General features: G+C 44.4%; 1 protein-coding gene across 2 annotated transcripts; it reads right to left on the bottom strand.

The window, feature by feature from the left end:
- Window positions 1-10,993: 10,993 nt before the first annotated feature.
- On the bottom strand, window positions 10,994-125,407 carry LOC139233584 (collagen alpha-1(XV) chain-like). Of its 2 annotated transcripts, none has more exons than XM_070863985.1 (28): window positions 125,078-125,407; window positions 105,551-106,098; window positions 103,816-103,929; window positions 102,368-102,424; window positions 84,558-84,669; window positions 81,918-81,991; window positions 80,999-81,052; window positions 78,628-78,786; window positions 76,122-76,181; window positions 73,116-73,178; window positions 70,715-70,750; window positions 70,050-70,100; window positions 64,051-64,140; window positions 62,410-62,445; window positions 55,820-55,882; window positions 52,982-53,119; window positions 52,060-52,104; window positions 49,238-49,306; window positions 46,871-46,960; window positions 46,742-46,783; window positions 41,535-41,580; window positions 39,404-39,453; window positions 35,681-35,809; window positions 31,512-31,559; window positions 29,558-29,620; window positions 14,027-14,224; window positions 12,582-12,697; window positions 10,994-11,398 (listed from the first exon to the last, which is right to left on the bottom strand). In XM_070863985.1, exons 1-28 carry the CDS (start codon window positions 125,286-125,288, stop codon window positions 11,182-11,184), a joined length of 2,979 nt encoding a protein of 992 aa, XP_070720086.1. In that variant the 5' UTR covers window positions 125,289-125,407; the 3' UTR covers window positions 10,994-11,181. The 2 variants fall into 2 exon arrangements, with proteins under 2 accessions (XP_070720086.1, XP_070720087.1); XM_070863986.1 differs by lacking the exon at window positions 125,078-125,407 and adding an exon at window positions 114,051-114,122.
- Between the last annotated feature and the right edge of the window lie 2,279 nt (window positions 125,408-127,686).

The following is a 127,686-nucleotide window of genomic DNA, read 5'->3' as shown; positions in this document are numbered from 1 at the left end:
ACAGGTGCTGCTGGACTTCAATGACTCGCCCAAGTACTTGTGGGGGAGCCCAAAACATAGCCCAAAACTTTCATAGTACTCCTGTGAAGCACCTTGGGACGTTTCACTACGTTAAAGGCGCTATATAAATGCAAGTTGTTGTTGTCATAAGCATTGCATAGCCACTAATAAATCCAATAGGGAATTCAGGAGAAACCTCTTTACCAAAATAGTGGTAAGAATGTGGAACATGCAACCACCAGGAGCAGTTGAGACGAAAGAGATGCATTTAAAGGGAAGCTGGAGGGAGAAAGGAATTAGCAGGATATGCTGATAGGATTAGATGAAGAATGGTGGAAGAGGTTCATGTGGAGCAGAATCGCCGGTACATACCAGTTGGAGCAAATGGCCTGTTTCTATGCTGTAGACTCGATATAACTCAATGAGTAGCCATTCTTCATGTGTGAGCTGAGATAGTAAGTCTCAGCAAGCTATTCAACTATGGTTGGGCATCACATCTGACCATGATCCTTCAAAGCTCCTACATCTTTCAGAACTCCTCCATCATCCTTTCTGGACTGGATTGGATCGGCTCCTCAACTTCCTGCTGCTGTTCCCAATCTTGTGAGCTCCTCACACGTCCTTCCACTGTTCCTCGGAGCAGCTCCTCTACGATTGTGTTTCTCTAAAGTAAATAACCCTAATTCTAAGGGTCTATCCTGGAAATTGAGAGCTAAAAGGCCAGGTACCAATCATTAGCCCTCCTCTGCACATTCTCCAGAGTCTCAATATCTCTCACCACAAGTCTGAACATACCAAAGCCTTCTACAGTCTATATTGCTATTTTTCTATATGCAATAGTCCTTTTAATATACCCTAAAACACTTGGACTTCCCTATAGTCACCGCACACTGCTTATGCACTTTTAATTCAGTTTTAACTATTACCCCAGGTTCCTGTTTTTAACAGATATACATGCATAGTATAAACATGTCTGGAGTTTCCCCATCCTAAAGCATGATATTGTACTTGTCCATGTTGAATGACATCTGCCACACAATATCCCTAACTTACTGAAAGAGATCGACAACCTACTCATTTGTTAAAAATTATTACCCCATGCACATTTTTGTGGCATCTGCAAATTTATAAATAATTCCATTAATGCCTTTATCCAAACCAATTATGTTAACACTTTGGATTGGAACCCAAAGTGTTCCTTTGTGTATCCATGGTTCTATGGTTTGACTGGCATCTCCATTTGAGTTTGACAGACACATTTTTAATTTCCAATGCTCAGCTCTATCTTCCAAGGATTTGGAAAATATATGTCAAGATGACTTGCTTACAGCCAATAGTTCTGAAGCCACAAAAGAGAGACACGAGTCTCCATAGAGGGTTAGTCAGCCAAAGTCCTGTTTAAGGTTATGTTCAGAGCTCTGATTTTAGGTCTGATTTTATATTGAATTTAGTCTGCATCCCAGAGTACTTAAGGAAGTGGCCCTAGAAATAGTGGTGCATTGCTGATCATTTTCCAACAGTCTATCGACTCTGGATCAGTTCCTATGGACTGGAGGGTAGCTAATGTAACACCACTTTTTAAAAAAGGAGGGAGAGAGAAAACAGGTAATTATAGACCGGTTAGCCTGACATCAGTAGTGGGGAAAATGTTGGAGTCAATCACTAAGGATGAAATAGCAGCGCATTTGGAAAGCAGTGACAGGATCGGTCCAAGTCAGCATGGATCTATGAAAGGGAAATCATACTTGGAATTTTTTGAGGATGTAACTAGCAGAGTGGACAAGGCAGAACCAGTGGATGTGGTGTATTTTGACTTTCAAAAGGCTGTTGACAAGGTCGCGCACAAGAGATTGGTGTGCAAAATCAAAGCACATGGTATTGTGGGTAATGTACTGACGTGAATAGAGAACTGGTTGGCAGACAGGAAGCAGAGAGTCGAGATAAACGGGTCCTTTTCATAATGGCAGGCAGTGACTAGTGGAGTGCCGCAGGGCTCAGTGCTGGGACCCCAGCTCTTTATAATATACATTAATGATTTAGATGAAGGAATTGAGTGTAATATCTCCAAGTTTGCAAATGACACTAAGCTGGGTGGCGGTGTGAGCTGTGAGGAGGATGCTAAGAGGCTGCAGGGTGACTTAGACAGGTTAGGTGAGTGGGCAAATGCATGGCAGATGCAGTATATTGTGGATAAATGTGAGGTTATCCATTTTGGGGACAAAAATACGAAGGCAGAATATTATCTGAATGGTGGCAGACTAGGAAAAGGAGAGGTGCAATGAGACCTGGGTGTCATGGTTCATCAGTCATTGAAAGTTGGCATGCAGGTACAGCAGGCAGTGAAGAAGGCAAATGGTATGTTGGCCTTCAAAGCTAGGGGATTTGAGTATAGGAGCAGGGAGGTCTTACTGCAGTTGTACAGGGCCTTGGTGAGGCCTCACCTGGAATATTGTGTTCAGTTTTGGTCTCCGAATCTGAGGAAGGACGTTCTTGTTATTGAGGGAGTGCAGCGAAGGTTCACCAGACTGATTCCAGGGATGGCTGGACTGACATATGAGGAGAGACAAGATCAACTGGGCCTTTATACATTGGAGTTTAGAAGGATGGAAGGGGATCTCATTGAAACGTATAAGATTCTGACGGGACTGGACAGGTTAAATGCAGGAAGAATGTTCCCGATGTTGGGGAAGTCCAGAACCAGGGGACATAGTCTTAGGATAAGGGGTAGGCCATTTAGGACTGAGATGAGGAGAAACTTCTTCACTCAGAGAGTTGTTAACCTGTGGAATTCCCTGCCGCAGAGAGTTGTTGATGCCAGTTCATTGGATATATTCAAGAGGAAGTTAGATATGGCCCTTACGGCTAAAGAGATCAAGGGGTATGGTGAGAAAGCAGGAAAGGGGTACTGAGGGAATGATCAGCCATAATCTTATTGAATGGCGGTGCAGGCTCGAAGGGCCGAATGGCCTATTCCTGCACCTATTTTCTATGTTTCTATGTTTCTATGAATGTCACTTTAAATCTACTAATTATCCATCCTACTATTTTCTTATCTATTTAATATTAATAGATTCAGTTAATAGTTTATAGCCTAAGCCATGGTCCAATAGAATATTTATTCTACTGCTTTCCAAAGTCAGGAACATGTAACATATCCATCAAACTGAAATGCAGTGACAAGGGTTTCTGTTCAATCCCTCGGCTCATTACAATTACCTAGATATTGGGCAGGATACAGACAAGTTTGAAGGAATCAAGGGCTTGCTTATGTGATTGATCTCTGGCACTGAATATCAGAAAAATATATGAGGTAAAAAGTTAAAAACATAACAGGTACCTTAATGTAATAGTTTGTGTAACTCATTGGTTCCCAACTCCGAGGGTCTCCATGAGCAGGTCCAATAGGGTCGGCAGGATCATCAGATTTCTGTTAGTTTGTCATTAGATTTCTATGCTTGTTGAATTGATAGCCTGTTACTTCTCTTGCTATACACTTTAAAAAAAAAGCATTTTCTGCAATGATAGCTCCGTTTTCATAAGAACATAAGAAATAAGAGCAGGATTAGGCCATTCAGCCCCACAAGCCTGCTTCGCCATTCAAAAGGATCATAGCTGATCTGATCTTGGCCTGAACTCCACTTTCCTGCCTATTCCCATAACCCTTGACTCCCCTGTAGTTCAAAAACCTGTCTATTTCCGCCTTAAATATATTCAATGACTCAGCCTCCACAGCTCTCTGGGGATGGAGAATTTCAAAAATTCACGACCATCTGAGAGAAGAAATCCCTCCTCATCTCCGTCTTAAATGGGCGACCCCTTATTGTGAAACTATGCCTCCTTGTTCTAGATTCCCTCACGATGGGAAACATCCTCTTAGCATCTAGATAGATTTAAAGTAATTGGTAGTAGGTTTTTTAGGGGATTGAGGGGAAACTTCTTCACCCAGAGGGTGGTGGGGGTCTGGAACTCACGGCCTGAAAGGGTGGCAGAGGCTGAAACCCTCACCACATTTAAAAAGCACTTGGATGTGCACGTGAAGTGCTGTAACCTACAGGGCTACGGACCAAGAGCTAGAAAGTGGGATTAGACTGGATAGCTCTTTGTTGGCCGACACGGACACGATGGGCCGAAATGGCCTCCTTCCGTGCTGTAAATTTCTATGATTCTATCTACCCTGTCAAACCCCCTTTGAGTAGCTGACACCACCTTTCCAAAGACAGTACCAGGATCCCTAGGAGTCTGTCAATATTTGCAAATGATCCCGCACAGAAATATTTAAAAAATGCAGCTTCTTGCTCAAAGGCCGAACGTGAATACTCCAATATATGGTTTTTGCAGTGGAGCATCACCATTCCATATGTTCACTGGATTTACAAACATTCTCACTCTAATCATGTCTCTCACTCCTGATATTTCCTCAATGTTGACAGTTCTGATATTTTGCAGAGCTGTTAAATATCAATCATTGCAAAAGAGAATCACTCTGATTTTAAAAAGGGACCTATTTTGATGTCTGTTGCTGTTTAAAATAAATGCATCTGCACACGGTCTTGCAAGTTATGTCATTCCTACTGTTTTTATATTATTATATGCAAACATTATCAGAAAATAGACTCCAGAATGGTATTGAGATGCTCTATTTCCTGATGCTGCTACTTATCTTCCTACTTGCAGTTCTTGAAAAATTGGGCCACCTTGGTGAAACATTACACCGGTGTCTGCCTGTAGAAATTTTGTATTGTATTTCCCACAGGCTACAGAAAATGTAATATCATTTTGTCAAGGTTGGAAACGTTAGATGCTGCAGCGTTATCGGAGTTGTTTTATATTAATTTTAATAATGTTTATTGTTTTAGATGATCTCAGTTTGTGTAGACCACCTGTCCCTACATTTTTATACCCTCCCTATAAAGGGAGGAGGCATCATAGATGTTCCATCTCGGGGTATGGTGGCATAATGGTTATGTTACTGGACTAGTGTTCCAGAAGTAAAAACAGAAAATGCTGGAAATCTCAGTGGGTCAGGCAGCAACGGAGTTAACGTTTCAGGTCGATGACCCTTCATCAGAACCTTAGTATTTCGGAAGCCTGGACTAATGATCCAGAAACATAAGTTCAAATCCTGCCACAGCAGCTGTGGAATTTAAATTCAATTACGTACATCTGGAATTTTAAAAAACAATGTCCGTAATGGTGACCATGAAACTACTGGATTGTCGTTAAAAACCCACCTGGTTCATTAATGTCCTTTTGGGAAGGAAATCTGCCGCCCTTACCCGGTCTGGCCTGTATATGACTCCAGACCCACAGCAATGTGCTTGACTCTTATCTGCCTCTCTGAAATGGCCTAGCTAGCAAGTTGTTTCAAGAAGGCGGCTCACCATGACCTTCTCAAGGTCAATTAGGGATGGGCAATAAATGCTGACCGTGCCCACATCCCATGAATGAAAAACAAATCAACAGCCTTTACAAAACAGTACATCCAGCAGAAATTAAGTCAGAAAACGCTAGAAATACATGGAAGGTCTGTCAATATCCAGAGAGAGAAAAGATGGGCTAATGTTCTGAACGTAGACCCTCAAGAACAACGCATTTATACTCAATGGTATCTACACCCGATATACTAACCTGTCATTTTTTTCCTTTCAGATATTGGTGGGGCAGCTGTGCATTTCCAGCATTTTCTGTTTGTATTTCAGATTTGCAGCTTTTTTTCTTTTTATTGTACATACAGCAGCTTACCAACACCATCCAATCTCCACCCAAAGTTCACACAAGCATATTCCAGCCGGAACTTCATTGCTAACTTATAAACGCCCTTGTGCGGACTGACTTCTCCATTCTAGATCTAACTGGTTGTTGCTTAATTGAAGCAGTGACACATAAAGAAAGATCTCTAAATGCTCGTATTCAACAACAGCAACTTTTATTTATATAGGACCTTTAACGTAGTTAAACGTCCCAAGGTGCTTCACAGCGGTGTTATAAGGCAAAACAAATAAATTTGACACCGAGCCATGTAAGAAGCAATTACGGCAGATGATCAAAAGCTTGGTCGACGAGGTAGGTTTTAAGTAACATCTCAAAGGAGGAAAGAGAGGTAGAGAGGTGGAGAGGTTTAGGCAGGGAACTGCAAAGCTTAGGGCCTAGGCAACAGAAGGCACGGCCACCAATGGTTGAGCAGTTATAATCAGGGTTGCTCAAGAGGGCAGAATTTGAGGAGCGCAGACATCTCGTGGGGTTGAGAGGCTGAATGAGATTACAGAGATAGAGAGGGGCGAGGCTATGGAGGGATAAACCTGAAATACCGTTACTCTATGTACTTACGAGCACATTTAAGAAGCTAGCTACAGGGGAATCTCCATTATTCACACTCTAGTGATACACCTTCATGATTACGTGCCAGCCTTTGCAGGAGATGTCATTACATTGAACAGCCTATTAATTGCTATCTGACACAAATAAACCTCAGAGCCCAAGAAAGATTAAATTCAGTTTATGTTTGTATTATACATAATCCGATGATTAGAATATTGCTGTACCAGACACGTAAATTGGGGACTCGCAATTATCTGTGTGGTGAGTCAATGCCAGTGGATTACGGAAGGGGAAATTGACTTGAGTTCCTGTTCCAGTGACTTGTGCTAGAAATATACATTTGTCGATATTGCTTGAAGATAAGATTGGCTGGACTGTGATGCTCCCTCAACCCCTCCACCACCCGGCCCCCCACAGCTGAACAATGTGCACTACCAAGGCTCACACAATGAGGACCATTTGGTCGGGGTACTGACAGATCCCTGGTATCCATGTACCCTAGAAAGAGATCAACACCTTCAGGAGTGGGGATAGGAGAGGAGAAAACTGGAGCAAGGATAAAAAAAAACAATAGCATTAACTTGGTCTTAATGCAGCTTAATCGGCTCATTTTGGATTCATATTCATCCTAAGCTTTAACAGTGCAGTTTGTCAGAATAGGCAGCAGTAAGTTCAGGCTTGGTAAAGGCACCAATAGTGAAAGATTCAGGAAAGACAGCAATGGAGTAGTTTCAGGAAAAAATATGGGGCTACCATTAGTAATGGTAAGTGGGGGCACAACATTTTAGCCCACTTAAAATTGCCTTAACAGAAGTGATGCACCATGTATGACTGTGAATCTTAGTCTGACTTAGGCTTTATTAATAGGTTCAACTTAAATTATGCCCTGGCACCTCATAAAACAGGTCACTAGGTCAAGCTAATGCGAGGGAGCAGGGGGTGGGGGGGTGGGGGGCAGGGAGGTCTTTGGTCAAGCATTTCACCCAGATGGGAGGAAGAGAAAAACACAGATATCAACCATCTTATATTACTGTAGGCCCACATCTTGTCGGTCAATTATAGAGCAGTAACAATTGCAAGCAATTGAAAAGCCCATGGCCTGGAATATTCCATTTCCAAAAGCAGAGGGAGGCAGCATAAAAACAAGTAGTCTCACCCGAGAAAGGGCAAAAATGAAGTGGTACTAAAAAAAAAGTATGAAGTTATTAGTAATCAAACTGTTCAACATTTCAATCACCCTGCTTCAAAATGGATGTATATGCATTGGAATGGATTCAGAGAGAAATGAGAAACATATCGGATGTAAATGAATGAACTACGAGGAAAGATTAGAGAAGCTTATAAGCTCTACAGTCTGAACAGACGGTAACTAAGGGAGAATTCAGTCAGTTATATACAGGTTGAACCTCCCTTATCCGGGACTCCCTTATCTGGGACTCCCTTATCCGGGACTCCCTTATCCGGGACTCCCTTATCCGGCACCATTCCTGGCCGCTCTGACATGAACAAATTGAAGTCCTTCCTCACCGCCGACTCCCGCAATCGCTGGCCTGATCCTGCGATCCACTCCCTCCCCACGATCTCTCTGCCACACTCCCAGCCCCAAGCCAGCCAGCCCCGATATCCCCTTGCTCAGTACCTGTACCATCCAATTTAACGTGACCTCCCCTCGTCCGGCAAAATCCCTTAACCAGCACAGGCCCGGTCCCGAGGGTGCCGGATAAAAGAGGTTCAACCTCTTATAAGGTACTAAAGAGTGTGGACAAGGTAAACCCAGACTATTGTTTCAATGCAAGTTCAACTAGGAGGATCAATGTTCTGAAATGCAAATTAATGACACGCATTTTAAAACAAATGCTAGGAAGAATTTATTTATTCAAAAAGTTGCCAAGTATTTAAAACAATGTACCAAAGTAGCAGGGCCAAGGACATTAAGAACATTCAAAATGATGAGCTGGGATAGTCGGTGCCCTGGAGGGATGATCACCAGGTCAAATTCGATCTTTTTTCCCTGACTGCTTTTATGTCCATTTCAGTCGAAAACTATCACTCTCCTCTCATGCCATTATACCCCATTCTGAAAACACCATCAAAAAACGTCCACTTTTCTAAGTTTTTGTATAGAAATTATGTCTTATGAAGTACATTTATTCAAAGAGGCTGACAGGAGCAGAGCAAATACTTATTTTCAAGTCTGCAAAGTACATTATTACATCATTCTGACTGCATATTGACTATACGCTACATTAGGCTAAAAGTGAGAGGATTCTTGACCAGCTTGTCTTGAGAAGATTAGATTTTCTTGGCAATTTCTGACAATTACTCAAAGAAGAAATAGAATTGTGTCTTATTAAATGTGAGGATCACTATGGCATTCTGCGTCACACCCTAAAATTCATGCAACATTTTTATCACTGCTCCATAAAACTATCACTTATATATTTTCTCATTCTTAGAATTCATTCAAATCATTTGCAGATAATGAGGATTATATTTCGGATCTTTTCATAAGAACTCAGCTTGTTCCATATTTAGCTTCATTTGCAGATTAGTAGTGCATATATGTGTTCGTACTGCATGTTTGGTTTCTCCTCTGTGCTTTAGGAGTATCGTAAATTAATAGAATCATAGAATGGTTACAGCACAGGAGGCCATTCGGCCCATCGAACCTGTGCTGGCTCTCTGCAAGAGCATTTCAGTAGTCCCACACCTCCGCCCTTTCCCTGTAGCCCTGCAAATTTTTTTTCCTTCAGGTACTTATCCAATTCTCTTTTGAAAGCCATGATTGAGTCTGCCTCCACCACCCTCTCAGGTAAATTGGATAGTTCCTAATCCGTAATGCGTTGAAAGGCTGGAATTTGGGTCAGAGCGCGGGTAAGGGGGAGGGAGCATAGTTTTCTGCAGAACCTATGAATGAGCTGGTTGTGCCAATTTGATAGTTTTGTACATCACTGCTGTTTTCTCAGTTGTGTTTAATGTCGGTATGTCCTGATTAAAATGGGCCAGCTATGAGATATGCACAATTCTGCTGACATTGCTTTACGATGTGGTGCCTGCTCCTTTAGCCTACCTCAAAGCTGTCTCCTTCTGGCTCCTGGCTTAGTTTACTTTTAAGGTCTGCCTGCATTGCTATTCATCCACCCAATCGATCTAAACATATCACCACCCCTCTCTTGGCAAGTACTTCTGATTCACTGCATTTTTTATCTTTCGCTTTGAAATGCCTTCTACCATGCCTTCAGGCTCGAGGGCCTAGATGGCCTACTCCTGTTCCGAATTCTTATTATATCCACTTGTTCCTTTCCTCTGCATTGTGCCGTGTCCTTCCTTCTGAGCCTCGTTAAGTGTGCAGTGTACACAAGCCAATGTTTCAGAGAGCTCCCAAGGGACTGCATTACAAGATACACCAAGTTGCGGCACTATCCGACCTCTGCAGTGTGAAGGACTTTATTAACGTCACCAGTAAAAGTTGCAATCAGCTGCACATCAGCATATGGTACAAACGGAATAGATAGGCAACTGGTGGGGAATGAAAGCACTTGTGTCTCAGTTAACATAATCAGAAACAGTGACGATCATTAGTTACCTCAATAATCTCCTTCAGCTACAGGCTCCTCCATGCCAAACAATTACCCCTTGAGCAATGTCATGGGGTACATGACTTTACTTGTGGACTCTGTCAAGCCCGTGTGGTGGCTGGTGTGCAATGGCCACCACAGGTTAAAAAAATTCACGCACAGGCATCTTCCACCCTTCAGGATGTAGTATAGGACCTGGAATATTAGGTCCTTCATTGAAACACCTGTGAACTCATCCTTTTTTGGCATGGAAGCAAGTCATCCTTGTTTCGAGGGACTGCCTATGATGATGATGATGATGATATGGACTAAACGTAAAGCATGGAGGAATTTCTAGCCACTCTGTCTTGTTTGTGTATTTTTTGTGGATGTACAAAGGATTAGGTACAAGTTTAAAAAAAAATAATCTAGGTTTTTATAAATGTAATATGTTTAACATCTACTCTGAAAAGAATGTGCTAACTCACAGAATCTTTCAGTGAACCAGTGGGATCTTGCCTCAATCAGTTTAGGTGTCATTGGTAGTGGATAGGTGTGTAGGGCGTGTATGGGACTGTTTCTAGGTGCTCCACAGAGCAGTGGATTCTGGAGAATGGAACACGCCCCACGGAACCAGTGCGACATTTCAAATTTTAACAACCCAGTGCCAGCATCAGACAGTCCTGAAGTCAGGAAGAGCTTAGTTCGATGCAGAATAAAGCTCTCTGCCCGCTTCAGAGGAGCATTCCCTGTGCCACCAGTGTGGCATTCTTATTTTTCACATCGGCCATCTTCAATTGCTTCTTGGAGAGAGACTGCCAATTTAGCGTTAAATTACAGGCAATTTTGTGTTGTGGTTGATGATCACGAGAAATTAGGGTGAGCAAACTCATTTTACTTAGGTGCCTTTCAACAGAAGAGAGAGGTGTCTTTTAATTCCATCTGTCTGGGCTGAATCCAAACCGGAGTTTCAGTGGTGAAAGGAACAGGTGCTACCCCATGACGCCCGCACTCTCAGATTATTTTCGTTTAAATAAATTGATATACAAACTGGCAATGAGAATTCTGCACGAGTTATTTGCATTATTTTTTTTTAATTAGAGTATTTCATATGGGAAACAGCAGCAGTGGCAATATTACTTGGAAATGTTACAGAGAACAAAATATGGGCACAGATCTAAGCAATGTTGAAAAGAGAAATATTTCCAATATAATTCTCTCTTTCTTTCTCATGATAGTGCAAAAATGGGAATCTTTGTCACTTGACCTTAAGTAAAAGCACAAAATACATAATAGATGTGAACAATTATTTCTTCCTGCCATGCACGTGTATAACGCTGTTTTCAATGCAAAGCACGATAAAGGAGTTGGTGCAGTCATAGGAGTGCTGCTCCAGCAGCTTTCCACTCGTGAGTGATGTTGCGAGTCCTTTTACACCGTATCCCCTTCGCCATTCACTACAGTAGCTGTCTGAAACTCGAATCCCCCGGGTGCTTGATCCATGCCAGAAGAATTTAAGAGGCCTAGTTATGTAAATGAAAGCAAACTTCAAATTGATTCCAGTCATAAATCCGTAGAAAGTTTAAAATCTTCTCATCTCAGAGGGGGCGAAATTCGGTTGTGCCTCTATTGCTGCGGTATCCCGGGCGGAGAGGTACATTTTGCGCCAGCAAATGGTTTGCATCTGCTGCCGCCAAATTCATCAGCTGGGCCCGGAGTTTGGAGCGCAGCGTTATGGGAGGCTCCTTTAAGACGCGAGGCCGGCTGAGCCACTGAAAATCCCGAGTTAAACAGCCGGCCTGGGAGTGTCCTAACAGAGGCATCCGTGGAGAAAAGAAAACCTGAAAAAAACCCACTAAAAGCATTGCCAATTAATTACTGACCCGACCCCAACATAAATCGCAAAAAAAAAGAAAAACCAAGACATTTACCTGGGGTAAACACTTCTTCAATCACTTCGGACGGTACAGCTTGGAACGCCACCTTTCACTGGCATTCCCACTAGGGGGCGCTACGGAGCGGGCGTGATCCAAATATTGAGCCGGAGTCGCAAGCAGAGGCGTTGAGCAGCTCACCTCTCCCGGGCGGTACTCCACGCCCCCGCAAACCCAGCACCGAATGTCCCAGCGGGGCGCTGGAAGCTGGCCGCCCGGGCGCAAGTGCTTTCCGCCACCATTGCCACCCCTCTAGGGTACCAAAAGACCGAAAATCCAGCCCTCGTCCCTTCATCTCAAATAACTAAATCCAAACAAAATACAACATGGATACTCAGTGCTTCCTAATGGGGAAGGAAGGGGAAATTAAAGGACAAGTACCCTCCCCATCTGCAGGCCATTCTTCCACACCCAAGAGTTGGTCTTGGAGGACTGAGAGCAGGGACCCCGCACACCGTCTTACCAGGGAAGGCACTGTAGAAAAGGGTCCTAAAAGAGTTCTAAAAAGTGCTTTCAATGGGCAAGTCTACCCTGAGATAATATTTTTTTTGGCAAAATTGCATTGATCTCATCGTGGCTCATTCCAGCATCTGTCTGCTACAGTATAGCTAATCATGTTTGCACTACTAGTCCATTATTTAACAGGAGTACCATTGCATTGTATATTCTTTCCCCCCAAGCTGCAATTTTACACCATGCACACAACACAGGAATACAATCTTGCCAAAGTGCCTTAGGCCGATTACCATGTTTTGACGCATTCTATACTCACCATGAAGCATCCGTCATGACATTTTGACCTCTGAATGAATAAATAGGCACTTTGGGGTTGAAATGTGCCCCAGAGCCACTGAATAGAGTATCCCAGTTGTGAAAGAGCATTTCACCCTGTAAGAAAGGATAGGTTTATAACATGATTTTACAACAGTTTTAGGCTAAAAATAGCTGATGAGATTGACCCTTTAAGAGAGAAGACAGATAGAGAGAGAGTAATAAAGGAGAAATAAACAACTTGAAGAGGGACTCAGATGGGGAAAGAAGGATTAAAAAATGAAACAATATATAAATGCTGTGGTGGGATTCAGTACCTCAGTACCGTAACTACTAAACTACCATATCCCACTGCCATTAAATTCAGCCCGTGGGGATGCGAGGAACTTGAGCATTTCTTGATTGATATGGCTCAGTTTTACAACAAACTGTATATTTATCCACTGAACCTTTCCGGGGAACTCTCTATTGGATTCTTAGTACTGCACTTTGAGCTTCATAAGCATACAGATCAGATCTCATTCTGATCCAAATCTGTAGTTTTGCTGCAGTTTGGCTATTTACTCCTACTGTACAGAGCCGACATTGACGACAAGATTCAACACCGCCTCCAGTGCGCCAGTGCAGCCTTCGGCCGCCTGAGCAAAAGAGTGTCTGAAGATCAGACCCTCAAAATTGCCACCAAGCTCATGGTTTACAGGGCTGCAGTAATACCCACCCTCCTGTATGGCTCAGAGACATAGACCATGTACAGTAAGATACCTCAAACCGCTGGAGAAATACCACCAACGATGCCTCCGCAAGATCCTACAAATCCCCTGGGAGGACAGACGCACCAACATTACTGTCCTTGATCAGGCCAACATCCCCAGCATTGAAGCACTGACCACACTTGATCAGCTCGGTTGGGCAGGCCACATTAGTTCGCATGCCAGACACGAGACTCCCAAAGCAAGCGCTCTACTCGGAACTCCTTCACGGCAACCGAGCCAAATGTGGGCAGAGGAAACGTTACAGGGACATCCTCAAAGCCTCCCTGAAAAAGTGCAACATCCCCACCGACACCTGGGAGTCCCATGCCAAAGATCGCCCGAAGTGGCGCTGAGCACCTCGAGTCTCATCGCCGAGAGCGTGCAGAAATCAAGCACAGGCAGCGGAAAGAGCATGTCCCACCCTCCCTTACCCTCAGCGACTATCTGTCCCACCTGTAACAGGGTCTGTGGCTCTCATATTGGACAGTTCAGCCACCTAAGGACTCATTTTAAGAGTGGAAGCAAGTCTTCCTTGATTCCGAGGGACTGCCTATGATGATGATGATGACAGCAGACCCAATTTGTGTACAACATGTTATATGTTATGTCTTAAGGGACCATTTTCCCAATGGTATCGCTGTACCAGGCACATCAGTAAAGTATTTCACATCTCTTGCGTATGACAAATACTTGCCTTGAGGTTAACAATCGATACGGATGCCCTGTCAGATCTCTTCACAATGGAAATCAAGTCCTGGTTGCTTGAGGTGAGGAAAGCTCGGAAGGTTCCCTGCAGTCCAGCTTCCTGGGCCTGCTGGAAACACTGCAGGTCGGCACCATGAATCCCAGCCATTTCACCCGTGAGGGGAGCATTCAAAGCCACCATGTGAAGCTGGAGAAAGAGGAAATGCATCAGAAATCCTGCCGAGTAACTACCTTACAATCTGGTCCTTATCCTTTTATCATTATGTGTATTTTCACTAATGTTAGATCATGTTAGCAAGAACCAATATTTCTAGAATTATACAGCACAGAAGGAGGCCATTCAGCCCATCGTGTCTGTGCCAGTCAATGAAAGAGCTACCAATTAGTCCCATTCCCCTCCTCTTTCCCCATAGCCCTACACAATTTTTTATTTTTAAGTATTTATCCAATTTACTTTTGAAAGTTATTTTTGAATCTGCTTCCATCACCCTTTCAGGCAGTGCATTCCAGATCATAACTCGCTGAGTAAAATAGAAAGTCTCATCCCTTGAAGATGGTGGCTCATTCTGGGTTACAGTTCCATTCTCTCGCGCCTTGCTCTTCACATGAAAGCCTAGACTGCGAGTTTAAGCAGGCTATTCAGCTGCACAGGGGAATGTCGCAGCACAGCTCAATCCTGCCCTCACCTGCCACACTTTCCAGCGGGAGTCAGTGAATAGCAATTTAGTGCAGGAACCCTGGAGGATTATTTGTTTCTCCTCCCTAGTCCAACAATGCTAAGACCAACTGCAGTGCTGCTCCTGCCATTTCAGCTGTGGGTCAGTGAGCTCAGTATAGAATAGGAATTAAAAATGGAGCCTTTCTGGGATATACCACATAGCACGGACTTGGAGTGTCCAGAAATAAAGATTAATCTCCAGGAGACTAATGGCAGGACCATGGCGGTGGGGAGGTTGGTCATGTAAGGAAATCTCTAGGAATATGTCCAAGCAGAGATGCCAACACCAACAGAACAGTGTATTTAATTGTTAAATCAATGGTAAGGAGAAGTTGGGAACCAATATTTATGTTGAAATTGGCAGCTGCACTCTGGTTAGACATGCTCGACTCTGAATTGTGATAAGACACATCCATTCCTCTGGATTCAGTGCATTCTGTTCGTGGTTTGTGTCAGATGCAGTTACGTGGGTCATTGAGCCAGTAAAGAGAACAGAGTATTAGGAGCACTTGTCTCTGGAGACCGTACACCAATCAACATACACAGTAAAACTGGTTCTTTTCAAGGGCAATTTATTCATGATAATTTTACATAAACCATTTATTCTTCATAAGACCACACCACAATGACAGATTGCACCACAGTAACACCATTAACTCATTCACATGTGACATCACAGTGATGAAAATAATTATTCTTGCTTATTTACCTTTAAAAACAAACTTAGGCTTGCCAGACATAGGCTTGAAATCTATGTTCCTTTATGTAAAAGGTTCTTTAAAAAAACCTGTGCTTGTGTGCTTTGTTCATCTCGACAGCTTGTATATGGTCATTGGAGTCTTGACCTTATTTCAACATTAATCCCAATTAATGGGTTAAGATTTCAACAATACTATGACTCTCTACTATGAGCCTTACACACACATATATATATATATAAAGCTTTGAATCCTTCACACTACAAAATCTCAAAAGCATATTTAAAAAAAGAAAGACCATCATTTCATGCTAGTTTCTTTTGACCTTGGATCCAGTAATTTACCACCAATCTCCAAACTTCCCTCACTGCCAGCTGTTCCTTTCTAATTGACCTCAGGATGGTGCTATTTAGAGCAATTTGACTTTGTGGCCTTTAAAGGCTAGACAAGGTTAAACAAAGCTATAATTTAGCAGCAAAATAACACACTGTGCATTATATTGTATAATGATCCTGTTGTTATAAAACAACACCTCGTCCAACTGAGTGTGAGCAATGCCATGGGAGATCCGCTAATGTCTAAATTATAAATAAAAAGTCACATTACTGGTTCCATCTTGGCTCAGTTGGGAAAGGCAGTGTATAACGGAGCAGGACAAATCTGAATGAGACAGGTTCAATCCCTGGTTTGTGCTGAATTGGTTGGAGTGGTGCCGAGGACAATGATTGGCCTCAGCACTCTTGAACTAGGGAAGGTAAAATCAACAAGGGTTCCCGTTCCTGAGTGCTAACCTGAAAGAGCCTTTATGTGGAATTCAGGTGAGGACAAAATCAGGCTCACATGTGATGCTCCTCATGGTTCCAATACCCTGCCAACAATCACCACACACTCAGCAATGGTGCACCCACATTATAAAATAGCCTACCAGGACACCAGGTTGAGACTAAAAAATGGCTATTTGCTGTTCTTTCTCAGTTGGAAGTGTGGGAGGTTTTAGACAAGGTAATCACTTCTTCAAAATAAGATTTTCCATTTAATTCAGCGAAAAACTGAACTATTGTGCTACCCTAACAGTGCGGAGACTGATCTGCGTTGAAGATGTGCTCACCGACAGGCATGTTTTGGTGTCCTTTGAGTTGCAAAGATGTTGCTAGATTGCTAAAATGTCACTTTGCAACACTACAATGTTATTGTGACAACATTTATACTGAGCTCTTCTCATTCTCTTCCTTTCCTAAAAATATTAATGATCCATCTCGAAATATATCTGATCAAACAAATATGCGAATGAGATCACCCAGAGAGAGAGCCGGGTACAACTTGGCCAGTAACCTGGCAGGAATACCAGGAAAGGGGAAGGAGTTCACAATACATTTGTTATGAAGTGCTATTATTAGAACTGTTTAAGCAACAAGCAAATGAAGAAGTTACATAATAGTGGTTGTAATATATATAGCTCCACCCATATTAAGGCTTGTGTGTGTTTGTGAGTTGTACTGAAGATACAACAATGGCGATGAGGATGGAATAATCGGGAAATAAAAGCTGCAATTTTTGTTGGTGGAGATTCAGCCAATCGACAGAGAGACTTTGAGAGCTTCTCTATTTTGATTAACAGCTACAAATCCAAGGTAAATTACAAGCGCACTTGTTTGAACTGCCAGAGTCCAGATGGCCGTGCCTATGGGAATAATAGGGCATTTGGGGGAGTTTCAATGTAACCGTGAAAATTTCGGAGCGTATGTGATGTGGAGCGGCTAGAAATGTTTTTCACCGCAAATATTATCATCGAATTCCCCAATGATGAAAACCATAACTGGGTGGTGTTACAAAGACAACGGGCAAGTTTCTTAACTGAAACAGGGCCCGAGGTGTATGAAACCCTGAAAAATTTGCTTGTGTCTGTCAAGCCAAAGGACACAACTCTTAAGCAGATTCTGCACTACAATCCTGCGGCCCTGGAAATTGCTGAAAGTTATCGTTTCGGAATGCGAGATCATTTAACTGAAGAAAATATCAGTGAGCACATTGTATCAGTAAAAAAGCATTCACTGTAATTTTGGAAACTTTCAAGACCGAGCATTGCTGACCGCTTTGTTTGTGGGATGATAAATGATGCGATCAGAAGAAAATTATTGACAACTCATAACTTGACTTTTGATTTAGCTTGTCAGACAGCTATGTCAATGGACATGGCCGACCAATATTCCCGAAAATGTCATACTATTTCCAGTCGTCAGACAACCGAGGTGAATCGCCTGCAGGTTAAAAGTAAAAGGCAGTTGGGCCTCAAGGTCTCAGCAACTGGCAATGGTACCAGAGCATTGAAGTCCTGCTATCGGTGCCTGGAACAACACATTGCTCAAAGTTGTCCATATGTGAAGGCAGAGTGTTTCATTTTCAGGAAAACTGGGTATCTTGCAAAGGCATGCCCACTGAAGAGTCAAAGCTATAAGTAGAAATCCCCAGAGACTACATAGCATGGAAGAAAAACAACAGGACGAGGAGGTTTTAGAGATACACACCATCAGAAGCATGAGGTTAACTAACAGCTCCACATAGTATCATCATCCACATAGATGTTGCAGGAACCAAGATACCCATGGAAATCGACACTGGTGCATCCGTGAGTTTAGTACCGGAGTCGCTATACCTCGACAAATTGCGTGATTTCCCATTGGAGAAATCCAAGATAGAGCTGCAAGGCTACTCGGGAGAGAACATTCCTGTGGTAGGTTGTAACCGTACTGGTGAAATACAAGGATCAATTTCAGAGCTTGATTCTATTAGTAATGGCAGGAGACAAGCCTGCCTTACCAGGAAGAAATTGGTTGGCATCACTGAAGCTGGATTGGAGTGAGATTTTTCAGGTTGAAACGAGATTTGCATTAAAGGATGATGTCATCAAGAATTATCCGAAGGTGTTCTGCGAAACAGGCAGTCCGATCCAAGGCTTCAAGGCGAGTGTCAGGGTACAGAAGGACGCTAGATCGGTTTACTACACGCCATGTCCCGTACCATATGCACTCAAGGAGAAAGTTGAACAAGAACTCAAAAGACTAGAGACTGAGAACATTATTTCTAAGATAGATCAATGTAATTGGGTTACACCCATTGTTGTTGTACCCAAGTCCGATGGTAAGGTAAGATTGTGTGGTGATTATAAAGTAACCATAAACCAGGTTCTAGAGGGTAATCTCCCCAATACATTGCCAAAAATAGAAGATTTGTTCACAACACTGACAGGTGGTCAGATCTTCTCAAAGTTGGATCTTACTTACAACTTGAACTAGATGAGGAGTCCAAGTCATTTTTGACTATAAATACTCATCTTGGCCTATATCAATTTAATAGGCTACTATTTGGAGTGTCTTCCACCCTTTCCACATTTCAAGAGGTGATGAACCAGATTTTGCAAGGTATTGAAGGGTTAGTATGTTATTTAGATGACATACTAATTTCAGCACCAAATAGGCAAATTCACAACAACATATTGAATTAAGTTCTCAAATGGCTCGAGAAGCACAGAGTACGAGTGACTGCTTACAAGTGTGAGTTATTTCAAAACTCCGTGGAGTACTTAGGGTAGAGAATAGACAAAAATGGTTTACATCCAACCAAGGAAAAGCTGGATGCAATCAGAAATGCACCCACTCCCAAGAATGTCACTGAACTTCAATAATTTTTGTGTCTTTTGAACTGTTATGGGAAGTTCCTACCAAATTTGGCTACAGTATTACATCCATTGAATAAACTATTGAAAAAACAGATCCATTGGAAGTGGTCAAAAGAATGCGATACAGCATTCAAGGAGTGTAAAAGCAAATTGGTAGAGAGCACCATGTTAGTTCACTATGACATATCTAAGGAGGTCAAGCTAGCATGTGATACTTCTCTGTATGGAATTGGGGCAGTAATCTTTCATGTATTACTTGGTGGGGAGGAGAGACCAAATGCTTTTGCTTCACGCACTCTCAGTGCCAGTGAGTGTAATTATGCGAAAATCGAAAGGGAAGCTTTGGCATTAATTTTTGGGGTCAAGAAGTTTCACAAATACTTGTATGGTCGTAAGTTTACCATCATTACAGACCATAAGCCCCTGACAGCAATCCTCCATCCAAAGTCCCCAGTTCCAACATTAGCTGCAGCACGAATGCAGAGATGGGCTTTGATTTTGTCAGCATGTACATATGATATTGAATACAGATGCTCAGCTGATCACAGTAATGCTGATGCTCTGTCTAGATTGCCTTCCCCATCACAAGTTACATCCGATAGGGAAGAAGTGTTCTATTTTTCATACATTGATGAACTGCCAGATTGGTAGAGCAACCAAACGTGACCCAGTTATGTCAAAAGTATTTGATTATATTGCAAATGGATGGCCAATCCAGGTAACAGACAAAGATATTCATCCATTCTTCATTCATAGGAATGAATTATTAGTCGCTAAAGATTGTATCATGTGGGGTGCAAGAGTCGTTTCAAATTATTAGGAGACCTCCATGACCAGCACTTGGGAATGTGCTTGACCATGAGTTTTGCACGCAGTTACTTATGGTGGCCAGGTGTAGATAAAGATATAGAGTACATCACAGATATAGTGTATGACATGTCAATTGGTAAGCAAGAAATCACCATCAATACCATTACAGCCATGGAAATGGCCTCCCAGGGTGTGGCAGAGGCTACTTATCGATTTTGCTGTGCTAGAAGGACAACAATTGTTCATTGTGATTGATAGCCATTTGAAGTGAGTCGTGGTGTTTCCAATGTGGAAAATAACAACAATTATGCATAAAGTAATAAGTAAAACAATAGACAATTTGCAAAGATTGTTTTCTTCATTTGGCCTCCCAGAAGAAATTGTTTCTGATAATGGACCACAATTTTGTTCAGAACAATTTGCACAGTTCACGAGCAAAAAGGGTGTGAAAAATACCAAGGTTGCACCGTACCACCCTGCTTCAAATGGTGCAGCAGAGTGCACAGTACAAATTGTAAAACATGCTCTCATCAAACAGATGCTAGATCCAAACCCAAGGAAACGACAGTTGTCATTGGACCACAAATTGGCTAATTTTCTAATTACGTATCGTAATACTCCTCATACAACTACTAGTAGAACACCAGCAGAGTTGTTTCTCAAACGACAGCCACGAACCAGATTCTCGTTGTTAAAACCAAACTTGGCACAATCTGTAGAAGAGAAACAATTAAGACAGAAAGAGAATCATGATAGAGGTAGAGTAAAAGAGAGAAGTGTGAAATTAAATCAGAAGATGAGAGTGAAGAACCATCACCATAAATGGTTAAAGTGGTTACCAGGAAGAGTGATGAAGATATATGTTCCTCGCACATATTTGGTCAAGATGTTTGATCATGGACAGGCTAGGTTTATTCACATTGATCATATTTTACCTACAGACATGGAAATAGTTGAAGGTGGGAATGATTCAATTATTTCTGACTCATTAGATAGTTTTGATACAAGTAAAGTACCAGTAGTGTATCCTACATCCAGTGTACTGGAAACAAATCCAAGAGAAAATCAGAATTTAAGTCTGAGTCCGAGTCAGGCAGACAAACAGCTTGAAGCTAGAGAGAGTTCAAATGGAAATCAAAGGCATCCCTTGGAGGAAAACTTTCCTCAGGATCAGCCTCGAATGAATTTAAATTCAACACCATGTTTGGAAGGTTCTGCTCGAGAGCAAAGGTATCTTTTTTGAAACAGAAAAATGGTTAAGCTTGATTTGCAAATATGGCAAAATAAGTCCATATCTTTTGTATAACTGTGATATATTCACAGAGCACAGCACACACAGCTCCTGAACATGGCAGGCTGCTCTCTCGGAAGTCTCCGGTATTGCCTGGTTCTGTTTAATGATTAACTCTGCAATTGCAGTACACAATACGTCCACATCCACAGTGTGGCGCTACAAACATTACAAGCTTACAAACATTACACTTCTCCCTCCTTAATGAAGAAGCCATCATAACAAACATCATACATAACTTTCATGTTTATACATAACACAGGATACATAACTTATTTTTTTTCCATATTTGCAAATTTAACTTTACCACTTGTTTTCTGTTTCGAAGAGGATACCTTCGCTCTCGAACTGAACCTTCCAAACATGGTATTTAATCTAAACTCATCCTGAGGAACGTTTTCCTCCACGGAATTTCCTTGATTTTCATTTGAACTCACTCTAACTTCAGGCTCTTTGTTTTCCTGACTCGGACTCAGACTTTCATTCTGCTTCTGTCCTGGATTTGTTCCCAGTACATTGGATTTAGGATTTGCTACTGGTGTATCAAGACTATCTGATGAGTCAGAAATAATTGAATCATTCCCACCTTCAACTCCTTCCATGTCTATAGGTAAAAAATGATCAATAAAAACAAACCTAACCTGTCCCTTATCAAACATCTTTACCAAATATGTGCGAGGACCACATATCTTCACCACTCTTCCTGGTAACCACTTTAACCATTTATGGTGATGGTTCTTCACTCTCACCTTCTGGTTTAATTTCACACTTCTCCCTTTTACTCGACCTCTATCATGATTCTCTTAATTGTGTCTGAGGGTGGATTCACTCTGGAGCATCCACGATGCTGAGAATGACGTGAGTAGCACGTGTAGCGAGTTGGTCTTACCGCAGGTGAAGGGTCCACAGCCAGCTAGGGAATGGAAGACCAGCAGGAAGAGCAGTGCAAGGAAGGTAGTGCAGGGGACCCTGCGGTCATCCCCCTGCAAAACAGATACACTGCTTTGAGTGCTGTTGAGGGAGATGACTCATCAGGGGAGGGCAGCAGCAGCCAAATTCATGGCACCGTGGCTGGCTCTGTTGCACAGGAGGGTAGGAAAAACAGTGGGAGAGTGATAGTGATAGGGGATTCAATTGTAAGGGGAATAGATAGGTGTTTCTGCGGCCGCAACCGAGACTCCAGGATGGTATGTTGCCTCCCTGGTGCAAGGGTCAAAGATGTCTCGGAGCGGGTGCAGGACATTCTGAAATGGGAGGGAGAACAGCCAGTTGTCGTGGTGCACATTGGTACCAACGACATAGGTAAAAAAAGGGATGAGGTCCTACGAGACGAATTTAAGGAGCTAGGAGCTAAATTAAAAAGTAGGACCTCAAAAGTAGTAATCTCAGGATTGCTACCAGTGCCACGTGCTAGTCAGAGTAGGAATCGCAGGATAGCGCAGATGAATACGTGGCTTGAGCAGTGGTGCAGCAGGGAGGGATTCAAATTCCTGGGGCATTGGAACCGGTTCTGGGGGAGGTGGGACCAGTACAAATCGGACGGTCTGCACCTGGGCAGGACCGGAACCAATGTCCTGGGGGGAATGTTTTCTAGTGCTGTTGGGGAGGAGTTAAACTAATATGGCAGGGGGATGGGAACCAATGCAGGAAGGCAGAGGGAACAAAATGGAGACAGAAGCAAAAGACAGAAAGGAGATGAGTAAAAGTGGAAGGCAGAGAAACCCAAGGCAAAAAACAAAAAGGGCCACTGTACAGCAAAATTCTAAAGGGTCAAAGTGTAATAAAAAGGCAAGCCTGAAAGCTCTGTGCCTCAATGCGAGGTGTATTCGGAACCCAGGAGAGGGCTCTGAGCTAGTTAGAGTGGGTGAGAGCGCAGATGAACGGGACCCCAAGAAAGAATGCAAAAGGCAGGAGGCAACAGAGCAGAGTAGCACTGGGGTAAGTGTAAACCACAAGGTGATAGGAAGGGACAATATGTATGAATATAAAGGGGCTGCAGGAGGGGTCAAAACTAAAAATCATGGTTTAAAAACTAATATTAAAACACTCTACCTAAACGCACGCAGCATTCGAAATAAAGTAAATGAGTTGACGGCACAAATCATTACAAATGGGTATGATTTGGTGGCCATTACAGAAACGTGGTTGCAGGGTGGCCAAGACTGGGAATTAAACATACAGGGGTATCTGACAATTCGGAAGGATAGACAAGAAGGGAAAGGAGGTGGGGTAGCTCTGTTAATAAAGGATGATATCAGGGCAGTTGTGAGAGATGATATTGGCTCTAATGAACAAAATGTTGAATCATTGTGGGTGGAGATTAGAGATAGTAAGGGGAAAAAGTCACTGGTGGGCGTAGTTTATAGGCCCCCAAATAATAACTTCACGGTGGGGCGGGCAATAATCAAGGGAATAATGGAGGCACGTGAAAAAGGAACGGCAGTAATCATGGGGGATTTTAACCTCCATATCGATTGGTCAAATCAAATCGCATGGGGTAACCTGGAGGAGGAATTCATAAAATGCATACGGAATGTTTCTTAGAACAGTATGTTACAGAACCTACAAGGGAGCAAGCTATCTTAGATCTGGTCCTGTGTAATGAGACAGGAATAATAAACGATCTCCTAGTAAAAGATCCTCTCAGAATGAGTGATCACAGTATGGTTGAATTTGTAATACAGATTGAGGGTGAGGAAGTAGTGTCTCAAACAAGCGTACTATGCTTAAACAAAGTGGCATGAGGGCAGAGTTAGCTAAAGTAGACTGGGAACACAGACTAAATGGTGGCACAATTGAGGAACAGTGGAGGACTTTTAAGGAGCTCTTTCATAGTGCTCAACAAAAATATATTCCAGTGAAAAAGAAGGGCGGTAAGAGAAGGGATAACCAGTCGTGGATAACCAAGGAAATAAAGGAGAGTATCAAATTAAAAACCAATGCGTATAAGGTGGCCAAGGTTAGTGGGAAAATAGAAGATTGGGAAAATTTTAAACGACAGCAAAGAATGACTAAGAAAGCAATAAAGAAAGGAAAGATAGATTACGAAAGTAAACTTACGCAAAACATAAAAACAGATAGTAAAAGCTTTTACAGATATATAAAATGGAAGAGAGTGATGAAAGTAAATGTTGGTCCCTTAGAAGATGAGAAGGGGGATTTAATAATGGGAAATGTGGAAATGGCTGAGATCTTAAACAATTATTTTGCTTCGGTCTTCACAGTGGAAGCCACAAAAACCATGCCAAAAATTGCTGGTCACGGGAATGTGGGAAGGGAGGACCTTGAGACAATCACTATCACTAGGAAGGTAGTGCTGGACAGGCTAATGGGACTCAAGGTAGACAAGTCCCCTGGTCCTGATGAAATGCATCCCAGGGTATTAAAAGAGATGGCGGAAGTTATAGCAGATGCATTCGTTATAATCTACCAAAATTCTCTGGACTCTGGGGAGGTACCAGCGAATTGGAAAGCAGCTAATGTAACGCCTCTGTTTAAAAAAGGGGGCAGACAAAAGGCAGGTAACTATAGGCCGATTAGTTTAACATCTGTAGTGGGGAAAATGCTTGAAGCTATCATTAAGGAAGAAATAGCGGGACATCTAGATAGGAATAGTGCAATCAAGCAGACGCAACATGGATTCATGAAGGGGAAATCATGTTTAACTAATTTACTGGAATTCTTTGAGGATATAACGAGCATGGTGGATAGAGGTGTACCGATGGATGTGGTGTATTTAGATTTCCAAAAGGCATTCGATAAGGTGCCACACAAAAGGTTACTGCAGAAGATAAAGGTACGCGGAGTCAGAGGAAATGTATTAGCATGGATCGAGAATTGGCTGGCTAACAGAAAGCAGAGAGTCGGGATAAATGGGTGCTTTTCGGGTTGGAAATCGGTGTTTAGTAGTGTGCCACAGGGATCGGTGCTGGGACCACAACTGTTTACAATATACATAGATGACCTGGAAGAGGGGACAGAGTGTAGTGTAACAAAGTTTGCAGATGACACAAAGATTAGTGGGAAAGCGGGTTGTGTAGAGGACACAGAGAGGCTGCAAAGAGATTTGGATAGGTTAAGCGAATGGGCTAAGGTTTGACAGATGGAATACAATGTCGGAAAATGTGAGGTCATCCACCTTGGAAAAAAAAACAGTAAAAGGGAATATTATTTGAATGGGGAGAAATTACAACATGCTGCGGTGCAGAGGGACCTGGGGGCCCTTTTGCATGAAACTCTTTTTGGAGTTTATCTGCAAAACAAAAACATTAATCGGTGCCACCCGACCTGGATGACACACCAGACATTTACAAGGCCCTCTTTTTTTGGTTTTTTTTGTGTTTTTCTTTTTTTTTTGGTTTTTTTTTTGGGCACTAAAATCACCTTTTTTCCCCAGTGCCCCCTATAAAAGGGAAGGGGACACTAAAAGCACCGGCAATTAAAACAAATTAAACTTTAAAACGTAAAATTTGGTTGCCGGGCGTGATGATGCACTCCAGTCCCTCCGGTGCCCACCTCTCGCGGAAGGCCGCGAGCGTACCGGTGGACACCGCGTGCTCCATCTCCAAGGACACCCTGGACCGGATGTAAGAGCGGAAGAGAGACAGGCAGTCAGGTTGAACGACCCCCTCGACCGCCCACTGCCTGGACCGGCTGATGGCACCCTTGGCCGTGCCCAGGAGCAGTCCTACGGGAGGCCCTCGGACCTACCCGCTCCCCTCCGCACAGGGTGCCCAAAGATCAGGAGAGTGGGACTGAAGTGTAGCCAGAATTTCAGGAGCAGCCCCTTCAAATAGTGGAACAGGGGCTGCAACCTCGTGCACCCAATAAAAACATGGAACACGGACTCCTCCAGACCGCAGAAATTGCAGGCGGCCTGGGAGTCCGTGAACCGGCTTAAAAATTTATTGCACGGCACTGCTCCGTGCACCAACCTCTAGGCCAGGTCACCGATGAATCTACTGCACCTGGTATTCCCAGGCAGTCTCCCATCTAAGTACTAACCAGGCCTGACTCTGCTTAGCTTCCGAGATCAGACGAGATCGGGCGTTTTCAAATGAAACTCTTTTGAGTTTACCTGAAAATAAACATAAACATTAAAACCATGCCACCCGCCTGGGTGACACAGCAGACATTTTCAAGGCCCCTTTTTTTTTTTTCCTTTTTTTTTTTGGTTTTTTTTGGGGCGCTAAAATCAAATTTTTCCAGTGCCCCCTATAAAAGGGGAGGGGGACACTAAAAGCACCGGCAATGAAAACAAATTAAACTTTAAAACGTAAAATCAAATTAAAATTTGGTTGCCGGGCGTGATGATGCACTCCAGTCCCTCCGGTGCCCACCTCTCGCGGAAGGCCGCGAGCGTACCGGTGGACACCGCGTGCTCCATCTCCAGGGACACCCTGGACCGGATGTAAGAGCGGAAGAGAGGCAGGCAGTCAGGTTGAACGACCCCCTCGACCGCCCGCTGCCTGGACCGGCTGATGGCACCCTTGGCTGTGCCCAGGAGCAGTCCTACGAGGAGGCCCTCGGACCTACCCGCTCCCCTCCGCACAGGGTGCCCAAAGATCAGGAGAGTGGGACTGAAGTGCAGCCAGAATTTCAGGAGCAGCCCCTTCAAATAATGGAACAGGGGCTGCAACCTCGTGCACTCAATAAAAACATGGAACACGGACTCCTCCAGACCGCAGAAATTGCAGGCGGCCTGGGAGTCCGTGAACCGGCTTAAAAATTTGTTGCACGGCACTGCTCCGTGCACCACCCTCCAGGCCAAGTCCCCGATGAATAGTGGGAGGACCCCTGCGTAGAGTGCCCTCCATCGGGGACCCCTGCCTCCTCCGGACGGCAAGATGGTATGCCATGGCGTGTCCGGACGGCCGGCGAGGATGGCAAAGTTGAGGGTGTGCAGGAGCAGCCCGTACAGGAAACCCCTCCGCGCGGAACTGAAAGGCACGGAGGGGATTTCCCCGAGGCGGCTCAAGTTGTGAGGGCGTTTTCAAATGAATCCCAAAAAGTTAGTTTGCAGGTGCAGCAGGTAATCAGGAAGGCGAATGGAATGTTGGCCTTCATTGCGAGAGGGATGGAGTACAAAAGCAGGGAGGTCCTGCTGCAACTGTACAGGGTATTGGTGAGGCCGCACCTGGAGTACTGCGTGCAGTTTCCTTACTTAAGGAAGGATATACTAGCCTTGGAGTGGGTACAGAGACGATTCACTAGGCTGATTCCGGAGATGAGGGGGTTACCTTATGATGATAGATTGAGTAGACTGTGTCTTTACTCATTGGAGTTCAGAAGGATGAGGGGTGATCTTATAGAAACATTTAAAATAATGAAAGGGATAGGCAAGATAGAGGCAGAGAGGTTGTTTCCACTGGTCGGGGAGACTCGAACTAGGGGGCACAGCCTCAAAATACAGGGGAGCCAATTTAAAACCGAGTTGAGAAGGAATTTCTTCTCCCAGAGGGTTGTGAATCTGTGAAATTCTCTGCCCAAGGAAGCAGTTGAGACTAGCTCATTGAATGTATTCAAATCACAGATAGATAGATTTTTAACCAATAAGGGAATTAAGGGTTATGGCGAGCGGGCGGGTAAGTGGAGCTGAGTCCACGGCCAGATCAGCCATGATCTTTTTGAATGGCGGAGCAGGCTCGAGGGGCTAGATAGCCTACTCCTGTTCCTAATTTTTATGTTCTTATGTTCTTCTACGGACTGTGCCAAATTTGGCTTTAACAACAAGAATCTGGTTCGTGGCTGTCGTTTGAGAAACAACTCTGCTGGTGTTCTACCAGTAGTTGTATGAGGAGTATTTCGATATGTAATCAAAAAATTTGCCAATTTGTGATCCAATGTCGTTTCCTTGGATTTGGATCTAACATTTGTTTTATGAGGGCACGTTTTACAATTTGTACAGTGCGCTCTGCTGCACCAATCGAAGCAGGATGGTATGGTGGAACGTTGGTATGTTTCACATCATTTTTGCTCATGAATTGTGCAAATTCTTCTGAATGAAATTGTGGTCCATTACCCGAAACAATTTCTTCAGGGAGGCCAAATGAAGAAAATAATCTTCATAAAATATCCAATGTTTTACTTCTTGTTATTTTCCACATTGGAAACACCTCAACCCACTTCGAATGGCTATCAATCACAATGAACAATTGTTGTCCTTCTAACTCAGCAAAATCAATATGTAGCCTTTGCCACACCCTGGGAGGCCATTTCCATGGCTGTAGTTGCTTGCTTCCTTACCGATTGACATGTCGTACACTGACTCTTGATGTACTCTATACCTTATCAAGACCTGGCCACCATAAATAACTGCGTGCAAAACTCTTGGTCAAGCACATTCCCAGGTGCTGGTCATGGAGGTCTTCTAATAATTTGGACCTGAATTTATTTGGTAGAACCACTCTTGCACCCCCCATGATACAATCTTTATCGACTGATAATTCATTCCTACGAATGAAGAATGGATGTATATCTTTGTCTGTTACCTGGTTTGGCCATCCATTTGCAATATACTCATACACCTTTGACACCTGGGTCATGTTTGGTTGCTCTACCAATCTCTTCAGCTGTGACTGGCAGTTCATCAGTGTATGAAAAATAAAACACTTCTTTTCTATCGGGTGTAACTTGTGATGGGGAAGGCAATCTAGATATTGCATCAGCATTACTGTGATCAGCTGATCATCTGTATTCAATATCATATGTATATGCTGACAAAATCAAAGCCCATTTCTGCATTCGTGCTGCAGCTAATGTTGGAACTGGGCACTTTGGATGGAGGATTGCTGTCAGGGGCTTATGGTCCGTAATGATGGTAAACTCATGACCATACAAGTATTTGTGAAACTTCTTGACCCCAAAAATTAATGCCAAAGCTTCCCTTTTACCATGCAAGTTATGTATGATTATTTTGTTATAATTACTTCTTCATTAAGGAGGGAGAAGTGTAATATATATAGCTCCACCTGTGGACTACTGTGACACTGCAGCCAGTGCTGTGTACAAATAAAAAGGGAACAGGTCACCTGACTGGAGTTTCGGAGCGTTCTGCCATCTTAAAGTTTGTATGTGTTTGTGAGTTGTACTGAAGATATAACAATGGCTTTATTTGTTACAATGAATGGAACTTTAAAATTGGGAAAGATAGCAGACAGTTTAGGAGCCAAATAAATGAGGATGTGCAAGCAGGGACCTTATGGGATATGAAATGACCAATACTCGGAAGATTTGTTCACTACATTCATTAGTACCGACGTTTATTTAAAGTTGTACACAAAGTTTTAAGACATGAAATAACCCAGTTGAGAGACCCAATGACTTACCGCTGGTCCTCGACGAATAATGTTACTCGTTACTAGGCTGGGGGAGACATCAGTCACTTTAACCTAGTTACAGGAAAAGAAACGTATATGTGACTGTGTATCATCCATGTTCAAGATGAGGAATCAGACTTTTCCTGAACTAAACCTACCCAGCATTCTGATTCAAAGATTTTCAGAACAATCGCAATAGAGTTGAGACCATGTCAAGCAGAACAATAAAGGGAGAAAAAACATGTTACATTAACCATTCCCTGATGACGACTGCAATTACAAAATGTCCTACGTTGGTGACAACAATGAGATATGAAATTTGTCAAATAGACACAAAATCATAGAATGAAGGAGTGCCCAAGAAGGCCGGGCTGGGCTAAGCCAGGGTATATGTCTTGCTGCTACTGGGACCAGAATGCAAAATCTCACAATTAATGGAACCAACTCACCAGGAACTTTACTGAGTTATGAATAATCAGCATTGATCATATCTTATTCCAAACCTCTGAGTAACACATCTGGACAAAGGTCTCCAGTGTCTAGACTTGACTATTCCAACGCATTCCTGGCTAGCTTCCCACATTCTATTCTATGAAAACTAGAGGTGATGCAAAACTCGGCTGCCCGTGTCCTAACTCACACCAAGTCCCGCTCACCCAAACCCCTGTGCTCGCTGACCTACATTGGTTCCTGGTTAAGCAACACTTCGATTTCAAAATTCTCATCCTTGTTTCCAAATCCCTCCATGGCCTCGCCCCTCCCTATCTCTGTAATCTTCTCCAGCCCCACAACCCCCCGAGATGTCTCGCTCCTCTAATTCTGCCCTCTTGAGCATCCCCGATTATAATTGCCCAACCACTGGTGGCCGTGCCTTCTGTTGCCTAAGTCCCAAGCTCTGGAATTCTCTGCCTAAACCTCTCTACCTCTCTTTCCTCCTTCAAGACGATCCTTAAAACCTACCTCTTTGACCAAGCTTTTGGTCACCTGCCCTAATTTCTTCTTATGCGGCTAGATGTCAATTTAAAAAAAAAATCTCATAATACTTCTGTGAAGCACCTTGGGACGTTTCACTACATTAAAGGTGCTATATGAATACAAGTTGTTGTTGTTGTCAAACAAAACCCAGAGTCCCCCCCACCCCACCCATCCCCATCATTGATACTCGGTTCACCCTAAGGTGTTCAGGCAAAGATAATCCAGAAAGGACACCCAAGTTTGAAAATATTTATCTTGTCAAAGCCTGGAGCAGATACCCAGTCAGTATGTGGCAGTGTGTGGGGCAGTTTGTAAAGGTAAGGAATAAAGAAAGGCAGCTGGTGATGTTTCTGCCATTTCCACCTACACTCTATCTGGACTCATCATTTGTTTCTTAACCTGTCCCATTACTATCTCCTTTTGCCTTTCACCGTCATCCCTTTTGTCTCTTAATCTCTTCTGCCTTCCACCCTATCACAGGGCTTCCCTTTTGTTCTTTCCTCCCCTCCCTCCCTTTCCCTACTCTTACACTTGCTTAAAAACCTGTTCCATCTCTAACTTTTTCCAGTTCTGACGAAGGGCCATCGACCTGAAACGTTAACTCTGTTTCTCCCTCTCCACAGATGCTGCCTGACCTGCTGAGTATTTCCAGCATTTTCTGTTTTTATTAAAGGAAAGGAAGATTTGTTTTTTGCGACTGCACAGTATTTTAGTCCGCTCTTTAGAAAATCCCAACACGCTGGTTAAACCATGACCCACGCTGTAGGGAGACAGAAAGCTTTTCACATTCAGATGAATGCTGCCCTCTAGTTTTTAATTGTCACACATATGGTAAAGAAATAAAATGCAGTGACATTATCAGATTTTACTTGTGGAAAACATTCCACATGACTCATTTGCAGACTAAAAGTCATCACGATCCTGGGCGTCAGCCGATATTAATAGAAAGAAGGCCGTGCTATCTATAGCTGGAGTGCAGAGTACTTACTGATACAGCAGGATCATCAGCAGCAATACCAGGGAAAAAATCTTCAAGCTGTGAGGGAGATCAGAAATACATTAAAGAAACATGTTTTAAAATAGTAATGAGCCTTGGCAGATTTGTTTCTACATTAAAGGCACTATATAAATGTAAGTCATTGATGCTGCTGTTGTTATATCACTGGAGCACAGTCTACTCAACAATAGATCAATTTGAAGCTATTTGAAATATTTCATAACCAAAATGCAGTCTCTTTAAATTACACTGTATATAAAATAATGCCTGTTTTAATGCCAATTTTCTCTTTTGCAATGGGTAACTGTTGTTGTACAGTTCTGTGGGCCCCACCAGCTCTCCATTATCTTGCCTAAGTACTCTTTCTACCTATATGAGCCCAAATAGTGTCAATGAGCTATTTTGCAGTGAGTGGCACCAGTTAAACTTGATCCAGGCTTCATTGAATCCTCACACATATCCACTTTATATGAGGAGTCATTGGAGAGTGATCAAGAGCCAGAATCACCGTTGAATTCCCTTTCCCAGTTCAGAGTCTCAGAAGCCAGTATCATCTCAATGACATTCTGGTTAAAGGCAGCTAACTCAGTGCAGGATCACAGATTGTACCCGAGACCTTCCTGACCTGTATAGCTCAATTTCACATTGAATAATGTAGTGACTCACTGAACCAGAATAGGAGAATGGAGAGCATAGTCTGACATCTCTCTCTCATACGCGCTCTCTAAGTGCCTTGGGATGTTTTACTACGTTAAAGGCGTTATATAAATAAAAGTTATTATTATTATAAAGAAGGCGTGCTGCATAAATCACACAAAGTAAACCTGACATCAAGAGTACTTCAGGTTTGATAAATCACGTTCATGTTTGATTAATTATAATCACTAGATTCATCCTTTCCCACCAAAACCTGCTGCATTTTTTATGCTGAAAATAATGCAAGCTCATGACATTTAAGCTTAAAACAAAATCCATCGAGGCACCACGTCGTGTCTTGTTCAATCCAACAAGATGTACCCCTCAGCAGGTCGTGGATTGTGGGTCTTTTAATAGAAACTGCAGGTCCCAGCACAGACTCCCTTCACTCAGGTGGATGAACATGCATTAGCAGTATTCATTATTTAAGATGTGCAGCCCAAAACTTTGTGCATTCTCCCTTTTTAAAAAAAATTCTCTTTTAACTAGAAACAGGAGAATGCCTGAGGATTTCAAAAATGTACTTTTCTTATTTTTTGTAAATTTATAAATCTCACTAAGTGGGCAAAACTGGACTTACTTATTGCAGGTTATTTCCACCTAAATGCTGGAGGCTCCTGTTAGGCTGGGAATGACCCTCCGAGTTTTATACAGTATATAATGTGCACTTTATTCATGTGATTCCACAATCACACATTCCAAGTATGGAGGAAGGACTGGAGTGTTCGGGCTACAATGTTTGAACCCGATCTCCGACCATCACTCCCTGTGAGTGCGGCTTTCTCCGCTGAGGGATGGTGGAATCACCGTTACACCTGTATGTGAAAAATCATCACATTGTTCAGCTAGCTTTGAAACCTGTGTTTTTTAATGTTACATGTTTATTCTACAAGGCTGTTCCCGCCCCCGCCCCCAGTATTTAATGAATAAGTGCTGCCGTGCCCTTGTAAAGATATCATTAGCCTGCACTTTGCAAACTTCTTGACATGATGATGCCTCCTTGGCACAGGGTTAGGGCACTGTACAGAAACAACTTACTGCTGGCTGAGCCGAGTCCTGTCCCTCTCTTTAACTTGGAGCCTAATGAGTTACGTTGTCAGATGTATTGAGCCTATTGTTGTATTGTTGCTTTCTTGGCAGCTTTTCAACATTGGATGAAAATTTAACTCCAAGGCACGATTCATTTATTACTTTTCTTGTCTTCACCCTTCTGTGGAGACCCTGCAGAATGGACTTGTGTGTGTTTGTGTACCTGGGGTCATATATGTATGTTTGATAGGACAAAGCGGGTACGAGAAGCTCGACAGGACAATTTCCTGCTCCTCAACTGCTATAAATGCCAATTTGCAGACACACAAACGGTATCATTTCTCCAATCTCTCCTCCTTTGATGTTGCTCAATGTTTTCTCAAAATATGGAAAGTTACGGGTACAGCAAATGATTCGATGTGATGTCCTGTAGCAAATTCCACAAATCTCTACATTAACTGCTCATAGTGCGATTTGTCCCAGACATTGTAATCTTGTACAAAAAGTCCCCAAGACAGAAAACAGTCACTTCCAAATCTATCTGGGTTATAACAAGTTACTTGGTGCGACAAGTCACTTACCCAAATCATGGTACAAGCCCTATCCTTGACTCTATATGTTACAGAAAAATGTGAATGACAAAGAATATCTGTATTTATATGTATTTTAACTTAAAAAAAAGACTCACTAAATAACACTACACCTATCTGTTACTCCCTCTAGGTACAGCAAAAGAACATTAGGCCCAGCAAACTCACTTCTTTTTTGATAGATCATCTCCAGCTGCGCAACGTTTCCTCATATCCCTCAATCTCTTCTCTCTCTCTCTCTCTCTCTAGCAATTCAATCAATTGTCTTTTTTTAACTGTCCGCTTCAGTGTCCTTCCCGGGCAGGTCATTTCACAACTCTTCCCCTTTGGGTGAAAAAGCTCCACCTGACTTGCCTGCTTACTCCTAACCTCCCAAGTACTAACTGTTCCTTCGAGATATTTGATCCCATTTTCTTGATTATGGTTCCAAGAATGCGGGGCGTTTTTCAGACAGTGTTCGAACATGGAGTGAGGCGGGTAGGGGGGGCTTGGTGTCCAGTTGATCTTGATCTTATCCTTACATAAGATCATCATAGGCAGTTCCCCAAAACAAGAATGACTTGCTTCCACGTCAAAAAGAAATGAGTTCACAGGTGTTTCAATGAAGGACCTAATAGTCCAGATCCCGAACTATATCTTGAAGGGTGGAAGATGCCTGTGCGTGGATTTTTTTAATGTGTGGTGGCTGTTGCACACCAGCCACACGGGTTTGACTGAGCTAGGTCTTGGTCCAGTGGCAAGGATTAACCATGACGACTGGAGACCTGCTCTGCTGCACGGGCCTAGTGCGCGCACATATCGCAGTGTGGGCTGGGCCGTACTGCCCCTTGGCCCTCGCCTCTCCTGGGCCCCGGTCACTTCCCTCTACATTCTCTCACCGCTCCTTTGTCCCGACCTCGCTGCTCCTGCTGTACCTGCCCACGTTACAATCACCGACCTGCATGGGAACACCAACGGCAGGTCGGGGCCATAAAAGGAGCGGTGAATAACATAAGATGCACACTTAATGGATCAGGAGGAGGAAACCTGGCTGATTGTCCGTCTCTCTAGCTCAAGGCACTGCGTTTAATTGTCATGCCCCTGTGCTGATCTGGCCGAGACCAGTTAGCTCAGTACACACCGTTAACCGATTCTGTGACCTCACTGGCCTGAACAGCTCAGTTCCACATCATGCAATGCACTTACCAGCTGAGAATTGAGTACGGGAAGAATGTGCGAATGCAAATCAACTCGGCCAAGAATTTCTACAATGAAACATTGGGCAGTGTCATAGATTATAATCATAGAATGTTAGAGCACAGAAGGAGGCCATTCGGCCCATCGTGCCTGTGCCAGCTCTTTGAAAGTTGTCCCACGTCCCCGCTCTTTTCCATAGCCCTGTAATTTTTTTCCCTTCAATTATTTATCCAATTCCCTTTTGAATGTTACTATTGAAACTGCTTCCATCACTCTCTCAGGTAGTGGATTCTAGATCATAATAACTCGCTGTGTGAAACAAATTCTCCTCTCACCTCTGGTTCTTTTTCCAATGGCCTTAAATCTGTGTCCTCTGGTTACTGACCCTACTGCTAGTAGAATTGATACTTATATACTCTATCAAAAACCTTCATGATTTTCAATCCTTTTATTCAATCACTCCCTAACCGCCGAAAAATTCTTATTGAACAAAGAGGAATATTCAAACTTCCATCCTGTGGGCTTCAAGGGTGAAGCAACAACAGGTTCTGACCACACACGCCAACGCAAGGTTAACATCCAGAGGTCGGGAAAGTTGCTATATAAATGCAAGTCTTTCTTTTCTTTAACATAAATCATGCTTGGGTCCTGTGAACAACATATACTCACACAAAGTTTGCTCCAGCCATTAAGCAGTCGAATGAAGACTTTACTTCCTTCTGTCACATAGACCAGGGAGCCCTCAGGTAGCATAGGGGTAGCCTTCAGCATGAGTTCGAGATTCTTAAATACATGGCTCTGTGTCAAAAATAAATACATTTAACTTATTGAAGAGCAGTGTAGGCAGAGCTGTCAACACTGGAGAAACGTTAGGAGTGAGATTCATCGCAAACCCATGTGAAAGAAAGGAGCTGGATTTGTATTTAGGAGTAAGATACAACAAAATGGGGCAATTCTTTTTCCCGTTGTTTCTTCTCCACTCTGCTCCTGAAGGCATAGACTCCTTTGCTGGGCACTATTCCATGGCTGGCAGTCACCCCTCTGACCTTGGCCAAGTGGTCATTACTCAACTATGAGCCTTGACGGTGAATGTAAGCAGTCATGAGGGGGACCACAGCTGAGCCCAACCTTGTTATCTGTGATAGCTATCCCACACCACTACACCACACCTGCTGTTCTAGTTGGGGTTGCTGCACAGCCGAGTCCTGTCCCTCTCTTTAACTTGGAGCGTAATGAGTTACGTTGTCAGATGTATTGGGCCTATTGTTGTATTGTTGCTTTCTTGGCAGCTTTTCAACATTGGATGAAAATTTAACTCCAAGGCACGATTCATTTATTACTTTTCTTGTCTTCACCCTTCTGTGGAGACCCTGCAGAATGGACTTGTGTGTGTTTGCGTACCTGGGGTCATATATGTATGTTTGGTAGGACAAAGGGGGTACGAGAAGCTCGACAGGACAATTTCCTGCTCCTCAACTGCTATAAATGCCAATTTGCAGACACACAAACGGTATCATTTCTCCAATCTCTCCTCCTTTGATGTTGCTCAATGTTTTCTCAAAATATGGAAAGTTACGGGTACAGCAAATGATTCGATGTGATGTCCTGTAGCAAATTCCACAAATCTCTACATTAACTGCTCATAGTGCGATTTGTCCCAGATATTGTAATCTTGTACAAAAAGTCCCAAAGACAGAAAACAGTCACTTCCAAATCTATCTGGGTTATAACAAGTTACTTGGTGCGACAAGTCACTTACCTAAATCATGGTACAAGCCCTATCCTTGACTCTATATGTTACAGAAAAATGTGAATGACAAAGAATATCTGTATTTATATGTATTTTAACTTAAAAAAAAGACTCACTAAAATAACACTACACCACACCTGCTGTTCTAGCTGGTGTTGCTGCACAGCAATCAGAAGTGAAAGCCTCAGACAGCAATCGAGGCAAGTCACAAGGGTCAAATATCGTGCGTCCCTACTGTGATCCCAATTACATCGGCTAACTTAGCACAAAACCGCAATCAAACCTGGGACATTCCCGTTCATGTAGCTGAGCTATAAAGTGGATAAACTCGCTGAGCCATCAGGGGAGCCACAATTACATACTTATCCCAAAATGAGTGAGTCTCAATCCAAATGAGTGGTTTGCGACACTTCTGATGTTTAGGTTTCCAGTCGTATTTCCGCAGTGCTCTACAGGCCAATTTGCATCAGTGTGAGGCAGGTTTTAGAAACCATGCAGTCAGGGGGTGGGATTGATGCCGCTGAAAGAGCAAGGGGTTCTCACAGAAAAAGGGTTGCGTCGATAATACAGACCATGGAACCATTCAAGGGGGCACTTGAAAATCGCCTGCTTTCTCATATGGCCAGTCCGCCCCTACATACAGTCTAACATTATTGAAATAGGCCAGTGTTGGCAACTGAATTACTCACAAGGGCGACTAATGATGGGCAATAAATGCTAGCCTTGCTAGTGACACCCATGTACACAGAATTTTTTTTTTTAAATGCTTCTTCGCTAACATTAAATTTAATTGCCATTTGGATACTGGTCTGCAGAGATCTGTTTTTCTGGCCGGAATTAACATTAGAGCTCAGGTTTGCCGGCTCAGTATTGCTCTAAGCCCCGGTTTTTCAGACTTTTCTGTGTGGGAGACTCCCTGCAAATATTGACACGCACCCGGGAACTTCATGGCCTAACTTCTGAAAGACAGCTTCCCGCAGGAAACGGAGTTATAACTGCAAACATGTAACTCAACAGAAATAACAGGTTAACAAATACGGAAAAAAAAAATCAATGATCCTATGACCCTTGGACCCTCTCCAGGAGTCACAGGTAACAAAAATCTATCCTCGAAGAACATAAGAACATAAGAAATAGGAACAGGAGTAGGCCATACGGCCCCTCGAGCCTGCTCCGCCATTCAATAAGATCATGGCTGATCTGATCATGGACTCAGTTCCACTTCGCCACCCGCTCTCCATAACCCCTTATCCCCTTATCGATTAAGAAACCGTCCATTTCTGTCTTAAATTTATTCAATGTCCCAGCTTCCACAGCTCGCTGAGTCAGCGAATTCCACAAATTCACAACCCTCTGAGAGAAGAAATTTCTCCTCATCTCTGTTTTAAATGAGCGGCCCCTTATGCTAAGATCATGCCCTCTAGTTCTAGTTTCCCCCATCAGTGGAAACATCCTCTGCATCCACCCTATTAAGCCCATTTAATAATGGACTCCAACATTTTCCCAACCACAGATGTTAGGCTAAGCAGCTAACAATCTCACACTTCCAATATAATAAGGGCCACTAAATAATAAGCCAACATTGAGAATGTCAGAATGATGGTGCCTTAAGGGAATTGAGAAACCTTTATGGTAAGATATGTAGGACAGTAGAACTGTACAGAAAAAATAGCTTCATCTGTGGGTTCTGACGTATTACACAGGTGACCCTGTCAGTGGTACATCCCCAGCATTGAAGCACTGACCACGCTAGATCAGCTTTGTTGGGCAGGCCACTTAGTTCGCATGCCAGACACAAGACTCCCTAAACAACTGCTCTATGCGGAGCTCCTTCATGGTAAATGAGCCAAAGGTGGGCAGCGGAAACGTTACAAGGACACCCTCAAAGCCTCCCTGGTGAAGTGCGACATCACCACTGATGCCTGGGAGACCCTGGCTGAAGATCGCCCTAAGTGGAGAAAGTGCATCCGGGAGGGCGTTGAGCTCTTCGAATCTCAACGCTGTGAGCGTGAAGAGATCAGGCGCAGGCAGCGGAAGGAACGTGTGGTAAATCAGTGTCACCCCACCCCTTACCCCGACGAATATCTGTCCCACCTGTGACAGGGTCTGTGGCTCTCGTGTTGGACTGTTCAGCCACCAAAGAACTCACTTTAGGAGCGGAAGCAAGCCTTCCTCGATCTCGAGGGACTGCCTATGATGATGATGACATCACACAGAGCAGCGCCGTCAATGAGGCAGTGCAGCTGCTAACTCTAACATTATAAATTTTCTTGGTTAAAACATACACATCAAATTAGCAAAATAAAAAGGAAAACCTGTGAGTGTTGGAAATTTGAAATTTGTGCTTGAAATACACAGCACCACAATCAGTATCTGTAAAGAATAAAGTCATTTCTGTTGTGTTTCCATCTTCTGAGGAGGGGCTGCACACCCAACACATCGTATTCTCTGCACAATGTTGACTGATGCTGTTGTGTATTCCAAGCATTTTCCGTTCTCGGCAAATGAACAAACACCTCTTTGCATGAGGTTTTTCTCCTTTGTGTTCACATATATCAGTAATCCTGGTAAATTTGATATTTACTTCAAACTATACATTGAAGATCACTGGGGCCTAGATATGGAAAATGTTGTTTGCTTACCTTCAGGCTGCTGTCAAAAAGATTGTTATTGATTTTGGGATCTTGAGAGTCTATAAAGAAACAAAATAGTGTCTCGTCATATCTGAGAGTCATATCTGAGGGTTGGGGTTGGGCTCAATTTCCGATAGGATACATCATGCCAGGATAGTTTTCTCGTGATTATTATGCTGGTACAGTATACTGTTGGAGTGGGAATAACTGTGCTGGCATACATTTTTCATGGAATTACCATGGTAGTGTAATGCTCCAGCCTGAGTGTTATCACACATCCAGTTAACAAGTCACTGTAAATGTCCTTGCTTAGGGAGCTTCCGTAGTGAAGACATCAAAGAGTTGAAATTTCATTGAGCACTATTTATAGCACAATACTTAAATCGTGTAAACTCCTACGTGGCGCATTTTCAGAAAGCTGTTAATCCACTTGAACTGTCAAAATAGCATTCATATGAATTTTACACTAGCTGGCCCAGTACTTTCAAAATAGCACTTGGTAGAATTTCAAGATTTGGCATCAAATTACAAGGTTATGAATTAGTTATTTATCCATTAAGTAGGTAGTTGACTCCTTGCAAACAATAGTTGGTGGATGAAAGGATTAAAGGAGCTCAGTATTCATCAATAAAGTGTTGACAAATAAGCAACACAGATTTGCCAAGATGAGGGAATGAAATTCCTCGGGACATCTCCTGCTCTGGGATTTCCATCGAAGTTACCACGTCAGAGCGGGAGAATCCCTGAGGAAATACAGCCCCATTATGATGTTTTTGAAATGAAGGTTTTGATGACCTTCACCTGCTCCTTCAATTCTGCTCTCTTGCGCATCCCTGATTTTAATCGCTCCACCATTGGTGGCTGTGCCTTCAACTGCCTAGGCCCCAAGCCCTGGAATTACCTCCCTAAACCTCTCCGCCTCTCTACCTCTCTTTCCTTCTTTAAGCTGCTGCTTCGACCAAGCTTTTGGTCATCTGCCCTAATATCTCCTTGTGTGGCTTGTGTCAAATCGGGTTTTACAACGCTCCTATGAAGCGTCTTGGGACGTTTTATTATGTTGTCAGTAGCCTTATAACCCTGTTAACACCAGCGATACGGCTGACTAGGGGCCTACCATTGGGTGTCCAAAGCCAGATGCCAGATTCAGGCCCCTTTTAATAAGGAAATCGGTGTTCTCTGACGTAAATAGGATCCAGAAAGGCATTTAACGTCAGAACTAGCCGGAGCATGTGCAGTGCAGGCTTTGACCAATTCCACGGGTGATGGAACCGAAGAGGCCTGCCAAAGGTAAGTGTCGAATTATTTTTATTGTGGGCTCCAGAGGAGCCAGAGTGGATCGTGACCCCCACCCCCACTCCCTGCGATCATGACCCCCCCACTCCCTGTACCTTGCTGGCAGCTGCATGGGCCTGATTTTGAGGCCCAGCTGAACCGGGACATCTGTTTGGCACTAAAGCTTGCCTGCCAGATTTAACTGAGGCTGGAAACTCAAAATCACAGGGGCCTCTGCCCAAAAGTCAAAATTGACCGTTCAATAGTTCCACCTGGGGATGCTCATTAGAGAAATAAATTATAATTATATATATATATATTTATTTATTTATTTACTGTCTGTTCTATTTGCTATGAGCACTGAAGGATTCTTTTCAATTTTCAATGTCTCTTCACTGTAATGTAACATCAGCAAAAAGACTTTCTAATGGAGAAGATTCTAATAATAGCTCTTAAATTGTTCCTGAGTGATAATTATTGCTCAAGAGAGGCACCAATAATTGTTTCTGCCTCGCCTGTTACAGAATTACTTGAAATAAGAAATAAAAAGAACAAAAATGACAAAAAGCCCAAAAGACTGAAAACTGTTAATTCCCATTTCAAGCACCTACTTTGTGGGTAAATATTTCAATACTTTTGTAGAAGCAACATAAAACTACTGAGGTAAATTCTTAAACAACAGCAAAAAGCAGGGCTCCTAAAATGGCAGCAAATTGCAAATGAGAGAGTCTGGACAATGACGGTGCTATGGTTAAATTAGAGAAATTATGGGATTAAAGTACTGTAAAATTCTTGGGGGAGAAAATCTTGGTATATTTTTGATTTTGATGTAAAAATATTCCTGCAATCCTGCAATGGGTTAAAGTACCTGGGCTCCTGAAGTTCTGGACATTATGGTGGTGTTCATGATTCACCTGGTGGAAAAAACATGTCATTAAAGATGACAGGAACAAGGAAGGCATGCTGGTGATCAGTGATATAAAGAAGGGTAACTTTGAAGGTATGAGGCGTGAATTGGCTAGGATAGATTGGCGAATGATACTTAAGGGGTTGACTGTGGATGGGCAATGGCAGACATTTAGAGACCGCATGGATGAACTACAACAATTGTACATTCCTGTCTGGCGTAAAAATAAAAAAGGGAAGGTGGCTCAACCGTGGCTATCAAGGGAAATCAGGGATAGTATTAAAGCCAAGGAAGTGGCATACAAATTGGCCAGAAATAGCAGTGAACCCGGAGACTGGAAGAAATTTAGAACTCAGCAGAAGAGGACAAAGGGTTTGATTAGGGCAGGGAAAATGGAGTACGAGAAGAAGCTTGCAGGGAACATTAAGACGGATTGCAAAAGTTTCTATAGATATGTAAAGAGAAAAAGGTTAGTAAAGACAAACGTAGGTCCCCTGCAGTCAGAATCAGGGGAAGTCATAACGGGGAACAAAGAAATGGCGGACCAATTGAACAAGTACTTTGGTTCGGTATTCACTAAGGAGGACACTAACAACCTTCCAGATATAAGAGGGGTCAGAGGGTCTAGTAAGGAAGAGGAACTGAGGGAAATCCTTATTAGTCGGGAAATTGTGTTGGGGAAAGTAATGGGATTGAAGGCCGATAAATCCCCAGGGCCTGATGGACTGCACCCCAGAGTACTCAAGGAGGTGGCCTTGGAAATAACGGATGCATTGACAGTCATTTTCCAACATTCCATTGACTCTGGATCAGTTCCTATGGAGTGGAGGGTAGCCAATGTAACCCCACTTTTTAAAAAAGGAGGGAGAGAGAAAACAAGGAATTATAGACCGGTCAGCCTGACATCGGTAGTGGGTAAGATGATGGAATCAATTATTAAGGATGTCATAGCAACCAATTTGGAAAGAGGTGACAAGATAGGTCCAAGTCAGCATGGATTTGTGAAAGGGAAATCATGCTTGACAAATCTTCTAGAAGTTTCTGAGGATGTTTCCAGTAGAGTGGACAAGGGAGAACCAGTTGATGTGGTATATTTGGACTTTCAGAAGGCTTTCGACAAGGTCCCACACAAGAGATTAATGTGCAAAGTTAAAGCACATGGGATTGGGGGTAGTGTGCTGACATGGATTGAGAACTGGTTGTCAGACAGGAAGCAAAGAGTAGGAGTAAATGGGTACTTTTCAGAATGGCAGGCGGTGACTAGTGGGGTACCGCAAGGTTCTGTGTTGGGGCCCCAGCTGTTTACACTGTACATTAATGATTTAGATGAGGGGATTAAATGCAGTATCTCCAAATTTGCGGATGACACTAAGTTAGGTGGCAGTGTGAGCTGCGAGGAGGATGCTATGAGGCAGCAGAGCGACTTGGATAGGTTAGATGAGTGGGCAAATGCATGGCAGATGAAGTATAATGTGGATAAATGTGAGGTTATCCACTTTGGTGGTAAAAACAGAGAGACAGACTATTATCTGAATGGTGACAGATTAGGAAAAGGGGAGGTGCAACGAGACCTGGGTGTCATGGTACATCAGTCATTGAAGGTTGGCATGCAAGTACAGCAAGCGGTTAAGAAAGCAAATGGCATGTTGGCCTTCATAGCGAGGGGATTTGATTACAGGGGCAGGGAGGTGTTGCTACAGTTGTGCAGGGCATTGGTGAGGCCACACCTGGAGTATTGTGTACAGTTTTGGTCTCCTAACCTGAGGAAGGACATTCTTGCTATTGAGGGAGTGCAGCGAAGGTTCACCAGACTGATTCCCGGGATGGCGGGACTGACCTATCAAGAAAGACTGGATCAACTGGGCTTGTATTCACTGGAGTTCAGAAGAATGAGAGGGGACCTCATAGAAACGTTTAAAATTCTGATGGGTTTAGACAGGTTAGATGCAGGAAGAATGTTCCCAATGTTGGGGAAGTCCAGAACCAGGGGTCACAGTCTAAGGATAAGGGGTAAGCCATTTAAGACCGAGATGAGGAGGAACTTCTTCACCCAGGGAGTGGTGAACCTGTGGAATTCTCTACCACAGAAAGTTGTTGAGGCCAATTCACTAAATATATTCAAAAAGGAGTTAGATGTACTCCTTACTACTAAGGGGATCAAGGGGTATGGCGAGAAAGCAGGAATGGGGTACTAAAGTTGCATATTCAGTCATGAACTCATTGAATGGCGGTGCAGGCTAGAAGGGCCGAATGGCCTACTCCTGCACCTATTTTCTATGTTTCTATATGAGAAATAGACTGTGGGAGAAAATGGGCTGTGTAACATTATGTAAGAAATAGGAGCAGGAGTAGGTCATTTGGTCCCTCAAGCCTGCTCCTACGTTCAATACGATCATGGCTGATCTGATCTTGGCCTCAACTCCACTTTCCTGCCCGCTCCCCATAACCCTTGACTCCCCTATAGTTCAAAAATCTGTCTATCTCCACCTTAAATATATTCAATGACCCAGCTTTCACCACTCTCTGCGGTAGAGAATTCCGAAGATTCACGACCCTCTGAGAGAAGAAATTCCTCCTCATCTCCATTTTAAATGGACGACCCTTATTCTGAAACTATGCCCCCTAGTTCTAGATTCTCCCAGAAGGGGAAACATCCTCTCTGCATCTATCCTGTCAAGCCACCTCAGAATCTTATATGTTTCAATAAGATCACCTCTCATTCTTCTAAACTCCAAGCAGGCCCAACCTGTCTTCATAAGATCACCCCTTCATCTCAGGAATCAACCTCGTGAACCTTCCCTCCTCTCCTGAAGGCCTTTGTTGGGATATAGTTCTACGTACACAGGGTGCCCCATGCATCTCATTCAAGTGTAATTTCTTATTTCTGAGACAAGTTAATGATCTATCAAGGAAGTGAGTGAGAAGCACGGAGCCTCCACCTGAAATTTTCACCCAGAGCTAACACATGCAGCAGTCAATTTGTGCAGAACAAGAATTAACCATTTATTTTTCAGGGGTGCAGGTTGAGAAAAGAATGCTGGCCAGGACGCTGGGAGAATTTCCCACTCTGCTTTGAAAAATCTGACAGGATTTTTAATGCCCACCTGAACAGGCAGAATACAGCACCTCGAGCAATGCAGCACTCCCTCAATACAGCACCTCGAGCAATGCAGCACTCCCTCAATACAGCACCTCGAGCAATGCAGCACTCCCTCAATACAGCACCTCGAGCAATGCAGCACTCCCTCAATACAGCACCTCGAGCAATGCAGCACTCCCTCAATACAGCACCTCGAGCAATGCAGCATTCCCTTAATACAGCACCTCAAGCAATGCAGCACTCCCTTAATATAGCACCTCGAGCAATGCAGCACTCCCTCAATACAGCACCTCAAGCAATGCAGCACTCCCTTAATACAGCACCTCGAGCAATGCAGCACTCCCTCAATACAGCATTGAAATATCAGACTAGGTTATATGCTGAAATCCTGGAGTGGAACTTAAATGCACAACTTTTTGACTCCGAGTGCTACTATCGGAGCCAAATTGACACACGATGAAGATGTGAGCTCTTAGTTAGATTACTGCCTGGCATAAAGCTATTTGTATTATCCACTGGCCAGGATTGACTTTTGGTTAATCCCTGAACCATTGGCACTTATTGGCTGTAATGCGATCAAAGGATGAACTCTAAAATCCTAAATCAATTGTCTTTGTACCTTGGCTGGTTTGCAACCACAATTAAAAAAATCCACGCACAGGCATCTTCCACCTTTCAATACGTAGTTCAGGACCTGGAATGTCAGGTCCTTCATTGAAACACCTGTTTGGTGTGGAAGCAAGTCATCCTCGATAAGAGGGACTGCCTAAGAAGAAGTTCATTGTGTAACTCAATAGTGCCCACTTTAATTTATTTAACGTTTGTGGTACTTGGTTGTGCACAAATTGGCTGTTGCGTTTGCCTACATAACACCAGGGGTGGCCCTTCAAAAGTAGCCTAATGGTTGTAAAGTACTTTGGGATTGCCTAAGGACATAATAATGCCCCAGATAAAATACAAGATATTTTCTTCTTACTGTATCTATCTCTTGGTCTATGCTCCAATGGATTTATATTCTAATTTGGAAATCAAGGTGACGATTGACGCTGACTGTTCAATCTTGAAAAGAGCTGGAGAGAAGGCGAGGCAAATCAACAAGTACAAATGATGGCGAACGTGGGTTTTAAAAGCCGGCACATTGTAGGACAAAAAGACTGATGACAGTTTTGAGGTCCTGAGAAGGAATGAGCTGGAGCAGGAAGCAGATCAATCAGTCTTGATCTGAAGGCAGTGAAGATGGTAAGAAGGAGAAAGAACAGATAGGGCAGCATATTGACCTTAAGAGGAACAAGAGAGGATGGTTCAGAGCAGAAAAGGGTATCAAGGGATACCACACTCGACCAGCTCCGCTGGGCGGGCCACATTGTCCGCATGCCAAACTCGAGACTCCCAAAGCAAGCGCTCTACTCAGAGCTCCTTCACGGCAAATGAATCAAAGGGCAGAGGAAACGTTACAGGGACACCCTCAAAGCCTCCCTGATAAAGTGCAACATCCCCACCGACACCTGGGAGTCCCTGGCCAAAGACCGCCCTAAGTGGAGGAAGTGCATCCGGGAGGGCGCTGAGCATCTCGAATCTCATCGCCGAGAGCATGCAGAAATCAAGCGCAGGCAGCGGAAAGAGCATGCGGCAAACCAGTCCCACCCTCCCTTTCCCTCAGCGACTATCTGTCCCACCTGTGACAGGGACTGTGGCTCTCGTATTGAACTGTTCAGCCACCTAAGGACTCATTTTAAGAGTGGAAGCAAGTCTTCCTCGATTCCGAGGGACTGCCTATGATGATGATGATCAAGGGATATAGAGATAGGACAGGTAAATAAATGGTGATGAGGTACAGATCAGCCATGATTTAATTGAATGGCCGAGCAGGCAAGAGGATCTGAATGACCTACTCCTGTTGCTATGTTCCAAAGATCATAGTGCTAATAAAACAGAGACAGGAACGGCTCGTGTATTGAAAGTCCTCTTTGCCTTGTATTGAAAGCAATTAAAGAAGCATTTAAATAAGAAATAAAGGACAACTTGCAGAATTTCAATGAGATATTGAAAATGTTAAAAAAATACTTGCAGGTATTTTGCAGTGAGGTCTTGGAGGAACAGGGAAAATTCTCTGCAAACAACACAAAAAATAATAAACCTTACTAAAATAAAAAGAACAATTATGAATGGAAATTATTCAGTTATTGAATAGACCTACGTTATAGTAAAATGATCCTGGAATTCCTGTTGGGCCTGGTGGGCCTGGAGGTCCTGGCACACCAGGAATGCCTGGTGTGCCTGGAATACCCTAAAATGTAACATTGAAAGAAAAAAAGTGTTAAACTAATTTTTAAAAAACAAGCCTTAAAAATTATCAAAGTGGCATTAGCCAGATTAATTCAGAGCTCCCTCAACATTGGTTTGACATTTTGCCTCGATTGCAGCCAACTCTGCTGCACACATGACTTGTCCTACCCTCTGGCTTTGAAACTCGGAGATCTCTGAGTTGTAAACTTGTTTCTTGGCACTGGTATTTGTTCTAATGGATATTCCAAAATACAGAGCCAAACATTACAATCTAGCACTGATTATGAAACGTTTTGTTCCAGAGGCTTCCACTCCAGCAGCTTGGGATGAAGCAAATGTTTTGGCAATGTATGGATTTTTTTTATTCAATTTTTTCCAGTGACAATCGCTTTTGCTCAAGTTCGGCTCTAGGGCCACTGGCTGATATTAAGAATTAAGAAAGCAAATGGTATGTTGGCCTTTATTACAAGAGGATTTGAGTATAAGAGTAAAAGAGGGCTGAAATTGGCCACTTTTTTTTTTAAGAGCCGTTACAGGTTGAAAGGAATTACAGCTCAGTCGGGGCAGAGTGGCCGACAATCGGGACGTTGCCCTTTTTCAGGCAGAGAAGATACCGCCCCTCCGGCCACGCACCGATCCCTCACCGCCCGGGGTGGCAACCTCTTCCGACCCACGAGGGAAATTGCCCCGTGGGAGTGGAGTAGCCTCCACTCGGTGCCCCCGACACCTTTTCCCGGCAGGAAGCTGCCAGTGACTGGGCGGCGCGCGCGCCCTTAAAGGGGAGGGCGCTCCGCCACGGCCATCATTTTATTTTAATTGTCTCTGAAGTCGGCCCGACAATGGCAGCCACGGGTTTTACCGGGCCGCCAACAGTCAGCCCGGCATCCCTGCTGGCCCGGCCAAAGCCCCTCCCTGATGGCCCAGTGGGCGCCACTAAAGTGGCTGCAGAGCTCGCAGCGGCCCTCCCCTTTAACTGGGGACGCGTCGTGCTGATGTGCTCAGCGCGCCGCTGGTGATACCGCCCGCCTTCCGCCCTGCTCCCAACCCACATCCGCCCGAAACACCACCCCGACGGATTCGCTCAGAGAAAGAGGGCAAAATCCCTTTAAGCACATCGATTGGAGCGGTAAATCCACAATAAAATTGTTAGGTGGGCCCTGTTTGGGGCGGAGGGCAATTTCGGTCCCAAGATGTCTTACTGCAATTATATAGGGCCCTGGTGAGAACACACCTGGAGTACTGTGCACAGTTTTGTTCTCCTTATCCAAGGAAGGATATACTTGCCATAGAGTGAGCGCAACAAAGTTTCACCGGACTGATTCCTGGGATGGAGGGATTGTCCTTTGAGGATAGACTGAATAGACTAGGCCTATATTCTCTAAAGTTTGACTTCATTGTAACATACAAAGTTCTTACAGGGCTTGACAGGGTAAATGCAGAGAGGATGTTTCCTCTGGCTGAGGAGTCTAGAACTGGGGGTCACAATCTCAAAATAAGGGGTCGGCCATTTAGGACTGAGTTGAGGAGAAACTTCTTCACTCAGAGGGTGGTGAATCTTTGGAGTTCTTGGCCCCAGAGGGTTGTGGAGGTTCAGTCGTTGAGCGTATTCAAGACAGAGATCGATCGATAGGGCATCAAGCGATATGGGGATAGTGCAGAAAAGTGGAGTTGAGGTAGAAGATCAACCATGATCTCATTGAATGGCGGAGCAGGCTCAAGGGGCCGAATGGCCTACTCCTGCTCCTATTTCTTATGTTCTTGTATCTTGAGTGACCATTTTATAGGTCTCATTCAGTGATCTTCTACTTCCAGTAGGATGAGAGGTGTAGCCCTGTTTCTGACCTGTGCTTTTGTTGAGTGAGGCCCCCTGCTGGGCACCCAGCATCACTGAATTTACACTTATGTATAACACTTGACAGTCTGTGTGTGTGAAGGCTATTCAACTGTAGAAGATATTGTAGCCATCTTCAAGCCAGAGTATTCAATGATCCTACCTGTGCACTTTCACGCATGGGTCAATGGACAGAGACCAGGGAGCCTTGACAATTTTTATTTCCTAATCCGAAGGTGTTGAGGCCAACAATCGTGCATCCATTGCTATCCTTGCTGAGATCAGCTCACTCACTACAGAATGGGGATTGAATCTGGGACTTGCCTGGTCTGCGGGGCTTGGTGTAGACATTCAAAATGCAGTTGGATGTCATAACAGGAGAGTTAAAGTTCTTTAAAGGTCTTTTCTAATCACTGACTTTCCTTAGGTTATTATACATTGACTTACACAAGGGACTGCTCCATATTCTCCTGCAGTACCCGACTCTCCCTTCTCTCCCCTCAGTCCTGGACGGCCCTGTAACAATCAAAAATAGAAAACATTTTTGAACACAAAACAAATTGTTGACCCTTGGATCACACTAACCTACTCTCTAATTATCATTGCCCTCTTCCAACATCTCACAACTTTCCCTTCAGAAGAGTACCTGCTTCAGCACCAGTTTAACACTTGCATCGTCTCTATATTCTAACATGCAGCCATTCGAAGAAGGGGCATTAGTGTCACGTGAGCTCACAGACTTTCACAACAGAACCTCACAGGTTATTTTGAACAGTGAATGATCCCAAAATGTACAATTGTCTGCCTACAATCATGCATCAGATAGCACAGTAGGAGGCCATCTGGCCCATCGTTTCTGTGCCAACTTTTTGGAAGAGCTATTCAATTAGTCCCATTCTCCTGCTTTTTTCCCTTAGCCCTGCACATTTCTCCTTTTCAAGTATATATCCAATTCCCTTTTGAAAGTAACTATTGGAACTGCTTCCATCACCTTTTCAGGCAGTGCATTCCAGATCGTAACAACTCGCTGTGTAAACAAAATTCCCCAAGGATCTAAATCGGTGTCCTCTGGTTATCGACCCTCTTTGCCAGTGGAAACAGTTTAGCCCCATCTATTCTATCAAAACCTTTCATCATTTTGCACATCTCATCTAAGAAGAACAAACCCAGCTCCTCTAGTCTCTCCATATAACTGAAGTCATCATCATCATCGCTGGTACCATTCTAGTAAATCTCGTCTGCACCCTCTCTAGTCTAATTTAGATAAACTTTAGAATTTTATCAGGATTGATCTAATAATAAAATGATTTACTAATGGATTTTTTCCCCACCCTCAATCTGCTTCCCTCTCCTGAAGGTACAGACTGTAGCTGCAACAGCCCATCAGTACCTCAGCCCAAAACCATTTTTTATGTGTGAGCCTAAATAGTGAGGCCCAGAAATTCCTCTGGGAATCTGCCTGGTTTTGTGCAAACCCACCTCATCGGTCTGAGGAAAAGGGAGTGGGGAGGGCCACCGTGAATTTCTGTCCTTGAATCTGCCCTCTGACATGTTCTTCTCTTGCTCCCATTGCCTCTGACATCAGGCCACTTGCTCATCGCCTGCCCTGCCGCGTGTAAATGACATTGCGGAGGGCGCTTGGCATTCCAGCCAATTTGCTTTCCTTCCTGCCTCTGAAATGCCAATGCAGAGCAGAAGAGGCAGTGGGGGAGGGGGCTGTGACAGCAGGATAGCTGGCTGAGATGTACCTCTCCATCTCCCAACTGTCCAAATGGCTCTTCAATGATTGCTTCTCTCATTCAAAGCCCCTTGAATATTTAATGCTTCTGCTCCATTTAACACTGCCTCTTCCTTTTGAGATGCTGCAGCAAGTGGCCAATGATATTTCTGTCTCCGGCAATGGCAAAATCTATCTGAAGAGAAAGGATACCACTTCGAACCCACCCGACCCCAACCCATTTCTGGTATTGAGACCACCCCAGAGGACAATCCAGGCTTGGGCTTGAACAGACTATTCCACTGTGTGTGAGGCGGGGGGGTGGGGGAGGGAATGCCAGCTGAAGTCCTAATGTCACCCAACATCCACAGATATGCGCTGGCCAGCATGGATCGCTGGACAGCAATCTGGAACTTTTGACTGTGTTTTTCAACAAATACCGCAACAATTTGCTTTCATGCAATGCCATTAACGGAGGTAAACATCTCGAGGTGCTTCGCAGACCAGAGATTGAACTTGGAACCTTCTTAGTCTGTATAGCGCAGCACCATCAACATCCCCGGTGTTATTTATCCTTCAATTAACATAACAAAGACAGTTTATCTGGTCATTATCACATTGCTGTTTGTGGGAGCTTGCTGTGCGCAAATTGGCTGCCGCATTTCCCACATTACAACAGCGACTACACTCCAAAAGTACTTCATTGGCTGTAAAAGCGCTTTGAGACATCCGGTCATCGTGAAACGCACTGTATAAATGCAAGTCTTACTTTCTTTTTTACCATTGACCAGAAACTTAACTGGACCAGTCACATAAATACTGTGGCAACAAGAGCGGGTCAGAGGCTGGGTATTCTGCAGCGAGTGTCTCACCCCCTGACTTCCCAAAGCCTGTCCACCATCTACAAGGCACAAGTCAGGAGTGTGCTGGAATACTCTCCACTTGCCTGGATGAGTGCAGCTCCAACAACATTGAAGAAGCTCAACACCATCCAGGACAAAGCAGCCCGCTTGATTGGCCCCCCATCCATCATCTTCAACATTCACTCCCTCCACCACCAGTGCACCGTGGCTGCAGTGTGCACCATCTACAAGATGCACTGCAGCAACTCGCCAAGGCTTCTTTGGCAGCACCTCCCAAACCCGCAACCTCTACCCCCTAGAAGGACAAGGGCAGCAGGCGCATGGGAACACCATCATCACCTGCAAGTTCCCCTCCCAGTCACACACCATCCTGACTTGGAAATATATCACCATTCCTTTATTATCGCTGGGTCAAAATCCTGGAACTCCCTCCCTAACAGCACTGTGGGAGTACCTTCACCACACGGACTGCAGTGGTTCAAGAAGGCAGCTCACCACCATCTTCTCAAGGGTAATTAGGGATGGGCAATAAATGCTGGCCTTGCCAGCGATGCCCACATCCCAGGAATGAATTTTAAAAAAACACGGCAAATCATGCTTTTACCCATGAGGAACCTATTAGCTATGACCCTACACAATAGTAATATTAATAGAGGAGAAATTAATTGTACAGGTAATGGATCTCTTACCGGTCTCCCAGGTGGGCCGATTTCTCCTCTCAGTTCATCCAGATTCTGTGTCAAAACCAAAAAGAAAATCACTATTCATAGTTATGTCACCTAAAAAAACAGTTGAGCATTCTATTGGCGGAAAGCATCGGAAAAGTCGCAGATGTCGGTGGGAAGAGACTGGTCAAGGAGAGAAAAAATTGTCAAAATAGGAAGAAATCAGTTGCGTGGGGCAAGAACAGACTGAAACGATGTGTCTACCATTCCAGTCCTGTTTGTGGAGCTTGGGAAGAAGGTAGAAGCGAGCTGCGAGGGGTTGGAGAACTGTGAGGTTGGCGGCAGTGGAGGGAAGATCTCCAGAGGAGATGAGATCAATGATGGTCTGGGAAATGATGGCTTGATGTTCGGTAGTGGGGTCCTGGTCCAGGGTGGAGACAGGAGTGGGTGTCAGAGAGTTGGAGTTCAGCCTCCACACATATTATATGTACATAGACTGCATTTTTATTAATTTTATATGTTAATTTGTACCCTATGATGGAGCATGTTAATGCTGGAAAATTGATACTTTCCATTCCACGATTACCAAGAGCACTCCGGTTTAAGGATAGCATGAGTTAAAAGCAGGATAAAACTCCCTCAACTCTGTCTCAACTACTTACTTCAGTTCCAAGCTCAGAAGAGCACCCCCTAGTGCACCCCCTAGTGCACCCCCTAGTGCACCCGTGCGACATTGTCGCATTCCCCACGCACCACCTGCGGCCTTTCGACATGAGATTAGCCAATTAAATACAGCGTTGTGTTGCTGGCCCATGCCCACTGAGACTGCCTAGATTTATTTCTCATGAAACCTTTACCAAGAGAGCAGACTTTCATTCCATCAGCCTGGTTGGTTTTGGAACTAAACGTGGAACGTGAGGTGAATCCAATTTCTGATAACATTTACCTTACTGGTAGAAATGTCGAAGATTTCCTGCACACGGGGACCAGGTGATCCAGGAGATCCAGGTGATCCAGGAGATCCAGGTGATCCAGGAGGACCACGGGGTCCTGGTATACAGACACATTCCTGTTCACAGACACCCTGTTCCATGGATGATGAAAAAAAAAACGGAAAAAGAAACACATTTATAGCATATACGGGACAGTAGACCAATGTTGCTCTTGAAAACGGTGCTAAATCCAACTTTCGTGGTCAGTCTATGTTTAATCTCTTTAAATATTTACAATAATAATCTTACGTCAAGAGCGCCCTTCAAGCCTTTGAGTGCCAGTCAGAAGAAAATAAAAAGGCTGTTAATACAGCCACAGATTTATCATCGACAATATTAATAAAAAGTGGTTTCTATTTTTCTAATGAGGATATGAAAGCTCTTTGTTGTCCCCAGTGTCATTATGTCCCCAGGCTGAGCATCATCTATCCCTCAAAGGGCTTACACTTCTCATCATTACGTTGCTAACGTCACCTTGACTCAGTCGTAAGGAGCTAAGTTTGGTTTCCCTTCAGATTTCTCCTCTTTCCTTTGGGAATATACCCAACTTTAGCTTGACACTTCCTCACAGCAGTGTGTCTAAGATTAGCCACACAGAGGTTGACAGTGTTCACCACCAAAACGCTACATTATTTAAACATAAGAGATCTCTTACAGTCACTTTCAACGTGCATTAGGGATTATGGGTGAGGGTAGAAGACTCTGCACAAATATGAAATCAATCCTAGGCCTGGCATCTCCATACACTCTGCAGCAGTCAGCGGGAAGAGTTGAAATTTTCCAACTAAGAGGAGCAAGAATTGCTTAACTCCTGTAAAAGAGGCTCACAGGTTTGAGTTCTAATGCTGTCTATCAATCTAACTAAACTATGGTGAGTTTAGACCCCTGAACAGAGGCATGAATCAGAATCTGAGCACTAGCTCTCCCTTGATTGGTATGTTCCTTGGGATCTTGGTCAGACCCCTGGATGGATGCAGTGCTCGACAGGGCCCTGTATCTTGGTTACAGGGAAAACATAATAAAGGCTGACTCATTACATCAAACTATACTCATTGGAGTTTGGAAGCATGAGGTGATCTTATTGAAACGTATATGGTTCTGAGGGGGCTTGACAGAGTAGATGCAGAGAGGATGTTTCCCCTTGTGGGGGAGTCTAGAACTACAGGACATAGTTTTAGAATAAGGGGTCGCCCATTTAAAATGGAAATGAGGAGGAATTTCTTCTCTCAGAGGACATGAATCTTTGGAATTTTCTACCCCAGAGAGCTGTTGAGGCTGGGCCGTTGAATATATTTAAGGTGGGGATACAAATTTTTGAACGATAAAGGAGTCAAGAGTTATGGGGAGTGGGCAGGGAAGTGGAGCTGAGTACATGATCAGATCAGCCATGATCTTATTGAATGGTGGAGCAGGCTCGAGGGGCCGAATGGCCTACTCCTGCTCCTATTTCTTATGTTTGATGGACCCTAAGGGAGGTCCGGAACAGCCTCATCTCCTTGGGAGAGAGAGGTTTCACATTTGTCAACTGGCATCATGGGGAGAAACTGCCTTTGAAAATGTAAAATAACTTTTAAAAATGCACCAAAATTACTGAATTGCTTCAAATGTATTCCTGTCCTGTAGACCTCTTCTATATTATCACAAGTCATTTTAATACTGTCCGCCTGCCTGCTATGTGCTCCCACATACACAAATGAATTTGCAAACGTCATCATGGCGCTGTCCTCCATTGGTTTATATGAGCTTCTGGTCATTGGCCAGTTGAACATACTGGGTGAGTGATAGCGGAGGACAAGCAGTCTGCCAAACAGTAATGGGTGAGACAGCACTGCTGAGAATATGCCAAGGCAATAAAAGAACAAAGCCATACTCCACCCAATAACTTACCCTAAACTGTGGCTTTAAAAAAAATCCTGCTTTTCCACTCGGGTATGGTTCCACGCGCACCCTTTAGTACCTTGCACAGGTGACCATTATCTAAGTGTGTGTCTAGACAGTGAGTGTTAGCTGGCTATTTGACATTGAGGGGGAGGAGATAAGGCATCAGGGCCAAGCGTGATTCTGTCCACATACATACACTTCCACAAGTGATCCCTGGATAATGGTCAAGAGAAGGAACCCTTCCCTAACCCAGGCTAGGGTTGTGCCCACGGTCATGTTCCTACTGCTGCCCCAGCTCGGGTCAGCTCATCTGCAGGGAACACTTCCTGGTATGTGTGGCTCAATGACTTACTGCCTTAACCAGCTGAGCAACCAGGAGAGCTAACCATGGCTCATTAAAAGTGACTGGACCAGAGTTAGTGACATGTACTTGGGTGTAATTATAGTTTAAACTTAAAACAAGGTCTCTAAGTTGACCATTGCTGTAATGTACTGGATACAATCTTTCCCCAGGGAAACGAAGATTAAGAAAGTACTGAAACATTATCAGCACTCACAGGTGACTATAAAAGTTCTTCACAACATTAACTCTCTGGCCTGTACTGCATTGGAGGCACTAGGACATTGAAGACTAGACTGACAAAACAGGCTCGTGACAAATGGTGTGATATCAGGGTGCCTTAGCCAAACAGGATTATACTGCAGAGTACTGTAGGTACACTGGAGAAAGAAGCACTCCATCTGGGCTGTTCCAACTCTATGGTTTTCTTTAACTCATTGTTGGTCAAGCCAAATGTCCACCAGCTACTCACTGTGTTAGATTTGAACTCAGTAGTTTAGAAGATTAAGCTATGAGCTAGAGCACTGAAGTTAAAAGCAATTGTTATTGATTTGGGAGAGCTCATACTGACCGAGGGCCCCGGAGGTCCAATGGAGCCTGGTAGTCCTGGAAGACCATATTCTCCAGGGAAACCCTAAAATTGAGAGACAGGAAGACGAGATTATGATTGATCAGGTCAGATGGCAAAATCATTCAGAAGTTCTTTCCATGTATTAAAGTGATCTGTGTATTTCATTGTCACGTGTAATTAAGTGTCAGCTTAGTTCAATGACAGAAGGTGGTGAATTCAAGCCACACTCTAGGACCTGAGCACATAGTTCAGTGCAGTACTGAGCGAGTTCTGCATTGTCAGAGGTGCCATTCGTGAAACATTAAACCAAGGTCCTGTCTGCCCGTTCAAATGGATGTAAACGATCCAATGGCAATACTCAAAGGGCAGGGAGCTTTCCTGGTATCTGAGGCAACATCCAGCCCCCAACAAACACCATTGATTAACTGGTCACTCATCTCATTTGTTGGTTGTGGAACCTTGCTGGGTGCATACTGACTGCTGTGTCTGCCTATGTAACAACAGTGAAGAAAGGAGGGAGAGAGAAAACAGGGAACTACGGGCCAGTTAGCCTGACATCAGCCGTCGGGAAAATGCAGGAATCCATTATTAAGGAAGTGGTAACAGTGTACTTAGAAAATCCTAATATGATTAGAGGCAGAGTCCACATGGTTTTATAAAAGGGAAATCGCGTTTAACAAATTTATGAGAGTTTTTTAAGGAGGCACTAGCAGGGTAGATAAAGGAGAACCAGCGGATATATATAATTGGATTTCCAAAAGGCATTCGATAAGGTGCCACATAAAAGGTTGTTAGCATGATAAGGGCTCATGGGGTTAGCATGGATAGATGATTGGTTAACGAACACAAAACAGAGAGGAGGGATAAACGGGTCATTTTCCAGTTGACAGGCTGTAACTACTAGGGTCAGTGCTTGGGCCTCAGCTATTTATAATTTATATTCATGACTTAGATGAAGTGACCGAGTGTAATGTGCCCAAGTTTGCTGATGATACTAAGCTAGGTGGGAAAGTGAGCTGTGAGGCGGACGCTAAAAGCCTTTCTGGAGTTTAGAAGAATGAGAGTTGATCTCATTGAAACATATAAGATTCTGAGCGGGGATTGACAGGGTAGATGCTGAGAGGTTGTTTTCACTGGCTGGGGAGTCTAGAACTAGGGAGCACAGTCTCAGGATAAGGGAAAAGCCATTTAAGACCAAGATGAGGAGGAATTTCTTCACTCAGAGGGTGGTGAATCTTTGGAGTTCTCTGCCCCAGAGGGCTGTGGATGCTCAGTCGTTGAGTATATTCAAGACAGAGATTGATAGATTTTTGGATATTAAGGGAATCAAAGAATATGGGGACAGTGCAGGAAAGCGGAGTTGAGGTAAAAGATCAGCCATGATCTTATTGAAGGGCGGAGCAGGCTCAAGGGGCCGAATGGCCTACTCCTGCTCCTTATGTTCTTATATCTTGAGTGACCATTTTATAGGGTTCATTCAGTGATCTTTTACTTCCAACAGGATGAGAGTTATAGCCCTGTTTCTGACCTGTGCTTCTGCCGAGTGAGGCCCCCTGCTGGGCACCCAGCATCACTGAATTCACACCTACATCAGCCATGGTGGTATTGAATGGCGGAGCAGGCTCACGGGGCCGTATGGCCTACTCCTGCTCCTGTTTCTTATGTTCTTGTGTTTAAAAGTAATTCATTGGCGGTGAAGCAATTTGAAACATTCTGAGGATGTGGTAAGGTCCTATATAAATGCAAGTTTTCCTTTTTTTAAATGGCTTTTTAAAAAAAATATTGAACAGAAGAATTTTACTTTTCCAAACTTTTAATCATCCTCCTAATATCTCCTTCTTTAGCTCGGCATCCATTTTTGTCCAATAACAATTCTGTGAAACACCGTGGAATGTGAAAGGCGCTATATAAATGCAAGTTGCTGCTGAAAGCATTTGTTCAACTGGTGGATAAAGGAATTTTTAGTGTATGTGAATTATTTCTAACAAAACACAAGAAATGTTGCTGGAACAGCAGGAGTGTAGAACCATAGAAGTTTATAGCAGAGAAAGAGGCCATTTAGCCCATTGTGTCTGTGCTGTCTCTTTGCTAGAGCAGTCCATAACTAGTCTCTGTATCGTGCCCTGCTTCAAATATTTATCAACTTTTCCCGTAAAAAGTCAGGGTTTCCCCCTCAAATGCTGCCTGTGGCAATGCATCCATACATTGGCAAACCTCGGCATAAAGGTATTTTTCCCATCTTCTCTCCTCACCCAATAACCCTTTGTCACAAACTCCCCAACCAGAGCAAATAGTCATTCCACATTTGCGCTATCAAAACCCTTCATGATTTTATGTTGATCAGGTGGGATGAAGATGAGTGGGAGTAGGCTCGTGTGGAGCATAAACACCGATATGGACCAGTTGGGCCAAATGGCCTGTTTCTGTGCCGTAAATACGATGTAATACAATGGAGCACTGTGTACATCTCTGGGCACCACACATTAGAAAGGATATATTGGCCTCGGAAGGGGTCAACGCAGATTCACTAGAATGTTACCAGGGCTCCAAGGATTAGATTATGAGGCGAGATTACTTAAACTAAAATTATATTCCCTGGAATGTAGAAGGTGGTTTGATTGAGGTTTTTAGGACTTGAAAGGAATTGATCGATAGGTTGAGAGAAACTTTTTACGCTGGTGGGGGCGTCTAGGACAAGGGACATAACCTTAAAATCAGAGCCAGGCCATTCAGGAGAGAAGTTAGGAAACACTTCTTCACACAAAGAACGGGAGAAGTGTGGAACTCTCTGCCACAAAAAGCAGTAGATGCGAGCTCAATTAATCATTTAAAATCTGAGATTGATAGATTTTTGCTAGCCAAGGGTATGAAAGGATATGGAGCCAAGGTAGGCAGTTGGTGTTAAGATACAGATCAGACATTGCTCCATAGTTTTCTGTTGTGCGTTTGGTTTGTACAATAAGGATCATGTTTTCTCAGTAGTTTGACAGTCTGTTCTTAAATGGAACAGTTGTCCATTGATTTCAGGCAGAAATGCATGATCAAGATTATCAACAGCAAGGGGGACAAAACAGCCTCCTCACGCTCTATGGCACGTGGGACTGGCACACCACTGTGCCACCTAATAGGGCTTGTCTTTGCTGACTGTGGTAGGGCTGTTTTCACTGCGTAGTTCAAAAACAACATAAAACATGGCAACCTTATGGCAAAGAAGATTCAACATTGAAACCCAAAACCCTGTTCCAGTCTTGATTACCTTCATCTCAGGTGTGTTATGTATGTAATAACGCGACAGACTGAATACTGTAAACTAACACAGGTACAAACCTGGCTTTGCTTTATTAGGGCCCAAAATGATTACATTACATGATGACTTGCCTTTTATACCTGGGCTGCACACACGTGCGTACAGCCCAATGAGCTCCGACAGTCACGCCACCTGGTGACAGTTGGATAGACCAATTGAAGTCAGAAAGCCAAGAAGTTGTATCTTCTACATGCCGAGCTTTTGATGGGTTCAACATCAAGTGGCATTGATAGCGTCCATAGGCAAGTAATCTGTCTGAGGCTGGAATTTGGTCTTTGCACAATCTAACCGAGAGTCAACACAACAGTAACATAGAAACATAGAAAATAGGTGCAGGAGTAGGCCATTCGGCCCTTCTAGCCTGCACCGCCATTCAATGAGTTCATGGCTGAACATGCAACTTCAGTACCCCATTCCTGCTTTCTCGCCATACCCCTTGATCCCCCTAGTAGTAAGGACTTCATCTAACTCCCTTTTGAATATATTTAGTGAATTGGCCTCAACAACTTTCTGTGGTAGAGAATTCCACAGATTCACCACTCTCTGGGTGAAGAAGTTTCTCCTCATCTCGGTCCTAAATGGCTTACCCCTTATCCTTAGACTATGACCCCTGGTTCTGGACTTCCCCAACATTGGGAACATTCTTCCCGCATCTAAATTTTAAACGTTTCTATGAGGTCCCCTCTCATTCTTCTGAACTCCAGTGAATACAAGCCCAGTTGATCCAGTCTTTCTTGATAGGTCAGTCCCGCCATCCCGGGAATCAGTCTGGTGAACCTTCGCTGCACTCCCTCGATAGCAAGAGTGTCCTTCCTCAGGTTAGGAGACCAAAACTGTACTCAATACTCCAGGTGTGGCCTCACCAAGGCCCTGTACAACTGTAGCAACACCTCCCTGCCCCTGTACTCAAATCCCCTCGCTATGAAGGCCAACATGCCATTTGCTTTCTTAACCACCTGCTGTACCTGCATGCCAACCTTCAATGACTGATGTACCATGACAGCCAGGTCTCGTTGCACCTCCCCTTTTCCTAATCTGTCACCAATCAGATAATAGTCTGTCTCTCTGTTTTTACCACCAAAGTGGATAACCTCACATTTATCCACATTATACTTCATCTGCCATGCATTTGCCCACTCATCTAACCTATCCAAGTCGCTTTGCAGCCTCATAGCATCCTCCTCGCAGCTCACACTGCCATCCAACTGAGCGTCATCCGCAAATTTGGAGATACTACATTTAATCCCCTCGTCTAAATCATTAATGTACAGTGTAAACAGCTGGGGCCCCAGCACAGAACCTTGCGGCACCCCACTAGTCACTGCCTGCCATTCTGAAAAGTACCCGTTTACTCCTACTCTTTGCTTCCTGTCTGCCAACCAGTTCTCAATCCACGTCAGCACACTACCCCCAATCCCATGTGCTTTAACTTTGCACATTAATCTCTTGTGTGGGACCTTGTCGAAAGGCTTCTGAAAGTCCAAATATATCACATCAACTGGTTCTCCCTTGTCCACTCTACTGGAAACATCCTCAAAAAATTCCAGAAGATTTGTCAAGCATGATTTCCCTTTCACAAATCCATGCTGACTTGGACCTATCATGTCACCTCTTTCCAAATGCACTGCTATGACATCCTTAATAATTGATTCCATCATTTTACCCACTACCGATGTCAGGCTGACCGGTCTATAATTCCCTGTTTTCTCTCTCCCTCCTTTTTTAAAAAAGTGGGGTTACATTGGCTACCCTCCACTCCATAGGAACTGATCCAGAGTCAATGGAATGTTGGAAAATGACTGTCAATGCATCTGCTCTTTCCAAGGCCACCTCCTTAAGTACTCTGGGATGCAGTCCATCAGGCCCTGGGGATTTATCGGCCTTCAATCCCATCAATTTCCCCAACACAATTTCCCGACTAATAAGGATTTCCCTCAGTTCCTCCTCCTTACTAGACCTTCTGACCCCTTTTATAACCGGAAGGTTGTTTGTGTCCTCCTTAGTGAATTCCGAACCAAAGTACTTGTTCAATTGGTCTGCCATTTCTTTGTTCCCCGTTATGACTTCCCCTGATTCTGACTGCAGGGGACCTACGTTTGACTTTACTAACCTTTTTCTCTTTACATATCTATAGAAACCTTTGCAATCCGTCTTAATGTTCCCTGCAAGCTTCTTCTCGTACTCCATTTTCCCTGCCCTAATCAAACCCTTTGTCCTCCTCTGCTGAGTTCTAAATTTCTCCCAGTCCCCAGGTTCGCTGCTATTTCTGGCCAATTTGTATGCCACTTCCTTGGCTTTAATACTATCCCTGATTTCCCTTGATAGCCACGGTTGAGCCACCTTCCCTTTTTTATTTTTACGCCAGACAGGAATGTACAATTGTTGTAGTTCATCCATGCGGTCTCTAAATGTCTGCCATTGGCCATCCACAGTTAACCCCTTAAGTATCATTCGCCAATCTATCCTAGCCAATTCACGCCTCATACCTTCAAAGTTACCCGTCTTTAAGTTCTGGACCATAGTCTCTGAATTAACTGTTTCATTCTCCATCCGAATGCAGAATTTCACCATATTATGGTCACTCTTCCCCAAGGGGCCTCGCACAACGAGATTGCTAATTAATCCTCTCTCATTACACAACACCCAGTCTAAGATGGCCTCCCCCCTAGTTGGTTCCTCGACATATTGGTCTAGAAAACCATCCCTTATGCACTCCAGGAAATCCTTCTCCACCATATTGCTTCCAGTTTGGTTAGCCCAATCTATGTGCATATTAAAGTCACCCATTATAACTGCTGCACCTTTATTGCATGCACCCCTAATTTCCTGTTTGATGCCCCCCCCAACATCACTATTACTGTTTGGAGGTCTGTACACAACTCCCACTAACGTTTTTTGCCCTTTGGTGTTCTGCAGCTACCCATATAGATTCCACATCATCCAAGCTAATGTCCTTCCTAACTATTGCATTAATCTCCTCCTTAACCAGCAATGCTACCCCACCTCCTTTTCCTTTTATTCTATCCTTCCTGAATGTTGAATACCCCTGGATGTTGAGTTCCCAGCCCTGATCATCCTGGAGCCACATCTCTGTAATCCCAATCACATCTTCACTACCAAGCTGTCAAGGCATGTGATACTTGCCAAGATAATGAAGTTTGGCCTGTTTTACAAGCAAAAAGAATAATATGATGTGTATGTGCAATGGGTGAGACAAAAGATAAGAACCATTTGTTAAAAGTGTTAATTAAAAAGCGTTACAGAGTAACAATGTAACATTTACCTGTTCACCTGGAGAACCTGGGTTACCTTTTTCACCCTATAACCAAAAAGAAGAGATACCATTAGAAACTCACCAACCTAGCATGAGTGAGAAACTCCTGCTGCCCTGGTAATCTTAGCTTACTTGGAACCAGTAACACATACCAACAGAAACAAGAGATTGTTGCCTCCAGTTACTTCATCTACAGTCTATACCATTCTGTTCCCTTTCTCTCTCCCTCAATGCCAGCCACATTCTCATGGGTAACGTACAAGAGCTGCCAGAGAGGAAAAAGCTGATGTTTTCTGTACAGGCCTCCCTGGTATCCATTCCAAATTTGCACTGGGCATCTGGGGTCCTGTTCAGGTCCTCTAGCTGCATTATGGGGATGACCCCTAATCAATAGGAGGTTAGCACACAGTCGCTGAGCAGCTTCAGAGTGCCGCAGGTGCTTTAAAAGAGCATTATCGTGTCCTGGGCGAATGAGGTCCTGAGCAGGCCTCAGGCTTCAATGCCCCATAAGGCCGAGAGCTGGAACCTGATGTGAATTAGTACCACGAGTGCTGAGGATTCCTTTATTGGCCCCCGAAGTGTATGAATAGCCGCACCAAGTGTGGTGCCTGTTGAATGGACTCGGAGCAACGTGAAAGCCGGGGACAAGTCTCCCAGCACCTTTTGACTTTCTTTCCAGATAAAAGATGGGGCCGATTTATGCCTGTTATTGGGCAAGAAAGGGGTGGCAGAGGATCAAAAATCCTGGTGCTCTCTTTATCAGCTAGTTCCTGACAATGTTCAGCCTGCTGCGATTTTGGAGCAGGCGGAGAACTAGACGAGCAGCCAAAACATGCGGGAGCCTACTTGACTACACAAAGTGGTGCCCTCTGCTATATGTGGAACAGGTACCACCCAGTAATGCTGAATGTAGAGCATACTAACCTTAAAGGGACCGCTGTAGGCCACCCTGAAAATGGCAGGAAAAGCAGCTGTGGCAGTGAATTGTGTGGGGCCAGGAAGAGCATGCATGTTCCTCCTGGCCCCACAAGAGTGTTATCACTCATTTCCGGACCCTCCATGTCCCCCGTTCCCAGAAGAGCTTCATCCCACTTGAAGGGTCTACTTCTGGCTTGGCTCGGCAGAGAAAGTGCTGGATTTCCTGCCACCAACCACCCCCCCACCCCCGCTCTCTTCCCCCCACCCCCCCCCCCCCCCCCCCCACACACACATACTCAGTGATCATTGGCTCCTGTCCAAAGATATCATGATGAGGCCTGACCATGGAAATAGTTCAGGTCTCTCACTGGTGGCATTGGGCAGATGGCATCATCGTTCTGCTCGATGTGTCCCCAAAACCGGAAATCACCTCCGGCGAGCCCAGTTTCTGTAAGATACGATAAAACTGTGCAGGCCAAGACAGGAAGAGAAACCAATCTGCAAAAAAGCCACACTGGATGGTGTCCGTGCTTCTCCTAACAGGCGATTACTGGTTATTGTGGGTAGCATCCTAGAAGCAGGTTGGCGAGTTGCCACCTTGACCAGAGAATGGTCAATTGTGCTGGGAAGCAGAGGGAGAACCAATAGAGGAGGAACAAAATAATAAATGACTTGGTGAGAGAATGTTATTAAAAGAAAGTACTGATCTAAACTTTCCTTTTTATCACTTACTCCGTAGTATTGGCACGGACCTTCCGAACCATCTGGACAAGCTGATGGTGGGCCTACAGGTCCTGGAGGTCCAATATCACCTTTTGCACCCTGACAAAATAAAGAAATAAATCAGTCAGATAATTGACGACAATCCATATCTGAGCCATGGCTCAGTGGGTAACACTCTTGCCTTTAACTTGTGGTTGTGGATTCAAGTCCTACTCTAGAGACTTTAGCACAAAATCTAAGCTGACACTCCAGTGTGGTACTGAGGGAGTGCTGCACTGTTGGAGGTGCCGTCTTTCGGATGAGATGTTAAACTGAGATCCCGTCTCCTCTCTCAGCTGGATGTAAAAATCCCACGGCACTATTTTGTAGAAGAGCAGCGAAGTTATTCTCGGTGTCCTGGTAAATATGTATCCCTCAATCAACTTCACTAAAACAGATTATCTGGTCATTATCACATTGCTGTTTGTGGGGTCTTCCTGTGTGCAAATTGGCTGCCACATTTCCTACATTACAAGCGACTACACTTCAAATTGGCTGTAGTGCACTTTGAGACCATGAAAGGCGCTATATTTCTTTCCATATGGTGAATGAAAATGTAAATTTTCATAGCAAAGTAATTGCTAGGAACTACAAGGTGCAATAGGTTAACACGCTCCCCTTCCTCTCAGGGACCCAAATTGGAGTCCAGCTTATATTAATGGACACATATCTTCTCTCCCTCTCGCTCTTTGTTGAGATGTCTCAGACTTAAATGAAATGAGCTTTGGTCAGCCTCAACCTAGTTCCCAGTACTGTTTGTGGGAGCTTGCTGTGCGTACTATGGATGCTGTGTTGCCTACATTACAACAGTGACTATACTTCAAAAGTACTTCATTGGCTGTAAAATGTTCTGGGACAACCTGGAGGTTACGAAAGACAGCATATGAGTGCAAGTCTTTCTTTTCTTTCTAGTGGGCATTAATTCACAGCAGAAAGCTGTACATAATTCACCATTAAAATTGGCAATCATGTTCAGTGAGGCCACAGATAGCCTGGGGAAGAAATATTTACTCTGGTGCAGTAAGGATGTTCTTTTGAGGCTGGGATTAAGACACACTGGGGTGCCAGTGTACAGGGAGCTTTACTCTAATACTGGTTCATGTTGTCCTGACCCTACAGTGTCAGCTGTGGCTCAGTGGGTAGTACTCGCGAGGTGGGAGGGGCTAGGAGTTGTTTGATTACTGCAGGGAGTTGGAGTGAGTTTGTAAAAAGTTGGTGGTGGGTTTTTGGTTTTGTTTTTCAGGTTTTAGGACCTTTTTGGCCCATAAACATCAGCCAGATAGCTGCTGAGGGGCCTGGAGTGCCGGGCCCCTCAGAGCACAATGTTCCCAGGATGAATTTAATCAGGGAACAAATGTTGGAGGAAAGAAGAATAAAATGTCCAAAAATTTGGGCTGGGACCCCAGGAGTTTTGGAAAAGAAAATGCGGTGGTGGTTCAGTGCACGGATAAAGAGATACAAGCTTGGGATATCATCCAGGCAGTACATTAGGACTACGCTGAGAGAAACTGCTTTGCTTGCCGACCAATGTTGGGTTTGAGGCGACAGTCAGTGGCCGAGAGGAAGTGGAAAGACTTTTTGTATCTCTGCTGTATTCTGAAGAGGTGGTGGTCTCATTCTTAAACCTGCCGGTTTATATTGAGGACGATGTGCTAATAAAAAGGTTGGAGTCGTGGGACATTAAAATTTGCTCGGCAATAAAACCACGAGAATGAGGCGCTGAAGACAAAGGTGGCCGCAGCCAGACCACGAGGTGCAGCACTGGTGGAGCAAGACACGGCACCAAACAGAGAAGCAGATTGGGGTAAAGAAGCAAGGCTCTCTTAAAGGAGGCCTGAAACCCACTACAATTAAAGGGACAGTTCCACACATTTAAGCAATGTAACAGTAATTGTAAGTTAGAGACAAAATGTGTAATGGATTATGTAAAGTGTGTAACTGATCATGTAAAATGTGTAACTGGTAATCAGAATTATATACATGCAACTAGCGAGGAAGAGTGTCCATCATAAATAAGGAAAAACTGTGCGATGCAGAATTTCCACTGCACGCTGCCAATGCAGCAGGCAGACACCCAGAGAGCTACCCGATGCTGTAGCCTGCGTCCCTGAGACCAGAGTCATGCACCACGAAGTGTGGCCACAAGCAGCCAACATACACGAGTTGAGGAGCGAACAACGGCAATGGTATTGATACCATGCCCTGGGTCGGCTCCATCTCTCAGGCACCAACTGCCACGAGCCTGAAGGAGCAGACTGCACCAAGGCCACACCCCTCGATGGAGGGTCACCCACCACCGTTCCCCCAGAGGAAACAGACACCAGCCAGGATTCCAAACCAAACAACGCACAGGCCAGCAAGTCAGCAGTTCCCTGCGCACTGCTAGTCGACAGTATAATATTAGGCAGCCCCTCGTATCGAGGATGACTTGCTTCCACACCAAAAAGGGATGAGTTCACAGGTGTTTCAATGAGGTACCTGACAATCTAGGTCCTGAACTACATACTGAAGGGTGAAGATGCCTGTGCGTGGATTTTTTTAACGTGGGGTGGCCGTTGCACACCAGCCACCACACGGGCTTGACAGAGCTAGGTTTTGGTCCAGTGGCAAGGGTTAACCAAGACGACTGGAGACCAAGCTCTGCTGCACGGACCTAATGCGCACACATGCTCCTACTATCCATAGATCGCAGTGTGGGCTGGCCAATGCTGAGCACTCGCCTCTCCTGGGCCCCGATCTCTCACTGCTCCTTCGCCCCGATAAAAATGAAGCAGTCAGAAACAGGACATCATTTAGTCTCCTCTTATCTTAGAGACATCAAATATCAGCACTGTATATTTGAAATATCAAAATATTAAACTCCAGCCTAGTTGAAGGGTTATTAACATCAGCAGAAACAAATGTCAACTAACAGAATGAACATGATTCAGTAGGATGTGAATAACAAGCAGCAATAGCAGCAGAATCCAACCCCTGCAGTCACTTGTGATCTTGTTGGTGTCTCAGCAGGCTGGGAGAGTGAGTAAATCCCTTCCCACACTCACAGCAGGTGAATGGCCTCTCGCTGGACTCAGGCCAGCGAGTCAGCAGTTCCCTGTGCGCTGCGGGACGACAACAACTCTGGGAGCAGCTGTGACCCAGCACGTAAAGAAAGGACGGGGAGGTCACAGACATCTGTGAACCGGCCCGACATAGGGACCATGGCAACAGCCCCGAGAGCAGGCTACGCGAGCCAACCGGGTTCCTACTGCCAGCACCGGGCACTGAGCCATTACCAGACTGCAGGGACACAACCCAGCAGCTCAGAACTAGCTTGAACTCTCGCACTGGTCACCGTATCGACAAGGCATCTAACATCCTTGTCGCACCACGGAACCACAACAAAAAAAAATGCAAAACCCACTTACCTGAACTTGAATGTACATGACTGTCAGGAGCCTCTGCCACACCAACGTGGGAGGGGGGGGGAGAATGGTGTGGTTAGAAACACACACACAAACAGCAACCACCAGCACGCTACTGCACCAACTACCCACCCAAAGTTGAGCTGGCCCACCAGAGGTCAACCAGACAAAACCCACACACAGTCAATGCAGAGGCGATTTGCATTGAGGGTTCAGGGCGGAGTGATGTCATGTATCCTACATGGCTACTGTTGGTACTATCTCAAGGTGTGCTACCAGAGGGCACAGCAGTGGGAGTCTCATAGGTTACCTGTACGGGTGTTCCTGGCCTAGTATAAAAGGCAGGCCACCAGGTGTGATCCTCACTCTGAAGCTAACTAATAAGGGACTAAGGTCACTACAGTTCAAGTACAACACATTGCCTCGTGGAGTCATTGTTAGAGCATCTAAGGACACAACACAGAGGAAGAAGGAGACCTTCTTCCACACATGTGGAAAGGGAAAGGTTCGAAGGGGCAGCTCCTCGGCCTAAACCTAATGTAAGGAAGAGGCTGAAATGGCAGGGAAGGTTTAAACAGGAAATAAGAAAGAGCTGGAGGCTGCAGGGGAAAGCTACAGCTGCCCGAAAAGTTGGGAAGGAGCATGAGAGGAGGGAAGAGCCAGAGATTAAACGATGGGGGGATTATTGGGCACACTTCCTTTATTAGGAGCCATGATTACATTGGTCTCGATTAATGTGAACGGACTGAGGGGGGAGAAGAAATTGCAGCAATTGTTGCCGTATTTTCAAGGCACTGACCTGTTGTGACTGCATGAAAGCTTTTGGGATGAGGATATCCTAGACAAGAGTTCGGAAGGTTTGCTTATGATCAATTTTTAAAGTACAATAGATTAATATATGTTACGGGAGACAAATTAATTTCAGGTTTTGATGTTAATGTGTGTCGGAGGAATGGCTGTGCAGAGTGGCGGAAAGGATTGTATGATACAATGGAATAATCACGATGTTGTAAATGTTTTTAATGTTGAATAAATTATATTTTAAAAATGTGGGTAGCACAATCGCTTTGAGTCAGAAGGTTGTGGGTTCAAATCCCACTCTAGGGACTTGAGCACATAAATCCAGGCTGACACTCTAATGCAGTGCTGAGGGAGCGCTGCACTGTCAGAGGTGCCGTCTTTCGAATGAGACGTTAAACCGAGGCCCCGTCTGCTCTCTCAGGTGGACGTAAAAGATCCCAAGGCACTATTTCGAAGTAGAGCAGGGGAGTTATCCCCAGTGTCCTGGCCAATAGTATCCCTCAATCAACATAACAAAAACTGTTTATCTGCTCATTATCACATTGCTGTTTGTGGGAGCTTGCTGTGCACAAATTGTCTGCCGCGTTTCCCACATTACTACACTCCAAAAGTACTTCATTGTCTGTAAAGCGCTTTGAGATACCTGGTGGTCGTGAAAGTCTGTTTTTCTTTGCCCTGGGCCTGCTCCTGCTGATACTGGATGCCAAAAGTGAAGAAGTGTTTTGTTCCCAGGACGGAGATGACTTACCTTGTCGTGCACAATAATATTTTAAAAAACAACCTACTGGGTATGAAAAATCGGCAGATAGCCCAACCAACTGCTCCTGTGCCTCTTTGAGATTTCCACCAGTGTTGGATTTGGGGAATGACAATAAAAAGTAGATAAAAAAAACACATTTAGGCTTCCTAGTGAGAAAACACCATCATAGCTCCCCCAGTGATCCAGTGCGTAAAGTCACCCCCATGTTATAGAGCTGAGGCCATACAGACGAGAAGGGGCCTAGAATAAATTCTTTGGGGTCAGAATTGCCCTTTTTTTGAGGCCCGTTAGCAGCTCCGGGGGTCGCTAACAGGGCAGAAGAGGCTTTTCGCCCGGGGGGGGCGCGGTGGGGGGCATTACTGGCTCCCGGGAAACTTGGTCGTGAATCTGGCCGGCATCCGCTCTCGGAGCAGGACTTAAAGGGGGAGGGCGCCAACACGTGTCATCTTTACTGGTTTGCCGACTCTCAGGTCGGCTCCAGTATATCAGGCCTAGCATGGTCCGGGCCGCCATTGTGCAGCCCGGCACTCTGTTTTGGGTGCTGGGCCGCAGGCCCACTCCCATGCTGCCCTGGTAGTCTAGTGGAGGCCATCAGAAGCCTTGCAGAGTGCGCAGTGGTCCTCTCCTTTAAGTGAATGGAAGGTGAAGCGCGTCAGCGAAGCACTCCAGTCCCTGCCCCAGTAGCACCCAGGGAACTGCCCCTAACGGAAGTGGAGCGTGCGAGATTGCAATCAGACCCTGGAGCACATCATTGAGTCCTGCCCTCAGAGGGAATTCACAGGCAACCTACAAGATATCCACGCTGTTACAGCGGAAGCTTTGGCCTGGATATCCGGCTTAGATATTGACATTTGATTTGCTTTTCTGCGACCATACGAAAGAAGATTCCCCATTATCCTCCGTACATTATCCAGTGTTCTCTGAATAAATCATTCCACAACATTCCTTATTAATTATCGTTAAATATCCATTATTATTGACTCCATGTAAACAGTCAGCGTTACCTTTGCTCCGGGAAAGGTAACCCCTGGATAGCCTTGCTGCCCCGCTTCACCCTAGACAAATGGAAAGGTCAGATAAATGATTTTATTTCGTCCGGAAAAGAGATAACAGTGTTTCAGAAGGAATAAAAATACGAAAGGGAACCGCGTTGATAGTCAGGTAAGTGCACTTTCTACAAGCATATAACGGAGCCCAGGAATTGACACAGGTTGAGGTTCACTGCAGCAATGTTGCTGATGGTCATTCTGCTTTTGACGGAGCTAGCGTTGTGCACTGTTCAAAGGGCGTTTGCTCCAATACCCAGCCTTACTCTGGGGTTCCCATGCCATGGTTATGCCTTGGTGTAAAGAGGGTGCACCCTCTACAACCCTCAAACCCACTGTAAAAAAAACTTCATCAACTTACATTTATATAGCGCCTTTAGTGTAGTGAAACACCCCAAGGTGCTTCACAGGAGTGTAATAAGACACAAAATAAATACCAATTGTTGGCAGGCTATGTACCTGGAGGACCAGGGATCCAGCTCCAGCAATTCAGATTTCATTTATTAATTGTTTTAGCTAAATCAAGCTGGTGTCTATAGGCACTTGGATGCCTCTCCTGGTGCTCGACAATCTATAACTTTATGTTACACGGTTTAAATCTCTGAATGAATGCATGTCCTGACCTTGAATCCTGGCTCCCCTTTGTCTCCTTTTTGTCCCTATGAAAATAACATAAATGCGAGTTAATCAGCGCAATACTAAGCACAATGAAGTACTAAAGCAGAATGTTGGCCTCCAGTCTCAATTCTCAAGATCCTTCATGCCACATAGCTTGAAATTGAGACAGGAGCCCTCTCCTCAGAGGTAAGTGCAGCCAGGAATGTGATACTGGGTCACAGAGATCAGGAAACTCTGGGCTGAGTTAGCTGACTGCAACCAGTGCACCAGTAGGGGACGCTCCAATTGGCTTGGACAATGGAGAGGACTATCCTGCACCTGATCCTCACCCAGTGAGTCCTGCTGGGAGCGTGGGCGAGGTGGCTGTTGCAGTTGAATAGCCTGTTGACACTCACAGTCTAGCCTCACATGTAAACACTGGCCACTTGGGCGAAGTTCCTTCGTCGCCGGTGGGTCAAAGTCCTGGAACTCCCTACCTATCAACACTGTGGGAGTACCTTCACCACATGGACTGCAGCGGTTCAAGGCAGAGGCTCACCACCATCTTCTCAAGGGCAACTAGGGACGGGCAATAAATGAGGCTTTGTCTACGACACCCACATCCTGTGAATGAATATTTTTTAAGTGCCAGTGGGCTGCTGGCACTGTACCCCAGTGTACTGTATAAAAATATTGTTAGCGTTCTACCAAAATGGTTCAGTGTTTATTTAATATACAGAGAATTTTTTTTTTAAATAGGCAAAGGAGGGGAGATTATCTGGGAGAGAGATACTGGAGGTGGAAAAAACCACTTTTAAAGGAAAACAAAAGGAACTGAGCTGGAGCAGACTTTAATCTTTGAATGATTCCATATACACAAATCAAGTTAAGAAGTGTGTCTTTAAGATCTTCAATGTTTTTGTACTTGTTCACTTTCTGTCATCAGACAGTTCTCTAGTTACAACAGGCAACTAACAGATGACCCTGGCTACCAGCACTTATTAAAGCTGCATTCTTTTTTAAAAGAAATATTGCTCCCCCATTTTTCTCCTGATAATTCTAAATCTTGCTGGGTTTATGGCAAATGGCCATTTTTCATTGGAGCCTAAAGAGTTGCATATCAGTGGGCTATTCAACCGTGTAAAGCCATCACAGGCTCTGTATAGTTATCAGTCGCAATCTCCAGTGATAACACGTTTTGTACATGTGCATGCGCGTGCATAGGCGTGTGCCTGTACGTGCGTGTGTATATGTGAGTGTGCGTATGTATGTGTGTGCCTGTGTATTTGTATGTGTATGTATGTGTGTGTGTGAGTTTGAGAGTTTGTGTATGTGTCTGAGTGTGAATGTGTGTGCGAGTGTGTGCATGTGTTTGTGTGCATGTGAATGTGTGTCCGTGCGCATGTGTGTGCATGCGCATGTGTGTCTGTGTATGTATGTGCATGTGCATGTGCATGTGTGTGCGTGTGCATACGTATGCATGTGTGTGCATGAATGTACATGCATGTGTGTGTGTTCGTGTGTGTATGTATATACATGTGTATACATCGTCGGCCACCCCGATCTGTGTGAGAACACCTCCGCAGGTCGGGGCTACAAAGAGAGCTGGAGCGGCATACCAGTACAACTTCCAGCGTGAGCTGCTCCAAGTGTGCGATGGCTTTGAGGTGGGCGACTGGGTGATGTCATCGGGACCCAGGTCGCTGTTTGGAGTGTGGGCAGGAGCATCAGCGGGGCCCCGGTAAAGCAGAGGAGCAGGAAGGACGTGGCAGAGGTCCGCGCGAGTGATTGAGGCTGAGATTCGATGGGTGATCGTGGCGGAGGTCCGGCAAATGTTTGGTGTGGAGGGAGATCGTGGCGAACGTGCGGCGAATGCTTTGTGGCGAAGGAGCGGCCAATGAGAGTACGGGGCCCAGAAGAGCCGAGGGCCCAGGGGCAGCACTGCAATTGCAATATTTGTGCAGCAGAGCAGGTCTCCAGTCGTCCTGGTTAACTCTTGCCACTGGATAAAGGCCTAGCTCTGTCGAGCCCGTGTGGTGGCTGATGTGTAACGGTCACCACATGTTAAAAAAATCCACGCACAGACATCTTCCACCCCCTCAACTGGAGTTCAGGACTGGAGTATCGGGTCCTTCATTGGAACATCTGTGAACACATGTGGAAGCAAGTCATCCTCGTTCGAGGGACTATCTATGATGATGATACGTGTGTGTGTACGTATGTGTATGTGTGTGTGTACGTGTGCATGTGCAGGTGCGTGCGTGCCTACACATTTGATGCTGCTATCATGGTGCTTAGTAATCCGTGGTTGGTGGTCAGGAGTGATTTTATGAACGTTACTGACTTCTACACGAAGGCTAGGGAGGACAAAGCACCATTAAACATCAATGTCTACACCACTTCAATCTTATATCATGTGATACTGACCGGAGGTCCTAATGGTCCACGAGGCCCTGGATCTCCTGGTGAACCAGTCTCACCTGGTGAGCCCTACAACAGAGGAAGAGGAAATAACTACTGCCCAATACTAATTGACACAGGACCCTTGCAGCTAGCAGACAGAGGAAAAGTATACCTTGGATTTGAACTTCAAGGTTTAAGTTATGAGGGTTGTATTCCCCAGAATTTAGAAGGTTATGGGGTGATCTGATCTAAGTTTTCAGGATATTAAGGGGAACAGATAGGGTAGATAGAGAGAAACTATTTCCGCTGGTTGGGGAGTCTAGGACTAGGGGCATAGTCTAAAAATTAGAGCCAGACCTTTCAGAAGTAAAATTAGGAAACACCTCTACACACAAAGGATGGTAGAAGTTTGGAACTCTCTTCCGCAAACGGCAATTGATGCTCAAACAATTGTTAATTTTAAATCTGAGATTGATGGCTTTCTGTTAACCAGAGATATTAAGGGATATGGGCCAAAGGCGGGTATATGGAGTTAGATTGCAGATCAGCCGTGATCTCATTGAATGGCGGAAAAGGCTCGAGGGGCTGAATGGCCTCCTCCTGTTCCTATGAACTCAGCAGACAGAGGGGGGAGGGGAGGGGCGGGTGTCAGTGTTGAACCCCCAGTTAATGTTTGTGCTAAAATAGCAGGGAGAGGAAATTTAGACACATTAAGCATCTGTAGATTAATGTTTGATGTGCAAGTTCAGGATCTTGAGTTTCAAAACGGGGTACTTTAAGAATTTAAGAAGTAGTAATTGGATACAAGAACTGTTGTGTGGTGCATGACCACATAGTACCAGTTATTATCTAGATCCAGTAGATGGCACTATCGGACAATGCAGAATTGGCTGTTATTGAGGGTGCTGTACACAGCACAATTCCAGGAATTGGGTTCACTGTACAGCAGGGCAGATTTGCCCATAGGCTTCTATTGAGAAATTGTTTGTTTAGTTTTGTACAAAACCAAGGCGAAGAGGGAAGTGTAATTAAAACATTGGTTGGTCAATATTGCGAAAACTCCTTCCCCCTCCAACGTTTAGAGGTGGATTGTAATATCGCTAATCCCACCCAGCTGAGATCAGCTGCCTCAGTACAGACTGGCACAGTAACCAGGGGAGCTTCTTGTTCTGTTTGACTGAGCAGCTTGTTGTGGTCAATATATTTATCAACAACAACATCTTGCATTTATATAGCGCCTTTAACGTAGTAAACCGTCCCAAGGCTCTTCACAGGAGCGTTATCAAACAAACCGAGCTACATAAGGTGCTATGAGGATAGGGCTTGGCCAAAGAGGTTTTAAGGAGCGTGTTAAAGGAGAAGAGAGGTAGAGAGGCAGCGAGGTTTGCGATGGTGGGGGAGGGGGGTGGGGTGGGGGGGGGGGGATCCCAGACTTTAGGCCAAGGTACCTGATGGCACGGCCGCCAATGGTGGAGGGTTGAAAATTGGAGATGCGCAAGAGGTCGGAATTAGAGGAGTGCAGATATCTCGGAGGGTTGTGGGGCTGGAGGAGATTACAGAGATAGGGAGGGATTTGAAAACAAGGATGAGAATTTTAAAGTTGAGCTGTTGCCAGGCTGGGAACCAATGTGGGTCAGCGAGCACAGGGGTGATGGATGAGCAGGACTTTGAATGAGCTCAAATTTATGGAGGGTGAAAGATGGGAGAGAATTGGAATGGTCAAGTCTCGAGGTAACAAAGGCATGGATGAAGGTTTCAGCAGCAAATGAGCTGAGGCAGGGGCTAAGACGGGCGACATTACGGAGGTGAAAGTAGGCGGTATTGGTGATGGAGCGGATATGTGGTCGAAAGCTCACCTCCGGGTCAAATAGAATGCAAACAGTCTGGTTCAGCCTCAGACAGTGACCAGGGAGAGGAATGGAGTATCATTTGCATTTACAAAGCACCTTTTATCACCTCACGACGTCCCAAAGTGTTTAAAGCCAATTAATTACATTTGAAATATAGTCACTGTTGTAATGTAGGAAACAGGGCATCCAATTTGCAGACAGCAAGATATAACAAACAGCAATGTGATAATGATCAGATAACTTGTTCCCGTGATGTTAGTTGGGAGATAAATATTGGCCAGGACACCGGGGCATTTCTACTTACGCAGCTTGGTGTCAAATCTTTATCTCATAACACCCCTGTGAAGCACCTTGGAACGTTTCACTACGTTAAAGGCGCTATATAAATACAAGTTGTTGTTGCTGCTCTCCTTCAAATAGTGTCACAGGATGTTTTAAGTCCACCCGAGAGGACAGATGGGGCCTTGGTTTAACGTCTCATTTAAAAGACTGTGCAGCACTTCCTCAGCACTGCACTGGCAGTGTCAGCCTCTGGGATGGGACTTGAACCAAAAGCTTTCTGACTCAGAGCCAAGAGTGCTACCCTCTGACTCTGAGCCACAGGCAAACACAAAGATGACCCGCTGCACCATCCAACCATCGCTGAGGATTAACTATCCAATAATCGAGCTTGATCACAGGGGAAGTTTCCCGTTTAATTCCTCCTGCAGATTGAAATGTTGACTTAATGTAATTGGTAACATTCTTGACTATGAGTCAGAAAGTTGTGGGGTGAAACCTCTCCCCCCAGGACTTGAGCACAGAATCCAGCTGACACTTCAGAGCTGTAGTGGGGAGAGCTTTGGATGAGATTTTAAACCACAGCCCTGTCTGTCCAGTAGTTCAAGTTATTGTTAAGGATCCCAAGGCAGTATGTCAAAAAAGAGCACGGGAGTTCTCCCAGTGTTGTGGCCAATATTATTTCCTTAACCAACACTGCCAAAATCAAATTAATTGGCCATTCATCTTGTTGCTCTTTGTAGAACCATGCTGTGCACAAAATGGCTGCCATGTTTACCTTCAAATATAATGTATTGTGTGTGAAACGCTTTGAAACATCCTGAAAGATCTGATAATGCATTATATAAATGCAAGTTCTTTTTTATAAAGAGGCTTTAAGTTTTGCAAGCCAAACTCTTACTCTTGGGCCTGGAAGTCCATCTAACCCAGGTTTACCAGAGGTTTCAGAAACTTCTTCACTCTGAAAAAGAAAATAGATATTATCATATATGTAAGAATGTTTTTTTTTTAAATGACTCCCAGCACTTCCCGGCCTCACCCCCAACAAATATAGACAAACAAAGCAAATGTTACTCTCCAAGAGTATTACTTTGTAACATAAGCCCTATACTCCCCATAGCAAATGTTATCCTACTTTTAAACTAGTCTTCAGTTGTATTTTGACATTTAGGGCCCAAGTTTCCACACGATAAAAAACGGGTGCCCCTCCGAGCTGGGCGCCCGTTTTTCACGCCTAAAACGGCGCCGGAAAAAAAACGCGTGATTCTGGAGCGCTTTGCAGCAACTTGTCTGTTTGGCGCGGCGCCCAGGGGGGGCGGAGCCTACACACGCGCCGATTTTGTAAGTGGGAGGGGGCGGGTACCATTTAAATTAGTTTTTTTCCTGCCGGCATCGCTGCGCGTGCACGTTGGAGCGTTCGCGCATGCGCAGTGTGAAGGAAACATTGGCACTCGGCCATTTTTGTAGTTCTTTGTAGCTGTTTAATTTTTGAACATTTTTTAATAAAAGCACATTGCCATCAGCACATCAGCACTGAGGCTTCCTGCAGCCTTCTCACTGTCTCCTTCCCCCCCCCGCGGGAACAAACGCCTGCAACATTCTCCGTGCCTGAAGCACTTTCACGCAGGTAGGAACATGGTTTATTTAATCTTTTCTTTGCTTATAAATTTTTATTCAGGTTGGATTTATTTGTATAATATTTGTAGAAGTATAAATAAGGATTTATTATAGAATTTAATGACTTCCCTTCCCCCCCTCCCCCCCCCACCTCGTTCCGGACGCCTAATTTGTAACCTGCGCCTGATTTTTTAATGTGTAGAACAGGTTTTTTCAGTTGTACAAAAATCTTCACTTGCTCCATTCTAAGTTAGTTTGGAGTACGTTTTCACTGTGGAAACTTTGAAATCAGGCGTCAGTGGCCGGACACGCCCCCTTTTGAAGAAAAAATTCTGTTCCAAAGTAGAACTGTTCTACCTGACTAGAACTGCAGAAAAAAAATGTGGAGAATTGCGATTTCTAAGATAGTCCGTTCTCCACCAGTTGCTCCTAAAAATCAGGCGCAAATCATGTGGAAACTTGGGCCCAAAGTCTTGAACATAATTTAGATTTGCTTTTCCAAATTTTAGTCACAGGGAACCTTTAGTTTTACTTTTGACTCCATTTTAAACTTCATTTATATTTTAATTATAAACTTCATAACAAAATTAGCGCTCATTTTATTACACTATGGTGTCCGCTGCATTACAGCACTGACTGTGTCTGCTGCATTACAGCACCGACTGTGTCTGCTGCATTACAGCACCGATTGTGTCTGCTGCGTTACAGCACTAACATCCTGTCTGCTGCATTACAACACTGACTCAGTGGGGGGAGAAATTCGGTAGATTAGTGCCTTCCTTTAGTGCCTGGGGGTGGGGCGGTGCTAACGGGGTGCTAAGGGGTTAGTGACCGGGCACGGTGAATGCAGTAATACCCGTGAACTTCAGTGCTGGTTAACTTGTAGCGCTTGGGCCTCTAACACCTTGCAGATCGTGATGTCATAAAGTGCTCAGCGCCCCAGATGCAAAATTGACCCTCGCCCCCTGCTGTATCGCCTCGTGCCAACAACACCAGCAAGAGGGGGCGTCGTGAACTCGGCTGGCCGCTTGGGGAGTGCTAATTAAAGGGAATGGTTTTCAGCTCGCGCAACCTTCATTATTTGACCAGTCTGGTGCCTGTGCAAAGTTTTTCATGTTTCACTGGTGCACGATGTCCCAGCCTCCACTGTGTGAGGGTGTTTGGGGCAGTCACACAGGTCACCTTGCAAAACAGAACTGCCAACAGCGAGCTTGGGCAGCATCTTTGGCCCTTCCCTTTAAGGGAGGGAAGCAGCCTCTCATGCTGTTACCAATGCGCTCAAAATAGTTTGGCACTCTAACGCTACCGCCCCGCTCTCGGACTTTAGCGCCTCAAGAAAAATGGTCAGCGCTTGATTTAGCGCTCCGCTTCCCTCTCGGAGCGCTGAAGCTGAATATCGCTGGAGGAGAGAATGATTAGCGCCTGTTGCTACTTTTTCAACTTTTCCAAATTTAGCGCCGCACCAAATCTCTAGCCCACTGTTGCATTCCAGCACTGCCTCGGTGCATGACATACTGCTTCGGAGTCCGTACTAAAACGCACCAGGGTGCCAGACGTAACATGAGATTGGGGCAGTCTGAGACCAGGTCCCTGATCATACAGTCTGCCCACAACTGGTCATTATTGTCACTAAATTGACTGTTATTTAGAGAGACCACAACAGTGCCTGTTGTAGCTGACACAGCCTAAACAATGACAATGTAAACTAAATGAAAGATATAAATAACACGGTGAACACAACTGTTGCAAACTCATGTCTCCCCATTAATGGAAATATAAAAGGAACTCACTGTTCCAAACCAGCCTGTTTGTTTTTTAGACCCTGGTCGTCCAGGTGCTCCTGGTGATCCTGGTGGCCCAGGTGGCCCCAAGGGACCCGGTGGACCTGCCTTGCCTGGGTGACCATTTTCTCCAAACAGACCCGGATGGCCTCGGGGTCCAGCATCTCCCTGCCATAAAAATAAATGAATTAAGCAATAGAACTTTAATGATATTCATCTCTCCAAATGCCAGAGACTTGTGTAAAGATCCAGTTATTTTGCAGCTACTAATCGGAGTGTTGTAAGTGCAGCCCCTTGTTATTCTGTAGATTGACCTCAATATACAGCAGACATCTTAAAGCACTCCTGCAAGATCCTGCAAATCCCCTGGGAGGACAGACGCACCAACATCAGTGTTCTCGCTCAGGCCAACATCCCCAGCATCGAAGCACTGACCACACTCGACCAGCTCCGTTGGGCGAGTCACATTGTCCGCATGCCCGACACGAGACTCCCTAAGCAAGCACTCTGCTCGGAACTGCTACACGGCAAGCGAGCCCCAGGTAGGCAGAGGAAACGTTTCAAGGGCACCCTCAAAGTCTCCCTGATAAAGTGCAACATCCCCACCAACACCTGGGACTCCCTAGAAAAAGACCGCCCTAAGTGGAGGAAAAGCATCCGGGAGGGTGCTGAGCACCTCGAGTCTCGTCGCTGAGAACATGCAGAAATCAAGCACAGACAGCGGAAGGAGCGTGCGGCAAAGCAGACTCCCCACCCACCCTTTCCTTCAACCACTGTCTGTCCCATCTGTGACAGAGACTGTAATTCCTGCATTGGCTGTACAGCCACCTGAGAACTCACTTTTAGAGTGGAAGCAAGTCTTCCTCGATTTCGAGGGACTGTCTATGATGATGATGACCTCAATCTGAGTTGCAGTAACAGATCTCTGTGCACATGTACTATGACACATAAACATATGAACAACTCTATTCTGTCCACCATTGAACATTAGGATATAGCAACGGGGGCACCTGCTTGGCCCTCACTTTAACAAAATGTCGCACAAAATATTAAAACTTTCTATGAGGGACATCAGACGACCTAGGCAATTTTAAAATCCTGGCTTCATGCTGGATTGGAGTTATACTGTACCCAGTACAAATTGAAACCAGGTTTCAGACTACTTTGCTTTAGAACAATTGGATGACAGATCAGTGCCTCATGCCTGGATTATACTGCCTCTTTATGTTTTGATGCACACCTGAAACTGCTTTGTATCAACAGGAAAGTGGGGTATAACTCACTGATAATAACACCTCTCATTAGTCTCGAACAATGATATAATTATATATGTCTCTTACAGCTGCTTAAAGTAGAATTTATTCTGATCTGGCTCAATTTGATCTGATTTTGTATCCCTCATCCGTTACAGACACTGAAACCAGGGCAGTACTAATTCGCAAAAAGTTGTAAATTGCCAAGCCAGCAGTACTATCTTCTTTTCCAGGTGCTTCTTCAGCAGCACCTCCCAAACCCGCAATCTCTACCACCTAGAAGGACAAGGGCAGCAGGCGCATGGGAACACCTCCAGCTCTAAGTTCCCCATTAAAGTCACACACCATCCTGACTTGGAAATATATCGCCGTTCCTTCATCGTCGCTGGGTCAAAATCCTGGAACTTCCTCCCTAACAGCACTGTGGGAGTACCTTCACCACACGGACTGCAGCGGTTCAAGAAGGGGCTCACCACCACCTTCTCAAGGGCAATTAGGGATGGGCAATAAATGCCAGCGATGCCCAGATCTCAAAACACATTCAAAAAAAGCCAAAGACCCATGGTCCCTGAGGAATCTTTACAACTAGAGACTCTCCAGATGGTAGGTTGACAATGGTGACCAGGCAATCCTTACCACTGACCTGTGTAGCTCCACCTTCCCTAGTCCCTTCATCATTTATTTCAGTTGCTTTCTGCTTACTTCAGTCATGAGCTCACTACCTCATCCAGGACTGCGCAGGTCAACCATTATCACTGAATCCCTACAACATGAGCATTCTGAAAAGTGAAAGCGCATCATAGGCATTAAACAACACCATAAGCACAGATCATCAAACACTTGCATTGGCTAACACTAATTCCAAAACATCGATTGTCAATTATTATAGAATTTTGGAGAATTCAAATGGCAACATTGCCATTCTGAAATAAGCAAAACCTGACCAGAGAATTCTTTTAACTACAATTTTAAAATGGCCGGCCTTGAATAAAACTATATCGTAGAAGAACATGTCACAGACATTTGACCCCCAGTACAAGTCACTGACAGTTTCCATTGACTGATTTTCAAGTTCTGATTGATGAAAACTCTGCCATAAATCCTGAATCCTGCAACCATTTCCATACCTTTGATCCTGGAGGTCCAGGGATCACAGGACAGGTACACGGGCCAACTTCATCCTGGAAGACAACACAATTGATTGGTATTTGGAATCTGATTGGAGTTTGTCCTTTTACTGTGTTTCGTAAAAAATAGATATCATCAGAACTCAATAGCAGTGCACGTCAATGCAATAACTCTGTCAGTTATCTGTAAAGACACCAATATTAATCACCTTGATGGTGGTGATGGTTAAATGGACATTATGTTCTTGAAATAATGTTTAATGTAGCTCTCCTACGATGATGATGATGGGAGGCAAATGTACTGCCCACCCTGGTACTTAGCCATAAAGAGCAGAAGGGTGTTGAGTTGGCACATCTCAGCCAGGCAGCAGTTGTGGCACTGGAATTGGACCTGGCACACTCGTCTGGTGGGGGGGAGCATAAAAAAAACCTCAGACACAGCGCTCATTTCCGATGGCTATTCAGCGCTGCCTTCATGACAATGCTCCTGTAGATGTGGTTGTATAGCACCTCTGGCTCATGTATCTGAATGCAGAGAGTTTGAGCTCAGTAACTGTCTGTCCTCTGCTGTCCTCTGATGGTGAGATCCCATCACTTCTCACAGAGGCAGCCTGGCAAAATAAAATGAGTCATCCCAACTCAAAGGAAGTGACAAAAACTGGCACCTGCCAGGTCATCGCCTTGGACCACTGCTTCTCCCAGCTGGACACGGAACAACATTGTCCGCAGTCGTCACCGGAGCAGGGTTAATGGCGGAAAGTGACCTATGGGTTAAGGGAAATGAGAGAATAGGGAGCAGAAAATAAATCTCTACCCAGTAACAGGTTAACCTGGATGTCGGTTGACATTTTAAAATTGATGAACTGAGGGGCCCTTTGCCACTGTAGGACATTCCATACAATTCTCGACTTCACATCACCTTGTCTCCCTTGGTCACGGGCGGGGCCTTGTCAATCTCTGACCCAGATTTGATGGTAGTGTCTTCATCCACATCTATCAAATAAATCATTTTAGCAACATTTTTGTTTAGGATTATTAAACAATAATTTTGTAGTCAAGTCCACTTATACCTATTTTGCATGCATTCTGTGTTTATCTCACCGTCATTTTTCGAAAGCACTAAATGTAACTTAAATTATTCATTCTCGGGATGTGGGTGTTACTGGCATTTATTGGCCATCCCGGGTTGCCCCGAGATGGTGGCGGGTCTTCTTCTTGAACCACTACAGTCTGTGTGGTGAAGGTGCTCCCACAATGCTGTTCAGCAGGGACTGTAGCAGTCTGACTGTAGGACATTTCACAGAGCAGTTAAGCGTCAACCATGTTGGTGTGGGACAGGAGTCACATATAGGCCAGACCAGGTAATGACTGCAGATTTCCTTTCCTAAAGGATATTAGTTGGGTTTTTATGACAATCCAACAGTTTCATGGTTGGAGAGGTTTAGGGAGGGAATTCTGGAGCTTGGGGGTCTAGGCAGCTGCAGGTACAGCCACCAATGGTAGAGCAATGAAAATCAGAGGTGCACAAAATTGAAGGAGTGCAAAGGTCTTGGAGGGTTGTAGGGCTAGAGGAGGTTACAGAGATGGGGTGAGGCCATGGAGGGATTTGAAAACAAGGGTTAGAGTTTCAAAATTGAAGTGTTGCCGGACCGGGAGCTAATGTAGGTCAGCGAGCACAGGAGTGATGGTCGATCGGGAGTTAGGACATGGGCAGCAGAGATTTGGATGAGCTCAAGTTTACAGAGGGTGCAAAGTGGGAGGCCGACCAGGAGAGCATTGGAATAGTCAAGTCTAGAGATAACAAAGGCATGGTCAGCAGCAGATGAGCTGAGGCAGGGACGGAGACCATTGAACCCGGGGCTGGTGGTGGTGGGGGGGGATCTGATCCTGAAAGAGGGTCTGATCCCCGAGCCTGGGGGAGTCCAATGCCCGGGGGGAGGGGGAGCGGTAGTTCTGTTCCCCGACCCACGGGGGGAGTCTGGTCTTGGAGTGGGGTGTATATATAGGGGATGACTGAGAGTGGGGAAGCTTGGTGGGAGGGGGAGGCGGGGAAAGCATTCCTGCTCCTCCTGGCCCACTAGGAGTGCTCCCCGAGACTGTCCTTGCCTCGTTACAGCTGTCGGGTTTCCTGAGGCTCGGGAAACCCAGCCAACCACAGTCAAACTTACAAAACAGGTTCCAACCTCATTAAAATAATAAAATGCCAATCCGCCTCCTGGGAGTGGTTTGGCTACCCACCCCTTGTTCCACCTCAACATTTTAGCCCATTTAACCCCCCCACCCCTCCCGCCCCGACTCATATGTTCTCATTCCCCCCCAATGGCTTCATTCTTCCCAATATTTAATTGGAGTACATTTCTGCTCATCCAATACTGGATGTCAGACAAGCTGCGTGACAAATCAGAGCCTGTGGAGGGGTTGAGAGAGGTGGTGGGGAGGTAGAGCTGGGTGCCATCAGCGTACATGTGGAAACTGACATTGTGTTTTTGGATGTTCGGCAGCATGTGATAGTGCGTTATCACATCCTCCAAACATCCCAAAGTGCCTGATTTACATTTGAAGTGCAGCCACTGTTGTTAAGTAGGTGACTTTGGCAGCAGTTTTGGGGTACAGAAAATGACCACAAACATTAATGAGATAAATGACCAACTAATCCAATTTTGGTGATGTTACTTGAAGTAAGAATGTTGGGCAGGACACCAGGAGAACTCGGTTGTTTATACTTCCTGTGGGTGTGTGATGGAGTTTTCTGTTGTGTATGTTTGCTATGTACAGGAATTGCCTGTTGTGTAGGTTTTGATGAGAAAGATGTACCTGCCTTACTGCCTGTACTTTCTGCTGCAAGATCTTTCATCCACCAGCTTGCTTACAGCCCAGGTCTCTGCAACTGTGTAAATGGCAGCAGAAAACTCCTCTTCACAAACTTACTGAAGCACCAGCTAGTTACACTGGGGTCTATTTCCTGCTGAGTTGGTGCAAGGTTTTACCCACCAACAGAAGTGAATTGGTTATTTTCTGGTGCATGATGTGAGTCATTTATTTAAATATTTCAATTCACAGAGGCCCCATTAGCAGTAAAGGCCCGAGCAGTAAAGACAGGCCTGGTGCCTTTTGTTTACAAGTTGATGTTCTTCACTATGGGGCAAATGCCCAGCTGTAGTCCTGTTCTGCTCAGGACAAAACTTCAACTCGTTCAAAGGAGCAGATATTTCAACTTAAATAGGGTGGCCTGTTAAACCCTGTTCCCTGCTTAAGTGCAAGAGATTAGGATTGGTGTTGATTAATGGTACTGCCCCTGAAGTGCGTAAAATGCCCACAGGAGTGTTTAACTGTGTGAATCCCAGCAGGAAAGGTCATGCTGATGGAGGCTTCCCATCACCTGCCACTAATGGGCCCCAAGCTCGCCATCACCTTGAAGATAGGCTCCTCTGGTTGAGTATATTTGTACTCTCCTGCTAATACGACTGTTATTTGTGGCTATGGCCTTGACTACACATGAGAGATCTTTCATGTGGGTACCACCAGTGGTTCTGAAACATTGTAGGGATTCTGTGCCCACCTGTTGTAACATCAAAGGGGTCCACCTTTGTGGGCAGGCTTGTGATATCCTCCTCCCCAGAACCTGCCGTGGATTTCTGATCGGGAGTCACATCTGATGAATGGGAGAGTATCTATAAAATAAAGTAAAAGATAAGCTACATGAAGCAATAAACAGGGATTTCAACATATACACTGAGATATTGTTAAAGGCAAATTGTTTACATAACAGCATCCATTGCACCTCAATGATACATTGTATGTGATGTGGTTTCTGAGAGATGCAACAAGGAGATATATGAATACAAAAGCAAAATACTGCGGATGCTGGAATCTGAGATAGAAACAGAGAATGCTGGTAATACTACAATATTTTTTTTTTTATTCGTTGCCAATCTTTCCAATTCTTTGTCAGATCACAAACGCCAGAGGTCACCCTGCACCTGTCAAGGATCACTCTGCGCCAATGCTCTTAGCCAAAAGGCCGAGAGCCCAAGCACCGTTCCTGGAAGTACTGCAATACCAGGTTCGTGCCATGGAGGTGGATGGGTCAAGCCCCCCACTCACCTTCTATTGATCATGGTTACTCCCTCGCCAGGTAAGTATCCACTGCTCATAATGTGGGCTCCTCTACATTGGGGAGACCAAGCGTAGATTGTAACCACTTTGCTGAACACCTCCGTTCAGTCTGTGAGTGTGACCCTGAGCTTCCGATCGCCTGTCACTTTAATACTCCACTCCACTCCCACTCTGACCTCTCCGTCCTCGGACTCCTCCACTGTTCCAATGAAGCTCAACGCGAGCTCGAGGAACAGCACCTCATCTTTCGTTGAGGCTTTTTAAAGCCTTCGAGACTCAACATCCAGTTCAACAATTTCAGAGCATAACCTCTGACCCTTTCCCTCCCCCCACCCCCCATATTTTTTTGTTCTTCTTTCTTCAATATTTTTTCTCTTTGTCTATAATGGCAGCTGGCCATTACTATGCCATTCACACCCTATCCAGATTAACCTTTTTCTAACTTCTGGGGTACTGGGGTAAGAGGGAGTTGTTGCATTGGGCCGGACTAGGGTCCTAGCGAATCAAATAACTAGGGCTGTAGAGAGGGCTTTAAACTGATTAGTGGGGGGGCAGGAGGGGTAGGGTTCAGATGAACAAAAATTTAAAAAGTCAAAGAATAAGGAGAAGGCAATAGAGCAGGGTAGCACTGGGGGAAATGAAAACCAGAGCGTGATAGGAAAGGACAGAATATATAAACATAAAGGTGAATCAGAAAGTGGGGTCAAAGTAGGAAAAAATGGTAAAAAATCAAATTTAAAAGCTCTTTATCTGAATGCACGCCGCATTCGTAACAAAATAGATGAGTTGACGACATAAATAGATACAAATGGGTATGATCTGATAGCCATTACAGAGACGTGGTTGCAAGGTGACCAAGGCTGGGAACGAAATATTCAGAGGTATTTGACAATTTGGAAGGACAGACAGAAAGGAAAAGGAGGTGGGGTAGCACTGTTAATAAAGGATGAGATCAGTGCGTTAGTGAGAAACGATATTGGTTCAGAAGATCAAGATGTTGAATCAGTTTGGGTGGAGATAAGGAATAATAATGAGAAAAAGTTACTAGTGGGCAGAGTCTATAGGCCCCCTAACAGTAGCTACATGGTTGGATGGAGTATAAATCAAGAAATAATGGAGGCTTGTAAAAAAGGAAAGGCAATAATCATGGGCGATTTTAACCTTCATATTGATTGGACAAAGCAAATTGACCAGGGTAGTCCTGAGGAAGAGTTCATAGAGTATATCCGGGGTAGTTTCCTTGAACAGTACATTGCGGAACCAACCAGGGAGCAGGCTATCTTAGATCTGGTACTGTGTAATGAGACAGGGTTAATAAATGATCTCCTAGTAAAGGATTCTCTAGGAATGAGTGACCATAACATGGTTGAAATTCAAATTCAGTTGGAGGGTAAGAAAGTTGGATCTCAAACCAGTGTCCTAAGCTTAAATAAAGAAGACTACAAAGGTATGAGGGCAGAGTTGGCTAAAGTGGACTGGGAAAATAGATGAAAGTATGGGACAGTTGATGAGCAGTGGCAGACATTTAAGGAGATATTTCATAACTCGCAACAAAAATATATCCCAATGAGAAGGAAAGACTGTAAGAGAAGGGATAACCATCCGTGGCTAACTAAGGAAATAAGGGATGTTATCAAATTGAAAACAAGGGCATACAATGTGGCCAAGTGGGAGGCAAGAGGATTGGGAAACTTTGAAAAGCAGCAAAGAATGACGAAAAAAATAATAAAGAGAGGAAAAATAGATTATGAAAATAAACGAGCACAAAATATAAAAACAGATAGTAAGAGTTTCTACAGGTACATAAAAAGGAAAAGAGTGGCTAAAGTAAATGTTGGTCCCCTAGAGGATGAGACTGGGGAATTAATAATGGAGGACAGGGAAATGGCAGCGACGTTGAACAAATATTTTATATCCGTCTTCACAGTAGAAGACACTAAAAACATCCCAATAGTGGATAATCAAGGGGCTATAGGGAGGGAGATACAATCACTATCACTAAAGAAGTAGTACTCGGTAAAATAATGGGACTAAAGGCTTACAACCTAGGGTCTTAAAAGAAGTGGCTGCTGAGATAGTGGATGCATTGGTTGTAATCTACCAAAATTCCCGGGATTCTGGAGAGGTCCCAGTGGATTGGAAAATCGCTAATGTAACGCCCCTATTTAAAAAAGGAGGCAGACAGAAAGCAGGAAACTATAGACCAGTTAGCCTAACATCTGTCATTGGGAAAATGCTGGAGTCCATTATTAAGGAAGCAGTAGTGGAACATTTGGAAAAGCATGATTCAATCAAGCAGAGTCAGCATGGTTTTATGAAAGGGAAATCATGTTTGACAAATTTGCTGCAGTTCTTTGAGGATGTAACGAACAGGGTGGATATGGGGGAGCCAGTGGATGTGGTGTATTTGGATTTCCAGAAGGTATTCGATAAGGTGCCACATTAAAGGTCAACTGCACAATAAAATTTAGTGGGATTGGGGGTAATATATTAGCATGGATAGAGGATTGGCTAGCTAACAGAAAACAGAGAATCAGGATAAATGGGTCATTTACTGGTTGGCAAACAGTAACTAGTGGGGTGTCACAGGGATCGATGCTGGGTCCTCAACTATTTACAATCTATATTAATGACTTGGATGAAGGGACCAAGTGTAATGTAGCCAAGTTTGCTGATGATACAAAGATGGGTGGGAAAGCAAATTGTGAGGAGGACACAAAAAAATCTGCAAAGGGATATAGACAGGTTAAGTGAGTGGGCAAAAATTTGGCAGATGGAGTATAATGTGGGAAAGTGTGAGGTTATCCACTTTGGCAGAAAAAATAGAAAAGCAAATTATAATTTAAATGGAGAAAAATTGCAAAGTGCTGCAGTACAGAGAGACCTGGGGGTCCTTGTGCATGAAACACAAAAGGATAGTATGCAGGTACAGTAAGTGAGCAGGAAGGCAAATGGAATGTTGGCCTTTATTGCAAAGGGGGATAGAGTGTAAAAGCAGAGAAGTCCTGCTACAACTGTACAGAGTATTGGTGAGGCCACACCTAGAGTCCTGTATACAGTTTTGGTCTCCGTATTTAAGGAAGAATATACAGGTTGTGCATTCGAAATCCAGAGTTCCAAAATTCGGAATGTTCCGGAATCCGGACACTGGGCTGATCCATGGCAGGGCTGTCCAGAAACCGGAAAATGTTCCAAAATCCGGACTCTCCCCGTCTCGGCGGCCCAATCTCACCCCGGCCCTCGGCGGCCCTACCTTGCACCAGCCCTCGGCGGCCCGACCTTGCCCTGGTCCGACCTCGCCCCGGCCCTCGGCGGCTTGACCTCACTCCGGCCCGACTTTGCCCCGGCCCCAGCTCCCCCCCCTTCTCCTCCCCTTACCTCGGCGGGCCGACCTCGCTCCCTTACCTTGGCTGCCCGACCCGACCTACCTCGGTCCCGAGGTTTCCGGATTTTGGACGCTCAACCTGTACTTGCATTGGAGGCTGCTCAGAGAAGGTTCACTAGGTTGATTCCGGAAATTAGGGGGTTGACTTATGAAGATAAGTTGAGTAGGTTGGGCCTATACTCATTGGAGTTCAGAAGAATGAGAGGTGATCTTATCGAAACATATAAGATAATGAGGGGGCTCGACAAGGTGGATGCAGAGAAAATATTTCCACTCATAGGGGAAACTAAAACTAGGAGACATAGTCTCAGAATAAGGGGCTGCCCATTTAAAACTAAGATGAGGAGGAATTTCTTCTCTCAGAGGGCTGTAAATCTGTGGAATTCTCTGCCGCAGCGAGCTGTGGAGGCTGGGTCATTGAATATATTTAAGGCAGAGATAGACAGATTTTTGAGCGATAAGGGAATAAAGGGTTATGGGGAGCGGGCAGGAAAGTGGAGCTGAGTCCATGATCAGATCAGCCATGATCTTATTGAATGGCGGAGCAGGCTCAAGGGGCCAAATGGCCGACTCCTGCTCCTATTTCTTATGTTCTTATATTCTGTCATTACCATTTCCATTCGGCCCATCATCCCTTTTGTCTCTCTAATCTCTCCTGCCTTGCACCCTTTTGTTCCTCCTTTCCCTCCCCCTTTTAGTGCTGAAGAATGTGCTCTTTTCAAACGTTCGGCAGTTCTGACAAAGGGTCATCGACCCGAAACGTTAGCTCTGTTTTCAATATATGAATTCATGTTGTCTACCACTCACTAGGTAGACCTTAGGTTGTGTGTGTGACTACATGTTGTACCTGAGCAACAATTGCAATAAGCCATTGACCCATCAAGCTGTTTCCTTCCACAGAGCACTTCCATTTTGCCTCATCATGGACCCTACCTCGCTCATTTAATCTCCTGATGAAACTTCACATTCACAGACTGAGGTGATAAATAGTGAGTGATGTATTTTTGTTTTGCTTAACGTCATCGGTGTTTTAGAATCATTGTATTTTAGTATAGAAGGAAGCCATTTAGCCCATCATGCCTGTACCAACTTGCCTCAAAGATATTTATTGAATTTGTCTGACACGACTTTCCCTTTACTAATCCATGCAGTTGTCCTTCATCAACACTTGTCTTTCCAAGTGAGTATTGACTTTATTCCATATTATGGCCTCTAGCAGCTTACCCTAAACAATATTAGATTGACAGTTCTACAGCTACCTAGTTTATCCTTTTATTTTTGAACAGCAAGCCTGTAATCCTCTTTATATTGCTAGTGTAATCTCCTTTAGCACTCATTAGGTTAATAGTTTCAGTCAAGAATAGTAAACTGTGACAGAAAGTAATAAAACAATAAATACTTCTGGAGATGGTGGCTCTGTTGCACAGAAGGGCAGGAAAAAGAGTCGGAGAGCTATAGTGATAGGGGATTCTATTGTAAGGGGAATAGGTAGACGTTTCTGCGGCCCAAATGAGACTCCAGGATGGTATGTTGCCTCCCTGGTGCAAGGGTCAAGGATGTCTCGGAGCTGCTGTAGGGTATTCTGGAGGGGGAGGGTGAACAGCCAGCTGTCATGGTGCATATAGGTACCAAAGATATAGGTAAAAAACAGGATGAGGTCCTACGAGCTGAATTTAGGGAGCTAGGAGTTAAATTAAAAAGTAGGACCTCAAAGGTAGTATCTCAGGATTGCTACCAGTGCCACGTGCTAGTCAGAGTAGGAATAGCAGGATAGCTCAGATGAATATGTGGCTTGAGGAATGGTGCAAGGAGGAGGGATTCAAATTCCTCGGGCATTGGAACCGGTTCTGGGGGAGGTGGGACCAGTACAAACCGGATGGTCTGCACCTGGTCAGGATCGGAACTGATATCCTAGGTGGAATGTTTGCTAGTGCTATTGGGGAGGGTTTAAACTAATATGGCAGGGAGATGGGAATCTACGCAGGGAGGCAGAGGGAAGTAAAAGGTAGGAAGGAGAAAAACAAGAGTGGAGGGGAGAGAAATCAAGGGCAAAAATCAAAAAGGGTCACATTACAACATAATTCTAAAAGGACAAAGATTGTTCAAAAAACAAGCCTGAAGGCTCTGAGTCTCAATGCGAGGAGCATTCGTAATAGGGTGGATGAATTAACTGCGCAGATAGCTGTTAACGGATATGATGTAATTGGGATTATGGAGACACGGCTCCAGGGTGACCAAGGCTGGGAACTCAACATCCAGAGGTATTCAATATTCAGGAAGGATAGACAGGAAGGAAAAGGAGGTGGGGTAGCGTTACTGGTTAAAGAGGAAATTAATGCAATAGTAAGGAAGGACATTAGCTTGGATGATGTGGAATCTATATGGGTAGAGCTGTGAAACACCAAAGGGCAGAAAACATTAGTGGGAGTTGTGTAGCAGTACTGTGGAGCAGTACTGGTAGCAGTACTGTGGAGGACGATTTCCTGGGGTGTATAAGGGATGGTTTTCTAGACCAGTATGTTGAAGAACCAACCAGAGAGCAGGCCATCCTAGACTGGGTCGTGTGTAATGAGAGAGGATTAATTAGCAATCTGGTCGTGCGAGGCGCTTTGGGGAAGAGTGACCATAATATGGTAAAATTCTTCATTAAGATGGAGAGTAACACAGTTAATTCAGAGACTAGGGTCCTGAACTTAAAGAAAGGTAACTTTGATGGTATGAGACATGAATTGGCTAGGATAGACTGGCGAATGATACTTAAAGGGTTGATGGTGGATAGGCAATGGCAGACATTTAAAGATCACATGGATGAACTACAACAATTGTACATCCCTGTCTGGCTTAAAAATAAAAAGAGGAAGGTGGTTCAACCATGGCTAGCAAGGGAAATTAAGGATAGTGTTAAATGCAAGGAAGAGGCATATAAATTGGTCAGAAAAAGCAGCAAACCTGAGGACTGGGAGAAATTTAGAATCCAGCAGAGGAGGACTAAGGGTTTAATTAAGAGGAGAAAATAGAGTACGAGAGGAAGCATGCAGGGAACATAAAAACTGACTGCAAAAGCTTCTATAAATATGTGAAGAGAAAAAGATTAGTGAAGACTAATGTAGGTCCCTTGCAGTCAGAATCAGGTGAATTCATAATGGGGAACGAGGAAATGGCAGATCAATTGAACAAATACTTTGGTTCTGTCTTCACTAAGGAAGACATGAATAACCTCCCGAAAATACTAGGGGACCGAGGGTCTAGTGAGAAGGAGGAACTGAAAGAAATCCTTATTAGTCAGGAAATTGTGTTAGGGAAATTGGTGGGATTGAAGGCCGATAAATCCCCAGGGCTTGATAATCTGCATCCCAGAGTATTTAAGGAAGTGGCCCTAGAAATAGTGGATGCATTGGTGGTCATTTTCCAACATTCTATAAACTCTCGATCAGTTCCTATGGATTGAAGGGTAGCTAATGTAACCCCACTTTTAAAAAAAGGAGGGAGAGAGTAAACAGGGAATTATAGACCGGTTAGCCTGACATCGGTAGTGGGGAAAATGTTGGAATCAATTATTAAAGATGTAATAGCAGCGCATTTGGAAAACAACAGTGACAGGATCGTTCCAAGTCAGCATGGATTTATGAAAGGGAAATCATGCTTGACAAATCTTCTGGAATTTTTTGAGGATGCAACTAGTAGAGTGGACAAGGGAGAACCAGTGGATGTGGTGTATTTGGACTTTCAAAAGGCTTTTGACAAGGTACACAAGAGATTAGTGTGCAACATTAAAGCACATGGTATTGGGGGTAATGTATTGACGTGGATAGAGAACTGGTTAACAGACAGGAAGCAAACAGTAGGAATAAACGGGTCCTTTTCAGAATGGCAGGCAGTGACTAGTGGGGTACCGCAAGGTTCAGTGCTGGGACCCCAGCTATTTACAATATATAGTAATGATTTAGACGAAGGAATTGAATGTAATATCTCCAAGTTTGCAGATGACACTAAGCTGGGTGGCAGTATGAGCTGTGAGAGTCAGGTGAGAGTAAGATTAGGCCCAGCTGTTATCTTCCCCTCATCCCCTTGATCCAATAGCCCACCGACACTTGGTATTGGAGCTCACACATGAGGAAAAGCCATGTGGATGGCATTGGAGGAACATACGACTATACTTCAACATGAGTCACCACCTTCAGTAGAGCAACGGAGAGGCTGGAAGAATGGAACTATAGGAGAAAAAAAAATAGTATCTCGATATTAAGTTTAGTCTATAATGATCTTGCTCTGAGCCCCAAGATTACCATTAAAGTCAACTAGAGATTTAAATATTTCATGTAAATACAAATTAGGCAAAGTGTGAGGCACCATGGAAATCTAAAAACCTCAGTGATGTCACACCAGTGCTCACTGGTTAGCTCTGGCCTGGGGTGAGGCTCCCATTGGCCACTGTGTTGGTGCATTGCCGACCTGGTGGGAAGATTTTCTCTGATCATTACTTCAAGCAAACTTGTAAAAGTATTTAAAAAAACCCACAAGTTTGCCATTGCGTAAAACCAGCGATGAGAAGGAATTCCTCCTGCTACGGTTACAATGCTGCTAACACACAGAAACCACAGCAACTCCTCCTACCTTATGAATATTTCAATACATCAACTGTCAACTGATTTGACCCAACATTCTGGGTCTACGTGTAGAGTATGCTTCAATTATCTGCCCTTTGTAACAGAGCTCAGCTTTATGGCAGATTATAAAGAAAGCAATGTAGAATTACACAAGTGTGTGGATTGCTCAGCCTGAAAGCCATTAGCACCCAAGTGTGAAAACAGTTGATAAAACCATAATAGGCCAACTTATAGCCTCTTTTATGACTCACTTTGTTTATAAGGTCAGAAGATAAATACACATTTGATCCACCTCAGGTTATCCATCCTGAAGAATCCGTGGCCTTCTTAGTCTGTCATCCAATTGTTTCATAAATGATTTAGCCTTTCTGCCTCTACTGTTCGACCCAGAAGTCTGTTTCACATGTTGATCACTCTATCACTCAATAAGAACTTCCTGACATCAGTCCTCAATTTGCTTTTTACTAGTTTGAATCTGTGTCCCCTTGTCCCATTTCATAGTCTAATTTGAAGTAATGCTTTGGTTTTACCTTTCTACACCGTTTATAATGTTATATCATCATCATCATAAGCAGTCCCTCGGAATCAAGAAAGACTTGCTTCCACTCTTAAAATGAGTTCTTAGGTTGCTGAATAGTCCAATCATCATCATAGGCGGTCCCTCGAACGAGGATGACTTGCTTCCACAAGAGTTCACAAAGGTTTCAATGAAGGACCCGATGTTCAGGTCCTGAACTCCAGTTGAGGGGGTGGAAGATGTCTGTGCGTGGATTTTTTTTAACATGTGGTGACCGTTGTACATCAGCCACCACACGGGCTCGACAGAGCTAGGCCTTTATCCAGTGGCAAGGGTTGAACCAGGACGACTGGAGACCTGCTCTGCTGCACGGACCTAGTGCACACACATGTCGCAATGTGGGCAGGCCCGTGCTGCCCCTGGGCCCTGGGCTTTTCTGGGCCCCGTATCCTCATTCGCCGCACCTTCACCACGGTGTTCCAGGCGCTTCAGCTCTATTTATAGCCCCGACCTGCGGTGGTGTTCCCACCAATATGAGAACCACAGTCTCTGTCACAGGTGGGACAGATAGTCGTTGAGGGAAGGGGTGGGTTTGCCGCATGTGGGATTTTAGATACCTCCATAAGGTGTCCACCGTTATGACCATTCAAGGATAAAGAAATCCATATTTCTCGAGTCTTTCCTTTGTCACTATGCTTTGGGTTTGTGTCTCTGCTCTGCACTGCTCCCAGTGCTTGAATGTCTCCCTTGTGTCTAGAAACATAGAAAATAGGTGCAGGAGCAGGCCATTCAGCCCTTCTAGCCTGCACCGCCATTCAATGAGTTCATGGCTAAACATGAAACTTCAGTACCCCCTTCCTGCTTTCTCGCCATAACCCTTGATCCGCCGAGTAGTAAGGACTTCATCTAACTCCCTTTTGAATATATTTAGTGAATTGGCCTCAACTACTTTCTGTGGTAGAGAATTCCACAGGTTCACCACTCTCTGGGTGAAGAAGTTTCTCCTCATCTCGGTCCTAAATGGCTTACCCCTTATCCTCAGACTGTGACCCCTGGTTCTGGACTTCCCCAACATTGGGAACATTCTTCCTGCATCTAACCTGTCTAAACCCGTCAGAATTTTAAACGTTTCCATGAGGTCCCCTCTCATTCTTCTGAACTCCAGTGAATACAAGCCCAGTTGATCCAGTCTTTCTTGATAGGTCAGTCCCGCCATCCCTAGAATCAGTCTGGTGAATCTTCGCTGCACTCCCTCAATAGCAAGAATGTCCTTCCTCAAGTTTGGAGACCAAAACTGTACACAACACTCTAGGTGTGGCCTCACCAAGGCCCTGTACATCTGTAGCAACACCTCCCTGCCCCTGTATTCAAATCCCCTCGCTATGAAGGCCAACATGCCATTTGCTTTCTTAACCGCCTGCTGTACCTGCATGTTAACCTTCAATGACTGATGTACCATGACACCCAGGTCTCGTTGCACCTTCCTTTTTCCTAATCTGTCACCATTCAGATAATAGTCTGTCTCTCTGTTTTTACCACCAAAGTGGATAACCTCACATTTATGCACATTATATTTCATCTGCCATGCATTTGCCCACTCACCTAACCTATCCAAGTCACTCTGCAGCCTAATAGCATCCTCCTCGCAGCTCACACTGCCACCCAACTTAGTGTCATCCGCAAATTTGGAGATACTGCATTTAATCCCCTCGTCTAAATCATTAATGTACAATGTAAACAGCTGGGGCCCCAGCACAGAACCTTGCGGCACACCACTAGTCACTGCCTGCCATTCTGAAAAGTACCCGTTTACTCCTACTCTTTGCTTCCTGTCTGACAACCAGTTCTCAATCCACGTCAGCACACTACCCCCAATCCCATGTGCTTTAACTTTGCACATTAATCTCTTGTGTGGGACCTTGTCGAAAGCCTTCTGAAAGTCCAAATATACCACATCAACTGGCTCTCATTTGTCCACTTCACTGGAAACATCCTCAAAAAATTCCAGAAGATTTGTCAAGCATGATTTCCCTTTCACAAATCCATGCTGACTTGGACCTATCATGTCACCATTTTCCAGATGCACTGCTATGACATCCTTAATAATTGATTTCATCATTTTACCCACTACTGAGGTCAGGCTGACCGGTCTATAATTCCCTGTTTTTTCTCTCCCTCCTTTTTTAAAAAGTGGAGTTACATTGGCTACCCTCCACTCAATAGGAACTGATCCAGAGTCAATGGAATGTTGGAAAATGACTGTCAATGCATCCGCTATTTCCAAGGCCACCTCCTTAAGTACTCTGGGATGCAGTCCATCAGGCCCTGGGGATTTATCGGCCTTCAATCCCATCAATTTCCCCAACGCAATTTCCCGACTAATAAAGATTTCCCTCAGTTCCCCCTCCTTACTAGACCCTCTGACCCCTTTTATATCCGGAAGGTTGTTTGTATCCTCCTTAGTGAATACCGAACCAAAGTAATTGTTCAATTGGTCTGCCATTTCTTTGTTCCCCGTTATGACTTCCCCTGATTCTGACTGCAGGGGATCTACGTTTGTCTTTACTAACCTTTTTCTCTTTACATACCTATAGAAACTTTTGCAATCCGCCTTAATGTTCCCTGCAAGCTTCTTCTCGTACTCCATTTTCCCTGCCCTAATCAAACCCTTTGTCCTCCTCTGCTGAGTTCTAAATTTCTCCCAGTCCCCAGGTTCGCTGCTATTTCTGGCCAATTTGTATGCCACTTCCTTGGCTTTAATACTATCCCTGATTTCCCTAGATAGCCACGGTTGAGCCACCTTCCCTTTTTTATTTTTACGCCAGACAAGAATGTACAATTGTTGTAATTCATCCATGCGGTCTCTAAATGTCTGCCATTGCCCATCCACAGTCAACCCCCTAAGTATCATTCGCCAATCTATCCTAGCCAATTCACGCCTCATACCTTCAAAGTTACCCTTCTTTAAGTTCTGGACCATGGTCTCTGAATTAACTGTTTCATTCTCCATCCTAATGCAGAATTCCACCATATTATGGTCACTCTTCCCCAAGGGGCCTCGCACAATGAGATTGCTAATTAATCCTCTCTCATTACACAACACCCAGTCTAAGATGGCCTCCCCCCTAGTTGGTTCCTCAACATATTGGTCTAGAAAACCATCCCTTATGCACTCCAGGAAATCCTCCTCCACCGTATTGCTTCCAGTTTGGCTAGCCCAATCTATGTGCATATTAAAGTCACCCATTATAACTGCTACACCTTTATTGCATGCAACCCTAATTTCCTGTTTGATGCCCTCCCCAACATCCCTATTACTGTTTGGAGGTCTGTACACAACTCCTACTAACGTTTTTTGCCCTTTGGTGTTCTGCAGCTCTACCCATATAGATTCCACATCATCCAAGCTAATGTCTTTCCTAACTATTGCATTAATCTCCTCTTTAACCAGCAATGCTACCCCACCTCCTTTTCCTTTTATTCTATCCTTCCTGAATGTTGAATACCCCTGAATGTTGAGTTCCCAGCCCTGATCATCCTGGAGCCACGTCTCCGTAATCCCAATCACATCATATTTGTTAACATCTATTTGCACAGTTAATTCATCCACCTTATTGCGGATACTCCTTGCATTAAGATACAAAGCCTTCAGGCTTGCTTTTTTAACACCCTTTGTCCTTTTAGAATTTTGCTGTACAGTGGCCCTTTTTGTTCTTTGCCTTGGGTTTCTCTGCCCTCCACTTTTCCTCATCTCCTTTCTGTCTTTTGCTTTTGCCTCCTTTTTGTTTCCCTCTGTCTCCCTGCATTGGTTCCCATCCCCCTGCCATATTAGTTTAAATCCTCCCCAACAGCACTAGCAAACACTCCCCCTAGGACATTGGTTCCGGTCCTGCCCAGGTGCAGACCGTCCGGTTTGTACTGGTCCCACCTCCCCCAGAACCGGTTCCAATGCCCCAGGAATTTGAATCCCTCCCTGCTGCACCACTGCTCAAGCCACGTATTCATCTGCGCTATCCTGCGATTCCTACTCTGACTATCACGTGGCACTGGTAGCAATCCCGAGATTACTACTTTTGAGGTCCTACTTTTTAATTTAGCTCCTAGCTCCTTAAATTAGTTTCGTAGGACCTCATCCCTTTTTTTACCTATGTCGTTGGTACCAATGTGCACCACGACAACTGGCTGTTCTCCCTCCCATTTCAGAATGTCCTGCACCCGCTCCGAGACATCCTTGACCCTTGCACCAGGGAGGCAACATACCATCCTGGGTCTCGGTCGCGGCCGCAGAAACACCTATCTATTCCCCTCACCATTGAATCCCCTATCACTATTGCTCTCCCACTCTTTTTCTTGCCCTCCTGTGCAGCAGAGCCAGCCACGGTGCCATGAACTTGGCTGCTGCTGCCCTCCCCTGATGAGTCATCCCCCTCAACAGTACTCAAAACGGTGTATCTACATGATCAAATTTGGACACAGTGGTCAGTTCTGGCCAGAGAGCTGCACAGATCCAGTGTGGCTTCTTCAGACTTGGATTCTGCTGTTTTGATTATATAGTTCGGCATTATATTTCCTTTGTGGATTGTTGCTCCACAGTGATTGGACATGTTAAGTGCTGAGCCTACTGAAATGCCTGACTCTCTTTCAACTCCATCCTTTGCTATCACCCTTGTATTTCTTCCTGTGTGCAGTACCTTACACATATCCATATTAAGTATCATCTGCCATTTTTCCACCTACTTATGTATTTTGTCCAATTTATTTTGTAGTTCCTGAGCCACCTCCTCAGAATGAATTTCCCCTCATAGTCTGATAGCATCTACAAACTTTACTGATTTACATTGAATTTCTGAATTCAAGTCATTGATGTAAATTCTAAATATCAGTGGTCCCAACACCGATCCACACAGCACTCCCCACAATATACTCCTGTCAATGAAAAAAAAAAAGTCTCGGATTTCTATAGCGTCTTTCACGACCACCGGATGTCTCAAAGCGCTTTACAGCCAATGAAGATACAATGCTTTCTATCCTTTAATCAATTTCCTGCTGACTTGCAAGGTTTGCCTGGATTCCTACCACTCTGATCTGAACTCGCAGCCTCTTCAGCTGAGCTTTGCCAGATGCCTTTTAAAACTGCATCATGTTGCTGGGGGGTCCATACTTTACTTGGGCTGTCAGTTCCTCAAAGATGTCAAGGATCTGCCTTTTCCAAATCCATATGTTGCCTCCTATTTACTAGGTTATTGCTAAGTAATCCTAAACTTTACATCTGATCACTCCATTATTTTACCCAGTATCGAAGTCTGTAGTTAATGGGCGCCATGTTAGCCTGCTAACAATCTATTGGACTTCCCTGAGTACATGATCCAGGCTGACAGATCAGTGCAAAGTGGTAGGAATTCGGGGACATCTTGGGAATGGCCAAGAAATTGATTCAAGGAAAGAAAGCATTGACAGGAGTATATTGTGAGGAGTGCTGTGTGGATCGGTGTTGGGACCACTGGTATTTAGAATTGACATCAATAAATTGAATTCAGAAACTCAATGTACATTAGTGAGGGAGTGCTGCATGGTCAGAGTGCTGTCTTTTGGATGAGACATTAAGCTGAGTCCTGGAATAGATCCATAGCTTCAGGATGCAAACCATTAGAGCTGGATTTTTGGTCGGAGGCTTTTTCCAGCCATAATGGCGGCGGGGCGGTAAATTTTGCGCCGGGAAATGGTTTGTGTCTGTATCCACAAAATTCAGCATCTGGGCTCTGATGGAGTGGAGCACTAAGGGAGGCGTTCCACACCTCTCTTCAGGCACAAGGTTGAAAAACCATTGCTGGAGAGCGGCCTCGGAGCACCCCAAGAGAGGATTCCCCAGAAAAATAAAATCGCCACAAAAAACATTCCCAATACCTTGCTCACCCCACATAAAGATAAATCGCAAAAATAAAACAAAAAAAACCAATGACATTACAAAACAATCAGTAATTCCTTCCCTCACTGCCACCGGGATAGCTCTGACTGCCTGGTTTTTCAGGCGGTCCCACTATGGGCTGCTACAGGGTCAGCTCACAACAAAAATCATAGCGCTGTCGAAATCGGGGTGGGTTGCACTCCGGCTCGACGCTCCTGGGTGGTACTGCTCAGCACCCCCACAAAACCGGCAACAAATTTCCTGGCGGAGCTCTGGATGCTGGCTGCCCGGCCAGAAATCATTTGCATACCCATTACTGCCTCTGTGGGGCGCCAATAGAGGAGCAAGCCCAACGAAAATCCTGTCCAAGCAATTCTTTCGGGACTATAGCAGTACGAGTGTAGTCAACTCCTTCGTAATGACCATCAATCCCTCACAAATCTCCTTCCTTCTCTCCCTGTCTCCAGGATAAATACTGTATTCTTCAGGATTTATTTGTTCTGAGCTATTTTAGTCTGTCAAGGACTTCCATCTGATTTATAATCAAAGCACTTAATTCTACTTGGGCTATTGCCATTTAGTGAGGGTAGGTTGCTCATGTCTTCAGTGAATACTTGGAGGTAGTAATCACTCTGAATATTAACTAGTGCTCTTTCATGGTTTCAGCCCTGTTTATATCTTTTAGGCTCCTCACCTTTCCTTGACTGCTCTCTTACTGCTGTCCCCAAGCTTAGGATGGGAAAAGCTAGACAGGGGTTCCCGCTACTGAGCGCTATCCAGTGACTCCTACTGAAAAGTGTGCATGCGTGGATGTCGGGGGAGGCTCGGTATACACATGAAGAGTGGACACTTGCGTCTGTGCACATTCTGAGGCTGAACTCCAGGATATAGTCAATGTATTCACTGAGGTATATGAAAGCATGGGCCTTACGCTTAACACCGATCCTCCACCAGCCTGTCCCCGCCGCACAGTACTGCCCTCCAATCATCAAGATCCACGGCGTGGCCCTCGACAACGTGGACCATTTCCCATATCTCGGGAGCCTCTTATCAACAAAGGCAGACATTAATGTGGAGATTCAACATCGCCTCCAGTGCGCCAGTGCAGCCTTCGGCCGTCTGAGGAAAAGAGTGTTTGAAGACCAGGCCCTCAAATCTACCACCAAGCTCATGCTCTACAGGGCTGTAGTAATATCCGCCCTCCTGTATGGATCAGAGGCATGGATGATGTATAGAAGGCACCTCAAGTTGCTGGAGATATATCGCCAACGATGTCTCCGCAAGATCCTGCAAATCCCCTGGGAGGACAGGTGCACCAACATCAGTGTCAGGCTAACATCCCCATCATTGAAGCACTGACCACACTCAATCAGCTTCACTGGGCAGGCCACACAGTTCGCATGCCAGATACGAGACTCCCTAAGCAAATGCTTTATGCAGAGCTCCTTCATGGTAAACGAGCCAAAGGTGGGCAGCGGAAATGTTACAAGGACACCCTCAAAGCCTCCCTGGTAAAGTGCAACATCACCACTGACACCTGGGAGACCCTGGCCGCAGACTGCCCAAGGTGGAGAAAGTGCATCTGGGAGTCTCAACGCAAAGTGCAAACCAGCCCCACCCACCCCTTCCCTCGACGAATGTCTGTCCCACCTGTAACAGGGTCTGTGGCTCTCATATTGGACTGTTCAGCCACCAAAGAACTCACTTTGGGAGTGGAAGCAAGTCTTCCTAGATTCTGAGGGACTGACTATGATGATGATGGACATTTGGGCAAGTTACTGGAAGGTGGCCACCAGCCGGGGAGCTGTACCCCAGCACGCATCTGTAGAGGAGAAGAGAAAGCCAGAGGAACAAAAACAAACATGCAACAGGAGATTGTCTCCGAGTGCTGCCTCGCTAACACTATATTACGAGCAGAGCTCCTGTGGTTTTGCTCACTGTGAGGCGGAGGGTGAGCTGTTTTACAACAATAGAGATGGTATAAAAGTGTGAAGAGGAAAGTGTTACAGGAATTAAGGGTGACACTTGCAAGAAGCGTGTACAATACGCAAGACGCTCAATATATTACAGATATAGGTCCAGAGTTTATGGGGCAAGCATGTGTAAGCACCTCCGCTGATATATTTCTAATGCCTGTCTGCCCCAGATAGCGGGGCAATCCAGAGTCTGCCTGCCATTGGGGGAGAGGTTGTCCAGGAATCCCCCCAACAGAACAGAGCACTAGTTAATATTCAGAATGATTACTACCTCCAAGTAGTTAATTCTACTTGGATTATAAATCAGATGGAAGTTCTTGACAGACTAAAAAGGCTCAGAACAAATAAATCGCGAAGAAAAGATAGTATTTAGCCTGGGGCTGGGTCCTTCTCCACCCCTTATGTAATCAAGACATTTTTTTTTTTAATTCTCCATCTTCAGAGGGTTCTGGCTGTTTGCTTGACCTAAATCCCTCCTCAGGTGGGGCCCACCTAAACCTGAATGGAGGCTGGTATGCCTCATCTCTTCTGGGGTACCAGCCTCCAGTCTCACCCCAGGTCCTGACTGAACTGGGGACACAGAAACTCCCAGCGAGGGAGCCCTTGTTCATGTCCCCAGCCCACTGATGACACTTGCCTCATCAGGCACAACCAGGTTCCTAACGTTTTCGGGTCGGTTCCGCCACAGGAAAGTTGGGACATTATTATATTATACCAGCTACGTTCACAGTAAAATTACAGGAATGTTCATTCAGATACTATCGAGCAACATTAAAAAAATTAAATCAACTTAAAAAGGTTGAGAAACTGTAAAACAAATCTTTACAAAAATATGTTGACCACATTATGTATTCTCCACTTACCGGTTGAAATGTAGTGACCAGAATGTCTGGCTCCGTGACGTCCAGCGTACCAGAACTCTGTGGTAGGACAAGACACTAATTAGACAAATCCTGAACAACGAAACTGTTAGCGGATTTCCCCGTGGTAACTGCCGCAACAAAGGGTGGTTAGTCCGGTGACAATAATTCCATTCATGGCTCCAGCCCAAGTGGTTCTTATAACAATCCTTATATGTACATTGATTAATAGCAATATTAGGCTTTATATAGCTGTCCTTCAGTATTATATTAAATGACAAGACGACATACAGCCTGGTTCCCAGGCCCGGAGTAGTCGCTTTCGGCCTCTCTAAGCTGCCTGTGTGCTGGTCACTTTTGGTGAGGAGTGTGCCTCGTGCAAGCTAAGCAAAGGAAGCAACAGGAGAAAAACTCCAATACAGCCGAAAGCGAGCTGCTTTAAAATTTGTTGATCCCTAAACCTCTCCGCCTCTCTACCTCTCTTTCCTCCTTCAAGACGCTCCTTAAAGTCTACCTCTTTGACCAAGCTTTTGGTCATCTGCCCTAATACCTCCTTATGTAGCTCAGTGTCAAATTTTGTTGGATAACGCTCCTGTGAAGTGCCTTGGGATGCTTTAGTATGTTGAAGGCGCTATATAAATACAAGTTGTTGTTATTGTGGTCTACGTGACTCGAGATGGCCCACTGTTCCTTAGCTGAGAGTTGGAAAGTCTCCGCACGGATAGTCTGAGGTGGTTCTTCCTCTGATTTCCTCTGTGACTAGAGCAATTTGTCTCAGCACCACCTCCCCCGCTGGCATGGCTGAGATCAGGAATTGCCCCTTAGAGACAAACAGGTTTGCCGATGTCCCGCATCACAGGGCTACCAGCCATAGCTAACATTTTACTTGTAATGAGTTTATACGTCTGTTTCAAAGCTCAGTTATTGAAGACAGATGGTTCACCAGTTAAAAAGAAAAAGAAAACCAAGCAATGCTCTTCATAACATTCTACAAATGTGAAATACTTACTTTTGTTTAAGTAACGAGTAAATGTTTTTTTTAATGCTGGTTGGGGTAAAGGATAAAGAATGGGACAACCAGCGTCAGCAACAAGTGCTTTGAGGTTAGATATAGTCCATGCCAGGTGCACAGCTAAGGTCCTTCGGCTCTGCTGGGATTAACATGAGCCTTAACCCCAACCCCAGAGTGAATCGTCCTTTTCCTACACCATTCTGGTGTTATTTCCACTGCCTCTTCTGTGCCAACTATTGTCAAAGAGGAGACTTTCACTCTATCATTCTGGAATGAATTCTAGATCCAGAGCTGGAAGGACAGTATTTACCAAACTGTAAGATCACAAAGTTAAGTTCAGATGAAGAAATCGTGCCGTCTTGACCTGCCACCTGGGCATATCTAAAGTATTGTTCTCACCCTCTGCATCCCCCAGACCCACAAATTCTGCAATTCGTACCTCCGGACTATCTTCATCATCACTTTCATTCGCCATGCTATCATCACACGCCAAGTATTCCAGCTTCTCTGCATCCTCAGGGTTTGGTGTGATGGTCAAATGCAGAATGGCTCCCTTGAAAAAAAAATAAAAGCTTGAAATTGGGGACAGGTCAGATAAGCAGGGATGAACATGCAGATAAAGTTTGATCTTGTGCTCAGCTTCGGAGGATCTGGCATTCGGGTCCCTTTAATGTGAAGTCAGAATTTTAATAATCTCATTGGTGAAGAAGGAAGCAGCTGTCCTTCAGCCTGCCAGGGGTATTTGTGCACGGAATGGACTGTCAAGGGAGACGGGGTATGAGGGGCATGGTGGGATAGACACTGGGACTGGCCTGGTGGATCACAGTGCTCTTTTCCAGTCCTGTTCATTCAAATCAAAACATGACAATGAAGGAGTTTTAAGATGACAAAAATGGGAGGAATTTACCTTTCGGAAATTTGTTGTTGAACCACAATGTCTTAAGAAGGATCATTTTATTTTTGTTTTTATTAGTGTTCTCTAATATTTGCCAAATGTTTTGTACTTCAGATCTCTGCTATGGATACTGTTGAGAAATAAAACAATTCCATGAAAACCCCAAATTGTTTCATTGAGACTGTGCGTATTTTCTAAATTTGTATCGAGTTACTCAGCATATTGCATTCTGTTACTTTTAAGGAAAAGGGTTTAAAAAAAGTGAAATTTTGATTGCATGTTTGGACCAACCTTGAATGTCCTAGTAATGTATTATTACTGCTCCACATCACCATAAGTAGATACAAGGTGCCCTAAATATTTCCTAGAATTTCATTTTCCATTTTCTGAAAGTCTAAACATAGAGATATAAAGTATTTTGTTTTTGTCTCCTTGGCTTTGTTGTAGTTTCCAAAAGTCAAACCTTTTATTTTGATTTCATGTTGTCTGCAAGGCTGTACATAGATAGAACAAAAAGTTCAGAAGGAATTGTAACACAGTAATGGAGACCGCTGCTATTGTTAATATTGTCATCCTAATTGCAAACTGAATTGCTTTCTCAAGCTTCAAACTTTGATGTAAAACACAAGTTAATGAGCTAAGTAACCAGTAATACCGGTAATATACTTGCTTCATACTTAGTGACATTAGTTACAATCTCTTTGTTACCCGATAGTCCAATCTACCAGTAAACCTGAGCTCCAGCATTGCCTGAAACTCCAATCCCCCAACTATACATGCGGGATTCTGAGTCTCATCATTGTTGACATGCCAATCCCTTAGTCAAGCGGGTAACAGATTCTGAGGGGGCTTGACAGGGTGATGCTGAGAGGATATTTTTCCTCGTGGGGGAATCTAGAACTAGGGGACATAGTTTCAGAATAAGAGGTCACCCATTTAAGATGGAGATGAGAAGGAATTTCTTCTCTCAGAGGGTCGTGAATCTTTGGAATTCTCTAACCCAGAGAGCTGTGGAAGCTGAGTCATTGAATATATTCAAGGCCTAGATAGACAGATTCTTAAACTATAGGGGAGTCAAGGGTTATGGGCAACAGGCAGGAAAGTGGAGTTGAGGCGAAGATCAGATCAGCCATGATCTTACTGAATGGTGGAGTAGGCTTGAAAGGCTGAATGGCCTACTCCTGCTCGTATTTCTTATGTTCGTATGTTCTACACTTTGAAAACTTTAAACTAGACCTGAAAGACAAACCAACTCTATCTATACATAAGTAGAACTCACGGTGTACTTGTCCCGGTCTGCTTTTTTAGCATTAGTGATGAATATTTTAGAATCTGCTTCAAATTTCAGAGGCTCAGATGACCTTTTGAATTTGCGTTTCTGGGGCCTTTGACACTGCTGGTGCAGAGTCACCATGTTCCCCTCAACACTGAGCCCATAACTTGTCCATCGTTTGATCCTGGCTGGCACCACGAAGGAAATCGCTTTCTTGGAAATTTCAGAGCGAGGTGCCGTGTAGTATAACTCGAATGTCTGTTTGCCATTCTCCACTGGGGACAGCTTAACCCCAAGGCAAATGACCTCCTCAGCAGAATCCATGACAGCAAAGATCACTCCACCGTTCTGATTGGTTTGCTTCAGTGTTGCTAGGACAGAAAAATCTTGGTAAAATGGCTCTGGAAAGAGGGTTCTCGTTGGGTATGCTTTGGGGGTGAAACCCGAGTGAAAATCAAACCCAGTTCTTCCATCCAATCCGTCAACCATGGACACATAAGGAGACTCTTCTGAAACCATACGGAGCAGATTGATGACCTCCCGTGGTCCAGTGTCTGGAAGACAAACATGCCATTTAGTGTTGACCCAGGGAATGAAGCAGATTTTGGGCTATTGCCCCTAGCAAGGCAACTCAGTACAGTGAAAGCAGAAGAATAAGAGATGAGGCAGACAAGTGAATCAGCACCAAGCACAATGTCCTGATTTTAAGTGAATGTGGACTAAACAGACCACCTCATAATTTCAATTTGTAAAAAACACACTATTGCCTGTACTGTGGCTATTTCATTTACTTATCCTTCCTCTTCCTAGAGTTTTATAGAAATTTCAGGCAACAGCAAACACACACTTCTTTGATCAATTCGAAAAATAAACTGCCCCAACTTACCTGGTTCCCGTGGCAATAGAAACACAATTTTATGCTAAGCTTGTGAGCTGATACCAGGGTTCGTTGGCTCCATTTCTGACCAGCAACTGATGTAAATGTAAATGGACAAGCTTGGTCCCCGCCCCTGCAACCCCCCACCCCCCTCCTCCCCTCCCCCCCCCCCCGCCCCCCGTCGAGGCCGGGATAGCCCTGCTCTCCTGAATCAGGGACTGGAATATAAAAGCACCTTCCCAGTACACATCTTCATAAGTGTTCACCACCCAAGCGGCCATTATCCGTGTACAAGTCTTGACAACAGTTGTCAGCAGGATTTCTACTTGTGGAAGACATGAACACAAGGCTATACTGCCCCACACTTACTTTCTCTGCTGTTCTTTACTCTTGATAGCGCACTATTTGAATCTATGACTCTCCAGTTACAATATGAAGTTTGGATTTAAGTTGTGCATTTTGGAAACATTTTATATATAAAAAAAATAATATCCCAGACTACTCAACATGAAGACAATCAACTTATTTTTGGGATGTGGACATCGTTGGCAACAACAACTTGCAATTATATAGTGCCTTTAACGTAGTAAAATGTCCCAAGGTGCTTCACATAAGAGATTTATCAGACAAAAATTTGACACTAAGCCACATAAGGAAATATTGGTAGATGAATAAAAGCTTGGTCAAAGTGGCAGGTTTTATGGAGCGTCTTAAAGGGGAGGAGAGAGGGGTAGAGAGGCGGAGAGATTTAGGGAGGGAATTCTAGAGCTTAGGGCCTCGGCAACTGAAGGCATGGCCGCCAATGGCAATGCTGGAATTTATTGCTCATCCCTAGTTGCCCTGGCAACTGAGTGGCTTACTAGGCAACTTCAGAAGTTAGTTAAAAGTCAACCCTGTTGGTGTGGGACAGAATCATGTATAGGCGAGACTTAGTAAGGACTGTAGATTTTTCAAAAAGCTATAAAAGCCTAACTGGATAAGGTAAAGATTTAGGATTTAAAATGCAAGGTTTCTTTTAAGTACACAGTCAGAAGACAAGACTATATTCTGAAGTGTACTAGAGGTGTTGTGGCTAATCCCAGCCAACGACCTTGTCTAAGCAGATAAACGCAAACTTTGATGTTTGATTTTCTGTTGTGTACACAGAGCAACTTATTTTATCATAAGATGAAACCAGGTGCATTAGAAAGGCTGACTGACCCCAGAGTAAATGGAATACCAAAGGAAATGGTCAGAGCCATTCTCTGAGTATCTGCCAGTTCCTTATGGTAAAACTTATATGTTTTTGCGTATCTGAGGGTGTATTAACACTGCAACAATACCATTGGTACAAAATGATTTAGCTTTGCACCACTGCTATAGTGGTAGTGTTAATCCAGATTCAAGGCTCAACCTGATTCCAGAGCAAGGCAGAGTAAGATTCCATGGAGGAAGGGTTCCTGAAATGTCTGACCAGCCTCTCAGGATAATCACAATCGTTAGCCCGTTCCTCTACACGATATTCCAAGCGTTGGCTACCAACTGGATTCTTAGCCCAACCTTCGTGCTCAGCTGAGTGAAGAAATAAGGCAAGGGTCCACGAACGCCGGTTCACAAGATGGAAAACTGAGGCAAAAAGGATCAATTTCAGGGCGCAATATCCTGTGCCCAATCTAAGCCTGTGCCATGGGCGCCTCCATATTGGTAAAGGCCACTTTGCAGGCACTCTGGGTAGCCACCTAAAACAGGCGTTGGCCCCTTACAATTATACTGCATTGTAAACATACAAAAAAACACACAACAAAAAATAAACCAGCACACACTTCGCCAACAGAAATACCAGCAACTAAAGCTATTTCTAAACTTTGAGATGGTAGTTCTCGGTGCATGTTCCATCTCTCCGTAGGAGCAGAATCGCCCATCCTTAACCTGAACCTCAACACAGTATCACATTCATTTATTTATAGTTCAGTTCTCTATGTACAGGTAGATCAAACAAAGAGCAACAACGTGTCACAGCAAAACCAATGCATCTGTTGAAAAATGTATATGGAAAGGGACAGGGGAGACCCAGTTTATTCCATGAAGTGGAAAATGACTTGATAACTTACAAATGAGAAAGTCACAACTGACTTAAAGAGTTTGTCCTCATGGGTAAGAATTGTTTTGGTCACTGTGTGTTTTGACATCATAACCGATTTCCTTTTTATGCATTTCTGATGCTGCTACACCTAGAGACCCAATGACTTTGTCCTTCCTTGTGTGAAATAAACTGGCTGTTCCAGTGCATTCTGTTTAAGCAGCAGATTATGCAGATGATTTTCTTTAAATAATCAATTTATATGCTTTTCTGTCATTTTCTGTGAGATTTTTTACAAGCACCTTGCTATTCTTCATTATATTGTGTGATCTGCCTCTCCACTTTCTGCAGACAGAACCGGCTGCCATCTTGAAAATCCTACTCAATGGCAATGCGGCATTAAATTAGTGGAGCCTTTGTGGCACCATTTAGTGCCGCTATGAGCGAGTCCCAATGCTTGTGCGAATATTTCTTTCTGTGACATTGCATGGGAAAAATTGGAAAGTTGCCAAATGTGCCGTTGGTCATGGTACAGAAAGACTGGTATAAAGTAAAGCAATCAGGGAGCAAGAATTAGTTTCATCCGCAATCTTACAGTTCCACAATATAAATGTTATATCCTTTGTATCTAAAAGGAATTCTCCTTCCTTCTGTAATAAAAATGGGATCATTTGCAAATTTTGCAATACAATCGAAGGTAAAGTTAGTTATTACCGTTTTGTCAAGGTACATGAACCCAAGTAGGGTCGCTCTTGGCAGTGATCGAACATGCTGTTCCAAGTGGTGATGGTATGAGTCGTACCGTATGACCTTCACCACGTTTCACCTGTGCCACCATGACCACATGCTAAATGGAGGCCAGCCACTTCCTTACAGAAATCTGGAGCGGGGTGGGGTTTCAGGGGTGTGGGGGGGGGGGGGGCGGGGGGGTGTGGGGACTATAGGATTTATAGTGCTATCAGTCCTATAATTTTAATAGACCTCCTTCATTTTCTCTTTGGTTGCTGGGGTAGCATTCCCACGCATTCTGTCATTGCACACAGAAAGACGGAAATAGGAACATGTTGTAGATTTATCGACATTCCATGGTTGCGCAGGGCATGGATGGAGATCCAGAAAAACTCTGGGAGATGTCACTCATTTAAGGTAACAGTAGTCTAGCAGAATATCCTTTGCTATTTGTATATTAAAGGACTGGTATACTAAACTGCACTTCCATTAGCCGATCTTTCCGACAGTCCAAAACATTCATTGTAACTAAAAACAGAAATGCACTTGTCTCCCAGATAACTGCAAGTTAAGAATTTCATTGCACCACAATGAATCCCACTCTTAATTCTTTTATCGAATGTGCTGTCCAGCTCCCCTGAAGGTTAAAGTATGGTTCCATGGCAAGAGGTCATTTTTTATGTGTTAACCACACCACATGGTATGCCTATCTGGCAGGCTATCTGAGGTCCTCACCTGACACTGAGAGTATACACTCCTACCACAGAGGTCACTAGACAGTGCTGGGGAATGGTTGATTTTCACTGTCTTAGTGTGGGGATACTACCAACCTCCACTGCCACCCCATCAGAGGTAACTCAGGACATACCAGGGGATTAAACATGGGACACTATTGGTTGAAACATAGAAACATAGAAAATAGGTGCAGGAGTAGGCCATTCGGCCCTTCGAGCCTGCACCACCATTCAATATGATCATGGCTGATCATGCAACTTCAGTACCCCACTCCTGCCTTCTCTCCATACCCCCTGATCCCTTTAGCCGTAAGGGCCACATCTAACTCCTGTTTGAATATATCTAATGAACTGGACTCAACAACTTTCTGTGGTAGAGAATTCCACAGGTTCACAATTCTCTGAGTGAAAGAATTTCTCCTCATCTCGGTCCTAAATGGCTTATCCCTTATCCTTAGACTGTGACCTCTGGTTCTGGACTTCCCCAAACATCAGGAACATTCTTCCTGCATCTAACCTGTCCAATTCCGTCAGAATTTTATATGCTTCTGTGAGATCCCCTCTCATTCTTCTAAATTCCAGTGAATATAAGCCTAATCGATCCAGTATTTCTTCATATGTCAGTCCTGCCATTCCGGCAATCAGTCTGGTGAACCTTCGCTGCACTCTCTCAATAGCAAGAATGTCCTTCCTCAGATTAGGAGACCAAAACTGCACACAATAGGCAAGGTGTGGCCTCACCAAGGTCCTGTACAACTGTAGTAAGACCTCCCAGCTCCTATACTCAAATCCTCTCACTATGAAGGCTAACATGCCATTTGCTTCCTTTATTGCCTGCTGTACCTGCATGCCTACTTTCAATGACTGATGTATCATGACAACCAGGTCTCGTTGCACCTCCCCTTTTCCTAATCTGTCACCATTCAGATAATAATCTGCCTTCCTGTTTTTGCCACCAAAGTGGATAACCTTACACTTTTCCACATTATACTGCATCTGCCATGCATTTGCCCACTCATCTAACCTGTCCAAGTCACCCTGAGCCTATTAGCATCCTCCTCACAGCTCACACTGCCACCCAGCTTAGTGTCATCTGCAAACTTGGAGATATTACATTCAATTCCTTCGTCTAAATCATTAATATATATTGTAAATAGCTGGGGTTCCAGCACTGAACCTTGCGGTACCCCACTAGTCACTGCCTGCCATTCTGAAAAGGGCCCGTTTATTCCCACTCTTTGCTTCTTGTCTGCCAACCAGTTTTCTATACACGTCAATACATTACCCCCAGTACCATGTGCCTTAATTTTGCCCACTAATCTCTTGTGTGGGACCTTGTCAAAAGCCTTTTGAAAGTCCAAATAGACCACATCCACTTATCCGCTCTACACTCAAAAAATTCTAGAAGATTTGTCAAGCATGATTTCCCTTTCATAAATCCATGCTGACTTGGACCGATCCTGTCACTGCTTTCCAAATGCGCTGCTATTACATCTTTAATAATGGATTCCAGCATTTTCCCCACCACCGATGTCAGGCTAACTGGTCTATAATTCCATGTTTTCTCTCTCCCTCCTTTTTTAAAAAGTGGGGTTACATTAGCTACCCTCCAATCCATAGGAACTGATCCAGAATCCATGGAATGTTGGAAAATGACCACCAATGCATCTACTATTTCTAGGGCCACTTCCTTAAGTACTCTGGGATGCATACTATCAGACCCTGGGGATTTATCGGCTTTCAATCCCATCAATTTCCCTAACACCATTTCCTGACTAATAAGGATTTCCCTCAGTTCCCCCTTCTCGCTAGACCCTCAGTCCCCTAGTATTTTCGGGAGATTATTCGTGTGTTCCTTAGTGAAGACAGAACCAAAATATTTGTTCAATTGGTCTGCCATTTCTTTGTTCCCCATTATGAATTCACCTGATTCTGACAAATCTTTTTCTCTTCACATAGCTGTAGAAGCTTTTGCAGTCAGTTTTTATGTTCCCTGCAAGCTTACTCTCATACTCTATTTTCCCCTTCCTAATTAAACCCTTAGTCCTCCTCTGGTGAATTCTAAATTTCTCTCAGTCCTCGGGTTTGCTGCTTTTTCTGACCAATTTATATACCTCTTCTTTGGATTTAAAATTATCCCTAATTTCCCTTGTTAGCCACGGTTGAGCCACCTTTCCCGTTTTATTTTTACGCCAGACAGGGATGTACAATTGTTGCAGTTCATCCATGTGATCTTTAAATGTCTGCCATTGCCTTTCTACCGTCAACCCTTTAAGTATCATTCGCCAGTCTATGCTAGCCAATTCACGTCTCATACCATCGAAGTTACCTTTCTTTAAGTTCAGGACCCTATTCTCTGAATTAACTGTATCACTCTCCATCTTAATGAAGAATTCTACCATATTATGGTCACTCTTCCCCAAAGGGCCTCGCACGACAAGATTGTTAATTAATCCTCTCTCATTACACAAGACCCAGTCTAGGATGGCCTGCTCACTAGTTGGTTCCTTGACATATTGGTCTAGAAAACCATCCCTAATACACTCCAGGAAATCCTCCTCCACCGTATTGCTACCAGTTTGGTTAGCCCAATCTATATGTAGATTAAAGTCCCCCATGATAACTGCTGTACCCTTATTGCACGCATCTCTAATTTCCTGTTTGATGCCATCCCCAACCTCACTATTACTGTTTGGTGGTCTGTACACAACTCCCACTAATGTTTTCTGCCCTTTGGTGTTTCGCAGCTGTACCCATATAGATGCTACATCATCCAAGCTAATGTCCTTCCTTACCCATGGTGTTGGAGTAAGTCTATGACATTGGAGAAGCGAACATTATCTGGGGCCGAAATTGCCCACTGCTCGAAATGATTCGCAGCTGCCACTCTTGAAGTGCTCTGTCTGCCCCAATGCATGGGGTGGACAATGCGTAGAAATTCAGCACTTTGTGGGGTTTTTTTGCAGCGGGGTGGAAATGCGATCGGGTCGGAGTAGCCGTCACTAGCGGGGTGGAAGTGGGGGCGGGGCGGAGTGACCGACACTGCAAGGCATCAGCGCTGCGGCGATGACATCATCGCACTGGCACGCCACAAAGTCCCTCCCCATCGGAGGACCGCTGCAAACTCTGCAGCCACTTTAGTGGCAAGCACTGGGCCACCAGGGAGGGTTTCAGCCGGGCCAGCGGCTTGGCACCCGCCAGGCTCCCTGCGACCATAATTGTCGGCCCGACCTGGCAAAAAAATAACATGGGTCGGCACCAGTCGGTAAGGGGTCAGTGCGTGCACAAAGCGGTGGGAATACGGGCAGAGCAGTTCCCTACACCGCTCCAAAAGTAAAGGAGGGCAATGTTCAAAATGACGGCCCCTCCATGGCAACTCGTCATCCAGTCCGCACTGATCTGGGGCCGCCACTTTCAGGTGGCCATGGGCCTTATAGAAAAGGGCTGTTTCAGCCCCTCTGTGTTTTAGAATGCTTAGCACAAGTACAGACAACCCAGTGCCAAATTGCACCTACAGACAGCAGCATGTGTTATAAACTGAATCACTTAAATAGAAAAAGTATCTGTTTAAATGAATTTTGCTGTTTTTGTCCGAATGGTTAAAAGAGCTGTGGTATTAAAATTTGCAAGTTGGCCTTTTTAAAAATCCTGATTCAAGCACAATTATTTTCAGCAAACCAGTCGAGTGTTTATCAGGGCACAGCAGCGATTATAAACTGAAAACAAAAAGTTAATTCAAGGGAAAATTTCACGATAACAATAAGTTCGTTGACATTAAAGACTCTGAAGGAGTCACAACAATAAATCACGTCTTGAAAGTAAGTGTAAGAGGAGGCAAAGCTGATTACAGTTCCACGTAGATTGTCTGGCTAAACAGATTAGGAAGGGAAGGAAGACAAAAGAGAGACAGGAAACCAGACACTATGTCCAAAACCACACAATAAATATGGAGATGGTAAACCATTTGGCCCAGATTGTCTTGTCCATCAGGGAAAACTTACAGTTCACCCCCTCATCCATTCCCCAACACAGCATTCTACAGCTGCTTGAATGAATGCAAGCACACCCACTAAAAGTCCATTCCAAAATGAAGAGTTGATCACTCACTGTGCAAACAAGTTTCCTGACATAAACCAAATGTTACTGTTCACCCTTAAGGGCCCCGATTTTAACTCCAGGTGGATTCCGCGCTCAGGCCTCAGTTAAAATTAGTCGGGTCTCAGTGATGTCATCGGGCCGCAACGTGCACATGTAAAGAAGGACCCTGTTGGCTCTGGGTGTGTGTCCTGGCTGCCTGCTCGGGCAAGCAGGTTAAAATTGCAGAGGTTGCGATCATGGCGGCTTTCGGACAGGGTAAGAGCCAGGGCGATTTTAACTGCCCGCCCGCCAGATCCGTTGTGCGAGTAGGGTTAAAATCGCCCATGTCTCCACATCCTAATGTGAAGAGTTACTGTGAGGCGGTTCCTTTCTATACTGATTAGAAGCCCTACAAGGTCCCCTCCCAGCTACCTCCTTTAAAAAGACAAGCTCATGTGACACCGGTGGCCAGTCACATGATTCTTCTTTATCCCCCTCCATGGCGTGAATGTTTCTCTTGTATCTTAATGACCAACACAGTACTCTGACCAAAGCACTGGTCGACATCCTCTGATTTATAAATAAACGGCTAGAAATTCAGTATTGCCCCATTTGGGGACAGTAACAGTTGGGAGGTGAGAGACTGAGCAGCAGGTGCTAAAGTCTTGCCTCACTCCAGAAATACGGTTTACTGCCTCGGAAGAAAATGGAGCACTAAATCAAGTTCTCCACTCCCTTCCTGGGGCGCTAACAGGGAGGCACCTCAGCAGTGCAGCACACTGGGCCGTGGCGCGCTGCCCCATCCGAGGGGCCGTCCCTCACTTAAAGGGAAAGGCCCATGGTGCTGACTCTGCAAAGTAAGGAGGAACCTACTTGGACCACCATGGAGCAGGGATGCCGCGCGATCAAGCGGAATGCCGGGCTGAGCGATCGCGGATCAGCAGCGCCAACAAGATGGTAATCTTTTTTTTATTTTTCAGTCGGCCACCTCGCCTTTCATTTCCGCTCCGGTAGCAGCCGGCTGTCCAATCCGCAAACCCCTGCAGTTGCCGGTGTTTTCGCCCGGTGCTGTTGCTCGGGGCCGGGACGCTAATGGGGCAATGCGCGCAGCGATGATGTCACGATCTCCAGGTGCAAGAGACCGGGACGCAAAGCCGTAGCACCGTTAAACCCCCGCCCAATATGGCGGGAGTCGTTAACAGCGCCGTGCCCGGTAACTCATCTGCACATTGTTAACACGCCTCCCTCTTCCCCCGGGAGCACTATTTGGAGGCACAAATGAGTGGAATTTCTAGCCCATAGTGTTGATTACTGCTCTGCAACGACCAGATCTGTTAAATCCAAAGTGTTGGTAGTGTCCTCACACTAAGGAGGGGGGAAATCACCCATTCCCCAGCACTATCAAGCAACCTCTGGAAGGAGAGTATACTGTCAGTGAGGACCACAGCGAGGCCCCGACCTGCGAGGAACAATCTGCGGCCGGTCGGGGCCATAAAAGAAGCAAATACCACCTGCAAGGTACAGCGCGAGCTGGTCCAGGAGGGCGACGGCTATGAAGAGGGTGGCTGGATTGGATGTCAGTATAACTCAGGTCTGTGATCGGAGCGTGGGCAAGTACGGCAGGAGCGGCGAGGTCAGGGCGAAGGAGCGGCGAGAGATTGCAGAGCGACGTGATCAGGGCCCAGGAGAGGCGTGAGCCCAGGGGCAGCACGGGCCAGCCCGTCCTGAAATGTGTGTGTGCACTAGGTCTGTGCAGCAGAGCTGGTCTCCAGTCGTCTTAGCCACTGGACCAAGACCTAGCTCTGCCAAGCCCATGTGGTGGCTGGTGTGCAATGGCCACCACAGGTTAAAAAAAATCCTCGCACAGGCATCTTCCAACCTTCAAGATGTAGTTTATGACCTGGAATATTAGGTCCATCATTGAAACACCTGTGAACTCATCCCTTTTTGGTGGAAGCAAGTCATCCTCGATACGAGGGACCACCTAAGAAGAAAATAGCCTGCTGTTAAGCGTACCGTGTGGTGTGGTTAACACATAAAGAATGGCCACTTACTTGAGCAAGGTAGGACTTCCATGGAACCATACTCTAACCTTCAGGAGAGATGCACAGCACATTCTGCCAACACTCTTGGTTTTTTTCCAACCTCACCCTGAGCTAGTTCATGGAGTACAAACATTGCCCGATTCTTTCTTTCAACGCACAGTATATTGCACTCTCTGTTTCTTCCCAAATAAGTTATTTTCTTTGGGACTCTTTCATATTGCTTGCAAATTCCATTCCTATTTTAAGTCAACTTGGCTCAGCGGTAGCATTCTCACGTCTGAGTCATAAGCTTCTGGTTTCATAAGAACATAAGAACATAAGAATTAGGAACAGGAGTAGGCCATCTAGCCCCTCGAGCCTGCTTCGCCATTCAACAAGATCATGGCAGATCTGGCCGTGGACTCAGCTCCACTTACCCGCCCGCTCCCCGTAACCCTTAATTCCCTTATTGGTTAAAAATCTATCTATCTGTGATTTGAATGCATTCAATGAGCCAGCCTCAACTGCTTCCTTGGGCAGAGAATTCCACAGATTCACAAACCTCTGGGAGAAGAAATTCCTTCTCAACTCGGTTTTAAATTGGCTCCCCCGTATTTTGAGGCTGTGCCCCCTAGTTCTAGTCTCCCCGACCAGTGGAAACAATCTCTCTGCCTCTATTTTGTCTATCCCTTTCATTATTTTAAATGTTTCTATAAGATCACCCCTCATCCTTCTGAACTCCAACGAGTAAAGACCCAGTCTACTCAATCTATCATCATAAGGTAACCCCCTCATCTCCGGAATCAGCCTAGTGAATCGTCTCTGTACCCCCTCCAAAGCTAGTATATCCTTCCTTAAGTAAGGTGACCAAAACTGCACGCAGTACTCCAGGTGCGGCCTCACCAATACCCTATACAGTTGCAGAAGGACCTCCCTGCTTTTGTACTCCATCCCTCTCGCAATGAAGGCCAACATTCCATTCGCCTTCCTGATTACCTGCTGCACCTGCAAACTAACTTTTTGGGATTCATGCACAAGGACCCCCAGGTCCCTCTGCACCGCAGCATGTTGTAATTTCTCCCCATTCAAATAATATTCCCTTTTACTGTTTTTTTTTCCAAGCATCACTTCAACACAAGATCTAGGCTGATCCTTCAGTACAGTCCTTGGAGATTGTTGCTGTCTTTTGGATCAGATGTTAAACTGAGGCTCTAGGTCTGCTTGTTCAGGTGGCCGTAAAAGATCCAATGGCATTTTTACCAAGTAAAAGTGTGTTCTCCTGGTGTGATAGCCAATATTGACCCCCTCAAGCAACACCACCAAATAGATTAATTGGCCATTCACCTCGTTTGCTATTTGTCAGTCATTACTGTACACAAATCAGCTGAACTGTTTGCTTCCATAACAACATAGGCACCGCTCATCCTCCAGCACCTGCAAGAACACTGGGATCGATACCCTGACAATAATACTCATCAAGGGCACGAGACAGATTCTTTACCCTTCACCTTAACTCCTCCTCAGAGAACAGGTCCCCTGTAAAGTCCTGTCCCCTCAGTACAGATTCACACGAGGCATGTAGTGAAGTCAAGGTCACTCTGGACCTGCACCTTTATTTCACAGCTCTGGAATGCTGCACTTGCCTGAGACCTGTCCTTATATACCTGTCTCTTGCAAGTGCACCCCTGGTGGTAAGGTATGCTGGTGGTTACAGGTCATATCTTATTACAGTCATGTATAGCATGTTAGGATACAGTTATATATAATAATGTAAGATACATGACATCCTCAGCAAGGGAGACTTCAGGAGAGTAAGGAAAGAGAGGAAATTAGAGATAAAAATATGTAAAAAAAAACAATTCAATTATTTGTCTTAAAAAAGTATTGCTCTCTATATATAACCTTACAGCTTTGCCTACTTCACAGGATTTTTTTGACGTTATTTGCCCTATCGTTATTGTTACTTTCAGTTTTCTCTTGAGAGGTCAGTACAGGGGTATGCTGCGAACGACCAGAGAGTTTGAAATGCTGAGGAAAATGTAGCAAAAAAAAAAATCCAGTCTCTGCTTAGGAGTTAATGATGTCTAAATTTAGCTCAACTAACTGTCTTGCATCAATCAGTTTGCATTTACACGACTAACTTCCTATCAGGGTCTGCACAAGCGACTGAGTGAAGAAGTTAACCCTTTCTTGACAGTTATCAAAGAAGTTAGTCAACAAAATCAAGAACAATCACAGGTAGCAGCACTTAAACATTGAATGTTCTAGATTCCCCTGGCTGGGGAATCTAGAACACGGGGTCACAGTCTCAAAATAAAGGGTCGGCCATTTAGGGCTGAGATGAGGTGCAGGTGCAGGACATTCTGAAAAGGGATGGTGAACAGCCAGTTGTCGTGGTGCACATTGGTACCAACGATATAGGCAAAAAAGGGATGAGCTCCTACGAGACGAATTTAAGGAGCTCGGAGCTAAATTAAAACATAGGACCCCAAAAGTAGTAATCTCAGGATTGCTACCAGTGCCACGTGCTAGTCAGAGTAGGAATCGCAGGATAGCTCAGATGAATACGTGGCTTGAGCAGTGGTGCAGCAGGGAGGGATTCAAATTCCTGGGGCATTGGAACCGGTTCTGGGGGAGGTGGGACCAGTACAAACCGGACGGTCTGCACCTGGGCAGGACCGGAACCAATGTCCGAGGGGGAGTGTTTGCTAGCGCTGTTGGGGAGGAGTTAAACTAATATGGCAGGGGGATGGGAACCAATGCAGGGAGACAGAGGGAAACAAAATGGAGACAAAAGCAAAAGACAGAAAGGAGATGAGTAAAAGTGGAGGGCAGAGAAACCCAAGGCAAAAAACAAAAAGGGCCATTGTACAGCAAAATTCTAAAGGGTCAAAGTGTAATAAAAAGGCAAGCATGAAAGCTCGGTGCCTCAATGGAAGGAGTATTTGGAACCCAGGAGAGGTCTCTGAGCTAGTTAGAGTGGGTGAGAGCTCAGATGAACAGGACCCCAAGAAAGAATGCAAAAGGCAGGAGGCAACAGAGCAGAGTAGCACTGGGGTAAGTGTAAACCACAAGGTGATAGGAAGGGACAATATGTATGAATATAAAGGGGCTGCAGGAGGGGTCAAAACTAAAAATCATGGTTTAAAAACTAGTATTAAAACACTCTACCTAAACGCACGCAGCATTCGAAATAAAGTAAATGAGTTGACGGCACAAATCATTACAAATGGGTATGATTTGGTGGACATTACAGCAATGTGGTTGCAGGGTGGCCAAGACTGGGAATTAAACATACGAGGATATCTGACAATTCGGAAAGATAGACAAGAAGGGAAAGGAGGTGGGGTAGCTCTGTTAATAAAGGATGATATCAGGGCAGTTGTGAGAGAAGATATTGGCTCTAATGAACAAAATGTTGAATCATTGTGGGTGGAGATTAGAGATAGTAAGGGGAAAAAGTCACTGGTGGGCGTAGTTTATAGGCCCCCAAATAATGACTTCACGGTGGGGCGGGCAATAATCAAGGGAATAATGGAGGCATGTGAAAAAGGAACGGCAGTAATCATGGGGGATTTTAACCTACATATCGATTGGTCAAATCAAATTGCACAGGGTAGCCTTGAGGAGGAATTCATAGAATGCACACGGGATTGTTTCTTAGAACAGTATGTTACAGAACCTACAAGGGAGCAAGCTATCTTAGATCTGGTCCTGTGTAATGAGACAGGAATAATAAACGATCTCCTAGTAAAAGATCCTCTTGGAATGAGTGATCACAGTATGGTTGAATTTGTAATACAGATTGAGGGTGAGGAAGTAGTGTCTCAAACGAGCATACTATGCTTAAACAAAGGGGACTACAATGGGATGAGGGCAGAGTTGGCTAAAGTAGACTGGAAACACAGACTAAATGGTGGCACAATTGAGGAACAGTGGAGGACTTTTAAGGAGTTCTTTCATAGTGCTCAACAAAAATATATTCCAATGAAAAAGAAGGGCGGTAAGAGAAGGGATAACCAGCCGTGGATAACCAAGGAAATAAGGGAGAGTATCAAATTAAAAACCAATGAGTATAAGGTGGCCAAGGTTAGTGGGAAACTAGCAGATTGGGAAAATTTTAAACGACAGCAAAGAATGACTAAGAAAGCAATAAAGAAAGGAAAGATAGATTACGAAAGTAAATTGCGCAAAACATAAAAACAGATAGTAAAAGCTTTTACCGATATATAAAACGGAAAAGAGTGACTAAAGTAAATGTTGGTCCCTTAGAAGATGAGAAGGGGGATTTAATAATGGGAAATGTGGAAATGGCTGAGACCTTAAACAATTATTTTGCTTCGGTCTTCACAGTGGAAGACACAAAAACCAAAAATTGCTGGTCACGGGAATGTGGGAAGGGAGGACCTTGAGATAATCACTATCACTAGGGGGTTAGTGCTGGACAGGCTAATGGGACTCAAGGTAGACAAGTCCCCTGGTCCTGATGAAATGCATCCCTGGGTATTAAAGAGATGGCGGAAGTTATAGCAGATGCATTCGTTATAATCTACCAAAATTCTCTGGACTCTGGGGAGGCACCATCGGATTGGAAAGCAGCTAATGTAACGCCTCTGTTTAAAAAAGGTGGCAGACAAAAGGCAGGTAACTATAGGCCGGTTAGTTTAACGTCTGTAGTGGGGAAAATGCTTGAAGCTATCATTAAGGAAGAAATAGCGGGACATCTAGATAGGAATAGTGAAATCAAGCAGACGCAACATGGATTCATGAAGGGGAAATCATGTTTAACTAATTTACTGGAATTCTTTGAGGATATAATGAGCATGGTGGATAGAGGTGTACCGATGGATGTGGTGTATTTAGATTTTCAAAAGGCATTCGATAAGGTGCCACACAAAAGGTTACTGCAGAAGATAGAGGTACGCGGAATCAGAGGAAATGTATTAGCATGGATCGAGAATTGGCTGGCTAACAGAAAGCGGAGAGTCGGGATAAATGGGTCCTTTTCGGGTTGGAAATCGGTGGTTAGTAGTGTGCCACAGGGATCGGTGCTGGGACCACAACTGTTTACAATATACATAGATGACCTGGAAGAGGGGATAGAGTAAAATGTAACAAAATTTGCAGATGACACAAAGATTAGTGGGAAAGCGGGTTGTGTAGAGGACACAGAGAGGCTGCAAAGAGATTTAGATAGGTTAAGCGAATGGGCTAAGGTTTGGCAGATGGAATACAATGTCGGAAAATGTGAGGTCATCCACCTTGGAAAAAAAAACAGTAAAAGGGAATATTATTTGAATGGGGAGAAATTACAACATGCTGCGGTGCAGAGGGACCTGGGGGTCCTTGTGCATGAATCCCAAAAAGTTAGTTTGCAGGTGCAGCAGGTAATCAGGAAGGCGAATGGAATGTTGGCCTTCATTGCGAGAGGGATGGAGTACAAAAGCAGGGAGGTCCTGCTGCAACTGTACAGGGTATTGGTGAGGCCGCACCTGGAGTACTGCGTGCAGTTTTGGTCACCTTACCTAAGGAAGGATATACTAGCTTTGGAGGGGGTACAGAGACGATTCACTAGGCTGATTCTGGGGATGAGGGGGTTACCTTATGATGATAGATTGAGTAGACTGGGTCTTTACTCGTTGGAGTTCAGAAGGATGAGGGGTGATCTTATAGAAACATTTAAAATAATGAAAGGGATAGACAAGATAAAGGCAAAGAGGTTGTTTCCACTGGCCGGGGAGACTAGAACCAGGGGGCACATCCTCAAAATATGGGGGAGCCAATTTAAAACCGAGTTAAGAAGGAATTTCTTCTCCCAGAGGGTTGTGAATCTGTGGAATTCTCTGCCCAAGGAAGCAGTTGAGGCTAGCTCATTGAATGTATTCAAATCACAGATAGATAGATTTTTAACCAATAAGGGAATTAAGAGTTATTGCGAGCGGGTGGGTAAGTGGAGCTGAGTCCACGGCCAGATCAACCATGATCCTGTTGAATGGCTCGAGGGGCTAGATGGCCTACTCCTGTTCCTAATTCTTATGTTCTTATGTTCTTATGTAAATTTCTTCACGCAAAGGGTTGTGAATCTTTGGAATTCTCTACCCCAGAGAGCTGTGGATGGCTAGTTGTTTGAGTATATTCAAGACAGAGGTCGATACATTATTGGGAACAAAGGGAATTAAGGGACATGGGGATAGTGCGGGAGTTGAGTTAGAAGATCAGCCATGATCTTGTTGAATGGCAGAGCGGTCTCGAAGAGCCAAATGGCCCACTCCAGCTCCTATTTCTTATGTTCTTAACGTGCAATTAATTGGTCGACGATTATGCAATTATGGAAATAAATAACAGAGGTTGCAAAGACAATTCAGTTATGTCACAGTAATTCAGTATTAACTGCTTGCTAATTATAAATTTACAGTTGAGATTAAATTAATATGGCGAGATTCATTTAGGATTAGACTCCTTAGATAGCCAGTCTATTGAATTGATTAAAGTCTATATGCATGTAGTTAGCAATGTTTCCAAAACTTGTTAAGCTTCATCGTTATGAGCTGGTCTGGATGAATGGGTTGCTTTGCCTTCTCTTGGAGGATAGTGTTAGCCTCCTGATAGGACAGAGTGATAAACCTCTCTCTGTAGAGGTGTTATCCGCTCTTCCTGGGTCTTCTGCTCCTGGCTAAGTTCACCTCCTGCTATAACTATAACTGTAACTATTTCTGTACCAGCTGGCTTAAATCTCACCTCCCTTGATCTCGGGGAAACTTGCACATCTAAGTGACACACTTGTACAACCTTAACTCTGTCAGAGATACACTTCCAATTTTATAAACATCCTTCTACATATACTAGACAAAAAAAGCTCCGACACCGTCGACTGCCAAGACTACTACTGACAGAATAAGAACTGGAACTAAATTAAGAACAAAGGACTGAGAACTGAGAATTCAAAAACATTATTTTATCTATCCTTAATTTCCAAAGAAATCGCCTCAATTCTGTTGATAAATTTGAGTGACACACGCGTGATGTCAATCACCTCACAATGCCCTGTTGGTACCCTTGATCATCTCCAAATGAATGAAGCATCGGCACTTGGACATGGCAGGCTGCTTGTTTACTCCCGAGCTCTGGTCTTTACTAACAAAGGGATCACACACAAGTCCAGAAAGGGAGCACATCTTTATGTCCCCTTGAACAAGCCATATGTGGGTCTGTCGTCTTGATGGCTTGTTTTTTCTATCCCTGAAAAATAAAGCTTTTTGTACAAGCCTTTGTAGTTTCATGAGCTTTATTCCATTCTTTTTTCAGCTTTGAATCTGCCTTCTGATTCCATTTTAAGGACACATACAAGGCAATTCAGGTAATATCTGTATACTCTCGCATACAATGCTGAGTGGAGAACAGATCTTTCTCTTCTGGAGAGTGAGGAAGAGGACCGGGAGGGAAATCTGAAACAGGGGTCACTGCTGGCCACTCTCGCACACCACCTGACAGACAGATAAAAAACAGCATTAGCAGAAACCTAAAAGAAAGTCAGAGCTAGCTTTCTCCACTCAGGAACAGTGTGAGGTGCCATGAGAATGGAGAAAAGGAAGGACAGAAAATACAAAATAAGATAGGAGAAAAAGTTCATCATAATGTCATGAATGTGAATCAATAAATGCAACATAAAGGGGAGAACTGTTGGAAGGGAACTCCTGCTCAGACACCGATTCCCTTCAGATACAATATGTTAGAAAGACCAGAGCAAATAGAACTTTTACTATCTTTATGACTGCTTCCATTAAGAGGCCTCTGCTACCTTCCTCACTGGCTCAGTGTTTAGATGAACCCTGTGGGATGCTACTAAAACCCAAGGAAGAGGAACATTATGGGTGTCACAATTAACTACAGTGTCCCTGGGGAAAATGAAAGGAAGAAATGGTCCAGGGTTCCCACTCCTAGTCACTAGCCCCGTGAATCGCAAGCATTAAGAAAATAGTAAAATCAAACAGTACTCAACGTATTATAGACATTTAACCAAATCAGGAGTTTTGAAAAGTTATAAACCAGTAACTGGGTTAAATCTCCACATAACTTATTTCACATGACCCTTCCAGCTTACAGTCTGGGTTCGATTCATACCAGCGCTGAAATGGTCAGCCACATCACAAAACTATCCCTAATTGACCACAATCTAACCCTAAATTAACAGTGTCGGAGTTGGCTCATACAACACTTGCCCATGTGTGCTTGATACAGGTAAGGGGTGCAAAGTAGCACATTTTTCAAGCACTGTCATCCCTCAGGTTGATGAGCAGAAACCAAAACTGTCTAAGAAAACTCATGAAAATCACTAAACGCTGCAATACTACCAATAAGAATTATTTTATATTAAAACTATTAAACAAATGAATTACAAGTAGAGATGCAGAGGCCTCTGGCCCTCTCAAAGCTGGCATAAGCAGACTGCAGACAAGCCTTCCACCTAAAGGGCCTTGTCTCCTGGACATGATTTCTAACAGTGACAGGCTCAGTAGACATACTATCATATGTATATTTCTCCCCTGAACGCAGCACTGATTAAATTATACAATTGATTCTATCATTGGCAAAACAACAAGTAAATAAAAAATATTGTTTTATAAAAGCAGAGTACTGTAAAGCTGTTTAAGGAAAATAAGACTAAGTTAATGTGCCAATTTTTTCCACCTTGAAGGCATTTACCAGCAACACCCCTCCAGTACTTGGCCAAAATGACTATTTTTAACGTGCGAGACTGGATAGTGAACATCAGTAGACTATTCAGCCACTGAGGCATCACAGCCAAGCCCCGTTTTCCCCTCAGTGGGCATGAACACAATGTATTTTTCCAACAATGGTCATTGGATAGCAGAAACTCTGGCTGATTTTGCCCTGCCCAGCCCTGGGGCATTGGGGTCAAGTGTGATTCCCTAACTGCTCGCAACTGTGTTCCGTCTTATTTTTTATGACTATCTTCGCACAATTACAATTTTAATCCTGATCTCGACAAAAGATAACTAGAAATCTCAGTACCTTGCACATTGTTTCCGCTAGTTGCCTTCCCAGAAGTATGAAGCTGCACATCATCTACTCCTATAGCCCATGAAGTGGTTGTCTCTTTGGGCAGCTCGTTTGATTGAGTGGTTGGTGAGGTGCCGTCCTCGAATGGGTTCCACCACCATGCCGATCTTGCCGGATGGTAGAGGCCACAGAGCAGCAAGAAACTGAAGAAAGAAGGCGGCATCGCAGGGTGGAGGCTCCCTCTAGAGAAGATTCGAAACTGGAACGGTACCGCTTTTAAAAAAAAACTTGTCAGGGATTGCTCAGATGACTCAGTGTCAGCCTATTCCTCACGACATACTCTTCCTCCTGTGGCCCAAGGTGGGAATGTGCTCAGAAGCCAGCAGCAAGCTTAAATTCGCTTCTCGAACATTTTGTTATTGTTGCTAAGTCCTGATAACTTGTCAAGGCTGACTGTCTGGCTCACTCTCAACAACATCACAGAAGTTGGTTCTGAAGAAGCCTGTTGTCAGGGTGTAGTCCTGGAGGAAGTAAAGCCATGGTCACCCCTACTCTTACCAGTTTATTTGGCTCTTATCTCTCTCTCTATATGATAGAATTTACAGTGCAGAAACAGGCCATTCGGCCATATAAAAAAATCCATTTAATAATAAGTTGGCATACGTTGGATAGTGAGTGTTTACATTTCAATAATAGATTGTAGTTTAAATTCACCTTACTTTTTATAAATTGTTTACTATTATTTTCTTAAAGGATGACCAATCATTCTTCATACTTTCCTGCCTTTCTATTCATTGTGACAAAGTACTAAATAAATGGAGTTCTTTTTGAACTGATTTTTGAACTTTTGTCAAGAGTTATTTGACAAGTTGCATAGTGTGATCAAAAAAGTCACACTAATATGGTTATAGATTCCAGTCACGGCCCTGTGACCATTCCAATCCCGCCATCATATCAAATGTGTCATGCGATTGAATCCCACCACTGTTTGACACTCAGGTAATGAACAAAAGTTTTCTTGAATTGGCTTCTCCAGCCTGATTGTGTCAGATTTGATGAAAGCGTCCCACCTGAAACATTAACCTATCTTTCTCTTTTAGATACTGAGTGATCTGTTGTGCAATTAAAGCACTTTCTGTTCTTATTTTAATACAGGTCACTTCTGGCTACAAATTAGATGGCAGTCGGTAATTTTTCTGCCATTCACACCCTATCTAAACTAACCTTTTTCTAACTTCTGCCATTACCATCTCAAATCGGCCCATCATCCCTTCTGGCTCTCAAATCTCTCCTGTCTTCCCCCCCCCCACAGACCTTCCCATTTGTTCTTTCCTCCTCTCCCCCTTTCAGTGCTCCTTAAGACTCTGTTCTTTCAAACATTCGTCAGTTCTGACAAAGGGTCACCGACCCAAAACGTTAACTTTGTTTCTTTCCACAGATGCTGCCTGACCCGCTGAGATTTCCAGCATGATGCGACGTCCATGCATAGGCTTGTATATTGGATTTTGATAGAAGGAATTTGATTGTGAAGTCAGGTAATGCCTGTCAATAAACATGCAATGAAAATACACACAGAAAGATCCCAGACGTGAAAATGAAATGAAAGCAAGTAACAGTGACAGCCAAGAATCTATAAGCTGTGGAATCCCAGTGTGGTGCAGAGTTGCTTTTAGCGAGTTGTTCACAAGAGATTCACTGGGTAAAGATCTGATGGACAGGAGTTCTTCCAGTTTCCTGAGGGGGGGGAAACCTTGGTACCAGGAACTGATGGAGGATAATGTCAAAATCAGTGAATAATCTAGAATTATAAAATGGAGCACTGTATACCAGAAATGGTAATCAATTGAGTCAAATAAATATGCCAAGTCATACCTCGATATTGAAGTTCTACATTTGTTCTGCTTTGATCTAATCATTGAATCAAACAACACAGGATGCCATTCAGCTCACTGTGTCTGTGCTGGCTCTTTGAACGAGTTATCAAATTAGACCCACTCATAGTAGCATAGCACAGAAATAGGCTATTCAGCCCATTGTGCCTCTGCCGGCTCTTTGGTAGAGCTATCCAGTTAGTCCCACGCAACGCTCCCTGTAAGCTGTGCCATCATGCGGCTCCTTACCAATCCCGTGCAGCCCGGGACCAGCTTTTTCAATGTTGAATTGTGAATGGGCCGCGCACCCAAAAAGCAACTGGGAGAACATTAGTCCTACATCCCTGGTCTTTCCCCATAGTCCTGTATTGTACTTCAGGTATTTATCCAATTCACTTTTGAAAGTTACTATTGAATCTGCTTCCACCACTCTTTCAGGTAGTGCATTCCAGATCATAACAACTTGCTGCGTAAAATGATGTCTCCGCACATCGCCTCTGGTTCTTTTGCTAATCACCTTAAATCTGTGCCTTCTGGTTACAGCCCATCTGCCAGTGAAAACAGTTTATCCTTATTTACTCTATCACAACCATGCATGAGTTTGAACACCTCTATCAAATCTCATCTTAATCTTCTCTGCTCTAAGGACAACCACCTCAGCTTCTCCAGTCTCTCCCCGTTGCTGAAATCCCTCATCCCTGCTATCATTCTGGTAGTGTAGGCCATCTGAGTTTCAATATATTACAAAGA

This window comes from Pristiophorus japonicus, chromosome 21 (genome assembly GCF_044704955.1).
Source record: "Pristiophorus japonicus isolate sPriJap1 chromosome 21, sPriJap1.hap1, whole genome shotgun sequence".
Taxonomy (NCBI): Eukaryota; Metazoa; Chordata; class Chondrichthyes; family Pristiophoridae; genus Pristiophorus; species Pristiophorus japonicus.
The sequence above is the reverse complement of the archived record's forward strand: the minus strand, read 5'-3'. Positions and strand labels throughout refer to the sequence as shown.

What these genes read in the sequence shown, in the direction of transcription:
- LOC139233584 (XM_070863985.1), bottom strand. Translation starts at nt 125,288, where the DNA reads ATGCCGCCTTCTTTCTTCAGTTTCTTGCTGCTCTGTGGCCTCTACCAT. An exon ending in TCGGCCCACCTGGGAGACCG is followed by an intron (nt 49,307 to 52,059) that starts GTAAGAGATCCA and finishes TGATTGTTACAG; the next exon opens with GGCCGTCCAGGACTGAGGGG. An exon ending in ATGGCTGGAGCAAACTTTGT is followed by an intron (nt 31,560 to 35,680) that starts GTGAGTATATGT and finishes TCTCCCTCACAG; the next exon opens with CTTGAAGATTTTTTCCCTGG.